The sequence below is a fragment of the Indicator indicator genome, chromosome 32 (genome assembly GCF_027791375.1).
Source record: "Indicator indicator isolate 239-I01 chromosome 32, UM_Iind_1.1, whole genome shotgun sequence".
Classification (NCBI taxonomy): Eukaryota; Metazoa; Chordata; class Aves; order Piciformes; family Indicatoridae; genus Indicator; species Indicator indicator.
In genome coordinates, this window is record NC_072041.1 from 4,920,844 (window position 1) to 5,064,432 (window position 143,589).

Below are 143,589 nucleotides of genomic sequence, written 5' to 3' on the forward strand. Positions count from 1 at the left end.
CTTGAACAAATATATGTGTGTGTGTGTGTGTACAGTATATATAGAGAGACACACACACAGATATATATTTCTAAACCTCATTCCCTGTTGTTCCCACCCCCCCTCCAAGAAGTGGAGATTATTATTAATATCGTACAACTGAAAACATGGAAAAATAAAACCCAGAAAGAAAAATGGGGGGGATAGAGCCCCACCCATAACAAAGGGTCCCCAGATGGGCACAGGCCCCACGCACCATGCAGAGAGAAGCAGCTGGTACCCTCAAGGTTCATGTCCAACTAAAAGGGTATTTTTTTGCTGCATCCTGCCCCTGTGTTCTGTGATCTGTAGAATGAAGTGATGCAGCACCAGTCCTGCTGCCAGCCTGTCTCTTACGGCACCTGTGGAGGAGCGTGGATTTCCTTCCTTCCTCTCACTCATCTGTGGCATGGAGTTTGTTTTTCACTTGCCATCCCAATCTTTGTTCTTGCTTCATATGGGGTCCGCTTAGAAATTCTGTGTAAGAGCAAAACCAAACCACTGCCACTGTTGTCTCTATGATTAAGGAGAAGCTGCTGGAGCAACTGTAGAGGCTGAAGCAGTAGCTGGAGCAAGAGTTGGGGCTGGAGTAAGGGTTGGCTCACTCTGTGGCCCGGAAGCATCGCCATGATCTGTGGAAGAAGCAGCCTCCTCTGGTTCTCCATCTTCTTTAGTGGCCAGGCCCTCAGGGTCAGGCAGCGATTCTTCAGAATCTGTGTTCAAGTCCTCCTCTTCATCCTCCTCCTCCTCCTCCTCCTCATCATCATCATCATCTTCATCTTCCTCCTCTTCTTCATTCATCTCCTCCTCATCATCCTCTTCATCTTCTTGGGAAGAGTCATCCTCGTCCTCCACATCACCAGAGCCAGATGCCATGGCTGCTCTCTCCTGAGGTGCAGTCCCGGCTCTGCTTGGTGAGGGACCTTCAGTAACTTCTGACTGCTTCTTGCTGAGGTCCAGGGAATCACTGAGGCCTACACCAGCTGCATTCTGCAGGAAGAAGAGGGAGCTGTTGTTGTCAGTGCTAAGGTTGAGGGAACTGTCCAGGTTGATGGAAGAGTTCTGGATGTCATACTCGAGAGTGGAGTGGGTGAGGCCCTCAGGGCCAGGAGAGATGGCAGGAAGCTCCCCTCGCTCCTGCTTCTCGTGTTTGCGCTTGTGTGAGTCCATCTGTGACATGCCCACCACCGTGTGTTTGCAGCCAGGGTAGGTGCAGTGGAAGTGGGAGCACTTGAGTTTGTACTTGCAGTCAGGCACCTCGCAGTCCACGCTGGAGCTGAACTGGCAGAAGCCAGCAGCGCTGATGACGTCCTGCTTTCCGTGGTGCTTGCGGTGGGCTGTCACCTTGGTGCTGTCAGTGCAGCGGAAGCCACAGCGCAGACAGTGGAAGTGTGTGCTGTTGCCAGAGAATTGACAGTCAGGGAAGTTGCAGCTCAGCGAAGACTTGAAGCGTTTGAAATCATCCAGTACCAGGTTGTCGACACGGTCATGGTGTTGGGCATGCTTGTACATGTGGGTGCGGCCGCAGAACTTGTAGCCGCAGTTCTCCCGTGTGCAGTGGTAGTGGGTGACCTTCAGAGAGAACTGGCAGCTGGAGTCCTTGCAGTCCTCGTAGAGGTCATAGCGCCGAAAACCCTCCAGCATCATCCCTTCGTCTAGCATCTTGCGCGAGGACGCGGTCTTGCGGCGCTTACCGAACGGGGACATGTCCTCGATGATCCAGAAACGCTTTTTGGCCCCCGAGGCGGTTGGCATAGTGATGGTGTTCCCTGAGGAGACAAAGCAAAGAGTGGTGTTGCTGACAGCCTGGGCTCCCCTCACCTCCTAACCATCCCAGCAAGCTTTGCATTTGCCGCAACACAAGGCTGCAGCTGTTCCCACCCAGCAGCTCTCAGCCCGACCTCTGACTACAGTTTGCCAGGACCAGGCAGGAAGTGAAGGAAGATGCCATGTGTGATTAAAACTGCAAGGGGGGAATTTATAGAAATAGGATGGACTTTGGCCAGGAGACTGCAACATCTCTCACTGTAATAAGCCTACATATTACGATGAGTGCACTTAGAAAGACAGATGGACAGATGTTCAATGAGGCTAATTCTCATCATCACTAGCCAGTGGACTCAGAGAAAATACCAGTTCTGCAGCTTTCCCTTGGGTCTCAAAAATCACATGGTGCCCCTAGTAAATAAAGAGTCCTCATCTATCTTCCACTTCTATTCACAGGGCCAGCATAACTGGCTAGTGCTCACGTCCCCTAGGATCAAGCTGACATCAAGGACTCGACCTCATTATATCTATTAACTTTTTTTTCTTCTCTGCTTGCTGTTTCCAGGATCAAGCCACAATCTCCACTATCAACATGCAGCAAAGAGAAGTTTGGAGGCAAGAATGTCTCACCAGGTGCAGAACTGTGAGTGTAATTGGAAATTATAGCTTGCAACTAAAACATATTCTCTTTTATTTTTTTTTTTTTTGCCCTCGCCTCTCTTCATGCTGAAACTGCCATCCTCTGAAAAAGAGGCATGATTTGTGACATGCAGTGCCTGGGGCCTGGGAAGCCAGAACAGCTTGCATCCTTGTCTAGGAGGCTGAAGAAACAGTCATCTGTTTGACTGTAGAATTGTGTTTTTCCTGGCTGACAGGCAGGTGTCAGAGGTGAGGGATGCTCCTTTTGCCATAGCTGGCCCTACCAGTGCCAATCCTCGAAGAGAAGGTGGCAATCTTTGAAGGAAGCCTCCATAAGTTCAACTGACACTGTACTGAAAGGAACAGGTCACTGGAAACGATGGCAGAAACCCAATCTCTGCATCATTGCTATGGCCGGGCTCTACAGACTGCAAGATGAGCAATGAACAGAAGGTTTTTCCACACCCAGTTATCTGCCACTTTTGCTCAGACTGCAAACACAGAGGCCAGCTGGGGGAATCTTAGTGACATGTACCTGGTAGAAACTGCACATCGAGGCTGATTTAACCAGCTAACAGTGAAAGAGTATCTTTCTGTCACTGTAAATTCTAAATTAGCAAGCTCTTAGCTATAAAATCTGTGACCAATTAACTCTCTGCTTCCCCCTAAACATCTGGTATGGTAAAATCTAGTTCTGTGCTTCCAGGCACTCGTCTAAGTGCATCGGTGCCTGGGCAAAGCACTGCTGTCCACAACAACTCCTCCTTCTACACAAATTACAGCCAAACCAGCAAGACTCTTATCAGTAGCATGAATGCTCATCTTGTCTGCCTTCAGACTGGAACATGGGATGAGCCATTCCAGGGGAAAGACTGGATGGGAAATCTGGGAACAAATGTTACCTGTTTTAAACTCACTGTATCTGCCCAGCTTTTACCACAGTTCATATTTATGTGCTTAAAAGCTTAGTTGAACCAATTCTGGTTTGTCCTACAGGTCACAGTTTCAGAGCCAGGGCATGACCAAGAGAGATGATAACCTGGTGCACTCTCCTGGACCCACTAAGATAGGGTTCAGTCTACTGAACTGAAGCACCCAACTACAGATTACAATCCTCAAGAGTTTACAGCCCAAGCAAATCTCAGTGGTAGGTGCATGCCATAACTTGTCTTTTCAGCTACTAATAATGTCAACATTCATCAAACTATACAATAAAAAAAAAAAAGGTATTTTAAAATCCATGATTAGACGAAAGCACAGCATAATGTTAAGATGTTTCAGGTTACATGCAAATCAGTTAAAAGAATTAAAAACATAATCTATTTGTCAATTTTGTTCTTTGGAACTAGCTCCTCTGGACAGGGAAGGATCCTTCTGCCGAGTCCTGTGAGAAAAACCTCCTGTGAACTTCCAAGTGGAGCTGGTTCTCCAGCTATACCCCCAACCAATCACCGTGGCATTACTAAAACTGGCAGGAAGGATGACTGGGACATTTGTAGGCTGCCAGAATCCTCGTAAGTGTGAACTTTTAAGTACAAATATGCCCTTGATTAACGAGGAAAGAGCTTTGAGTTGGGAAAAGAAGCCAAAACTGAGACACACCCTGAAAAACATTCCCAGCTGGAGTGAGAATCCCCAGCCTGAGCCACCTCTGATCTTAAGTCACACATGGGAAACATAGCTTAAAACCTTGGTGGAATCTCTGCAGCTGTTAAGAGCAGATAGGAACAACAGTGAGTGTAAGAAACAGCCTGAGCTGTCTGATGATGTCATCACAGTGACATTGACTGTCCTGCACTCTGTTGCTTGTGCTGGGGAAAGCAGCCCTCAGTTTTGTGGCTTCATTTATACGAATAGCTTACATTTATATGAATAGCTGTGAAGCTTACAAGATTGATAAAACTAGGTGAAGTGGGCACCCTGTCAGACATCTGCCTGCTGAGCTGCACAGGCACACTGTAGTAGGCACTGCGCTGGGAGGCCAGGAAGATCTAAACAAGAATCCCAAAGTCCCATTAATGCTACTTGAGCAAACCTTTGCTTTGTGGCCACCCTGCTGTTGCCAAGAGGCTGAAGGTGCACTTTAATTATGGATTTTGTTAGATTTTTCTGATAGTTTGAAACTGGTGGCAATTGCTCTTAGGTATCCATATGTCTCTCTGATCTGCTGTGGTTGTGGTGACCCTTTCTTAGCTGTGGTTACTGTCAGCAGACAAAGGAATAGGCAAGGATAGGCTCTTGGATAAGTAAGACACAGAGTGATGTTACTGACCCAAAGGTGCAGACAAAAAAATGTGGGCAGAGTGAGTGGGGAAGGAGATGGGAACAGGACACTAAGAAAGAAAGCAAAGAAGTGTTACCTGCTGCATCCTGAACTAAGGGAACGTCACTTTTTACTGGAGTTGGAGTGGCAATGATGGGAGAAAACCCAGTAGTGCTGGCGGCAGGCATGACAATGCCTCTGCTGGATCCAAGAGTGGCACTGAGCAGAGAGTATGAGAGACAAGATGGAGAGAAGAGATAGGGGAGGGTGGGAAGGGGAGACCTAAGCAGGGCTTGTGAGAAAGATGGAGGCAGAGATGGTGGTTGAGGTTGTGGTGCATTGTGGGTGGCATCATCGGCAGCAGCAGTAGAAGGAACCAGGCAGCCTGGAGAATGTGGAGAGAAAAAAAAAAGTAGGAAAAAAAAAAAGAAAAAGAAAAAAGAGAACAAACAAAACATCAAAAAACAAACAAACAAAAAAGCAAAAGAACTTAAATGAGAACCCAAGAGCAGAAGCAATATGATGAAAATGGAAAATACATTTACAAATGTATGAAACAGAACTGTTAATAGAGAAGAAACAGAAGGTGAGGGGCTGACAGCATCAGAAGAGGGTTGTCTCTGCAGAAGGTAAGGTGGCTTTTGTGGCATTCCAGGCTCTCACACTGGAATTCCTGCTTGTTTGGGTCTTCTTCATTGATACGGTGCCAGCTTCTGCCAGCTAATAGCTGTGAGGATGGTTTACAGTCTGAGTGAGTGGAGCTGCTCACTACCTGACAGCAGTGGGGGGGCCATTTCCTAGGAAGCTGGCTTGGGGTGGAGAGCAAACTGACAAAGGAGAGTGTCAGGAACCATTGTCCCCCCACAACTCTTAAAGCCACAGGGCAACCACTGTCATGACCCAGCAGTGTTCATACAACGTATGGTAGATGTGCTATATGATAACCTCCATCTAACTGCTGTGGGAAAGAAAAGTAGGAAAATGTGCACAAATCTAAAGCCAACTCAGTGAGGCAGCCCTGGAATGTAACACTCAACCCTGGGAAGGTGAGCTATGAAATCCCTGGATCACCATGGAATTCATACAAGATAAGTGAGTACTACAAAGATAACCCTGTCCTACAGGGCAGTGGGAGATGGCTACACCTTGTCCTGGAAAACAGGAAACAATGGTAGAAACTTACTTTCAAAAAGAGGGGCTGATGGAGGTCTCCTGCACAAACAAAGAGTTTTTGGAACAAGAGTTTTTGCATGAGGAAAGGAGCTCAGTGAGCTGCTTTTCTGTGTTGCTTTCTGAGGATGTGGTAGGTACATTTATACCCTGGGTAGCTATTTGCTATTGTGCCTCAACAGTCCTGGAGAGTGCCTGACTTCAGCTGCTGCACAAGGAAATACAAAACGTATTGGGGGAAATGCCAAGTACAGAAGAGGTTCACAACATTTTTCTTTATAAAAATCAGTTACTAAAATAGCTCTGACTCCAAGACATGGGATAAAAACCTCTCTTCAGGGGAGGCAAACAGTATGCTGTTAGTTCATGGATGCTTGAGGTGTACTTTTTGCTGATCTCACAGCTGGTGGGAGCTAGGTTAGTAAGAGCCGCTACTGTGAAGCTGTAACAGTTTATATTTTAAGGTGCAGCTGTCCTTCATGCGTTTATCTCCCAACAGACCAGGCAACTGATGAGCCATTTCAGCCCACCCCTTCTCTCTTACCTGCTGATGTACTTTCATTGCCCACTGGAGTGCTGGAGCAGCTGCGGTCCATATTGGAAGATTCAGAGGAGATACCCCCAGGGCTACAGCCAGTGTAATCCATGTACTCATCTGTTTCTGTGTCCATCATGCTTGGGGGGCCCTGAAAGGAAGCTGGGGTTCCTGATGAGGCTGGGCTGGGTGCCATGCTGCCCACCTGGGGGAGGTTTTCGTTTCTTGGAGTGTGGCCAATAACCTGCAGCAAGAAAATAGGATGGGGACTTTCACACCAAAAGCAAGATGCCAAGACCAAAACCATCTGTCTGCATGCTTCTGTCTGTCACAGTTCATGAGGGATAGCTGGAACATGCTCGTGATTGGGACCCAATGGCACCATGGCGAGGAGCCTGGATCTTCCTGCACTGGGAGCTGAGAGCATTGAACTTGGCACACGTATCCTGGTATGCGAATTGTGATGCACGCAGAGGCTGGGTGTGTTAATCTTGGCACTGGTATCCTGGTGTGTGGATCCTGATGCATTCAAAACCAGGAGGTGTTAATCTTGGCATTATTACCTTGCAGTGTAAGTCCTGCTGCATTCAGAGGTTGGCAATACAACTACTGACATGGATGTCCCAGGGGCTGCATGCTGGGACACTGCAACTGAAACAGTGACACAGGAGATGCTGCTCTGGCCTGCACAGTGCTAGGGGTAGGTACCCAGAAGCAATCTACACCCAAACACAGCGTTAAGTGCCTGCTGGGCATTAAGGCATGGGAAAAGCTGGAGGCAGTGGCAGTGGAGCAATCTGGTTGGCTTTGCCTAAGTTTGAGTCTTGTACCTAAGCTTTTTGTGTTAGACTAGCACAAGTTCCTTGGCATCTGTGAACTCATTAAGCCAAATTAACATATTGGCAGTACTTGGTAACAGAGACCTCTCATTTCCATGTTGTAAAATGAAGGAATTCCCATCTTGCTTCTACAGATGGACCCTTTTGTTTTTCATATACCAGATGTCCTTAGGGTCAGGTCAGTCACAGGCATTTAAACAAAGCTAGCCTGGGTCAGTCAGTAGAAGCTAAAGCAACTAAGGAGTAAGAAACTTTTCGATTTACTCATGAGACAAACCTCATCAGCCAGTTGCTCCCAGCTGTGTGTGAGAAAAGAAGCAACTGCATTGCTCTGCTACGTCCCAAGAGAGGACAAGGGGAGCCCCAGACTAATTCCCAATCAATAAGGGAAGAGAAATTTCAAGACTGGTGTTTCTCCCCTCCTCTGTGAAAGCAGTAAATAATTCTTTATGTTCAACAGGAAACATTTGCTGTAACCAGCACGTTCAATTCTTCCACATCCTAAGCACTTTAATTTTAATAAGCCAATTGGTGTATAGTGAGAGCAGAGAGGGACTGCAGGCTGTAAATATGAGTATTTTTGGGCTACCATTCTCAATTCTTCTCTATAATTCACAAAGAAAAGCTGTATACACCAAGTAATGCTTTGACATCTGTGCTTGAGAATTTTTCCTCATAATGTAGGAGTCCAACCAGGTAAAGCTACCTTGAGTGAACTCAGATATCCCTGCTGCAGTCCTGTATCCTTAAGAGTTTGGGTACAAGTGTCTTGGCACTGCTGCAGCAAGCAACCAAAGGGACCAAGCTACATGCAGATCTAGAGCTGAAATAATCAGTGAGTCACCTGAGTAGGAACACGATCAAAGTTTTTCCCCAGCATCCTTCTCATGTGCTTTCTGGCATGGGATGTCATTTGGTGCTTGAGCAGGAAGGAGAACTGGCAGCCCTCACGAATGCAGTGGAAATGGCTGTTCACCTGGTTGTATTTGCAACCTACAGACACAAAACCATCACATGAAGTACATGAAAAGTACCAAGAGGGAACGGAACTGTAGGGAAGATGATCTGGAGACACGACAAGCCTGCTGCCACATGGATTTATGGTGGATTGAAGGTTGTCAAGGGTCACAAGTTCTTCAGTCCTAAATGAAAATCCCCATGATCTTTTGCCTGCTGAGTAACTGCAAGAGAGGATGACAGTGTACACAGAGCTATGAAGTGTGCTAGAGCTACAGACCAGTCCCATCCTTCTTTGTTATAAGGAACATTGCCATCACATCTAGTAGTACCTAATGCTCTCCAGTCTTAGCTAGCACCTTTTCCTTTACAAAAAGAACAAACCCCAGACATTTAACTCTATCACAAAAGTTACAATATGCATGCACATAATTAGGTTAGAAATGAAAACTTCTTTTTCTCTTTTTACCTTTGTGCTCTCAAAAGCAGTCTCTTAAAAGCTCTAGCTCTGGACAGTGTACACTCTCTGGTCAGATAGAAACGAGCCAGGAAGTGTTTAGTGCCACTCCACATTTGTTGTGTAAGAGGGCCAGCTGCTAAACAGGCAGCAATTTATATGGGTTCTGGCATACAGCACTTGACACATTTTGCTTCTCATGGATAGTACCCTGCATGCTGGGAGCTTGTGTACCTCATCAACAGACAATCCTCAGCAGCTGTCTTCTATACCTGATAAAAATTGTCTTTTAAGTTACAAAACAGCTACATCAATAATTAGGTTCTGTATGTTCTCCACCACCCCTTGGCTATAACTTTATATACACAGACTTACAAACAGGCTTCAGTTTTACTCATCTACCTACAGCCATCCACCTTTACTTACATATCTATGCACATCTCATCTCTCTCCTCCCCACCCGTATGTGTGTCTATATTTATACACACAAATAGACAGATAAAACCCCTGTGATGTGTGTTCAGCAGCACTCAGAACCCTTAAAGCAGGCCAGTGCTTTCTGCACCTGCCACACACACGTATATGCTATAGGCATAGGTATATCCTGCTGCATGCATAGACCCCAGCACTCCCACAAACACTGCTGACACAGGCACAGCCTGCAGAGGCCTCGCTGCCAAAGAGCTCCTGAATCACCCAGCCCATCTTCAGCTGACAGATAGCGTTTTATGTGCCTGCCAAGTTTATGTTTGTTTAGGTATTGCACTCCCCCACAGCCCCACCTCATCTGCCCTCCTCATCATGTGCTGTTCTTTGGGATGGAGAACAAACAGTGCTGGCAGGACTGAAACAGTATCAGCAAAGGGCAGGTGAAGGCTCGCCTGTTGCTAGGGCATCTGTGTAGGCTGGGTGTCATATATCATTGTCCTGCTTTGTCTAGCCCTTGCTATCACCTGGAACACCTAAAGTTGAGTAAATAACAGCAACTGCTGAATCTACTGCCATGGCTAAATGAGACCCAGGGAAGTACTGTCTGTGGTGTGTTGACACTCATTGCCCTGGTTACCACAAACAAGCTACATGGGATACAAATTCTCCATGTATTCAAACTGAAAATAAAAAAAGTTTGACTCTGGTTATTGTGGCTGTTACCCTGCAATGTTAGAGGACAGCATCCTGGAGTGTTATTCTGAACCCTGGTTTCTTTCAGCCTTTGTTCCAACCAGGAGTGACAGGGAAGACTGGGTCTGTGGCACTGTTAAGCCGAAACAGGACTAGAAGGGGTAACGGAATCCCAGGCAGTTCAGGATAGAGCTCTGCTGGAGCTATCTTTAGATATTCCACCCAGTTCAGACCCCTGGATTTCAGCTCTAGCTACCTCCCTGGGAATGCATTGCACTTTCTGTTGTGCATTTATTTTACCAGCTTTACACTAGAGGCACTGAAATTTAATAACTGCTGCAGTGCTGCTAATGGCTTTGGCAAGTGGGCAAGAGGTAGCCTGAGGCTTTGCCACCTTCCAGATGTCTTCCTTGGAGTGCTCTGGTGGGAGGCTGGCACAAAGAGACAGCCCTGCAGTCCCTGCTGCTCACCAGAGGCTGTGCAGAACGACTATGGAGCACTTCACTGAATGCTCTTCTCCTTACCTCTATCTCTGGGTATTTGCCCTGTTGTGCTGCACTGGCTGTCTACCTACCTACCTACCTACCTGCCTGGATCGATCCATCCATCCATCCATCCATCCATCCATCCATCCATCCATCCATCCATCCATCCATCCAAAAAATCCTTTATATTACAGTTTCTATCAATTTCACTTGGGTCCATTTGGGAAAATAGGCTTCAGCTCTGATCAAGAAGTGCCTTCTGCTTTGTTCTGTTTCTTGTTCAGGCATTTAATGACCAAATACATCTTAAGCGTAACTCAGCCATTCTTAGCCTGGACACAGGACAGGCCACATGAGAAAGGTGATGGGGGAAAGAGAAGAAAACTCACCTAGTCTGCCACACTCTTCTCGCTTGGTAAAGTACTTGAAGCCATTGGCTGCCCTTCTCTCTGCCTTCTCATGCTTCTTCACGTGCCAGGGCAGCTTGGTGGTGATGTTAGTCACAAAGTAGCAGCCAGGACGAAGACAGTGGTAATGGCCTCGCATCCTGAATTCACAGTGCTAGAGAGGAGCAAACAGGCAGGGTGTTTTAACCATATCTCAAAACAAGTGCCTGCTACTAATCCTATCCCTCTGAGACATGAAAGGCCTGAACTGATACTCCAGATCTCACCCGTTTTATCTGCCACAAACTGTCATGTATTCTGTAGTGCTGTCCTGTTCTGGACTGCACTGTTCAGTGTTGAAATATCCCAAATGTAACCCATGGCTTTCTCAGGTATCCATCACAGATTTTTTACTTTATTTTGTTCGTCTCATCTCTCATATCATTCTAGTCACCTTGTCCATTTCACCTTAGCTAAAGAAACATCAAAGTGCTGTGATTTTCATTTGATGGCAACCAAACACCAGGTATTTAAGACCCTTCCATGTTTCTGTAGTTAAGACCAAGAATGAAACCCTCAGGCTCACTTCCTGTTGAGTAGTCTGCTTGCTCTGGCTCATTCTTCTCCCCCACACACTCCAGCCTGAGCACTGCTTTTGACTTGCCCTTACCTGGTTTGGACAGAGACACTGCAGCGAATAGTAAGCAAACTGGTCTCGCACATTCACCAGGTTATTGTTGGGGTTGATGTGGTCCAGGCAGTGGGATTCTGCTTTGCCAGAGGTTTTGCACACATACTTGCAGTTCCCAAAGAGACAGTGGAAGTGGAATTTGTTGGCGTACTTGCAGTCTGTTGCCAGGCAGGGATCACTGGAATACATCCAAAACCCAATCATCGCCTTCACTCATTTCACACATTTGTTTCTTTGCCAAAATTTAATTCAAGGGGAGCCCTGCTGAAGCCTCCGTTCCAAACATGGCCTACAGATTTCCCACAGCATCTTCCTCTTCAGTAAAGTTGATGCTGGCAACACTGCTGTAATTCCACCAAGCTAGTGCACTTCCTTGATTCAGAGTATTAAAACAGTAGTGCATGGTGGGGTCTGTAGTCTTGGAGGGCCACACTTCCAACTTAAAGCTCTCTCAAGGTATGGATAGATGCTGTTTCTCTCTTTCACCTGTACTGACCTCAATGGATTCAAATAGTTTCTCCCACTTCAACTTTGCATAACTGAAAGGAAACTCTTGGGCATCCACACTGGAGAGTGCCAGGGCTTGCCCTGTTCAGTCAGAATCAGCAGTGGCCTATTGAACCAGCTAAATGGTTTTGGTACCTTACTCCCCCCACCCATTCCATGGATTTCTGGCTGTACAGTCAGATGGGAGGTATTGACCATTGACCTCTTTGATGCCAAGCACTGTACTGAAATGATACCTCCTTAGATATGTGAAGCAGAATTAATACATATCTTTGAGAGCAGACAAATGACTGTCAACATACAACCCCGAAATGGATGCTCCACCAGCATGAGTAACTAAGCTGCAAAGCCTAACCTGGAGAGGACATAAGGAAGGAAGCAGCATCTCCAACTTACTTCTCCTGGAACTGGAGAAATCCGGGTTTGACCTGAGGCTTGGCGTTCTCCAAGGAAGTCGTTGCCAGGGGTGAAGTTGCCAGGTTAGGCACTGATGCTGGGATCTGAGGCATCTGGGGTATAGTTGAAGCCAGCTGCTTCCAAGCTAGCAGTGTGGGGGCAGAGGGCACAGTAGCTGGACTTGGAGTGGGCACATCAAGGGCAGGAGCACTTGCCATGGTGACAGAAGTAGCAGATGGTGACAAAGGGGCCAGTGAAGCCTTATTTTCAGTAGTAGTTGAGAAGGGAGACTCAGAGTTACTCTTCACAGTTCCACCCTCAGTTCGGAAGTGAAAACTGCCAAAGACAGAGTAATTCAGACATGAATTCTTGACCAGTTCACATAACTTGATTAAGCATCAACAAGAAGGTAGCAGGAGTCTGCAAACAAATTAGCTGAGGTTAAATCCTAAAAGGGGCTCTGCAAACTCTGTAGAAAGATTTAGGGGCCTCCCAGACTGCCTGTGAAGAGAAGGGAATTCATTAAAAGGGGTGAAGACAAAGGTGCAAAACCATGTTGAAACCAGAGAAGCAAAAATTACTGCAGTCAGTAAGATCAATATTTTTGTGAAGACAGCGTCCCTTGGCTGTCGTGAGAAGCCAGTGGTTTGTTGTAATGAACCATGTGAACTATCCAATGGCAGAGACCAACTCTGCTAACAGAGCCTTAAGCCTTAAAATTTGCACCATCTCCTTCCTTTTAAACCCCTTCAGAATCAGTTGTGGCCAGCTGCTGAAGGTCTAATTCATTGTTTCCTCAGGCAAATCTTCCATTGCCTTTAAAAGGAACTTGGTATGGGTTTGAACTGCAGATTATGCTCTGTAGAAATTGTCAAGAGGCAAGATTTCCAATATCCCACCCTTTCTTTGCTAGTCCCCTCACTGAAGCAGTGGGAGAGTATCTTCAATTCATTCTTCATCCAAGAGTCCACTGGAGTTCTGAGCATACACAGGCCAGATTACCTGATCTGCAGTTCTGGCCCCCAAACCCTGGGCTGTCTGCAGCTTTCCAAAACCACGTGAATGACAAAGGGTTTACAATATAAGAACGTGGCAAAGAGGTTGCTGGTGGGCTGGACAGTTTGTTTCATTTCAAGATCCTTATCCACATGAGTGAGCTGTTAAACAAAACCTTATAAACAAACGGCTAGGGAAAACTTGTTAGCAGAGATTTGTCATGAAAAGACAACAATAAAATGCTTTCTGCACTGCACTGATGAGGAGCTGCCTGCACCACAAAGAGCCTGTATCCAGGGACAGTGCTTGGGTTTACAGGATCCTCTCCCTCTCATATTTTCTTAGTTCTTTGTATAATGTGTTTGCGTGCTGTGAAAAATATAGGTCTCCTTGAACACAACGCTGTCAAGTAGGCTATGGAAAAACACAAATGTCCAGCTCTCAGCCTTGCCAACACTTCTTCACAAGTTGAGTGCATTTTTTTGTGAACCAAAGTTAGAGAGGACACAGTGTTCTGCAAAGACTCAGCTGAGCACATTTACCCAGGAAGCATGTGGATGCCCAAAACTGCTGCCCTTGGGACTGCCCACATTCCTGCTCTTTAACAGTGTGCCTGTTGTAGAGTTTCTCAAGGTTTCCTAAGGCTCAGGCTCTCCCACTTACTTGGCATGCTTGATGGCTCCATCCAGGGTGCTGAAGAGGGCTCCGCATTCCTCCACTACACAGTGGAAATGCACCTTGTGGAGGAAGTCACACTGCGCATCACAGAAATCCTTGGTGCCAAACCTGGCCAAAGCAGACAAGAAGGCATCTTATAGAGGGCCCCAGAAGACAAATGGTGTTGAACAGACATCATTTTCTTTGGTTTTCAACCCAACTCCCATTCTGTTTTCTAAAATCTCTGTCCCTGCTGCACAAACAGCACTGCTGGCTTTGTTGCTTGATTATCGCCTGTTACATAGAGCTGAACAAGAACCTCATTGCTCTCCAAGATCAAGAGACCAGGAAAGTTTTGTGGGAGACCAAGAAATTCCCAATCACTTTTAGTGGAAGCAAAATACAGAATCCCTCTAAAAAAAAAGCTGAAAATCCTTAGTGTTCTTGTACAAAAAACAAGGATCTGAGGAGTGATGAAAGTTAGTAAAAGGCAATCCAGAGCAATTCAGACACTGCTAAAACATTACAGGTATTTTTTATTTTTCATTTTACTGGGAGCAGCAAAAGGGAAGAAACCCAGAGGTTCAAGGGAATCTGGAGCCAGAATCCACCCACTGATGCCTTGAAACAAGAGGGTATCACATTGATGGGAGAGATGAAGCATTGCCTAGATGCAATCACAGCCTGGTGTGCTTAAATAGTGAAAAGCACAGTCCCTGCAGCACAGAAGAAACAATGCTGCAATGCAAAACCCTGAACAAAAGCCATCCTCTAAGATATGCCTCTAAGGAAACAGCCAGGAGGGCAAAAACAACTATACATAGTTCCAGTGCTCATCCACTGCTGAGATTCTCTGCACTTAATCAGAGCAGCATAAACATATGTGATTCCAGGATGCTCCAGAATCACAGGGAATCTAGAAATCAAGTGAAAAACACTGGCAGGAAGGATCTGAAACTGAACAGGGGAATCTTGCACAATTAAGATACAACAAACTACAATTGCTCTGATGAGCAGGAAAGCAAGAAACAAACAGCAGCCTGTGTGGTCCCAGGAGGGACCTCATAACAATCTGAGGGTAAAGGAAAAAAAAAAAAATCCTTGTACAGGAGAAGGAAGGTCAGTGGCTGTAGAATACATGCAGTCAGTTAAGGGGGGAAGATGAGGGAAAGTAAAGGTGTGGTGAGAGATAAGGAACCAAGTTACTGCAGCTAGAGGGGTGGTTTTATCTAGAGGGGTGGTTTGACCAGGGACAAGAGGTGCTACAAAAATTGGGAGGTGATGAGTCAAAAATGGCTGCCTTATAAAATCTGCTTTGGACAGGAAAACTAAAGACAAAGCAGACAATTAGGGACAAAATGAAGATCTTCTAGAAGAGCAGATAAAGGGACTGGTCAGAAAATGTAAATATGCACCAATCAGCCAGTCTGGATGATGCATGTACTGAAGTGCAATAGGAATTAGCTCACCAATTGATGGCATGACTGTTTGCTATTTTTTAAGCCACAAAGAGGGAGGTCCTAGGAAATGGGTTGGGGAAAAAAATTAAAATCTAGGTACTGATTCTTTCAGTGAATTAAAACAAAAAAGAGGGGAAGAAGAGATCTTTGGCAATTATGCCTCTAGCCTTAACTTCTCCTTCCAGTAAAGTAATGCAACAAATATTAAGAGGGAGGAGAAAAACATTAAACATCTAGAGGATAAAGGAACCACAAGCAATGAACAGCATCAGGATTACAAAGAATAAATCTTGCCAGACAAATTTAATTGCCTTTTTGGATAGAATTACAAAATTAGTGGATGAAGGGATGCAATATATTTGGATTTTAGGAAAGCATTTTGATACAGTCTCGTATATGCTTAGAATTAATTCCAGTTGGCCTGGGTGTGAATGCTACCTCATGGGCTGAAAACTAGCTGAAGGACTGTAAACAAAGGCTAATGACAACCAGCAACATACTGCGCTGGGAGGAGGTATCTTGTGAGCACTGCAAGGATGACTTTGGCTAGGTCTGAGCTTATTTAACATCTTCATTAGTAATCTAGGAGAAGGAGTAAACAGCATGTTAATGAAATTCACAGAAGATACTAAACTGGGAGGAGTTGGCAACACCAGTGCAAGAGGAGAAAAATCACACAGGCTATGCAAGACAAGGAGAAGATTCTGAATATGAGATTTACAGTGATACAGCTAATATAGGGTGGCAGGGTGGGGGTGTATTTTTACACAGGGCACCGCTAAAAGTACTCCTGTGTAATGCTGGATGGCAATGATCCACATACACTGTGCAGTATGGATGCAAAGAAGGCACCATAATTGTGAGCTGCATATATGGGGGCAGAAAGGTTGTTACTGCTGGTGTGCCCATTTCTGCACCCACCCTGGGAGCAGCAAGAGCCGCAGCAACATGATCAGCAGGCTGAAGGGACTAATTTACAAAGTCAGATTAAAGGAAGTAACTAAGCTCAGTTAAATGGTATGCTAAAAGTCTGTGACTATCTAAAGGGGGTGAACTCCAATTGCACAGAGGAATTACCTGATGTGGTTCAAGGGGACATAACCAGGAGAGCTGCAACAAAATTATGAAAAGGAAATGCAGCCAGCACACCATGAAAAAAACCCAAAAAACCACAAAACCAACATGACAGTGAAATGTATTAGGTGGTAGAAAATGCTGCCAGAGACAAGAAAACAGCCACACTGCTTGGCATAATTACAACTAGGCTGGACAAAATGCAAATGGGCTGGAGCGTAGGATCCTCACACTGGCCAGGGGCAGATGGACCAGGAGACTTTCTAGTCTTTTCCATTGAAGTCTGTGATTTACAAAGTGTCCACAGGCATCTGTAGGCAGCTATCTGTGTCAGAGCACAAACCCCTATGTGTCTGCTTGGGTGTATCTGTGTATGCTCAAAGCATGTGTCTGCCTGGGCATGTATGTGCCTGTGTCTGTGTGGGTGAGTTTTGTATCTGTTCCATTTTCCTTCTGAGCCTTCTTGTCTGCAAAAAACCAGCAGAAACCATCCCAGTTCCCATACCCTTTATACTCCTTATTTTGTTGCAGTGGCCTACTCCTATGATCAGAGGACAGGCCACAACAAGCACTTTAGGCTTGCAGTAGATCTGTGCAGTAATCCCTGCATGTAGTCCAACTGAAGTTCAGTGGTAAGAGCAATGGGGTCCCCTCTGGACTTGCAGACTGGGGTCACAAAGAGGAGCCCAAGATGAAATCTAGGGTAACAGTACTATGTGAAGAGCTGTGCTCATCATTGGTCCTCAAAATCCCTTTGCAAATTACTTCTGTGTGGACAGATATTCCTGAGAGGACATCAACAGCTGCTGATAGCTAGCCAGGACTGAGGACTAATTGCACTCCAGAAGGTGACCAACATATCATAGAATTAGGCCTTTATAAGTGTGAATGAGCGAGAGACTGCAAAGGAAACAATTTTCCCTTTCCTCTACTCCCAGCTGCATGCTCTCCTTACCGGCGCAGGTACATCTTCCATGGCTCAGAAAGCTTCTCCTGGACAAGTGCCTTCACTGCCTTGCCCAAGTACTGTGTTGGCTCTCCAGCCCCAGCCTGGCTGCCATCTCCTTCTGTCTTAATGTTCAGCAGGTTGCCAAGGCTGGGATTGGTCTTGGACATCTGGAACAAGAACACAGACAGTACATCAAGCCCAGCACACAGCTGTGGTCATTGCCAGGCTGGATACCTTCAGGACTGTCCCATGTAACGTCATGTCTTCAAAGGTTAAGAGAGAAGACAAGAAGTTTGCACAGACTGCCTCAACTGCATCAGTAAAATTCAGTAACAGCTCACTCTTCTGCATCCTCTACCCAGCTATCAGAGAGTACTTGGGTGTCCATCTCATACTCATGGCCCTTGTGTAAAGTAATGAAGCACTATGTCTGTTTTATCCATGGGAAACAGGTGAAGAGAGACTGACCCTACCTGAGGTTGGAAAAGGTATGCAGGATTACCCATTGATAGCCCCCACATAGCTCCTACAAAATGATGGTCTCTTAGTGCAGACCTAGGGTGGTGCAGTTGTGCTCCAGTTCATCCACAAAGATGTGTCCTTCTTCAAAGGGACAGTTAGGTATGCTGGGGGTGGGAGCAGGGATATTTCATTCAGCTGGGGGAAAATTCTGGCTCCACTTAAGTTCCTGGAAAATTCTTACTAACTTCCATAGAGAAATGGTGTCTCTTTCTGTGCTAAATGGCCATATCCTCCACAAAGCTGGACTTGCACTCAAAAATGCATCATTTGAAAAGCTTCAAAGATGCTACACAGAGAAGGTTTAGAGGTCCAGGTGTGTGATGTGCAGGACAGAAAAAAGAAGTTACTCAGGAGTGCTTAAAGAAGTTTTTTCTCTCAGAGCAAATGCACAATCAGACCCTTTCTTGCACTGTTGTGCTCTCAATTACCTCCAGTAACAGCAAATTTCTTAGCACAAATAAACTACAGGATTGGGCCCAATGCTTGCATTATAAACTCCACCCACGTGAGGATCTCAAAGCCCTTTATAAACATCAGTTAATTAAGCTTGACAGCCCCCTAAATAACCTGCAGTACGCTACAGGAACCCTGACTATTTGAGGCTTTCTTAATACCCCCTGAAGGTAAAGCCCCTGCTGCTTTGTGGAGACTGCACCTCTTTATGGCTGGAGTCAGAAATTCAGGGCTTTTTCCACTGGTGTTTGCTGGGCATTCCACTTCTGTAACAGTTCTTTTTCCTAGGCAAATAATGAATGGTTCCTCCATGAACAGAAATTGTGTGCAGCTAAAGAAAGAAGGAAGCATGATGTGTTCCTGAGCATGCTGAGCTTGATTCTGCAGTCCTCAGTCTTGAACAGGCTCCTTCAAAGCAGCCTTTGCTGGTTTATGGTATCAGTTAATCCCATTCTTGAAATGAACAAACCTGAGGAACTCTTATTTTGTGCTACACTGATTTTGCACAACATAAAGAATCTTATATGGGGCTGGACACAAACAAATGTTTATTTCTAAGCATATGTTTAAATCTCTCCTGAATATTTTCAAGAGAAGTATCTATTGAATTTTGCTGAGCTGGGGTTTTCAGCATGACTCAGGACCCCAGACAGCAGAGTTACTATATAGAAAGAATTTCTGAGTATTTGGAATCACTAAAAGGACAATATGCAGGAACAAATAAGTAATTCCTTCTTGAATTTGAAAAGGAAACATCAACAATTCAGTGAGATTAGGATAAATGCAGAAATTAAACACCACAGAGAAAAAAGAGTGATGAAACAAGACAGAAAACAGGCAAGAGATTGCTAGGCAAAGTCGCTTTGCCTTCTCTTGAGGGTTTTATGGCCCTGATGCATGTAACACCCAGAGCCAGGGGGATGGCAACAGTTAGGCCTGTAAACCCTGTCACACAGCAGGATACTGAAGCATGGTTCAAAGGCTGCCCTGATCTCTGCTGCAGTTGTACACAACAGCAGAATTAATCTTGGTACAGTACAATTTATCATGTGAAAGGGAAATATATATATTTGTGATGATGTATAATTTAAGCAAAAAAGTGAGGAAAAAGAAACCCTGCATTATCTAAAATAAATATTCCAAAACATGGTAAAGGAGGCTCTGTTGGAAACCATTACTCACACCAGAGAGACAGAAATTGATGATTTGGCTCAAAACTTCTAATTTTTTTCCTTCTCTTCCATAAAAACAAATTATTCTCCCTCCCTTCCCCCAACTAAAGAAAATGTTTTTAAGTAAATAAACAAAATGAGCAACTATAAAAAGAGAGTGAGAGAGAAGTTGCCAGGTTCTAGAAATAAAAATGGAAGGGGGAAAAAAAAAATAAAATCTTTCGGAGTCCTCTGTCTAGAAAGGATGAAAAAAAAAAAAAAGGTGTCAGAGGCTGCAATATATTTCTTCAGCCAGTTCATTAAATTAATTCGTAAGCAGTGGCTCTGAAATTATACCCGATGAAAAATGGTCTCAAAATTTAAATGGTACAAACTCATCTTATTAGAGGCAAAACATTAAAAAACAAACGCATCTCTGCGCCCCCCCCCCCCCGCCATCGCAGCTTTAATTTCTCTTGGTGGGGGGAATGAAAGGCGTTTGATGGATGGCTCTTACCTTATTCATAAGCGAGGATAAAAGAGATGAATTTGCTGAGACTGTGTGGCCATTTGATTCATTACTGGAACACACAAACCAACAGGGTTTAGTTAAGATGTGCACAGGGACTGTGAGCACGGAGATTAATCCTTCTCCCTTCAAGCTGCCTCACTCCTCACCTGCTGTATCCGGAGGAGGAGAATGATGCCCACCCTCCCCTGTGGCAGGCCAAACTCATTTACTTGTGATAGCTGAGACGGAGAGCAAGAGGGGCCCAAGTCTGCAGGTTTTAGTTCTCTCAGCTATTGAACAGCTCTGACCTCTTCCTCCAATGCCCACACCACCACACTTGTTTTATTAGCTGACGCGCAACCCACCCCATGCTCTACTCCTTCATCCCCTTAGAACTTTCGGAAATAAGCCATGAGCCCATGGGATGCTGACAGAAGGCTCACTGCCAGGGACAGAGGCCACCTGGGCCACAGAGAAGGCAAGGCAGCAATCCTCTTGGCCACAGCTAAGCCTGGTGAAAGGAACCTTTGCATTTCACATGCATCAGTAACAGCTGTAGCTGACTACAAGAGTTGGGGTCGCAAACTGAGGCTTGTTTGAATAAAGTACGGAAAAGTCAAAACGGAGCAGGCTCACTTATCCCCAGCATCAGTTCCTCTCCAGTTTTTCCACACAGGACAATCCCCAAGCACTCCTGATCTCAGTAGAGATGCTGGAGAAGTGGGACATGCTTTGAGCTAGGTGCAAAGATTCATCGCCATAACTGTAGATGAGAACAGGCCAAACCGAGATGTGCGTGAGCCTGACATTCAGGTCTTTGGTGTGTCCAGTTCCTCTGGAAGGTGCCTGTCTTAGACATGATTCTTTGACACCAGTGCAAATGCTCCTGCTGTCAGTGTCTCAAGTGTGGCACTGGAGCAGCCTTCGATCAGCTCTTGATGCCAAGAGCAGAGCTATCCAAGTGAAAGAACAAGCTTTGCCAGTGGCTCATTTTTCAGCAGGGGAGCAGAAGAGGTGAAGCTCTTGCCAAAGAGTCAGTAGGTGCTTATGAGCCCAAAAAATACCTGGACAACATACACTTGAGGGGGAGTAGAGAAAGCCTCCCTGCCTGCAGTTTGGGGGCATCCTCAACTCAGCCTCAATCAAACTGCCTTTCATCAACGTGCTGTGTCCTGTGATATCACACAGGAACAGAAACTTCTCAGATCCTGATGCTGGAAAGAGCTAAGTGTGGCTGCCTGTGCACTTCTCTCACCCGTGATCCTTGACACTCAGGTCCAAGCTGTGCTCCTGCAAGGGGTCCTGACTGGTGGTAGATGATGTTCCCATGGCCTCCACAGGCTCCTGCTTCACCTGAACTGGATTAAACCGTCCAGGAGCTGCTGGTTGTCCATTCCCTGTGTGAGAAAGACACCAAAATTAAATGCAAAAACGAAATGAAAAATATAGGTCTAAACCAAGGTTACAATGGCAAGTAACTAAATGAAATCACCAGCAGCAGGGCAGGAATGGAAAAAGCAAAGAAAAAGTGTGGGGGGAGGGCAGTGCTGGGATTGCTGGTCAGCGTTTATTGCCAAGCTGACATGATGGGTTCTGACGTCCACTCCAGCGTGGAAATTCTTCAAGTGATAATTATTGCAAAATTATGTCAAAGTTGTCCAGGCTATGGGCCCTTTAAAGGAGAAGGGCGGAAGGAACGTGGGGGAGACCTGATTCTCTGCACAAACTGTCATAACTAATTTGTGGGGCTGCCTCTTAAGCGTTTATTAAAGACTCTGTTAATGCTGAGGCAATGTGGCAGCTTTCGACTGCTAGTCGAGCCCCCTTGCTCGTCCCCCATCCCAGCGTTGCCGTAGCGACAGCCATGGCCCCGGCACTGCGCCTGCCCAGCAGGAGCATCTGCCCCGCCGGGGCTATTGAAGGTGACAGCCAATGGGATCAGTTCAAACCGTGACCTCTTGCCATCACCTTGTCCCCACAGAAAGGGGGAATTCTTGTGGTTTTGGGGGAGGAGGTTTAGTGCTGAGCCCACAAAAGAAAAATTGAAATTAATGGAAGAGAACAAAAAAAAAAAAAAAAAAAAAAAAAGGAAAAAGGGGGAAAAGAGAAGAAGAAATTAAAGAGAAAAAAAAATATCAGGAGGAAGAGCAAAGAAAAAGGGAGTGAAAAAAAGTTGCTGACAGGAACATGTCTGCAGAGCTTTTTTCCACAATCCCCAAGTGACTAAAATATTAATTTGCCCTCCAGCAGTACAGCTGACGGCGAGCTGCTTCTCAGACACCAAGTGGCATTTTATTAAAAAATAAAGGAAAACAGTTCCCTCAATGACCTTTCTCTGCTTTAGGAAACAATTCTTCAAATGATGATTTTTGAAGTATGTGAAAGTTCCCCTCCCTCTTTAATCAGATCACTCCGTCCTACTCCATCAGTTGCTCTTGGGCAGAAGGGAACAGCAGCCTGCTCTGGTCCCTCCATGCCCCAGGGAGGGAGGCTGTGAGGCAGCCCACTACCATAGGGTGCTGCCAGACAGAGCCTCCCCACTCTGCAACCCCACATTGCCCACCATGAACTGATTATGTTCAGGAGATTGTGGAGGTGCCCTGTGCTCTTAAAGGACCTCAACGTCCCTGCTGGCAGGGCTAAGGACAGGCAATGACCTGCCCCAGATCTGGATGGCAGCAGGGAGAGCTCCAGGCTGTCCCAGGAAGATTTCTCATTTTCATCTTTTACCCCTCTCATGGTGCCACTGCCCCTCAACAGCTCAGGGAGCTGCAGGGACAGAGAAGCACAGTTTGCAAGAACTGACCAGGAGAAGGGTACAGTTTGTGGACTGTACCAGCATTAGCTCCAAACTCACAGCTGGGACAACTGAGCTGAAGAACAGATCAGAAAAACAGCTGGCAGTGAGGTACAAGATTGACACCACTAGGCCCAGCTAGAACTCGATACAGTCTGCGGGAGGGGGCTGCTCTGTGGCCTGCAAGTGCTGGCCAAGCTTTGGCTTCGTTTCCGTTTTTAATGCAGTACCTCTCTCTCTTCAGGCAACAGCACACTGGGCAGTACACATGGCAACACTCTTCCTTCAGATCGGTAAGAGCCTGCTCCACCTGTGGGCAAAGCTGCATCTCCTGCCTTTCTTCTGGCCAGCCCTGTGACTATAGCCAGGCTCCACAGGAACTGTGCCAGGACTGTACTCTTCAAGGGTTAACTGAACACAACCAAATCTATTCTCCCATTTATATTCCTTTACTACCTCCTCCCCTACTCCCAGTGGACAACTGGGTGGCTTCTCATTCACTCCTCTCCAAGTCATCAGACATTGCTCTTCCTCCCAATACCAGCACTACTGAAGAGGGTAACTCACCTGCTTCAAGTGCCACAGAGGGCTTGAGTGCAGCTGCTGCCAGCCTGGCCATCATAGGAGAGATTAATCCCTTGCTAGCAGAGATCCTTTCCATGATAGATGCTGCTGGAGCTGGAGAAGAAGTAGCTGCTGGCTCACCAGATCCTGAAATGGCATGGGATGCAGAATCTGTAGGAGCAGATGATGTTGGATTGGTGCCAGAAGAACCAGCAGTCATCAGATTAGCTGAGCTGGCAGGAAGTGGTGTAGAGACTCTACTGGGGATGATGGGGAAGAAGGATCCAGCTGTTCCAGGAAGCGTTGAGTTGGAGAGTGCCAGGGCCAAGGGAATATTGCTGGGAAGAGCCTGGGAGAGCAGGCCAGAGATCTTGGTGGCTGGTGTCATGCTGTTGGCAGACTTGCTGGCCTGTGAGGAAGCAAGCTCAGCAGCAGAGGAGGGTGCAGCTGGGACTATGAGAGAAACGGACGACTGCTGACTGGTGGGGGAGGCACTCAGGCTGGAGTTCTTCGAGCTCATAGCGGAGAAGTCAATGAGGTCATCATTGCTGGACTCCTCTTGCTCATTATCCTTGGACCCGAGGAGAGAGGCAGGCAGGCCCAGCACTGCTGAGCTCCGGATGTGCCGGCGCTCATGCTTGCGTTTATGGGAGGTCATCTGGCTAGTGGAGGTGAAGGTGAAGCCACAGCCTGCCCTTATGCAGTGGAAATGGTTGGTGGCCTTGCTGTAGACACAGCCCTCATACTTGCATTCCTCGTACTTGTAGAATTTCTTGAAGCCATCCTTGGCATAGGCATCATCTTTGATGTGGTAGCTCTTGTGCTTCTCAATGTCACACTTGTTCTTGAAGGTGAATGCACACCCAGGTCGCCTGCAAGGGCATTGAGGAGGAGAGGGTGGTTGGCTGTGTGGGCTAGGAACACAACCCAACTGCTGTCACCTGCCTCCCTCTGGGAGAAGGACTGGGACCACTATGAGACAGTGTCTCTGCAAAAGGGTTGAGGAGCTTTGTGCAGGTTAACCTGTGACACCAATGCAAGCAAACATGCTGCCATGGGAGAGAACTGGGAAGCTCACTCCACTCTCAGGAACAGCCAGGGCACAGGGCACCCACCACTAGAAGTTCCAACCAAAACAGCAGCTGAAGGGGACTAAGGTAGAAGCTGTGCTTCCCTGCTCTTACTGAGAACTTCAGAAATCACTAGAAGAGCATCTGGGTACAGAAGGCAGAGTCTGCTCCAAAAGGGATGGGCTTGTTGACTGCTGGTCTGGAGAGAACTTTAGCTTGGAGGCACCATTATAGTGTATTAGTGGCCTACTTCAGTTGAACTCTGAGGAGCAGCACTGTGATCCCTTTCCCAAATGACTCTAGGATGTATTTTCTAGTGGGTACCCTTTCCTCAGACCACCACAGATCACACTCCTGCCTTCAGAGTGGGCTGTGGCAAGGTCCTGGAAACCACATCTGCCCTGGAGCATGAGCTCCTTCAAGGGCAGCACTCAGAACGTCACAGCAAGGAAAAACAAGTCCCTGTGTATGCTCCAGAATTCATGATTTGGTAGAAGGAGGCAAACAGAATACACAGCTCTGAGGCAGGATTCCTCCCCTCCCCTGCTGTCTCACCTGCAGTGAAAGTGGGTGGTTTTCTGCCCATAGAACTGACATTCCACAGTGCCACAGTCCTCTGTGGCACGGAACCGCTGAAACCCATCGTTGATGAGCTGTGTGTTCTTCTTGTGAAAGTTCTCATGGGTCATCACATCAGAGGTGCTGGTATAGACCTTGTTACAACCCACCTAGCTCAGGCCAAAACAGGGAGTTACCAGCACAGCAATTTAACAGCCTACCATTACTTCCAGCAATAATAAACACGTGAGCAGCTCACAGATATTTCATAGTTCCATATGTGCACTTCTCCTAGGAGTCTTAAGTCATCACTTCAATTCCCAATCCCAAAACTGATAGAGCAGTGGTGGAAAAACTCTCTGGGCATGAAACAGTAAGAAAAAAAGGGGAGAAGGGGAGGATGCAAAGACTAAAAGACCAGCTACAGATAATCACGTCTGCTCAGGGAGGCAGTAAGCAGGGTGCCTGCTCTTGAGAAAAGATCACTGACAGATGCCACTGCTTTCTGTTATCTTGGAGCAACACAGAATGAAGCAGAACTTTCATCTGTCTGGGGACACAAAACTGAGTGGGAATGAGTTTTCCATCTCTCTAGTCCTTCTAGGAGGTAAGGCAGGGTGGTGCAACATGAGGCAAATCTTTTGAGCTTGTAATATACAGGTTTCTTTCTAGCAAAGCATAAACCCTGTGCTCAGCTGATCTTAGCAAACTGGTGGGTTTTTTTTTTGTTCAGGATGACCACTGCAATAGTTTTAAACTCCTGCAGCAAATGGGAATGGTGTGAGGAGGAGGGAATGCTGAAAACCTGCCTTCCTCTGGGTAAAGCGGGCAACTTTGCCATATTGAGTAAAAAACCACTGGAATCTGAAAACGTCCTCAGCCCTGCTGAGGGAGGATTTTTTTTTCCCTTTTCTTCTCTAGCACAGCGTGTGCCAATGCCTGCACCATCTCAGAAGTGAAGAGAACGAAAACAGCACCTCTTAGTTCAGCCCAGGTTGATTCAAACAGGCAATAACAAAACCCATGACAAATACCCAGGAAAAAAAATAAAAAGTATCTCCAGCTATTTCCAATATAAAAGAGCCTCTCTCCCTCTGCACTGACACCTTGAAAAAAGACAGACCCTGCATGGCATTAAAAAACAGAAACAAAAACCTCCTTAGGAATAATTTGCAATGTGGCTCTTGGTGCTAAAGCCTAAAAAAATGTCAGTTTATATAAACAACTAACTGAATTTTATCCACACCAATTATGGACATAAAGGGGGGAAAAAAAAAAAAAAAAGGAAAAGGCCCTGAGATGGATGGCACAAATTGTGCCATTTAAGCAGTATTTTCTTTAATTGGGAGTTTATATTCAGGCACCTTTTCTTTAAGACACTGCTTACATGGGCATTGTTTTACTGCAAGGCAGTGGGCACAGGATGGAATTAGCCATATATAGATGTGTAAAGGAGGGTCTCTGCTCAAAGTCCAGTGACTTAAAGCTGTGAAACACCCCTTCATACTCTAAAAATAAACAAATCCCATCCTGGTCAATTAAAGAAACTAAACTATCAATATTGTGGAAGCCTAACAGAAAATGTCCTCAAGAGAGAGTCACATGAAGTTCCCCATTTATCAAAGGCTGTAAGCACATGCTTAAACCAGCCCCTATTCAGGACAGTACTTGAGTGCATGCCTAACGTTTAAGTATGTGCTTAAGCCTCATTGACTTCAGAAAGCTTACCTGACTTCAAGCTAAACGTATGCTGCAGTCTATCCCAGCAAAGCATTTAAGCATGTGATTAAGGCCTTGTGACTTCAACTGAGGTCTTAAACCGTTGGGATAAAGCAGGGAGCTGAGACCCCAGTTTGCAGAGCATTCACCAAAGGTTGCCTGATTTTTCAATGTGTAACTGCAACATGTTCTCGTGGTAATGGTTTAGGCCACAGCTCTAATGAAACAAGTATAGATCAAACCCTCCCATCTGAAGAACTAGCAGAGTAAGACCCAAACATTCTGGTGTGTCCAAGCCTAAACCCAGGAAAGGTGTCACAGGTACAACTATGCAGCAGCTTCGGCTCGGTTATGTTGTTGTTGAAGCCTGTCTCTTGAAACAAAGCTTTCAGCTCACACCACAGACCAGCACTGGTGAAGAAGATGAAGAACCAGGAGTGTGAAGTCTCAATATGTGACCTTAAAGTTTAATTACTTAAGAATTTGATAACGGAGGAAACCAATGCAGTGTTAAAGGGCAGATGTGTCACAGAAAAGTCTGCTTCTAAAGGAGTGACAGATCAGATTTGAGTAGAGGCAGCACAGTGGCCCTGCAAGAAAGGTCCTGGAAACTCAGAGAAAAGGACTTGTTTGAACAAGTGAGTCCAAGACCGGACAAAGCCTTGACATCTGCTTTGCTTGACTGCATGCACAAGGCTTCTAAGAACAGAGAAAGGTTCTTCCCTTTTCCCTTGCCTACACTTGACAGGGCAAGTGCTGTGAGGACAGTGCACAGACTCTTCAAAGAGGTGCCTGAATCAGAAGTGAGCAAGAGAGGCCATGAATGTCAGCCCTCTGCCTCAGGACAGCCCCTCTCTAACAGGGAGCGCTGGCTTGCCTGGACTCAAGAATCCCTTTGGTCGACCCCAAAAGGACAGGGCTCAAACAACAGCCCTTTATTTGCCTCGAGTGTGGCAGTGTGCAGTACCTGCATGCAGTGATAGTGTGTGCTCTTCCCATTCAGGTGGCAGCCGTGGTAGTAGACACTGCAGTCATCCAGGGGGCTGAAGCGCATGAAGCCGTGCTGCAGGGAATTGTCCCGCTTCTTGTGCATGTTGTAGTGCCGGATCACATCCTGTTTGCTAGTGAACCTCTGCAGGGACAGACAGGCAGACCGTCAGACAAACCTGATGGCAGAGAGCAAGTAAACCTAGTGGCCGGGTTGGTTTTGTTGTTGTTGTTAACAAACTCGTGGTATCAGGAGTTTAAAGCTCAGCAGTGATCACCCCAAAAGAGCCAGACTGAAGAGGAATTGTCTGCCTGTGTCTTCTTGGTAAAGGGAAAGTACATGGACATGAAAACCATTGGACTGGGGGAATGTCCAGAATATGCTCCCTGCAGCTTTAAGACTGCAATTCTAACATAATTTTAGCTGCTACTATCTCAAGAACTGCTATAGTTAGAAAGCAAACCAGTGAACTGAACAGCCTACAAGTGAGTAATTCAAGCTTCCAAATCACTCAGTGTGGTGGTTAGCAAGGCACTGGCTATCACATTCATGCCAGACTAGAAACCAGGAAAAAACCCTCTGCCTTTTTTATAGTGTCTTCTCATTGTAAGTCTTCTGCCACCCCTACAAGGTGGGATGGCTTTATTAGGAAAAAGGGGACACGGAACTTTCTTCCAGTCACAGAACAAAACTGTAGTAGAGCTCAGAGCTCAACTGGTATGATCAGAATATCCTTTTCATCCTCTACTTGAAGTAATGAAGGGGTACCCCACTGTCAGAGCAGGCTAAGTGCCTTTAAAATGAAGCTTTTCATTTCTCTTTCCCACAGACATCAATATTTAACAGTGAAGGTGGGAAAGTAAATCTGATCTTTTTTTAAAAGAAATCAATATCCATTTATTTTGAGGAGTAATTGCAAAGGCCTGTATTCTAATGTTTAACAACTTTTCTAGTCTCCCTCATAGGAAACAAATGATTATCACTTCTACTCTTCCCTCCTATAATATCAATCCTGATCAATCTCATTGGTATTGGCACCAGAATGTGTGGATATGGATTTCACCAGGAATCCCTTGGAGGCTGGAAGTATGATTTCCCAGGGCGTGCATGCAGGATTGCTATTGCCAATCATTGTTAATTTGTGCCCACTTATTAGAGCCTTACTTACTCTAAAATATATCTCAGCCATAAAATAATTTGCATTTTAAAAAGCAGCCTAAATCCTTATTCCCTGCGAGACCAGACAGCTCCTTTGCAAGCAGCTTCCAGACTCCTTAGGAAATAATCATGAGGCCAATCATAATAATAGGTTTTTCTGTCTTTCCATCCTTTGTTTTTCACTCTTTCTGGTGCAGAGATATCCGTGTCACAGCTGGGACAGCCTCATCTTGACTACCAAATGCTGGCCTAGAAGGACCACTACACATATCCCAGAGACAAACTCTCCTTTCATCACTAGAAACCCACAGTCAAGCTCAGCAGATCCAAATCAACTTCCTGTGCTGTGATCAGGCTCATTCCTTTGAGACCCAAAGGTCTCCTGGGATAGGGCTGGAGTTGTGTCTGCCACACAGTGGAGGCAACCTCTGGGATTCCCCCTCAGAGACACGCAGCCTGACCACAGACATGGCAGAGTCAAACTCCCAGACCTGGGACGAGGGTAAACAAACACAGCACGTGGCCTGCCGGCTTGACGTCGCTCCCCTGGCACTTCTCCCAGCAATGACAGCATCCCACTGCTCCTGCCCCCACGCTTCCCCCACAAAGCCGGGGCTGCTGCTAGTCTTATTGGGCGTCTCCTTGCAGATACTGCTGCTACAGTGTCACTGGGGCAGCAGGAGGGAAAGACACAGGCTAACGGATCAGCATTCCCTACTTTCAGGCACAATTTTTAACAGCAGAATTTATTCTCTTGATTTCATTGATGTAAATCTGGAGTAGTTCCCACTGACTTGAGCTGATCTATATTCTGCTCTTCATTACGGTGGTCTGGGTTTGGTTAAATGGTGCTAGACTGACTTAAAAGGGAACAAAATAGGGTTCCAGATAGCTCAAAATATACCTTGCCCTGTTGCAGAGCACAACAGTGAAGAGGCAAGTGAGTGCATGGGGGAGGGAAGCACAAGAGGAGACTTTCTGCCCAGGGTTGTCCCCCTTCACATTCAGGCAGGTATGCTAACAGCTTTTACCATTCTTTACCTGGTAGTTGCACTCTGGGTCAAGGCAGTGGTAATGTTCTCTGTACTGGTATGCACAGTGTATGTGTCCACAGTGCTGACTGCCAGAGAACCTGCAAACAGGGACAGAGGAGAGAAGAAAAAAAGAGACGATGAAACAGCGTCCTGGCAGTAGTGTCCATAAACAAGATGCAAATGAAGTAAGTCCTGCTTTTATCTCACCCATTTATGGACTTAAATCCTACCTCCTTTAGGCACTCCAGGGATGGTCACCCTCCTGCTTTCCTTTTCTCATTTGTCACTATTTAAAAGTGCTTTCTTGAGCAGGATCATTCAGATCCTGTCCACTCATAGCCAGTTATCTCTATTATCTAAGTTGCTTACTTGGGGAAGAGTAAGAAAGGAGGGTTTCTCCAAGTAAATATCATGCAATTCTAAAACTCTCATGTGTGAGTTTAAATAACCACAGCAGTCAGTTTCAGATATTTCCCATGCCGGAAGGAGACTAACATTGCTCAAAGATGGATTGTGAATTTCAGGTATATACCCATCTAGTAGGACCTCGGAAAAGCTCAACTGTTTGTACAAGTTCTTTCATAAGCCTGTTTGATCACACTCCGGTGTCACACTGGAGTGAAAATAGCAAACCAGTGGATTAGATGGTAAACCAAACAGATAGAAGGTGGTCATGGCAAGATGACATAGGAACTTTTAATAAGATGGACAGATCAATGGAAGATGGGTGAAATGGATCAACAGGAGCAGAATAAGGCATTCCAGGCAGACCATCTCGACCTTCTGTGCACTTCTCCCATCCACAACAGCTAATCAATATTTTCCTTGTGGATAGTATTTGCTCACAACCAAAACCAGTGCAAGGCAAAAGAACAGGGTTTTCAACATGCCCTTGAGGCAATTAAAAATAGGACACAAGAAGCAGCAGCCAACAACATACACCAAATCCACTTCTGCGGGCCATCACTGAGCACTCCACACAGCAAATGTGGAAACTCCCAAAATACAGGGCAGAAAAAAGGGAAGAAATGCCATTTAATATCTCCAGACAGACAGAACATAGAATGTATTGACAGACAGCCACATCAGTAATTAGCAAAAGGGGATGATCCAGTAATAGGCTAATCAGCGCAATGAACTCTCTGATGTATATTCTAGAGGACCCTGGAAGAGCTGAAGAGCTTGAAAGAGAAAAGCAGTGGAAAGAGAAAAGAAGAGGACTCAGAGGGGAAACATTCAAAAATAAAGTACCATCTGCTCAAAGGTTCCTCAAAGGTTCCTCACGTCACTTAGTGCTAAACACAGCAGGAGTGCACATGATAAAGGGCATGAGAAAGAAAGAAGGAAGGGCAATGGGTAAAATGGAAAAAGGAGAGGAGTGAGAGTGGCCTGGAGCAATGAAGGAATGGAGCATGAGTAGGGAAAACTATGGATCATCATAACGCAAAGTAATGCTAAGCTACAGCACAGGAAAAGTCAGGATGAAAAGCTGTGCTAAATAAGGCATTTCTGAAGCACAGTAAGGAAGAGGAGGTCAACTGTGGAGACAGCAGGGCCTCTAGGAGATGGAAAGGGGACTTAATTGACAGAAAAGATAGACATTGCTAAAAAATTAAATGACTTCTTTGCCTCAGCATTCACAAAAGGAGACAGGGACAGATGCCAGGAGCAGACATGCCTTTCCCTGGGGAAGGAGAAGAAATACTGCAGGAAATCAAGATCACGTCAGAACAGGTGATTGAGAAACTGGAACAAACCTCAGCAGTGAAAAAGAAACAAACCACAAGGCAAACAGCAAAGGTGGCTGCACAAACAAAGGTGTGGAACTGAAAGCAGAGAAAGCAATTCCTGCTCAATGCCTGGGTAACTGCGAGGCAGGTACAGGGCACAGGCAGCAGCCTGAGTCACCATGGCATTAACCAGGTACATGCAGCTCAGCAAGCAGATCAAACCAACTGGTCCTGCTAGTTCAGGGCTTTATGTCAGCAGCAGCAGCTTTAAAGGAAAGAATCTGCTCTGTGGAAAGTTTCCTCCCTGTTCTACTGATGAGATGGGGATGAGAGAGCAAAGGGCTGTGCAGAGCTGGAGAACTGTAGAGTACAGGCCAGGCAGAGAGAAGACGAAGATAAAGACCTTGCTGGGAAATACACACCTTTGAAGCAAAGCAGTCCAAAATATTATCCAAAGTGATTATGCAAAGTGACCAGAGAAGTCAAATGCAGTAAAAGACAGGCCAGACACCAGAGAGATCTGAGTATATGGGATAAGTTACTTGAAGCATTTTAGCAGGAGTAACTCAAAGGCTCAGCTTGAAAAGCAACAGCTAAATAAGCACTCAACACTTCAAACTCTTCCTACCCTCCCTTCCATGTCCTGCAGAAAGGTGTGTGGCGTCCACAGCTCAGGAAGGAAGAGGCAAGTGATCTGCCAAACCATGTGCTCAAGGAAGGAGGGAAGTGGCAAACCCAGCACAAAGAGGAAATTCTGCTCTTTCAGTCTGTAAGGTTAGGCTCCTAAAGGGTTATATTTATCCTGTGTTTCTTCTGACACTTGAAACAGTTCGAAGCTATTAATTTTTAAAGCACAGCATCTGTTTAGCTTTTTCATAACAGGAAAGCTTACACACCACACACTCACTTACACGCACACACACGCGCACATTTACATGCACGGCCTCCAAGGTACATCAACAACCCCTCCTCATTTACATGAGCGCACTCACAATTTCCATGCACACACCCAGACACACACACCTGAAACCAGCAAACTCACAGCCCCTTCTATCACACTGAGATGCAAATCCAAACTCTGGTATTGTCCATACAGACACAGATTCATTTTCACACGAGCAACCCTCTACCCCCCTTCATGGGGTTTGGGGTTGTTTTTTTAGGCCAGAAAGAACTAGTCGTGATCTGGCAAGAGTTAGAAAGAAACCCCAAGATAAATAAATAATAATAAAAATAATAAATAAAGAAGTCAGATGCTTAGAGAGTGTTTACAGACTCATTACCCTGTAACGATGATGTGAAAGAAAGGAAAAAAAAAAAAAACACAACCCACCCCAATTACAAGGGGGAGGAAACCCACACAGAAATAAATATTTAAGCAAGTGCTGCCAGAAGCACCATCTGCTGAGGCACTAATAATAATAATAATTTTTTCTGTGGTCTTTTCCCCCTCCCCCCTTTTTTTTTAATTATAAATATACAGGGGGAGTAGAGGAGGGGGGAACAACCCAACCCAAACTAGCTAAGTAAGAGGTTTTGTTTTGTTGCGTGAAAGAATGGATTATCCCTGGGCAGCTTTTGGCAGTGGCTTTGGTAAACTCATTAAGCTAATTATGCAGTACAGACAAAGTGTCGTGTCTCTCTCCCCCCACCCCTTGATTTTAAGGCTTTAAACTGTTTTTAAAACTGTGTGTAAATTGAAGGGAAGTGGCTGTGCTGCCAACGGGCGGCTTGGGGAGCTTTTGAAGCAGGATGTGGTGTCCCTTTGCTATCTCACAGCCTCCCTCAGTTACCTGCCTGACCCAGGGGAAGGAGCTTGCAGAGCGCTACCAAGAGTGGATGTGGGTGAGGTGTTTACATGTTCTCTGCTTGAAAGAGGAGCTGGGGACAGAAGGGGTGGCATCTCCTCTCACTGCAACCTTTGTGATTCCTGCAATCTCAGCAGTAAGAGGGTGCCACTTCTTCTGCCCCATGCAAAGATGGGCTTAAACCCCTGCTTCCATTCCTACACTCTTCCAGTAGGCAGCAAGTTGTCACATGCTGCTTGAGGAGCTGCACGTGGTAGTGCAACTGTCCTTTCTTCCCATGCAGTCTTTTGCCCCCTTCTCCTGCACTAGGAATTTGGGCAAAAGGAAGGAAAGGAAATTGTCCCTCACTCCACTCTCCAGCCAGGGAGAGCACTGTTCCCACCCTCTGGCCCTGCTGATGTGCCAAGATCTTCACTTGCACCTTCCTAGCAGCTGACTACTTCCCACAGGGAGGCTCTCTGTAGATTCTGGCAAGGTGGGAAAGCACAGCACACATCTCCCTCCCCTCTTGTTAGTAAGTGCCCAAGTGCCGGTGGGAACAAACCCTTCAGTTTTTTCTCAGGAGAGAAGTGTTTGCTTGCTTCCCCAACTCTGTCTTTCTGTACACCAGGGGCTTTCATCGTGAGCTTTCTCACAGCACAGATGGGGAATTCGACAGGCCAGAGGCAAAGGGTGATGGATCCTTTACACCACGAGCTATAAAACAGGCAGGTGGTGTGCAACAGCCTCCTCCATCTCTCTGGCTCTCATGGCATTACTGTCTCACCACAACAGCCTTGGGCTTCCTCTCAGCATTGCTCATTCCTGACCTAAGCTTGCCCACATCAGTGATAAGGTGCCCCAGCCTGCACTGTACTCAGTGAGGGCTTCTCCTATGCATGAGCTGCGATATTTTCTAGGATAAACATCCCACATTGATACCAAAACCTGCCTAAACTCGAGTCACTTGTGAATTCTTCCAGCTAGATGCTCAGAGGTGAGATGTTCTCTGCTTGTCTCCTGAAGGCATTCAGCATGGAAGGGAAAAAGGCTGGAGCCAGCACAGCAATGGACAAGGAGAGGGCCAGTGCAGAGACAGCCCTCCCAATTTAAATCCTGGGCTTCTGCAGTGAAACATTTTCCACTATTTGTCACAAAGTCTAACAGCTCTGGAGAGCCCAGCATGCTCTTGGCATGCCTGTACACCTCTCACAGCTACTGCTCTCCCAAGCAGGGGAACAGAGCAAGCACAGATGCCAGAGGGAAATGGAAGTGCCAGTGACTGCTTTAAACACTCAATCCAGATGGACAAGAACTCCTCCCTCCCACCACCACTCCACCGTCTGGCTCCCAGCCCTCTCCCGAAGAAAGTCAAGAGTTTTGCCTACCTGGCAATATATTTCTGGTAAATATTTACATCTTCACTGACGGCTGGTTTGTCAGTAGGTAATCCATTCCTGGGGAGAGACACACAGGTCAGAGGTGGTTAGCAGGCAAGAACAGGGCACAGTTTAAGCTCCTCATTTCTCTCACACACCACTGATGCATCAGGAGGGAAGGCTCATGGAAGAGCACCCAGCAAAGACATCCACAGCTTTAACCTCCCTCCCACTTCCCCTTCAAATCCTTCTTTCCCTAGGGAACCACACATCCCCTCTACCACCCTCCTGCCTGTTCCCTCTTTGCAGGACTGAGTTTTTGAAGACCAACCATGAAAACCTGCTTCCATAGAAAAAGACTAATAGCCTTTACAAACAAGTGATGGCCACATGGAAGCAAACACCTCCCTGAAGCACCTTGCAACACTTGGGTGCATGGAAGGGCCATCAAGCTTTATCTGCCCCAGGTTCAGCTCTGGGAGAAGCTTTGGTTCTCTAGCCAAGCTGTGAGATACTGCACACTTCCTATGGCCAGGGCACTGACCCTAAGCACTGCAACATGGCTACAGCCCCATTGATGGAGCTTTCATTGCTGATTTCACACAGGTACCCCAACTCCAACAGCCAGAGGGGGAAAAGGTATTTACATATTTTAATCAGTAAGAAAACCAGCCCAACAGCATCCAATTGTCACACAAGCCTGGGATACTTAACTTTTTTAGGAAGCAGACAAAAATAACATCCTCAGTGAGTTCAGCAAGAGGAAAAAGACATACAGGGCCAGACTCCAGCCTACCCAAGAGACCAAGCCAACCCCAAACAGGCTGTGTGATGTCCTTCCTTCTCCATTTTGCCTGCACCTAACCTCTACTCCTACCTGTGACAGCTCTGCAGCCTGGTTTAAACAAGGACATTCTGGCACAGAGTTCACTTGAAGTAGGTAGATTAGTTCAGGGCAGGTTAATAGCATTAGATGTTAGAGTTTAGATACAAGGATGTACCTGTGAGCGTAAGGGGCAATTCCTGCCAGGTTATTTGTTCACAGTGGGGACTGTGATTAGAAAGCCAGATCCCAGACACCACAGTTAGCAGCCTCTCCACCAGCACAATCAATGGGCTGCTTTCTTTTACCATGAGAGCCTGGATCTAGTAATCACCCTGAAGAAGGGACTAAAGCCCCTTCCGTACTCCAGTGTATCATCAGGACACTGGTCACTGTCAGGTTGAAGGCCCTAGTCACCTCCATTCCTGCTGCAGCCCCATCATGATGCCCCAGTTGAGGAAGTCCTGTGGCTAGAGGGGGGATCGCCAGGGTGCTGCAAACCCACATATGCAAGTGGCAGGAAATGAGCAAGAGAAAGGAAATCAAACCAGGATCCCACTGCAGCACAAAAGCTCACAGCACCTCAAGCACAGCTCGAGGATGCCCACTGAACTCCAGGAAGCTCAGCATTCTGCAGTCTTCGGGCACGGAGTCCCTGGCCAAGTCACCCAGCCCATCAAGGCACTGTGCCTACAGGAATATTTACAACACAGTGTTTTTCAGTAATAGGAGTCCCTGCCTGCCATCTGGAGCATATTCAGGGTTCACCCTGAGCAGGGGCCAGATGCAAATCCTCTGCCCTTTCCCATACGCCTTAACCATAGAGCTCCCAAATCTGGCTGCAGGTACCTTGGAAATGACTGCTGCATGTGGAAAATAGGTAGCACTAGCTCTGTCTTCCAGCTGGGAAAACATGGCAAGTGGGGGACAGAGACCTGCCCAAGACAGCAAAGAGCTGGATTCAAAGAGTGAGGATTTGTATGGATTCAGCCCAAGGCCTCCTAGGTCCACATATTAAACATAAACCAGCCTTTCTCCTCAGTAGAGGGCAAAGTAGTAGGGTGAGTGGAATGGGACTTTTAACAAAGGCATGTTGTGATAGCACAAGGGTAGTGGCTTCAAAGTGGAAGAAGCTGGATTTAGATTAGACATTAGGCAGAAATTCTTCCCCATGAGGATGGTGAGGCACTGGAAGAGGTTGCTCAGAGAAGGTGTGGTGGCTCCAACCCTGGAAGTGTTCAAAGTCAGGCTGGACAGGGCTCTGAGCACCGTGGTCTAGTAGAAGCTGTCTTTGCCCATGGCAGAAGGGTTGGAACCAGATGATCTTTAAGGTCCCTTCCAATGCAAACCATTCTATGATCTGCCAGAGAAGTGGAGGCAAGAGGACCTAGACTTGCTACAAATGACCCCATGAATTCACAGCTCAGAGTGAGAAACAAGTAAATCCAAATGACAAGAAAGCAGAGAAGCCCTCTCCTCCCTCTCTCTGCAGCCTCACATACACACGTAGCTTTTCTACAGCTACCACCTCTGGAAGTCACATTAAGAAGTAATCCAAGGTTTGGCAAGGCCTTCACATATCTCCATTCAGTCAATGGCATCACTGCAGAGATTGCCAGCAACGTATGAGTAGGAGGTTATTAGTGATAATTGGGCTAATGAGTTTGCCCAGTCTCAGGGGTAATTGAATCACCTCTATTTGTGTAAGGAGCAAGCAAATTGAGAAGACACAGGCCTGGCCCCACAAAAATATGACTGCCTAACTCCTATGAAAATTGATGGGAATTGGGCACCAAAATGTCTTCTGAGTTCTGGGACAAACAAAAAGCCCCATCTTGCCAACAGTGAGGTCAGCACAGTTTTGTCATTGAGTTAAAGGGAAGCAAGAATGAGGTTCTCCTACAGATGCCTGGGGGACTGGAAAAAGGAGATAGGGAAGTAGGTATAAACTTGACCTTAGAGTGCTGACAACACCACATTCCCTTATCTTTTACTTGAATGTATGAATTCAGGAGCTACTGAGCACTAGATTTATGGCTGTGAATGCTGATGGCAGGCCACACCCTTTGTACCAATGAGATAGAGATGTAAAGTGCAACAGAAGAGCAGACACTCCATCAGAGAGCAAAAGGAAATACCACTTGAACAGTGCAGTATCACATAAATTGGAACTGCCCACTGAGCCACACAGACTCTAGATATGACCCTCACTAGCACAAAGACAAGGAAAGCAGGAGGACACTTACTTCACTGTAGAGACTGTTCCAGTTGTGATGGAGTCTGTCTTGGAGAAAGTTGATTTCAGGTATTCAGGAGTGTTGAATGGCAATGAGACTGACTGCTCTGGCCCAGCCATGGGAGTGCTGCTGGGGGTACTGGCGAGGGAAGCAGGGGCCAGGCTGGGTGTTGGAGCTTTCACTGGAGTAAGCTTCTGAATGTTCCTCACATCATACTTGGAAGGCCGGCCTACCTTGCCTGTCTTGAACGCAATGGCTCCTCCCATATCTGGGCTTCCTTCTCCAGGCTTGAAAAGGTGCAGGTACTTGACATTTTCTAGGTCATACTTGGAGGCCTTCTTGTACGTGTTGCCATTTTGTGGTCTGATGCTCTCACCTGTCTTCAGCTTCTGAATGTAGAAGTCGTATTTGGAGGTCCGCGACATCAGGCCCTGCATCTGGGAACTGCTGGGAGAGGGCAGTGGCAGGATGGTGGCTTTGGTCTCCGTCAGCAGGGAGGCATCTGGACCTGGCACCCGAATGGGCTGTGCCAGCACTGAGGAAGTTTCTTTGCCCAGCTTGGAGCCCAGCTCCTCAGGTTTGGCCAAGTGCATGGGCCAAGGGAGCTGCTCTCCAGCTTTCAGCTTGCGGATGTACTCCTCGTACTTGGAGAAGCGGGCGCGCTTGCTCATGGCGTCTTCGGTGGGGAGCGAGGCAGCGGCAACAACCTCTGAGGTAGCAGCGTTCAGCTTGTCGAAGCTGATCTTGCGGGCCAGCTCGTCCCGCATGTTCTGGTCGTCATAGCCGAACATGCCCAGGAACTCGTTCATGGTGGTGGCAGCGTAATCCCGCAGCGAAGAAGCTTCCCCTGCAGAGAGCCAAAGCCAGAGAGTTAGGCGAGGCGCCGGTTCTTTCTTCTCCTCCCATAGCAGCACTAGCAGTAGGGAGGGGGAGCAAGGGGAGAGGGGAACATGATCTACTGACGTTTGGCTCACTTGTTAGGTTTTACGACTCTTAAATTAATTTGTTTAAAAAAAAAAAGTAATTAATACTGGGGTAAAATAAAAAGAGTTCATCAATGCCAGGAAAATCAATTTCCTAAATGTTCTAGCCGATGGCTTTTCAGTACATTAAACAAAGTTTCATAAATGTCTCTGCACTCTTGCCTTGGCCTAATATGAAGAAAAAGTAATTTTACTGGAAGTGAGACCAACGCCAATATGCCGAGGTTTGTACAGCTCTGGCACTGTGTGTGTTTGCGTGTGGCAGGAGGTGCACAGGGGACAGACAGCGGTGTGTCTGCATGTGCCAGGCAGGTGGGAACACGTGAGAGTGCTCTGTGTGTTGGTGAACAGCAGGGCTAACAGCAGGCAGGACAGCGTGGTGTGAAACGGGTGAGGGAGACAGGGCAAGACAATGTATGGGGTGGAGCAGGAGGAGGGCAGAATGGCAAAGGGCAGAGCAGAGATAGAAAGCAGCAGGGGTAGAGATGAATCAAAGCAGAAGAAGAGTAGCAAAAGCTATATGCATGAGAAGCCTGGCAGTGAGGAATTGGAAGGGAAGGAGTGCAGAAAAGAAGGCAAGACAAAGGCAGGATAGTTCCCCATAGTTGTTGCAGTCCTTCCCTTCCCTGTCCATTTTGCAGAGTTCTTTTCACCCAGCTTGCTCCTTTCCTTCTCAGTCCCACTGACTCTCCTCAAAAAAAGGGGTCACAGTTCAGTGAGGGCTGTGAAAACCTACAGGCAGACTCCTGAGCAGACAGGACAACTTCCAGCAAGACCAGGAAAGGGAGATATCCACAGAGGTACAAAATAGGTAAGGAACAATCTTCTCTCCACCTGGATTTGCACTGAGGACATAAAAGAGCTGTTTTCCTGATGTGGGCACCCGAGAGGGACAAAAAGCCTCTTCTCTGGAGGGTGGGTTGGGGAAGAGGCAGGAAGGGGTTAGTCTACTTGAGCCTGATCATGAAGAGGAAGAATGAGCAAAAGCTGTCCTTCCCTGGGTCTCTTCCTCCCTTCCTCCCTCTCCTACTCCCTCAGCCAGTTTCACAGGCCACCAGGAGGGGAAGAACACACATCTGGAGGTCACCCAATATCAGTGTAAAGGAGGAAATAAAGATTGCTCTGACGTGCCAGCTTGGACTCATTTAGGCTTCAGTCTGACACAGTGCTCCTCCTCCTCTCCCTCTTGCTTTCTCCTGCAGAGTAAAGATTTACTGTGTGCAAGAGTCCTTCAAACCTCCCTCATCATCTTTTCCAATCACTCACAGGCAAGCATGCTCCTTCACAAGGAGCCAGCACAGGCAGGTACACTAACAGCAGAATGGACGTTCTGGGCATTGGGTCCTGCTCACCCAAATCAACACTGCCTTGAAACACAGTACAAAAGAAAAGGGAGGCACCAAGACATAGCCATAGCACAGGTCAGCAGATCCAAAGCATGAAAATGGACACCTGGGATTTGGGGAATCTGACAGCCAGTGATACCATACACCCAGGCACGCACATACATGAGAGGATCTCCATGCACGCAAGACACAGTCAAGGAGAAAAGTCAAAGCTCAACAGCCATCAGCTTCCACAGGGCCATACAGAGGATAACAATTGCCTGTAATCAGCACCAAAATGCACAAGACCATGAGGGTCATACTCCTGCTTCAATATTGCCTGGAATGCTGTGTTCATGCAGCAGAAGTGCTGCTGCACTAGTGGTACCTGAGAAGGACAATGCAAAGAATGTGCCTGAAGCCTGAAAGCAGGACAAAGACATATCTGCTAAGTGCTGGGATTTGGTTTGACCAGAACTTTCCAGTTCTGGGCACTTAGACACAACATCCTGCACGGGATTATGGGATGCCTGACTTCAGAATACACACCCTGTTAGTTACAGAATGGGTGGCAGTGCCCCTGCAGTGTTGGGCTCAGGTTGTAGCTTTCTGTCCTCACACAACCTCATGGGTCACTGTTAATCTTACAGGATTTTAAATGCAGAATCATGCCCCACAGTGTCCAATCACAAGACTTGTCAGAAGGAAACCACAAGGAAAAGCTGTATTACTCCATCCTCAGAGATATTATCATATTTCATTTGTGCTTCCCCACTTTGCCCTCTCCTGTGCCCTCTCCAACACCCTATCAAAGACATCAACTTTATCTTTTACACACAGACCTGTTAAAGAATTTCATCTTGCTTTAAAGCAGGTCTTCTTTTTACCTCTTTTTCTCTCTTCTCCACCTCCATTTCAGTGTAACCCTTTGACCAAATGTCCTGGTAGGGCCACAACACCAAACAAAAGTGATTAAACCCATGAAATCCCTGCTGGGTCTAACACTTCCCTCCTCCTGTTAAATCTGCCTTCCCAGTTCTGCTTTTCCTCTCTTTTTGGACCTGTAAAATAATTCCCTAGTCTCCTTCACAGTGCCCTGACTTCCATGCACTGCACAGAAAAACTTCAGCCAGCCGATGCCAAACTGCAAGGAGAGAAAAAATACCACAGAGAGGATGTGATAGGAAATTAAACTATTAAGTGTGATTTTTACTACTGCAACAGCTGTCCTGAAAGCCAGCCAACCCCCTTTCTTTACTATCCTAACTTGCAGCACACCAAAAAAAAAAAAGGACAGGAGACCCCTTTTTCAATCCCACATCTCAAATCAGTTTTACAAACCCAGCTTGGTTCAGCTCCTCCAGACACAAATCCAGAGGGGTGATTAAAGGAAAAATAGTCTTTTTGTAACAACAGAAAAATGGAAATGTTGTAGGAAGTCAGCTCCATTTCAAACTTCTCTCATCTGCACACCTGGTCTTAGAAAGCATCTTTGGTGCCCATGTGCCAACACCTCAACTGGTGCAAACATTCAGATGTAAAACCCAAAACCATAGGAAAGGGGAAGGTGTCAGACCTTGTTTTGAGCTTTGTGAAGTCTGAGCTTGAGTTCAGCTTTCACTATCCTAGATTCAATCCCCTCAAACATCTCACACTCTGTTTTTCCTTCGCTCAAACTGGGCTCCAGAGAATCACTATACCCTCCTTGACTAATAGCTTTGCCATGTTGTCTTTCCTCATCAACACTTGAGATGAAACCCTGGTCAGTTCCCACTACTCACTGCCTACAAGCACACTTCACTTGCCCCAGCATGAGCCCACCAACACATCTCTTATAGCCAAGACAACCTTCACCAGAAGGCTACAAGCTCTTCAGTGGAGGCACCTCATGGAAGGGAGCTATCTCACCACAAAGGTGATAGGAGATCCAGCCAACTCTCTTCACACACACTTTCAAACAGCAGTGAAGAAGTAATAATTATTACTACCTAATTGACACTAAACCCTTCCCATATCCACATACAGACAAAGTGAAGCAGCACAGCAGCTGGGAAACAAATCCCTGTGCGAAGTGCACAGCCCTGGAAGTCACAGGAAGTGTTGTCCCTGGGCTGCCTTCTCCCTCCCCTGCACTGCATTTTTTCTCTCCTTTTCTATGTGATAATAAAAGGGCTCCCTCTCCCCTGGCTGCTGCTCTCCATTTGTGGGCATTGCCAAAGAGCAGAGATCTGTGTGTCTCAGAGCAGCTATCGTATCACAAAGGATCCAAAGCTAGCAAAAAAAAGGGGCTAAAAATAGCCTGCAGCAGCACACTATATATGGAAGGAAAAGCAAAACAGCCCAAATGGAGTGCAAGGTCTGGGTACTGGGGGATGGGACATCCCAGCCAGGGCTCTGTCCTTTTTTCTGCTTGGGAGAGAAAATGTGTAGACTTGGGGGCTGTAAGATAATGAGCAAGAAACTGGCACTCATTGTGCATGTTCTCCCAAGTGGAGTCTCCTCAGGAAATTGTGAAGGGAAACCCTCCTTGTTGAAAGCAGGGCCAATATTCACTTTCTAAGGGACTTGGCCAACAGGCTAAGAAAAGAAAGGAGAACTTTGAAAGCTTGTACAGGGGAAGGCTCCTGGTAACTGCTTTAGCCCGCTGCAAGGAATGGGCAGGGTGAAGAACATGGGACTGTACAGGAAAATCTCTCTTGGTAGGTGCACAACACAGAGAGATTGTGGAAAGGGATTTGTCAGAGACTGCAAGGGGAAATCTAAATGCTATATATAAACCTGAGCAGAGAAGAACGGGGCCATCAGAGGGCAGGGAGGGTGTGTGCGTTAGGCTGCAGGAGGTGCAGGTGGAGGACATGTAAAGCAGTCTCTGTGTTTACACACCAGGACTCCAGGAAGTAGGAACCCTTCTCAGCCCCATGTAATTAGGATCACTTTCCTCACTGATCAAGAAAGCCCAGCTAGATGTAGGATCTGGTCGTCTTTGTAGCTCCTGTTTTTTACCCAAGTTTCTAGCTGATAAAAGAAGTGTGAGTTCAATTTTAAATGCTGCTGAGCAGTGCCAGCTTTATATCCTCTACGTCCTCAGAGAGAGCTACAGGAACCTTCAAAACCAGGTTCCTATGATGACCGCCCTGGAGCCACATTAACTGGGAGGGCAGAGCTATATTCCTCTCCTTGCATCCATCCTTTGATGCCTTCTGCTACACCCCAGCTCCTAGGAAAACCCATCCTTTTTGGTATAGGCAGTTCCGTATCTCACTGGAATAAACTTAGCTTGCACTCAGTAACACCAGGTCTGAGAGGACTTAGTGATAAATAGCTTAAAATCCATTTTTCCGGCACATTGACAGAAAAGACAGAAGAGGAAAAGAACTTTGTCCTTTCCGAAGCAAGTGATGTTTCACTTTGTGCTTTCCAGGGAAACACTGCAAACCACATTTACACCAGAGCTCTTGAAACAGATGCTCAAACCCTGGCAGCATGTCTGTTTGCAAGTCAAATCCCATGTGGCTGTATATATGTATACTGGACCCCGTATGTGCCATTACCTGCCTTAAACATAAATGAGTCTTCAGTCCCCCATGAATGCTTCTCCATTTTTGCATAATCCTCTGACAATACATCCCTTACAAAGGCATTTCACTAAGAACTCCTACCCCTGCAACAACCCTTAGTTCCTTTTCATTTCCTCCAGTTTGGTAACATATTTTTTACATTTAAGTTCCCCTCCTTTCAGTTTTCATAGCAAATAAAAGATGCCAATGGGGGTGGGGGGAGAATTAAAAAGAAACTAAAAACGGAGTCCAGGCACAATCACCTTGTGTCTGGAAACGACAAGGGCTTTCCTATCAAAAGAAACTGAAGGTCACACTTTTCCTCATTGATCTTGCAATGTTTGTTAATTACTCTGTCACTGATGTGGCGAAGGATAATTAAACAGCTCTGTTTATATCTTATATGCATAATTATGTGTGCTGCCACTGAACTTGTGAAGACTAGAGAATGTGCCTCTCCAGAAGGGGAACGGACAGACGGAGATGAGTTTCGGCTGCATTATTAACAGGAGGAGGAAAACAGGCACGCACACACAAAAGGAGGAAAGTTTGATGGATTCACCAAGTGCTGAGATCAGGGGAGGGGTGCGTGCAGGTGGAGCAGATTAGGGGGAGATCTTTCAATTACAGATCGAGCCCAGCTGAGTGACAAATCGGGGGAGGGAGCTTGTCTGCCCTAATGGAGAGAATTTAATTTACCCGAAGCTTTTACCAAGGCTTAGCACTCATACAGCCCCCAAAATCAATCCATGGGGAAGCTGGGTTTCAAAAAGTGAGGAAGAAATGAATGTGGGGCTTTTCCCAACATCTCTTGTTGAATTCAGGTTCTAAGTGAACCACAAAAACAATATAGAAACTATCTGAAAATTATAAAAGCATACACAGCCTGGAGGAAAACAAACACCTTACAACAGCACACGAGTGGGCATCCTGAGCTGAAGGGGGAGGGATATACAGGTTTGGAACTGGCAGTTTTCCCCAGCTTGAGCCTGAATTCAGGGTGTGCTGCCCCACTGGCAGCACTGGAGGGCAGGTCCTCACAGCTGCCTCACGAATTTAATGCAATGCCACGGTGAGCAGCACCCATTCAGCCCCTCTGGCTGGGATGAGGGGGCACACAGCAGCACGTTGGAGGGCTCTCTCACGAGCTCTTACTACTCACCCTGGAAGGAGCATGGCAGGCCAGCCGCACAGCGGACCAAGATAGGCTGTGCTAGGGCAGCAGCTCTCCCCAAACTTCCGAGGGCACCTCAGCTCGACCCCCGGGAAACGGCGAGTAGTGGCCGGGCTCGACAAGTCCCGCACAGGACATGCAGCCACTCCGGCCCTCCCCGAGCTCGGCTCAGCCTCCACGCGTCGCGATTCTTCCTGCCAGCTCCTTCACAACCCCGGCGGCTGTGGGCCGGTCGGAACCGGATTCTGGCGGCACTGGCCCGGCCCGGCCCTGCGGCAGCCCGCAGGAAAAGCCCCTCCCTGCCGCCCCCTCCCGTAGCACTGCGGGACCAGGGGAAGGGCAGCCCTGCACCTCTGCTGGCAGCCGGGCTGAACAGGACAGTGACTTAGGGGTCTTCCCCTCCGCCGCGGGGCTCCCGGGGTCAGGTCTGCTCTCGGTGTTAACTACCCACAAGGACACTTTTCTTTCTTTTCCCCCTCTCATATGGAAATCCATGAACAGGAAACCTGCACACACCACAGCTGTCTCCATCCGAATGGTGTGAAGGAGTACATGGGGGTAAATCTAGTCTATCATGGGGTCTTGGGGGTGGAAAGAGCCATCCAGCCACATCCACCGTCACAAACACCCCTCTTGGGAAGAGGAGGCTGAAGCAGAGGTAAACTCATCACGGTCCCCAGAACAAAATGCCAGAACTCTGCAAGAGGACTGGGGCTTCCAACCCTCTCCTTGCCTGCCAGATGCAGACAGTACCTGGCATGGACACACAGCAACACTTTGTCTGCCCCATAGAAAATGCTGAAGCTGAGGTGGCACGGGCAAAGGGCTTACCTGAGGTGGTTCCTGCCCCCAGCTTGGAGCCTGTTTCACCACTGGAGGACCGGTAGGCATCGTCCTTAGAGGCTGTCCCATCTGAATCCCTGTCATCCAAGAAGTTGCCATCCTGTGAGCCCCTCTGAGCATCTGCTTCATCCCCGTTATCTTCCTCATCACTGCAGCCCTTGGGCTGCACCATGTACACCCCTTCGGGGGGCACCTCTGCGCTCTCAGCACCTTTACATTCCTTGCCTTCCGCTCGCCCCAGCAAGGGCTCCTCGTTGTATTCCCCGTTCACCCACTTCTCAATCACCTCCCTCCTTTTGTCCTCCTCGATCTTCTGCACACGGCTGAGTCCATCTGAGAACTCTGTCCCCAGCTCCTTGGTCCCAGGCTGAGGCAGGTCCTTGTTGCTGCTGTCCCGCTGTGGGCCCTTGTCCACTCGTGCTTGTTCGGCTCCCCCGTGGTCGAAGACGACCTGGCGGCTCAGCTTGGCACAGATTGCATTGAGCTTCAGGCCACCTTTGCGCTTGGCAGCCATTGTGGGTTTTCCTGAGGCTGCGTCAGTGCATATAGTTTTTTCAGCTGCAAAGAGAGAGGTGAAAAAAATAGAGGAAAGGCATTACTGAGATCAGACAATTTGAACCCAAACAGTAAATGGCTGAACTTAACCCAGCAGACCCTTAGGAGTGGCCAGTGTCATCCTCTGAAAGGTGGAACTGCCGTCTGTTTCCTAAGCTCTAAAGTGGAAGCCCATCCAGGAGAACCCAGTGAGAGGTACGCTTTGAACCTGCTGGTACCAAAGAATGCTGCTGACCTCAAGAAAGAGGCACATATGTATGCTAGGACTGAGCTGAACTCAAAAGGCCTCAAACATCCCAGACAGGTGAACGTGGTATGGAGCAGCCTTTGCTCCTGGCTCAGACAGGATATGAAGTCTGTTAAAAGCTCTCTCTTTCAGACTGCAGCACCACCTGCTTTTAGGTCCCCAGCTCCATCCCAGATGTGTTTGCTGCCAAAACCACAACAGTCAGCAAATGCACCCAAGCACCAGTTACAGGGAGAAGAGCCTCCTGAGCCTAACCCTAGGGACAGTAAGGAACTCAGTTTACACATAGTCTCAGAGAAGAGAATCAGTATGCACCAGAAAGAACCAATACAGAGAACAGGAGCCCTGGCAAGAGCATGCACCAGACTGGTGTGTGGCAGTCGCATGGGAGAAAATGGCCTTGGGTTGGTATCAGTTATCAGGCCCCTTTGCCTGCTTGCTTGCTCTGTGTCGCACACACAGGAAATTCTGCTCTCACACTTCCCAGCACAATCAGCTAATTACTGTGGGTTTGTTATTTTAATGTAGTTTATTCATATGTCACAGCCAGTAAAGGAGGGGTAAGAGAAAGAGGGGGGAGAAAGGAAGAAGGTAAGGTCTTAACTTCAAGGTCACAGCAAATCTTGAACTAAATGGTCCCTATCAGAGTCACTTGCATAATTATTGTGCCAACAATTACCAAGATTCAATTGCAAATAAAAGCAAAAACCTGATTCTAAAGCAGCTGCTTTGTCTTATTTCCATCTTTATTTGCAATGTCTCCGAGAGACACCCAAACTAAGCAGGGTTGAAAGTCCCAGGGCAAGAAGTGCACACAGCCTGACACTTCCTCCAGTGTGCCAAGCCCAAGGCAGACCCTACTCTGTGTCCCAGGGCTCAGGAAGAGCACCCACTAAAACACTTGCCAGACTCCCATGCCACTGGAGTTACTGTGGGAACACTCCTTGAGATCCCTCCAAAACCCACTCTTGGACTTTATGTCATGCTGAAAGAGGGGCCCATCAGATGGAGAGCAAACAGAAACCATCTGCAGACCTTGCATGGTGGGAATGGGTTCCTCCACTGCACAGGAGTCCCTTGTGGCAGCTCAGCCCACACCTCCCTGTCACCAGCACAGAGGTGCTGCTCCACAGAAGCACGGTGAGATTAATCAGACCCCCTACAATGCATCCAGAAGCCATCATGACAGCCCCTAATCCCATAACATGACAGCCCAATACAAACAGACTGAAACTTTAGACCTGCTGTCCAAGATCCAGAGAGTGGCTGCTTAGCGTAAACTCCTGACAGCTTCTGACACGCTTCCCTGTCAGGGACTGCAAGAAAAATAATCCCCCAACAAATAGATCAGCCCCCCACCCAAAGGGAGGCAAAATGTACTCATCCACTTTCCCAACGTACCCCCACCCCCTATCACCAACACCTACGTGCAGTCATGCTTTCAGGAAGGGAAAGCACACGTTGCCCCCAAACACATCTCTCCCCACCTAGAAATGAGAGCTGTTGAGGAGCTGTGTGCGCTGGCACGCTCTGTGAACGCAGCCATACACGTATGGGTTAAGAAGTCCCATCTCCCCAAAATACATTCCCGTGCAGCTCCCCATGCCTCTCCCTTTCACACATTCCCCCAGTCCTCACGCATGCAGATGGGCACAGGCAGACACCCATGAAGCTGCAGAAGTCTCTGTCTGCTGGCACCTTCCCTTCCCATCACATTCCCACTCTATTTAGGGTAGAAAGTGAAGGCCGATCCTATGCGCAACTGGTACCACAGAGGGAATCTCAGGAGGCTGCTGCGAGCTCCAACTGGAGCCTGGCCAGGACACCTCCAGCTCCCACCCGTATGCTCGGGCGAGGGGCCAGCAGAGCCTCGATGGCTGCAGGTGGTTTGGACGGCGCCTCCTGCACACTGCGGTGCCTGCCCGGGGCTGGGGCACTGGGTCAGCACTGAATCACCGTGCTGCTCTCCCAAAGGGACACTGCCTGGTGATTCCCTGGCTGTGTTCTCACCATACCCAGCCCTGCTTAACTGGTGAGATCAGCACTGCTCGCAGCTGGAGATAACTGGGAGGCAGACACGCGGCAGCCCAAACCCTCGCTGCCCTCCCCCTCTCTGCAGCCAGGGCAGGTCCCATTATTCTGGTCTGGAGGTGAGCAGCCAAGTGCGTGCACCAGCCAGCAAATGAATATATAAATATTTATTCAAAGGAAGAGAGGAACAGACGTTCCCGGGGCTGCGCTTGCCGTGCACACAGCAACTCCAGGGAGCCTGCAACTTGTCTTCCATTCCTCTTCCTGCCTCTTTCCATCTCACACACTCTGGCTTTGCCCCTCTGCCTCCCCAGCTTCTGCCCCACAGCTCCTGCCCTTGCCCTCTGCATCATCCTGTCCCTTCTCCTTGTGCCTGGGACTTTTTTTGTGAGCACAGCAATACTGTGCATCAAGATTTTGAGAATCTTTGCCTAAAGTTTAAGTTTAAAAAAGGGAAGTTCTGCAAATACACCTTCTCCAGTTTTGCAAAACTAACCCTCCCAGAGACCTTCCCAAGGTGGGACCTGCTCTATACTACCAGGGCTCTTACGTATCTCCATTCCACCGATGCACATTTGGTTGCAGAAGATCAGAACTCCCAGCTGCTTCTGCCAGCCTTGCAACCTGAACACATTGTTTTCTCTTTCCATTGCCTTATTTCTTTGTGTAGGGAACAGAAGGGACATCACCCATTTCAACAGTTCTGTTGCCCTCTTTTAGCCTCCCAATTTCAGAAGAAGAAGGAAACCCCTTCTTACAAAGAAACACTGAAGATGGCCATCTGGCCAAAAGGGACCAGAGCATCCATGTTTTGTTCACTCAGGCAGAGGAATGGAGCATTGAGATGTTGAATGAAGGACCCTCAATCTGCCCAAGGTCAGGATTGGCAGGCAGAGGCTCCCTCCCGCCAGGCTGAGCTCCCCACCCCAAATCACCCCACGTCTCCATTGCACTGTTTAAAGATTCCAGGCTAAGTAAACATCCCCCTTCATTTTCTCCATCTAAATAGAAATGTTTTGATTTCACATCAATCTGAGGAAGCCGTTTATAACCTGAGCCTGTCAAACGAACTTTTCATCTCTGCCCAGGACAAACTCTCCCACATGCTCTATTTACACTGAGCACTTCCTCTGAAAACAATGCCACTGGGAGTTTACTCCACCTGCCCCCTCCCCACACCCCGCCAGGAGACATCGGCTCCCTCCTCTCTGCACCCAGCCCTGTGGCATCTTGAGAGCAAACCTCCCTCTGCAGGAAAGCTATGGCTTGTTGCAACCAGGCCCGGCAAAGAGGACAAAAGCCATCTTGCTGTTTTGCTGCTGACAAGCCCAGATTGCTTCCCCCACCATCCCGCTTTCCCGCAGTCCCCATGTGCTGCCAGCACCCTGTGTACAGTCCCAGGCTCTCTCTCTACACAGTCCCCAAAGCAACACTTTCTCACCCATAAACTCTATGGTGGGTGCTACCAAGGTGGCCATGGCTTAGCTCTGCCTCCCCCAAGGGAGGACAAGACCTGTGGGGGTGCACCGTGTCTGGGAATGGAGGGCTTTGCAGCATGGGCAGAAATAGGGCATCCCAGCTGGAGGGGTAAATGGTGCTGCAAAGAGCAAGTCTGGCTTTGCAGGGCAAGGAAAAGTCTGGCTTTGGCTTGGGGTCAGTGACTGGGGTTTAATGGCCACAGAGGTGTCAGGTTGAAAGTTGGACTTGATGATCTTAGAGGTCTTTTCCAACCAAAACAATTCTATGATCCTATGAAGTGCACCCCAGTAAAGGGATAAAGGGGATGAAAAAGGGATGCATGTGAGCTGGAAGAACTAGCTGGCATGGGTAGAGGAGATGGGGTCCTAGGTGTGTGACAGGAGCTTAGTGGTGTGGGAAGAGCAGCGGGTGCAGGGAGGACCCTGTGGGATAAAGCAGGGGTTGGGGAGGGGCAGGACAGAAGGGGCAGGAGGGCCCATGCTGTGGGGAGAGGGGTGCTGGCTGGGGAGGGACAGCATGCTGTCACTTCAGAGGGCTGGGTACCTCGAACAGATGGAGCTTTCATATTCCTATTGAAGAGTTTTAAGCCCAGCTGAGCAGCTCCGTTCAAGAGGGAGGTCCCAGTGCCAGCTTTCCAGGAGCTGGAAGCTCTCATTCAATTAATTATTAACAGCATTATTTGGGGCGGGGAGGGAGAGGGAAGGAGGGCAGACATGCTGCACAGTCCCTTTGTTTTTTAACCACTTGACAGGAGAGACTCCAGTCTGCCCAGGAGCCCTAAACAGGGAGGGCAGCACAGCTTGCTGGGGTGGGGTGAGGATGCTGCATGTGGGAGCTTCTTCACACTTGAGCTGTAGTCCCTAAGATGGAGCCAAACCTTCACAGCAGAAGGCCACGGGAGCATTTGGAACATGCTTCCCCAGAGCAATGCCCTGGCAGCGCCCAGTCACTCACCAGGAGAAGGCAGGGAAGGCAGCCAAACACTCAGGCCCTTTCAGAAAACATCTCCCTTCCCCTGGTGCATTATCCCAGGCAGGGCCAGGGCAAGGGCAGTAAGAGCCCAGGCATGGCCCACACTGTGTGAGAGTGGATTTAGTGTGTGTATTTTCCCCTCTTCAGTTTATCAATAAAACATTTTATTGCTTTTAGCCCAGGAAATGACCTTGGATTAGTGGATGCTGTCTCTTCTGGCTGACCTTGGGGAGTTCACAGAGGCTCTTTAACAACCTCCTCTGCCCTGCAAAGCATGGATCCTGCCTGTGTGTGTCTGCGTGAAGCTGGGGAAAGCCCTCAGTGTGAAAGTCAGACCTGACAGGCTCCAGCTCAGCACTGGGCAGAGAGAAGGAGAATCAAAGACGTGGGAGGAGAAATGAAGTGAGCAGCCAGCTCAGGAAATGCTGCCAGCTACACTCCCTGCTTTCCCAGAGCTGTGAGGGCTCTCCCCACACAGCCCATCCATAAACCATGGAGGAAAAGATGGGGACTCTGCTCTGGTCCCTATGGCTACTGCCTGTGCGGTCTGCCTGCAGTCAGCAACGCGTGACCTTCTCCTGCCTGCCACGCTGCCAACTTCAGGCATGCAAGAGGCCACTTTTCTCCCTGTTTCCAGCCCCCTGAGCCTGGTTCAACCCTGGCCAAAAGGGGCAGAGACCAGCACCAGTTCCCTTCAGCAAGTCTGTCCTGCTTCCCTTTGCTCAGCCTTCTCAGCTGCAGCACTAAAGCTGTCATTCCCTAGATACAGCAAGGAACAGTGTACAGAAGCCAGCATTGGGCAGTGAAGGACAGAAGACATCCTGAGAGGAGGGGGAAGCAACAGGACTCTGGAGGTGCTGGTGCCCTGCACTGGGACTCTGTTGGGCAGCTCAACTACTATTTCCCACCTAGCTACTAGGCTGCTCTGGTGCTGAGCCAGGGTTTCTCCAGAAGAGCTCATGAACACAGGGAGACCCCCTTTTCCCAAACAAATTAGCCACATCACTTCAGAATGGTGTGGATTTTCAGTGCAGAAGTGCAGTTATGGGGGGAAGGCATGGGAAAAGAGAAACCAAAAGGTGTTTTCCTCCGTAAGGAGACCAAAACTAGAAGCAAAGAGGGTTAGTGCTGAGCTCTAAGCAGAGTGAGGTTCCTGCACTCTGCAGGGCTAAGCCTGCAAGGCTGCTACAGCAAAAAGACCATCCCATCAGGCAGTCCGTGCTGTTCTCTCTCACTAACACAAGCCTCCCTTTCCCTCATGTCTTGCAGTGTCCCCTAGTACCGGGCACAGAGGGTCCCCATCCTCTCCTGCAAACACCCCCAACTCTTCTTGTGTTGCATGCAGAGGGACCACAGCCACTCAGGCTCTGCCCTGGTACAAAAGTCCCCTCCCCAGAGAATGCTCCCAGCCCCCAGGTGCCTGTTTTCTCCCGTTGCGTCCTCCTGAAGAGCGAGCCCTAAAGTGTTAACAGCAATTGGTGAAATGGCACAGCAGATTGCTACAATAAATAATTTACTGATATTTATAAATATTCAAATCAGCAGGCTTCAGAAATTGAAAGGGGGGGGCTGAGCTGATGGGGAGGAGGGGTGCTTAGGGAGGGAAGGCGGGGGGGGCTGACATTAATTCCCAGGCTCTCCAAATTCATTTGAGAACAGTTTCTCATCTCAAACAAATATTAAATCTTTTGGTGTCAAGCTGCCAAAATAAAGTATCAAATAGAAAGTCACAACCCTCTTGCTGGCCAGGGCCTTGTCTCCTTGTCTGCCATGATGCTGGGTGCCTGTGGCTCTGTCCCCTCGGACAAGCAGCTGCTGGGGGAATGACAGTAGCTGGCACTGGCAGTCCCTGTGCAAGGGCAGATGCCCACCCAGCCACCTGTAACTCAGCCACCACACCACTAACCATCACCTGAGATAGGAATTCCCATTACTACCACCCACAAGACCCTGCCTTGGACTTCCAGTGGATTTTCTAAGTCCCATTGGGAAGAAAAGGCTGAACATGGGGGCCATGAAGGTGCAGTCAGGAATCCCAACTCCATCCTGGGAACATGGTCAGGGCTCTTGAGTTTCACTCCTTGCTCTGGAGGGGAATTTGGTTTTGGTGATTTAAGTTGGGGGTTAATGCAAGGGGTGCTGGCTTCTAGCCTGGTTTACAATCATGGCGTAACCATCAGCCTCCCCAGCATTCTGTGCCTTGGTTTTCCCATTCAGAGGAGGAAGGAGAATGATTACCCACTCAGCAGGCTGAATCCAGCCGTGTTTACTCAGTCCTTTGAGATCTCCATATCAGCACTCTGTCACTGTGCTGGATTGTTACTAACTGAGCTTTTCCACCTCTGAGCATCCTTCTGACCCCTTAGATGGCCAAGGGAGATGATCCTGTGTCCTCTCCTAGACCAACCCATTGGCAACATGAGGCTCTAGCATGGGGTGAATTTCCCCTAGATGAGTAATGGCTTTTCTAATGCACGGGCAGGCTGTCAGCTTCCCTACTCCCAGTGTTTTATGGGTTTAACTGAACGGCTCTGAACTCCCTAGTAAGAAATAAAGTTATCCCTCAGCGTCCCTTCTAAACATTTCACTCAGTGCAAACGGTGTTTAAGAAAAATGAGGACATATTTCTTCTTAAGGATGCAGTATCCCCCTTCAGAGGCCTAATTTATGCCATATATCACTGGCCAGGGAGAGAAAGGCAGTGCAGACCTCACACTGGGAGTGAGCTGGCCCTAGCACAGCCACTCCTGCTGCAATGGTGCAATGGGCTGCAACTCAAAGTCCTCTAGAGTCCGCAGAGTCCGCACTGGAGAGCAGAGCCTGGCTGGCAGGCAGCAGAGCAGGACGGGCACCTGCAAACGCTCAGCACTGCGCTCCTCAGCTGCCGCATCAGCCCTCTCCCACCGCACAGACCTCCTCACCTGCATCATGCAGCCACTGGAGCCTGCCCCCTCACCCACCCCTGTACAGTCCCACTTGAGGCCCTTCTCCCCTCACAGCTGAACTGTGACAGCCTCTGCACCAGCGCCACTGCCTTGCACCCGCCGGTCTCCTCTGCGACACTGCCTTCTCACCTGCCACTGACCTGTGCTGCTGCCGCTCCACCAGCTCTTCACAGGCATTTGGCACAGCTGGTGGGGAAAGTGGTTCAACTGCGAGCAAGGACAGGACTAATCCTTCTTCACAGCTCTTTAGTAACGCACGTCTGAACCTTTTCCTGAGCAGATCTCAAAAATGATCCTAGACGTGCTTTGATCTTGTCTACCCCCAGCCTCCTTACACTGAGGGCTGCGCAGCCCTGAGTGCTGAGGTAAAGTTTCTTGCCTCTATTCCTCCCTTTGACCTACTCTGCAGCCATCTACCCTGAACCTCCAGGACAGGAAATAAGGCCCTCTCTCTGCATACAAGTAACACAGGGACCTTCCAAAATTAACAAAAGGAGCAGAGGGGAAACACCAGGGGGAAATGCGAGTAAGGTCAGTTACGAGCTCTGGTTCTGCCTGCTCTGATACTGGGCAAGTAACATCATGCAGGGTCCCAGCTGCCCTTAACCTGCTTTTCAGATGGTCAGCCATCTGAGCAAAGGTTTCCTGCCTAGCTTAGTGGGCCCAGCATCTTGTTTGCAATTTTAGGTGCTACTGCAATTCAAGGAACAGCAGAGGAGAAGTTATTGATTCAGGACAGTTTGAAGCTCAGAAGCTTGTGTCCTGCAGCAAACGTTCTAATTCATCTGTCAATGCAGGATCTTTGATGAGTCTTTTCAACAGCTTCCTCTTTTTGGTCTCATGAAATCCTGCTCTCAGAGCTCCAGCCTAACACAATGAGCAGAGGGTCTCACTGCTCCCAGGCTCAGAGAGGCTCCTCATGAATCTTCTGTCTTCAGTCTTTCTTTCAGATAACATAAAGCCAAGAAGACTGGCTTTTCTGATCCAGTTTCTCCTACTTGCCTTATTTATATATTTATTACTAATTTCTTAGTCCAGTTAAAAGGTTTACTATCCAGATGAGCCTAAGTGGCCTCACTCAGCCTAAGTAACTCCATAAATCAAGCAGAACTGCTAACATCTACATCACAATCCTGCCATCAATCTCCCCACAGGTTGTGAAGAAAACCAAGGGGAAAGACGCAGAGGGGAGAGTGAAGAGTAATAGCTCAGCAGCAGCAGGTCCCTGCAGGCTGGCTGTGTGGCCCTTGGAAAGCTCCCTATGAAGCTAGACAGGTTGTCAGGGCAACTAAATGCAAACATGGTGCCTAGATTCACCTCTCTGTACACACAGCACGCTCTGGGTGCTGTGCCAGGAGGACACGGTGGACACAGAGTGAGGGAGGGAAGGGATGGTGGAAAGTAAAGAGGGCTGGGAAAGCCTCCGGATCAGGTCCAGGCAGCCCAGATGGGAGCCAGCTCCCAAGGAGTGAAGCAGAGGCCAAAACACAAGCCTCTTCGAAATGCTGCTGAGACACCTTTGTAAATGCTGAAATAGGGCAGGAGGTGCAGTGAAACATCGAGGTGTAGAAAAGAAAACCAGACTTAGCTACAAGTACCTGATGCTGGGGGAATAAAAAGGACCTGGGAGAGACAACAGGTCTCTTGAAGTACATAGATTCGGAAGGGAATTGCTTGAAGTTTCATCAGTCCCTCTTGGTGACTGTCTTTAATGAGTTACTTTACAGAGAATCCAAACCCACCATGACTCACGTGAGTGGGGAGGCTGGGCTCAGGCCATTCCTAACCCAGGGCAGGGGTTAAGTAAGCCATCTCCTAAAAAAGGGTCCCTCCAAACCCTGTGGATAGTCGGGAGCCAGTTTAAGAGCAATTTGCAATTCCTTTCAGCACTATTAAGCTCAGACCCAACAAAGAATGCAGACTCCTAATTAATTGCAGTGGGAAGTCAGGAGCTAAATGGGAGTTGGAAGCCTGAATGCTTGTTGCATCACTAAGAAACACAGGGGCAGAAAATGTGGTCTTTCCAGGTCCTGCAAAGTAAATCAGTGTGTTAGCCCACATGAGGTGAGACCTCAGCTGCAAACTAGGGAATTTGAGCCTTCCTGCTTGTCTTACATCCTCCCCACAGCCTCGACCGCTGACTGAGCTATATATCTGGGTTTGGTCTCTAAAGGAGGCACTCAGAGCCCTATGAGGTTTTAATAATCCCCAGGTAGGGATGGGAGTCTTGTGAACTCACAGAGCAGGCACCCATCACACACAGCACTGTTTCTTCAGGGGCTCCTGAATCCCCAGAGATGCTTAGCTCCTGCAAATGCTGTGCAACATGGGTAGGAGGAACACTTGTCCATCCTGTTCACATGGAAAAGGCTCGTGGCTTGGCCAGAGGATACCCAAGCTCTGTTCTGAAAGCAGAGGGTCATCCCTGAGCTTGTTAGCTCAGCAGTCATGTCAGAGTGGCATGGGAGAGAAACCCCACCAGCTGGGCTGGGTGAGCACTCACTCCACGCCTCACTAATGCTCTGGCTTGCCTTTTGCTGCTCTTTCTTCTGGTCATTAGGGCTCATGTTCTTATCTCCTGTCCTCGTGAGCCCATCCATGCACCAGTGCTATCCCTGCTTGCAAACACCCATCAGTGGGACACACACGTGTAGACAAACGTGGCCACGATCACATGCAGAGGCAAACAGAGCCAGCACACAACCACACACAGCCTCATGCCTGTGTGCCCATGAACACAGACCACATGCTAAGGCACACTGGCAGTCAGGTACCTGTGACCACACCAGTGGCACATCCACACAGCCCCGTGCACAGCTCAGCGCACAGCCCAGCGTACAGCCCAATGCACAGCCCAGCACACAGCCTGTGACACCGCGGCTGCACCTCCCTGGGGTGCAGACCCCACACACTGAGCTCTGCTCAGCCCCAGTGCTCATGGGGAGCACCCACAGCTGGGAAGCACCCACAGCTGGGAAGCACCCCCGGCCAGGCAGCCCAGCAGCAGCCACACATGCAACCGCGGGAAGGCAGCCACCTGTGCAGGCAGAGCACCCTGCATGCATTCACTCACTCTCACACTCACACTTTCAGCACAAGCCACATGCCAGAAGCAGTTTATTCTGCAGCTTGGAGTGAAAAGACTGGACTCACAGCTGGACCCTGCAGAGACTTGGCAGCAGGGACAGACACGCTCCCCATCCCACCACACAGCCCCTCTTTACCCCCAGCCCATCTGCACCTCACACCTTAAGGCAAAAAGAGCACCGGTGAGTGTCTCACTGGAGCTGGCGTCCCAGCGGAGTGTGTTTGCCGGGCAGGGGATCTCTCCCTCTCCCTCTCTCTCTCTTCCACTCGCATCTTTTCATGAACTCTATTTCTCTTTCCTTTCTGAAAACAACTGAGCTGTAAATACTGTTTAACCTTCTTCCCCCCTTCCCCCCTCCCCTCCGCACTATAAAAACACAAATATGCCATAACTCAGCTGGCTCAGCCGCCGCGCCTCCAACATGCCCTGCTCCAGGCCTCTCAGGAAGGTCATAACAAACGACTTTCCGATTCAGTGCTCCTGAAATAATTTTGTGTATTAAAACCTGAATCTGCACTTTCTGGACCGAAAGCCTCTCTTAATTATGGCAAGCGTCCTTGGGATGGACAGTGATCCTTCACTACAGCACCGCTAACCAACCGGAGAGGCAGCCGGCTCTGGCTCCCCACCACCACCTCCTCCTGCTGCCCCCTCCCACCACCACCCAACCCACGGCCCCCCCTTGCTCCCTCACCCCCCCGCCTTCCCTTTGCCCAATCTGTTTTCAAAGTGTGTCTGTCCTTTATTAAATTGTTTTCTTTTCCACATTATCAGTTGCCATGGAGACCTCATCTCTCGGATTATTTGAATTTCATTATATCTATTGATTTGGGAGCATTTCATCTTTTTTATTGTTTTTCTGTCAATTTTCAAAACGAATAACCATCTAATTTGCGTCAGTGCTGATTATGTTTGTCCCTCAATAGAGGTCGGCAGCTGCGTCGGGGAAACAAATCAATGGGAAACCATCATAAACCTCCCCAGTACAATCTCCAGGATATGTGGGTGACATTCCACGCCTGCGAGAAACACTCATCATATCCAAACTTCTTTCTTGCTTTGCTTTTTTCTTCTCCCCTCTTTTTTTTTTTTTTTTTCTTTTTTCCCTCCTTTTTCTTTTTTTTAATTTATTTCCCCCTGGTAGCTGGCTCTGCTGGGCAGCAGTGGGGCACATTTAAAATTGTATTTATTTTGCACACAGAGATGTACAGTTTTGGACACATCACATTTTCAGACAGGGAGGGGACAAGGGTGAGAAGAGGGGAAGGATTTTTTTTTTTTTTTGTAAGAAAGAAGGGAAGAAAAGAATGACAAGGGAAATAAAAAAAAAAGGGAAAAGTGGATCGGGATTGCAAATTGCTTACTATGTTTTTTTTTTTTAATAATTTATGCAATTTTAAGCATTTATGTATAAATTTTTTAATAAGCCACCCTGGAGCAAAATAGCCATTAACATCCCAACGTCCTTCTGTCCAATGGGCTCGTGTGCAGGATCAATTTCCTAGAGTACTTTCCTTTTTTTTTATGACATGATAAAATGCTTTAAAAGCAACTTACACAAATATGGAAATTTCTTTCCCCTCCTCTTTTTTTTTTTTTTTTTTTTTTTTTTTATAAAACAGCTTCCACTTATATTCACCAGGGAGAACGAGCAAGAGTGAGTGTGTGTGTGTGTGTGTGCGCGCGCACGCACTGGGGAGGGCAGTTGGCAGAAGGATAGACCCAGCCCTAACTGGAATGGACCTGCCTGTCCTTCTAACAAGGGCATAAACTTTCATTAGCGATGCACACAGTCAAAGGCAATTTAGGGAAACGCGCTGTACAGAAAAGGAAAACCTCAGCGTTTTTTATACAGCGGCTCCTTGGCTCTGTCCAGGGGGCTCTATCCTTGAGCTCAGCTTGTGCTCTCCAACCAAAGTGACCCCACCAGCCATGGGAGAGGCAGGAGCAGGGGCTGAGGGGAAGAACTGGGGCTGCTCTCGGGGATGCTGGTGCCCAGCACTGCCAGGCTCAGCCCCCTGCCTTGGCCGCACCAGCAGCCTGCATGCCCCACAGCTGGCCCAGAGAAGCCAGTCAATACTAATGTCTTGGTGGAACCCATCGGTCCTACAAGAGGCCCAGAGGTATCTGTTGCTCTGCCCACTGCAGAGCTCCATCCTTCCAATGGGCTAGTCCTCCCCAAAGGTCTCTATTTTGGGTTTCCACTCACTGACAAGTGGCTTGCAGCCACTTGATGTCCTTTTGGGGCATTACTTAGAAGCTGGCTCTGCCCAGACCAGACAGATGTGTCGCTGCTGTTCCTGTTTTTACACAGGGTATATAGGCTGGTTATTTTTGCAGCTGGGATATGTCTCACACAGGAACCTGGAAAATGCCATTCCTAAAGGGCCAGCTTCTGCCACTGGCCCCATGAGCAGGCACAGCTGGAGTGGGGACACAGCTGGAGTGAGAGCAGGCCAACACAAGGGGCTCACCAGGGTCTGAAAGTCATGACCACAAGTTGGAAATGGAACAAAACTATTTCTCCACCTAACAGCTCCCCTGGCCCTCGGTCTTCCAGGGTTGAAGCTTATGCACCCCAAGCCAGACAGACATCACACACGCCCAAGCATGGGAAATCCATGGGCATGTTCCTATCGCTTGCTTCAACATCAAGCCTTGACACTGTTTTTTCTGCAAGGACATATTTCTTTGCCTGTTTATATGATACACTTCCAGAGGTAACACAGCCCTATGAATTTCACCCCAGTGAAAGGAGGCTTGCATGCTAAGGTGCCTTACACAGCCCCTGCACTCTCCCAACTGTGCCCAACCCCGGTGCAGGCTCCCTGCAGCCGCACAATGCTGGCACAGGGCTGAGCACAAACCTGCCCTGTGTGCAATGTTTGTGAGTATTTGAACTATAGCAGAGGTTAATAAATAAATAGATAAATAAATAAATAAAAATACAAGGGGCAGCCAATGCTCAGCTGGAAAAACACAAAGTGCCGAGAACAGCAAACCCAATCAATAACAATCACAGCCCCAGTAGCAGGCGAGGAAAGCGTGAACTGTTTTGGCCTGCTCCCTGCACGCTCACCCACTTGGGAGAACACAGAGATCCCAAAGGACCATGATTTCATCCCCTCTGCTCCACCCTCACCAGAAAGCTTTACAAGGTTTCAGCCCCCCAGGCTTCTGTTTTGGTCAGGAGCTCAGCAAAGAGGAGAGAGAGTCTCTGCACAGAGGAACAGGACTCCTGGCAACAAGCTGGTGCCTGAGGAAGGCTCTTGATGCTATGAAAGGCTTTCCTGACCCCTTCTCCCCTCCAAAGTTCTGCCCTTTGTGTCACCCTTCCCCTCTCAATCCCCTCAGCCTTAGTGTGCTCTTCCTCTCCTCTCTTCGTTCCTCAAGTTCCCAACACCATCCCAGCTTCCCTCTCACCAGCATCTCCTGCCAAACCTCCTCTGACCCAGTTTGTACTCTCCATACCCTCTTCACAGCTCTCCTCCCTTGGCCCCTGCGGGCTACCACCCACAGCCAGCAAGAGAAAGCTCTGATGCTCAGATGAGCAGAACTGCCACAGACCAGTGACCAACATGAAACCTGACAGGGAAAAGGCAGGAGTTCTCCCTCCTCTTGGTCTTGCGTCACTCCTCACTCAGATTTTGGGGATTTCACTGTAGCAGCAGAGAGATCAGCAGGAGGTGAAGGTTTTCAGATCATATATATCATTCTATGTAGTCTTGTCTATAGTGAGTGCTAAATATAGCTAAGCCAAACCTGGAGGTGACTTCAGTGCTGATGCAGGGACATCAGCCACTGCACAGGCACCCACCATTACCTCAAAGCAATACAGGTATCAACATCTAAAGTTGAGGATGGCTGTGAACCCTCTGTCCTCCCACTGCTGAGAGGATGAGCCAGATTCTCCCTCTCTCCCTTTCCCTCCCTCAGGTGTCCATAATGGTTCCTCCTTCTGAGTGGCAACCAGTCAGAATAAGGCAGCATTTTCTAGCTTCAAGGTCCATTTTTCCATGGGATGCTGGGTCGTCTTATCTATGGTGTGCCAGCATCTTTTCAGCATAGCTACTTAAAAACTTAGAGAGTGGAAGAAGCACTGAATAGAAGGGGAAAGTCTCCTGTGTGGGTCAGAATAATTAGACTGAGCTCAAATTGGCTTTAGGCATCTGCTGCTGCCTCTGAGCAAAATCAAGCCATGCTGCTTCCATCAGCATCTCTCTGCTGTTAGCCTCACTCCGCAGAAGAGTGGGGACCACACTCTGCCTTGTGTAGGGCATCTCTGGGAACAAGACTTGCTTCAACAGAAGCCATAAAGCCTCCTCATCCAGCTATCATTAAAGCCAAGAGAAAAGAGGCCAGACAGAGAGATTGAGATGAGCTGTTTCCCCAACAAACTTGCTTCCCTTTTTCATTTGCTCTGTTCTTCCCCCCCCCCCCCCCCCTTTAACTGTCATTAAAATAACAAGTTTCTGTTACAGTCTAAACATTCCCACATTGTATAAAGGGTTATGTTACACCAGAGTCACTGCCGGGCCCAGTGTTTGCACAGAAACCTCACTGCAGGTCCCCCCTCCTGACGAAGTGACTTATTAAAGTTTAAACAGTAATTAACAGAACAATAAAAATAAAGGGATGTTTAGGGAGTCGTAGTGCACACAGGGTTTTTGGCAGTGCCAGCACTTTTCAGTGCCCTGCGCTGGCAGAAACAGCAGCTGCAAAACCACTAGGAGAGATGGTGTGCTGGAAGCCAGGCTGGGGCCGAGGTGTGACCCCCAGCTCCACAGTGTGGGAGCAGCAGGCAGCAGGACATGAGGGGAAGGGGACTGGGGAAAGGATGCCAAAGGGTCACTTGGCAGGAGGCTGAGTCTGATTTGGTGCTCACTACCAGCCCTGGTGCTCAGTATGTGCCAGACAGCACCAAGAGCCTCAGCTGCTGGTTCTCTGATTCTGCTGAGATGGCTTGGAGGAGCCCACAAAATACGAGTTTGGGGAGTTTGGTCTCTGAAACCAGACCAGGGCTTTGGGAAAGTAGCTCCTTGACTGAAAAAGAACAGCAACCACAGCGCACACCCCTGAGAAACTTGCAAGAGGGACAGCTTCTACAAGAGACCCCTAGACTCCTTGCTTGGGAGCTTTAAAACCAGACAGAAGACATCTTGCAGCAACTGATACTGCCCTGGCCCTGTGCAGGTGTGAGGAGCTCTGAGCTGCACATCCAACAGTGTGAAAGTAGTTTTGGGATCATTCCCTCCTGAAATGCAGCCAGAGCCAGTGCCACAGTGCCTAACTCTAGAGCCTAACTCACTACATAGACCACAACCTCCTCACTCCCACCAGAGCAGAACTCTTCCACCCTACATGGAGCTGGCTAATCAGGGCTGCCTTTACAGGAGCAAACCTGCTTTTCTTCTGCTCTGTTCCCATCCCAGATGCCTGCCTTGCCCAGAATGAGCTCTAGAGCATGTGGGTAGAGTCTAAGCTTAGGTTGTCAGCCCTCCCTGTTACCCAACATGCAGCAATGCAGAAAGATCTCTTCTGAAGATATTTTTGGTGCCTATTGTAACTATTCTCAAATGTTTGCCTCAGTAGCTCACAGTGCTAGTTGGCTCTAGCCCTGATGTGTGACTCAGTACACACAGCATTGTGCAGTCCCATGTTTGCTAAATCTCTTCTAGTACAACTGCTCAGTTTGCAAATAAAAAGACAGCTCCGTTAGGGTGTATCTCCTGTGCAGAGTGAACTCAGGGAGTGCTACCTTCAGCCCTCTCCCACGAAACTCTCCCCTAAGTCTGGTACTTTGCACCCTGGGCTGGGCAGCCCTGCCAGGGAGCAGTATGGCTCTCACACAGACTGGGGAGCTGCCTGGCTGCTGTGAGACCATCCAGCACCAGCTGCTCCCAGTCTGCCCACAGCCTCCCTTCTCTCCTCTGCTGGGGTGCAGGATAAGGAAAATTCTCCCACACTCTGTTGCTGCTGGAGTCTGCAGCAGCTCTGTGAACAACCAAGGGAGATGCCCAGTATCTCACTGCTCAAGTGAAGACACTTGGACCCAGCGTGCCTGCTCAGACCTCCAGCAGACTAACCTGCCAGCTCACAATCATCCACAGTCCTGCAAATTCATTCTACCATGACAACCTACTCCAAATGCCACAGACTTGGCTTGAGAACAGGCCAGGAAGTTGATTCCTCCTATTCAGTTCCCTCATTAGTAAGGAGGGCTCTGTCTTCTGCTTTCTCAGTGATGAACTAACCAGCATGTTTCTGCAGCTGCTATATTGGTACTGCAGGGCAAGCCCCTCAAAGTCAACAGGTCCCATTGTACCTCCAACCCCCTGATCAGCTGAGGGGGGGTTTTCTGCCCCAAGCCAACTAGCTTCACAGAAGAGAAGCCAGATTCCTGTGCTGGAGCAAGATGTTGTGTGAGGGTCAGCAGCTCCCCAGCCTGAACTGCCTCCCCAGGAAAGGGAGATGCAGGTGTCTCTGCCATGTCTCACTCCTGGAGATCCCTGTGCACAATCCCAAGGTGTCTCTGAACTGACATGACCTGAGCTGTCTGTCTACTGAAGGGCTCTCCTGCTCCAGAGACCGAGGATGAGCAGCTCATCTCCAGTCCTGAGCATAAAATTAACACATCAAATATCCCAGACACACTCAGCCCAGTGCCTCAGCTCTCCTCTTCCAGACCCACCAGGTTCCACCTACTCTTAATGGTAACGTCACTCTGCTAAGCTCAGAGTGATTTTCCCAGCTGACACCATGTCAGTGGCAGAAGAACTGAGCCTATGGCTTTCCACTGCCACTTACATCAAACTGAGAGAAAAAGACATGCCACCCAAACCTAAACTTTTCATCCCATTCACCCAGCTACAAGGATATTTCACAGCTCCTGGCTGTGATGGAGTGAAGGTCTCCAGACTAATCTCCAGTGACACTGGCAGTGCTTGAGATGGGAGATGTGTTGAACAGGTACAAGTAGGTGCAAACAGAACAAGAGAAGGTGTCCCCAGGTCAGCACTCACATGCATTTTCCTCGGCCATGTCTGAGAAGACTTGGAGTCAGAACAGAGCACAGATTTGCATGGGGGTCTCAAACACTTTCACAATGCAGAAAGACTGTCCTGGGCACTTCCTTTTCCAACACGTCGTTCAGGATGCCTCTACAGCAATGCCAGTAACTGCCTGTAGGGAATGTTATGTTAGAAAATTATCTAGTGCACTCTTAATCATCTGGTCTTGCAATTTACAGAAGGAAACAGGAGCAGCCAGCACACTATGACCCTTCTTCCAGACACCACTGACTTTAGATACTATTATCAGTGGTAGCCTGGTCCACATCCCAGAACCAAGGCTCTTTTGGTTAACAGGCCATGGAATTATTTAGACTGTTCTTGATGTTACATTCTGTTAGATTTGTAATTAACACAGAAGCTCAGCAGTGCCACATACTGCAGTGCCTGTATTTTGCTGAATACAGAGGAGACTGGGTGCTTAGAAGCACTTGGTCTTCATCTAACTCAGCTTCTGCTAGTTTTATGGGAAGCAAGCATCTCACAGCAGAGCTGTCCCCCAAGGAAAGAAAGGGTTGGATGTCAGAGATTTTAATTAGTGTGTATGTGAAACATGGTATGGGAACCAGCACTCTAAAATCAGGTCTCACTTCCTTTTTTTGGAAAAGACTTTTAAACAAAAGAAAAGAATCTGCCAGCTCACCAAGCATTCAGTGCTATCTTCCATCAGGGAAGCCCAATTATACCCATTACACTGATGAGGAAGCACTGGCACAAAGCTGTGCCTTTGCATGGCTACAGATACAAAGTGAATCAGTGGCAAAGCTGGAACTAAACTCAGGAATCATGGCGATGAGCTCATCATCCACCCCAGCATAGCCACAAATGGCTGGACATGGACTTGACCATGTTCTACCCACCCTCCATATATCTACGTAACAGTGTAAAAGTTTCAATCCCAGTGCTGAGATGGCTTGAGGTGCTTTGGGACACTCGGGGAACTGGTCACATAAGCTGGCCCGTTAGGACCAGTCACTCAGTTCACTGTACTGGAAACAGACACTCAAGAGCCAGAGCATCAGATCTGCACCACCAAGGTACCCCACAACCACACAGACCATGGCAGGGATGAATCATCTGCTGCTCCTTGTGAAGCAGCTTAATCAACTTCCCAGCATGTGGATCCTCACAGCAAGGTCCAGCCTGATCCATCTCTGTATCCCTGATCCCCTAGCATGTAAAGCCCTGAGATTTTCCTTGGCACCAGGGGCCAGCACTTGCTCTGCACTCCCCCTCCCAGGTGCTGTGTGCTGGGGTCTAAGAAAGGCTGCAGAATCCCTTGGGATTGAGAGTTGTTACATAAACAATACAATAGGATCACGGGCTGGAATTGTGAATGCACCCAAGGTCCTGGCACTGAGCTCTGCCTCTGCCGAGGCCTCCAAATGGAGACCCAAACAAAACAAACAAAAGCCCCAACTCTGTCAGCACTTAATGAACAATAATAAATAATAACCCTAAGAGCCAACCTAGCCAGACAGATGTGAGGCACCAAGGCAGCTCTGAGGAAACAGTGATCCTACACCACAGAATCACAGAATAGCAGGGGTTGGAAGAACCTCTGGAGATCATCTAGTCCAACCAATTGCTAATGCAGGTATGCCTAGAGCAGGTTGCACAAGGAGGTTTTGAAAGCCTCCAGAGAAGGAGACTCCACTGCCTCTCTGGGCAGCCTGCTGCAAGACTCCAGCACCCTCTCAGTAAGGAAGTTTCTCCATCAGTTCAAGTGAAACCTCCTGTGTTCTAGATTGTACCTGCTGCCCCTTGTCCTATCTCTGGCCACCACTGAAAAGAGCCCAGCCCCATCATCATGACCTCCACCCTTTAGATATTTATATGTATTGAGAAGATCCCCTCTCAGTCTGCTCTTTCCCAGACCCTCCTCACTGTACTCCTTCACCAGGTTTTCAGTATATTGGGCTCAGGGTTTGGTCCAGAGGACAGAACCTGGATCTCTGTCCAGAGTGTGAACCCCCAGTAAGATGTATGAGAGCTGCAGCCCTGCTGTGTCCTGGACCAGGCCCATCACCTAAGTCAGCACACACCTACACCAACCCATGCCTAGCTCCTTCTTAATGCAGCATCTCTCCAAGTGCTAAAGGCAAGAAGCAGCAGATGGAGCTGAGCAGGGGAATTCAGATAGATGTGAGTCTAGAGAAGCCTCTCCCCAGCATCACTATAGCCTTTGACTCAGCCCGCAACTTGTTCCATGCAAGCTGAGTTCCCAACAGGACACCAGGAGAGCTGCTTGGCAGAGCCAGGGGCTGAAACAAAGGGCCTAATTTAAGTATTTTTCTAACTCGGTACTTGTGACAGTGGGTTTAGCAGTTGCCAGCCATCTGGAATAAAGAATTACAGCCACCTCCCCTAATCCTATATTGCCTAAACCCTAAAGCTGGTTATGGTGCAAGGATGAGGCAGCAGGTTGGGAGGAGGCAGTGATGGGAAGGTGGGAGCAGGGGGGTGTGGAGAAGGGACTGCAGGAAAATTCTCAAACTTACTTCTTTTTCCCGTGAGGTTCTGGGTGGTCCCAGATGTGTCAGAAGTATTTTTGCTTGGAATCATGAGAAGCCAGAATGAAGAAAAGGGGGGAGAGAAGGGAGACAAGGAGCCCTCCATGACCACACAGTCGCACACACCACACACACACACATGCTCTCCACACACACACAGAGGCTTACTGGTCTGCGCAGGGCTGTCAGGTAAATTAGATCTGAAAGCTGACAATTTCTGACCATATTTCCTTGATTATTTCAAACAAATGCACACCAGCCGCTGTAAGGAGATTAAAGTGACATAAACGTCCCGAGTGGGAGGAGGGAGGGCAGAGAATTCAGGTCACCCCCATCCGTCCCCCATTTGACAGCCGCTATATCGCTATCCAATCCAATAAAAAAATCCCCCCCTTTTGCTTTAATTAATTTTACAGCTAGCTTGCTTAATTACTTTCAATCAAAATCCTCCTGCCATCGCAAAATTAGAGATGGTTGAGCTCCATTAGCCTAAATTCTTCATTTCCATACAGAAAGAGGCTCCCTCAGCAAAGCCAACAGGGCTCCCTCCTACTCAAGCCGCCATCGGACAAATGCCTGTCCCTCTGTCTGTCTCCAGGTCCTTAGGAGATGAGGGAGAACAAGGATACAGCCTTGTTCCCACCATCCCCGTTCATAAAGCATCTCCTTGAGAGCCCTGGACATGGGAGACCTCTCTGCTCCCAGCACAGCACACGGTAGATGAAGAGGACAGCCTGCCCTGATGGCCTTCCAGTGGCCATGCTGGAACCAGCACTGCCACAGCAGCGGGGGGGAGCTGGGACAGCGGACTGCAGACAGCCTCCTTCTTGCTGGGCTTCTGCTGCGGCTGCCAGCACTGGGGACAGAGGCAGGTCCCTGGAAGGAACATCCCTCCTGCCAGTGCTGGACCAAGTCATCCCATACACGTGAGCATCACTAACTCAAGCTGGGCATTGCTGGACATGCGGAAAGGACATCAAGGGGACACAGGGGCAGATCATTTTACGTCTGCCTGCTGTGGGGTTTGGTACCTTCCTTTGGAGCATCTGGCACTAGCCACTGTCAGAAACATGACACTGTGGACCATGGAGCTGTGACATTCCTGTAGCTCCTGTAGACATCATTAGCACCTCTCTCCTGCAAACACAAGTCATGAACTGTCCCATTTTGGGCTGATAAGAGATCAGAGGTACAGGGAGTGACAGCAATAAAGCCATACAGAGCTGGAGAAAAGAACTCCAAGCAGGTGGAGAGGATGTGTGCAAGAGGAAACCTAGGAAGGAGCTGGGCAGACTGGGAGCAGAAAGACTGAGAGTACCAGAAAGAATTACCCAGGCTGCTCCAGTGGATCACACCGCAGAATGCTTTCCTGCCATGTTCTGCAGCTTCCTGTGGTCTCCTCCTTTCCTATCTCTACAGACTACTTGCAGAGCAATGTTCTTAACAGGATCTTATGTATGCTCAACACTCCATGTAGGTACCAACTCAATTGTTTAACCTGTCCAGTGGAGCTTGGCTCCAGCTCCCTCCTCCCACCAACAGGCCACACACCCCCACGCACACCCCCACCCCCACTAACCTGGAGTCACACCAGTACCCTGGTCTCCACCTTTCTACCCTTCAGAAAGCTCAAGAGGGTTTATAGGCACAAGAAACCCAAGTACCCCCCGACTCCAGGGAGGACAGGGCAAACCCTGGCTTCTTTAGAACAAAATAAAGAGGCAACAAACACAGACCTATTTTGTTTATGAGCTTAAAACTGAATCCTATGGCGCATCTACCTGGGGATTTTAGATTAAATGGTTTAAGAAACTCAAATAGGCTTTTTAATCCGGTCAAATAAAAAGAGCCCCAAAGAAGCAAAGAATTCACCCTGCCGAGCCTCCTGCCTGTGAAGACAGCCAGGCAAGAACAGCTTCCTTACTCCCTGCCACTCCTACCCAGCTTGGCATGGGACATCATGTATTTGCCAAAATCTGGAAGCTGAGGATACACCCTGTTCAGAACTGGTGCAGACTTCACTTTCCCATGGGCAACCCACTTCTCTCTTGCTGTATAACACTTTCTTTATCCTTTCCATCTTCTATGCTGTTCATCAGGGCCCTTCCCCCTAATACCTGGCAGGCCATGTGAGCATGGTTTCAGCCCTGGTTACATCACCACTGTGAGCCAAAAGCAATCCCAGAGAAGGCAACAAAACCCCTAATCCCCACTCCGTGCTCACATTTATGCACTGGCTCTCATACAAGCTACCTCTCTGAATGCTTCACAGGAGATGGGTGAGAAGATGAGCAGCTGAGCAACCACAGAGAAGGGAGACCAAAAGGGTGAGCTGCTGAGAGCAGCAGCCAGCCAAGGTCTGATGTATGGACACCAACACTACATGGACTCGGGGAGGACGATGAACATCTGGACCAGAATAATGAAAGAGCAGGAAGTAAAGGAGCTGCTGTATGACCAGGACTTCCAGCCTCCTACCTCCTCCCAGTATCACAACTCACCAACTTTCCAGCAGAAACTCTCCCCTGTTCCCTACTGCTCCTGCTCAACTCCGGAAACACTCAGAACCAGCCTTCCCCCGCACATGCCCTGCAATAAAATTCCCGACTTGTGTCTCGCCTGCTCCAATGCTCAGAGCAGCTGGGACAATAGAACAGAGAGGCCCTAAATCCACCAGACTCACCCTAAATAGCAATGGCCCATAATTTCGCCTGACATTCAGGAGCTTGTTATTCTTTCCCCTCATCGCCTGGCTGGAGCTGTTCAGATCCATCAGTGTTACTCTATGCATTAAACGGGAAAAAAAAAAACCAACTCAACAACTCAGAGAGTTTCTGAGCCTGCCCAGTGAGGGCTGAAGGGGCAGCACCTTTCACCATGCTGGCAGTGGGGGAATAGGATGGATCAAGTGCCTCAATCCCAGGCCCATCCCCTCTGGAAGGGAACAGCAACGAGTGGGTCCTGCTGAGAGCCCCAGCAGAAACACACTTACCCCTTCCTCTGCTTCCATCCCTAGCAAGGGAGCTGCAATCTCTCCCAGCCCTCCCACCTGAGCCCGGGAAGTGGGGAGCTTTAACCACAACAGTTTGGGGCTTGGGTTTTTGGTTTTTTTCCAGGCTGGCTCCAGCTGATTAAGGACCTGCAACAGGATGTAGGGATTACAGCAAAACCTGGCTCCGGATCAGCTGGGGCACAGAGCCAAACGAGAGAGGATTGCCCCCAGCCTGGCTGCCAAAGCGGCACTCGTCCTGTTGGGAGGCTGGGCAGGCTGGAGCTCTCCACTGGAACAAGTCCCCTGCCCTCCCTGGCTCTGCTGGGGAATGGCCTGAAGCCCACACTGACAAACATGCCCATGAAGGGCGGGGTTGTGAGAAGGAGGGATCTGTGGCTTACAGGGCTTGCTGGTGAGAGGAAAATCTCTTACAGCCTCGCTCCTCTGCGCAGAGGTGTGAGGGGCAGGGGCATTCCCACCTCCTGTCTGAAGCAGCAGGAGATGCCCTGTGATTCCCCCATTCCTCTGCCAGGATCTGCACCGTGGAGCTTCTAGCAGGTCCCCCAGAATAACACATGGCAAAATACTCTGTGCTGAGTTTTTAATCCAGGAAGAAGTGATCAGGGAAGGCAATAATCTCAGCTGGCACACAGAGCACAGCAGGGTCTTGCTTCTGGGGAAGCATCAAGAGCAGAATTAGCTTCAAGAAGACTCTGGGGCTTTTTTTTTCTTCCGCTAACACTGATCCCTGCCTGGACCAGCAGCAGCCCCCAGCATCTTTCTAAAGTGCTTGTCACTGCAATATCCAACTGTTCTTGTCCCCTAGGGACATCTGCCCATGTTTGGGTTTTCCAAGTCCCTTTTGGACCAGAGCAAGAGGGACAGTGGCAGTGAGAGCAGCTCTCCTGCTCTGGCCTGAAGCTGTTAGCCTCAAGTACTGTTTTAATCAGGTCTGGCAGAGCTGCTGCCTTATTTCCCAGTCTGCCACCTCAGAGGGATAATTTGCCAGTGACTTCTCAGAGAGCTCTGTGGAAGCACTTGCAGAGCCTGAGTATGACTCTCCTTCGTGGCCAAATCCTGTGAGCCTTATACTGGCATGTCTCCCTTTCCTAGTGATCCCCAGGCTCTGTCTGAGTAAAGGAAATCATGAAGATGCCAGGATTTGGTCCTCTTTTCCAAGCACTCACTGGCAAGGCTTAGCAGTAAAAGGGGGAAGCTGCTTGGAGCAGCAGGAGGGGGTTGCAATCTGTCTGGCAGCAGCAGTACAGAGACTCCTTAGCGCTGCCCACCAGACCCATCGTAGCAGAGAAACTCTGAAGTCAGCTCCTGCAGGCCTGGGGCTGCAGGGGGAAGCAGGAGTTGATACTGCAGGCAGAGGCCATTGGGATACCATTGGAAGCTGCTAAATATGACCAGGTTAGCACTTTAGTCTTTAATGGCAGGTCACCATTAATAAACCCAGGGCCCCAGGGTGCAGTACAGAGCCTCCCTCTCCCCTCCCCGAAATACTCGTTCCATTAACTTCGCTGTGTGCGGCGCTCGGCACCTGTCAGAGCTCTGGCAGCCAGAAGAGCTGGCAAGGGTTAAGGACATCTTATGACAGAGCTGCCCACTCTCTCCTGACACCATGGAGAGCAAGGGAAGCTTCCTGCACAGCACCTCTTTCCTCCTCACTGCTCCCTCTGCCTCTGGTACTCCCAGTTCGTGCTGGAGACTAGCCCACAGCTTTTGGACCCTGGAAAGCCTCCTGAGTGGGGAAGAAGCACTGTCCCAGGCCCACAGGCAAGGGGCTGAGCACTGGCAAAGTACAGCCAGAAATGTGGCTCCTGGCGCCAGCTCCAGTACCACCTCCTTCCCTGGCTTTCAGGAAGTCACTTCCCATCCCTGTGCCTTGCTCTCCCCATCTGTGGAACAATGATGGACCGCTGATGCAGCACTGATGGCTGCGGCAAGGAAGAAGGGCAGAGGGGAGCTACTTTGGATCCAGGCAGGGAAGAAGTCCTTGTGAAATAAAAAAGACTGTGAAAGCAAAAAAGGCCAAATCCTGCTCTTGGGGATGCTGGAATGACCGACAGGATTGCCCCAGCATCCAAAATGGTGAACTTGGCCCTTGCAAAGCATGAGCAGCAGAGGGGCTGGTGGAGCCAGTGTAGAGGAGACCGTTCTGGCCTGGCACACGCTGCCGCACTGGCCTGCGGTCCTGGCAGCTGCAGGATGGAGGACAGGGAAGGACAAGGGAAGAGGAAAGCCTAAGGACAGGGGTTTGCTCCACCTGCTTTCACTGTGATGCTGGCTGCTTCCTGGACGGATGGTGGGAGGGGAGGAGGGACAAATGGATGCCCCAGCTGCCAAAAATCCCATAGCAAGCCTCTATCGATCTGCCCTACTTGGCAACTCAAGCTGCAGCCACCGTCTGTGGTGCTGGATCAATAAGACCTGGGTGGAGAGGGAGGGAAAGGCACTTCCATGGGAAGGCGGGGTTTGCAGGGGGAAAGTATTTTGATTTTTAGAGCAACTGCAGAGTCAAGGAAGAGAAAATACTGGGACTAAAGCTGCAGTTTAGTTTGGTCTTATTTCAAATACCTGCTGAGCCCTTTACACTGAGGCCCTAATGACCTCCTGCACGTGGGAACTGCCCTAACCTCTGTCCTCACTGTCCACCCACGAGAGCCTCTTGCCTGCCCTGGATTCTCTCGGCACAGATGTGCTGGCAACAGTGATGGGCCAGTGAGCCACCACCCACAGCACAGTGTGTGCAGGGCAATTCTCCAGAAGCTCCTCACAGATCCTCCCCAGGGACATGGAGAGAGACAGGGACTCCCACAGCTAGAGGAGAAGGAATTGCCACGCAGCACAAAGAGCCTCTGGAAACGCCTCAAGTGCCCAGGCAGCACTTTCCAATGGCTTTTCCAGCATGGCTGCCACTGGGGCCAGCCAGATGGGGAAGGTTCAGATCCTGATGCCAGTAGCCAGGCTGATTTGGCAGAGACGACAGCCTCTGATGGGCCAGCCCACACAATTTCCTTCCTGATGAATGGAAAGCATCACACATTGCCCCCTGGTCTGTCCATGAAGGAGATCACAGCCTGGCAAGACACAGTGAGCAAGCAGGTCATGCACTGGGGACTGGCCAAACAGTTCAGATTGCATAGCTGGGCCATCAGTCCTGAGCGCTGGAAAGCAGGTGACCTGGTGCTAGGGAGGAGAGCTCTGTGTGTGAATGCTATGGTCGCTCCAGCATTTTGTGCCCAAAACCCCATCAGCAGAAGACATCGGGGCAAACAAGGCAAATTTTTTTCCTAATACAGAAGGCTGCTGGGTAGGGCCAGCTCCAGTGGCCGGAGTGCCCCATTCCTAGAGCCAAGAGCCAGCAGAAATGAGAGCTGGCTGTAAGGGGGATGGTGCATGAGGTGTCACCTCCAAATGCCCTTTGGATAGATATGGAGAGAGAGGAGGAGGGAGAATTTGCAGTTGTCCCAACGTTTCTTGCTCAGCAGAACAACTGTTGCAGTCCTTTTAGTACAAACCCAGCAACTGTTCCCAAAAGCACAGCCTCCTCAGCTCCTGTCCTTAAAAAAAAACCAACAACCCATCTCCAAAACGGAGGCTTCTGAGTCAGGGCAAAAATGTTATTAACAAAAACATCACTCAGGGGTGGGACACCTGCTCCCTGACAAGCAACTGGCCTGGCTGCCCATGGTTAGCGTATTACATCAGGCCCCAAAAAGAGAAAGGAAAGGGAGGGAGAAGGGGAGAGAGTGGAAAAGAACAGACAGAGGGAGAATGACAGCAGAACGGAGTAACAAAGAAAAAGAAGAGAGGGGAGGCATGGAAAGAAAAGAGCAAGTGCGAGCGCATGTGAGAGACGGAGCAGGAGAGAGCGCGTGGGGGAGAGCAGGAAAGTGTGTGGCAAGTGGCAGTGTGTGTGCAATAGAGTGTGGGAGTGAGGATGGGTGAGAAAGACTGCAAACGTCTGTGCATATGGCAGGGTCCCGAGCTAAGAGCAGGAAGAGAAGAGAAGAGTTAGGAAGGGGGAATGACGCCACGTAAAGCAAAAGGAAAAAAAAAAAAACCTTGGAAAAGTGTAACAAGAAAATAGGGAGGGAGAGAGGAACAAAAGAAAAAGTGAACGTCATCAAATAAATGAGCCTGGCAAAGCCAAGGAGCAAAGATAAAGGCAGGGAGGGAGGTATGGGAAGAGGAGGTGGGGGCACTTGGGATGGGGCAGAGCCAGGGTGAGGGTCAGGAATAGAGAGGAGAGGGAAAGAAAGAAGAGGACAGAAGGGAAAAGAGGGGTAAAAGAAATAAACAGGGGGGAGGGAGAGAAAGATGTCTATTAAAAACCTCAGTGCATAACACAAAATGTCAGGGTTTATAGCTTCATTCTTGGCATTGCTGGTACTGAGAACCCCACACAGAAATGTCACTGCTTGTCATGTTTAATCACCTGATATTTGTTAACACCTTCGCTGCGAGGAGTCTGCCCCTCACCCCTTGCAGGCTCTCCTTTCGGAGAATAAGCCATGAAAACATGCCTCTGCTTTTTGGGTCTCTTTGGGCAGTTGAACCCAGAGCCAGGGTAGGGCTGGCACATGGGGCACAGCAGTTTGCTTTCCAGGTGGGGCTTCCAGGCCAGGGTAGGGCTCCAGCAGGCTGCTAGGTCCCCGGTTGAGCAGGTTAGTGACAGGCACCATGCAGGGGAGGCAAAGGATATGCACACACAAGACTGAGATGGGGTATGCTCCTGGGAGGAGGAATGCTTGCTAGGAGCACTGGGGAACAGGTGAGTTTGGGGGGAGAATGGCTTTAGGGCAGAGAAAAGAGATGGAAGTGAGAGGGAAAGGCTCAGCTCAGCCAGTGAACACCTGGGCAAATGAAGGTGCATGGGGCAGAGGAGCAGGGTACCAAGCCCTTCCTCCTGCTGCAGACAGCCCCTGTGCTCTCATCCTGCTCATCTCCTATGCTGAACACATATGAGTAAAACCCCTGAAATCCAGGCAAGTCTGGAATTCTCCAATCTGCTTACTTGAACAGCAACTGTCACAGAAAAGCAAACATCCAAAGCTATTAAATGTACAGTTACAGTTCCTCGCCCTGGCCTCTGCGCTGGTGACTTTGCTCTAGTTCCTCCCAAAGCCTTGGACCAGTGGTTTTTATTTATGCTGGTTTTCCCCTGTGGCAGGCACTTGTGCCCCCACTGTCTGCACTTCCCACCCAGCTGCATACTGGCTGTCTGACATCACGCTGCTCTGCTATAGAAATTATTTTGAGGTCATCACTAGACAAGACTTTTCTCCACTATTTCACATACTCCAACTGGAAAGAAATAAAAAAATTCTCTCCTCCATAGTAAGGCTCTCCCGTACAAGCTAGGAAAATCTAATCCTACCATTTTCGGGCTTAAGGAAAGACATAAACCATCCCCCCACCTAACTGAAGGAAGATTTAGAGTTGTGTGTGTGAAGATCATTAGGGCAGCTATTTTGTTTTAACCAAAGGAGGCTAATCAGCACTGTTCCAATACAAATGAAGGCTCAGTTTCGGCATGGTCCTTGCCCCATGCTCTTGAAATGCTTATGTCTGTGCAGAGCCTTTTGGAAGTGCTGATGCCAGTGAAGTTAGACTTCCCCTCTTGAAGATGAAGAGAATTTGGGGAGCTGAAGAAATGACAGTATGATGAGCTGTAAAGAGATCCTAAGTGCATCCAAACTTTTTTTTTTTTTTTTTTGTGCACTGAAACAACAAAAACTAGCAGAAGCCATTGGCTGCCCAGAGACAAGTATGAAGTTTTCAGCATGCCTGGATCCCTGGATCTCTGGCAACAGACAGCTGATGGCTGCAGGACCAAGGGGCTTCCCAGAGCTGGTGTCATCAAAATACTAAGGATGTGCTGGAGGAACATACAGAAAAAAATACAAACCTGCAGAAACTCCATGCTTATCTCTCTCCAGTCCCTAAAATATCATTTTAAAATCAAGTTTAAATCACCCAGCACTGCTGCTCCTTACCACCCCTGCTCTGAGGACAGGGGCTTTTGCTCCATCTGGCACCTTTCCCAGACACCCAGAGTCCCACAAAACTCCACAAAGAAATTCAGGTCCAGTTCTGAAGCCGAGAACAACAGAGCTGTGACACGTGAGTCCAGCCTGGTGATAGCTGTCCCATGTTCCGAGAGGGCAGGCAGGGGCTCAGCCCAGAACCTGGGCACAGTGTTTTCTGCCCCTGCCTCAGAGACTGGCACGAGGTCCAGGAGCCACCCCAAATCCTATTCTGGGAACGGGAACAGTACACAGAAAGGCCTCCCGCTGGCCTTTTGCCAAGGATAAAATTCACCCTTTTGAACACAGGCCAAGATGATCTAAAGTGACTACTGACTTTTGTTGCCCAACTTGAGTCACCTTAAATGGGCCTATTTTTCAAAGTGTCAGAGCTCAGCACCACCAAGAATTGGACCACTTGAAGATGGCTAATACCACATGTCCAATCACCACGTATCTCTCCTGTGTGACTTCTTCCAGTCTGGCCAGACCATTTATCTTTTTTTTTCCCCCTCTCCCCTCCCTTCTCCTTGTTCTTTTCCTTTTCAGCTTTTTATGAATTTCTCTCAGCTTCCCTCCCTCTCCCCCTCTCAAGGTCATGTGGCTGATTTCCACATTGAATATTTACTCAGCAAGCCAGGTCCTTTCACAGGCATTCACCACAAATATGTTTTCTGATAAAGTCCAGAGAAAAGAAACTATAAAACTCGAAACAATGTCAAAAATAAATAATAAAAGAAAATCCCAACAGGGCAAACTGGGGCTGCACTGGGGCAGAGCACTCCAACAGAGAAAGCTGGCAGGTAAAACACCTTTGGAGATAGTTTATTCCATTTCCCTCCAATTCCATAATTATCTGATTATCTCCATGCTCTTTTTCTTGTTTGCATTTGTGAGTATTTTTGCTCTGCAGTTAGCTGTACCACCTCTATGAGGAAGGCTGTTATATTTAACCTCTTCATCCACAGTGAAACTCACCCTCGTTCAAAGGCCAGAACCATTCCAGCCCCTCCAGGCACCTGCTCCTTTCCAACAGCAATACGGCAGCTTGAAGCCAGCAGGAGCAGAGGGGGTTTCAGCTACGCGTTTGCTCATTTCTCCTAAGCCCATTACTGATAAGCAGCTTGCAGAAAGCATCAGGGTTTGTACCCAGCCAGGGTGACACACAGCACAACACAGCATAGCCAGAGAGCACACGAAGGAAGGTCAGGGCCTGCTCTCCACTCCCCAGAATGAACAGAGCCCTTCACAGCAGCATGGTAAAAGAAGAGTAAGTCCTGGAGAACCATTTTTATACTTCATTACCAAGTTAGTACACAGACCAACCTACAAACTGTCTGAAGTGAAGAGGAGCTTCACAAAGTCCATATTCTCCAGGCCAGGGCTTGTCTCCAGAGAGCCTAGCTTTCTGCACTGCTATGAGATGTGGCAATTTGGATACAACTTCATCTCCAAAGAAACAAAATGTGGCCAACACAGCACCACTTTGAAAACCCAAGCCTCAGGCTTGCAGAGTCCAAGGAAGTTTTGGAATTGTTTCTTAAGGACATCATTTCAGTCTCCATTTGACCATCAGAGACAGCTACTGGCCCTCACATGAAGACAGGTATTAAAAATGTCCATTCATTCACTAACATCTCATCTGAGATCCAATGCCACTTGGCCTCCATGGCCACTGAGGGAGAATAAGGAAAAGCAACTCTAGTGGCTTTTGCAGTCAGGACACAGATTTATGCCAAGAGTACATCTAGCCCCTGGTTGCCCAAGACAGGCCACAACTTCCTTGCTGACAAAGCCACGTTTGGGATAACAAGTATATAGCAGCAAAAGGCTCCCACCAACCAGGACCCCTGAGAAGCACTGCCCAGAGGAAAGGGAACTGAAAGCAATACCCTTCTTCTTCTCAAAACAGCAGGGCTCTCTGCCTTCTCCTCATTCCACATGAGGTGCTTTAGGTTGCCTCACATTGTTACAGTCCTTCTATGAGCCCAAAATGGAACAAAAGAAACCTGGGGATTCCTCCTGGTAGGAGAGGTGATTCATAGCTATACTGCCTGCCCTCCATAGCTTTCCCTTGATTTCCAGCCACAGCTCTAAGGCATCCCCACTGCTCCCAGATGAACTGCTCCCACCTACTCCCCACCCCACAGTCGCCTGCTCCCAGCCCACATCCTGCCACAGAGCAGACCTGGCTATCCTGTTTCCATGGAGCTTGACCTTCTCCTGGAGGTTGCCGCTTCCAGAAACAGATACTTAAGCTACCTAGGAAAGCCTCAGCCCACTGTCATGATACTCCAGGCTGTGCTGGTTTGGGCAGCTAGCTGTAAAGACATCAGTATAGCTTTTTGAGCACTTAACACTACTTTAGGATCTGTGCAGAAGCACAACTCACACTCCTGAGGGTTTTGGTGCCACTGACATCAGTCACAGCAGACCTTTTGACAAGTGTGAGGTGGTTGAACCCCCATCCCTAGAGGTGTTTAAAAGCCACAGAGATGTGGTGCTGTGGGACATGGTTTAGCACCAGACTTGGTAGAGTTAGATAACGACTGGACTCAAATGATTTTATGATCCTAAGTACCACAGCAGAGCTGTAACAATGACAAGGGTTTGGGTCCACCAGCATCACAGTAACCAAACAGAAACAGCAAGTTACAAGTTTTGACGGGCAGTCATAGCCCTGCTATAAAATAGAGTTGCAAAACCACTCTGATTTCAAGTTCTCTTGGCCACTGGCAGCTCTGCATTTGCAGCAGGGCGATGGGGAGAGCAGATGCTGGTGCAGTGACGCTGTCCTGAGCCACAGGACACCCTGGGGAGAGGGGAAAGGTGCTGTAGGATGCTGTGCTGGCACTCAGGCCCCTGCAGAGGTTGGGAGCAGAGCTGGGTGTTCCCACACTAGGCGCGGGCTCCCTGCGACCCTTCTGTCTCCCCGGCACGGCCCGTCTCGTCTCGCTGAGTGCTGCTGCCCTCCCTCCCTCCCAGTGCGCACATGGCTTTAATGTTTTTATTACCTGTTTGACTCGCTGCCTTATTGCTTCTCCTCTTAATGGGGCTGTAACCGTGGAAACGAGGAATAAACGGCCACCAGAAAATGAGATGATTAAACAGGTCACCCTGGCAAAACAAACTCCGTGTTCATGCAGCCCAGGCTGTGCATGCAGTTTCTGTCCAGGGAAATGCAGGGCTGGGTGGGAGAGGGCTGGGCCAAGCTCCCGAAGAAGCACACCACTGAAAGGTGCCTCCTTGGAGAAGAGTGGTCTCAGCCCAAGAGGGATGATGCCGTGTGCCTGCCAGGACAGACATGCAGGAAATGGGAAGGTTTGCTCGTAAAGATGGAAGATAGTGAGAACAAGACACATCCATGTAACTGGGGAGAAAATAGCAACTATGATGAATATAAATAGGCTGGACTGAAAACAAAACACGAGACTGAGACAAGTTGGTGTCCTCTGTTGTCCTCATCTCTGGCATTGCCCATGCCTGCCTCGTGGCAGCTCCCAAGAGAGTGCAGAGATTCTTCTGCCCATGCTCCTCCAGACCCATGGGGCATAGCTCCACCACTCTCTTCTTCCTTGCCAATGGGCTAATGGCCAAGCTACGGCGGTGCTGGCAAAGGCAGGGCACCATCCAGTCAAGCACAGCCAGGACCACAATCAAGGCAGGATGTCCTGGAACACGTACCTGGCTCTCTGAGGTCTCAGGAGAAAAGGTGTCTGCTGTTCACAGCTCCTCCCAAAAAGCCACGTGGTTGGGAGGAAGGGACAGCAGATTAGACCCCTGCCCCTGCAGCGGGGACCTGCCTGGCTCAGGGACTCACCTCCAGCATGCTATCTATTCTGCCTTTCTGGGGTGCTGCACACATAACCCTCACCTCACTGGTAGCAGCTCAGCACTGAGTCAGGGTGTACTAAAATCAGCCCTGCCAGATCCGTTTGGAAGGAGAGCTCAGCTCAGTCTTGGCACATGCAGGGACTCACTGTGAAAGCCAAGAGGGTATGACTGTAGCCCTGGGCTGGTGGCCAGGCCTGAGCAGGACACATCCACCACAGCCCTCCTCATGACCTGGAGAGAAGGTTGGTCCACAGCAGCAAGACAAGGAGGAGGCAGGGCTGACGGTACGTCTCCATGCCTCACTGGGTGCTAACATCTGAACAAGAGATCTCTCTCAGTCAAGCTGAGAGGTAATGAGTTTCAGACCAAAATGTTGTGGAAAACAAAAATAAAACCCCAAAATAAGCACACCGCAATCAAAAAATACAATCACAAACCATCATTCAAAGCAGCAAGGATCCTGCCAGAATCACCATCCTGTCCCAACCTGTCCAAACCCAGATTCACTCGGTGCTGGCAGTCTGGGAAGAGCAGACTTACTCCACCAAGGGCAACAAATACAGAAGAAACTGGAATGTCAAAGCTTGGCAAGGTGGAGATGAGAGACAACTGCTCAGAGCACACAGGCGAGTGGTTGTGCTTTCTTTCAAACAAACCAGCAGGTGGTTTATGAAAAGGGCCCTATTCTTTAGATTAATTTGAGCCATATTTCAATGTTTGATAGAAAAATCCTAATATTCATGACCTCCTTCAACTGGAAGAAGTTTGCTCATCTGAGTATCAACCCACAGACAAATGGGGAAATGAAAAATAGAGAGAGTAAGATAATATAGGGGAGGTGGAGAGGGGCAAAAACAAAGAAAGGAAAATCAAGACAGAATCAAAGGCAGAATGAGAAGTCCTGGAGGGTGACAAATGTCTGTAGGAATAAGGAAAGGATGGAGGACATAAAGAAAAGCTATTTAACAAGAAAAGTTCAACATCACAACATAGAAAAAAGCTGAGAAAAGTAACTGAATGACTGAAAACACAGCAAGAGTGAGCAAAGGAGCTTTCTCTGCAAGTTTCCACGTGTGTGAATCAACTTTGCAGAACTGTGGTTCTTGTCCTAGTGAGCTTCTGTGAAAAATATTCATACACAATCAAGAAGAAAAATCAGACCCTCTCTCCCCAGCCTGTTCCCTCACCCTCTTCCAATCCGGTCCTCTTCTGCTAACATCTGCTGCCTGCCTCCGGGACATGCAGATGGCAATTACTCCAGGAGCAGCTTCCTCTTCTCTCCCTGCTTGCAGAGGGCCACTTGGAAGAGAGCTTCAATCCATGGAAAGATACCACACACACGAACACCTCCACACCACGTGGCAGGGAGAGGGGAATGTGGGAGCCAGGGAACTTGATAGCACAGGGGATGGAAGGTGGGTGAAAAGATGAAGATACTTGTCTACAAAACATGTCAATGAAACATCCCCCTGGCCTGAAGAAGGGAGAGAGACCTGGGGAGAAGTTGGCTTGACGTAACTGTTCATGCTCCTCCAGATAGGGGAAGGGGTGCTGGAGAGGTGCGCTGGGGAGTGCAGGCAGTGAGGAGGAGGAGGCTGCCCTGGGCAAGCCGGCTCAGGGAGTGGATTCATACAGGCATGGTGCTGGCAAACACTGTGTGGAGAGGTGGAGCTGCTTTAATGAGAAGATGCTTCTATGACTCAGGCCTCAAAGGGATTGGGACTTTATTATTTTATTTTTCCATAATAAATTATGCCCTGGGATGCCAGGTCCCGCCGGGTTTTTCTGGAAATACCAGACAAAAGCTGGTGTTGCTACCTGGCTTTTGACAGTTTCCCATGTATGGAAGCCGAAAGTTCCTGGTTCTTCCTCTGCTCTGCCCTGGCCCAGCCAGTCTCGGGAGAGGGGCTGACACCATGGCCCCACTACAACAGAAAAGCCCAGCTGGAGCTCTGCACCTTATTGCCCAGATACTGGACAGCCTAGCTTGCAGGTCCACCCCAATCTGCCCTGGATGTACATGGTGCTGCAGCAGCTGCCAGGACATGGAGGGTGCCACGGGTCAGGCGGGCACAGGAGCTCCAGGACTGGGAGCGGGCTCAGCTCTCCCACACCCCAGCACCACACCCCGGCTGGAGGGAGGAGCGCCCTGCCCGACCCCCGCACCCCGCCATGGACAGCAGCCAGCCCTCATTCACTTATCTCCATCACTGAAGCGCCCAGCCCTGGCTCTGGGCTGCACAGGGGAGTATGATTATGCCCACTTTATAGATTAGGAGTTGTTCATCCCACACCAAATCCTCAGACTCTGCCACGTCTCACAGACCTGTTCTGGAGCTCTCTTTGTTAGATTTAGGCTGAACTTGGCCCTCGTTCAGCTCAGAAACTTGCGTTACAGAAATCCCCTGTACAACTGCCTGGCTGCCCGCGGCTGTGGACCCAGCCTGCTGCCAAGGCTATCGTTTCCCCTCTGGCAGCAGGAATGGTGGGGGATGAAATGGGGCAGCACTGGGAACACAGGAACACCTAACACAGGGGGCACAGAGCAGACTACTCTCTTGCTGCTAAGAAAGATCCACTCATTGACATGATGATGCAAGCACAGAAGGTGATATTTTGAGAGAGCAACTCAGAGAACACGAAGTTCAGCACAACACCAACACAGGGCACGTGAGTGTCCAGGAGTGTGGAGGTGGGCGAGTGTCTGGGGCAGATGTGCATGTGCAGGACAGGGTGACGCGGATGTAGGTGTTGGGTGTGGGGAACACCTCCAGAAGTGCCCTAGCAGAGCTTGGTGTTTTCACTGGTTTCACAAGAGGTTGCACTAAAATGTCATCTCCAAAGCAAAACATGTGCATGAAGGTGAATCATCATTTCACACCCCAAAACCAGAAATGGGTGGCAAAATTCTCTAGTGAGGCACCAAATCCTCAGGGGATTGCCATAAAGTGCACCCAGTGACTCCTGTCTTCTCATCCTTTTTTCCTTGCATCTCCTCTTCTCCACCCCTTGCTGTCTCCTGCCAACCTACACAGGTTGTTCAGCTTTTATTCAGAGCATGAAACTGCCTTAGGACTGGAAGCTTTAAGCAGTTTCCCAGCCTCCAGAAATTTTCTGGTTGTGTTTCTCCATGGCAGAGCAAACAATTGCTTCGGTACCTGGCTACCACACCTAACTCCCAAATGCGATGAGAACTCAGAATTCTTTGGGAAATTTAAACAAGAACATATTTTACACAAGTGAAGCGCATGTTTTTGCTGCACTGTAACTGTTCTGGGAAAAGCATGACAAATTGTTTTATTTTCTGGAATCCCCACATGAAGGAAGATAGGAAGGCTCTTGAGAAACAGGGGAGGATTACCAGGTTAATGCACCAGGAAGAGAAGTTAACAGCTGGACTCAGCCACTGAAGGCCCTACAGATGGGCAACAAGGGGTTCTACAGTTTGGGGAAGGGAAGAGCAGTGGCATCCCTCTTCAAAACACGCCCTGCTCCATAAATGAAGCCTGTGCTTACATGGAGCAGCTGCCTAGTCCTGCACCAGCCATCAGTGTATTAGTGTCTACCCAGCCAGGGATTAAGAGTTCCCCTAGTAAAAGTGCACAAAAGCAGGGGGAAGCCCAGGGGTACCAATCCCTGCAGTTCTCATCTGCACTAGAGCTCCGTGTAGCCCCTTCAGAATTCATGGCCAGAGACTGGCCTATCTTGTCATCCTGCCAGGTCCATCCTCCTGGGACATCTGGCCTGTTTCTTGACCCCACTGTGTCCCTCCAGCAGCTGAGGCCTGTGCAACCCTCTGTGTCCTTAGCCAGGCCAGGTTGCAGTCACTTGGAGCAGCTCCCCAGCCCCAATGGGTATGCCAGCCTGTGATATCACTGGTCAAACAGGAACAGAGATTAGGAGCTAGCAACTTTTCCTACTGATGTCTCTGCTTCTGTCTCCCCTGCGAACCCTGGGAAAAGAAAGAGGGAGCAACAAGGTCCTGGTCCAAGGGGCTCTCAATCCTCAAAATGGATTTTACCTGTCTCTGAAAGCTGCCTCCATCTCTCACCCCCCATTGCTTTCTCCCTAGGGAAATCAGTCTAAAAGGGGCTAATGGAACAATGTCCCTCTCTCTCTCCCCCCTCTCATTTTCTCTCTTTTTTTTTTATTAGCATTTGTGGAATTTATTCCCAAACTCTCCTAATCTTTCGTACACAACCATTTGATTTGCATAACCCAACCCCCTCTCATAAAAACTGGCTGCTAGTTTAATTAAAAAATGTAAATTTGCTGTCATCTCGGGGCCTAGTGAATTAGGACGACATCGGCATTTTTTATTGCTGAAGACGTCCAAATTGATCCAGTCCATGCTGAACCGGAGGGGAGGAGATGGTGCCGCGTGGGACTTTTGGCTGTAGGTTCTGCCCCTCCCCTGCTCCCAGCCAAGCCTCCTCTGCCCCCTCTTTGCTTTGCAAAGTGCAGCTGAGGACGAGGACGTTGGTTCTCCCAAACCCCAGCTGGATCGGCCAGCATGGCCTCTGCAATGTCAGCACTTCTGGAAGCTGAGCCCTGGGTGGCACCTGAGCTCTCAAACCCTGGGAACAGCCATGTCTTCAAACCCTGGGAGGGAGGGAAGAAGCCTGGCTGGAGGTGGGAGATGTGGCACAGGCAACAGTTGTCTTCACCTCCCACAGAGCTTTTCATTACTTTCCAGATACTTTCAACCAACTTTTCAGAGGGTAACCTAAATTGTGGCCTATAGAGCAGCCTAGGGATGTGATTTGATGTGATGGGGGAGAGTCAAAGTAGCCACAAAGGCTTTCACTGTGAGAACAGCCAAGCACTCTAGCAGCCTGAGGACAGACAAGGCTTCAGAGGCAAAAGCCCTGAAAAAGATTCCACACTCAGTTCTTTCCAAGAGCAGCAAGGAGGACTCAGAAGGGAAGAACAAATAGGAAAACAGAAAGAGAAACTGCTGATATGGGAGCTACATATTAAATGTTCGATCCCTTCCAGCCGAGCTATCTGGAGCACTCACAGTTGTTTCAACACATGCTGCCTCTCCCCATCTTGGACACTGTTCACAGAAGGATGCAGTGCCTGCACCCATTAGCAGACCCCACTCTGTCAGTACCAGATCTAGAAGGAACAGGACCCAGCAGACTGGGTGGAGGTGAAGAAACAGAAGTTTATCATCTCAGGGATCCATTTCCTGGTCTTTCTGTGAGTTACTGTTTTATAGCACCAAACTAGTAGAAACACTCCAATGGACTTCAACAGGTTTTGAAGCATGCTCTTCAAGTAATAGCTGGGCCCTGCTTAACACCATGATGAGAAGGTTAATCCCTGCCTGGGTAAATCCTTCCCGAAAGGAAGAGCCTTCACTGTGTAGACTTGAATGCTTTCTACTCAACAGGCATCTCATAGAACTGTGGGAAGTGACCTGAACAGCGAAACAAAGTGCCTGTGAACCTTCTGCAGACCATGAGCTTAGCAGAGGAATGGCACCGACCCTGACTGAGTAAATCTCTCAAAAAATCTGTACACCGTTGGCATCAGCCCAGAGGTGCTCTTGTCCACTGGGTGTTTCAAACAGGGATTTGACAAAACAAAGTCACAAAATGACTCCTTGAGTGGAAAAGTAGGTGTTTCTCCACCCATTTACCATAGGCTACTTGGTCCTCGTTCTGAGATCAGTTCCTGTAATCTCATACCAAGGATAATTACACTGGGGAAGAGCTTCCCAAAGGAAGTGACAGGTGCTCAGTCACTCAAGATATTTACAACCAGACTTGCAGAAAGTCACATGTAGGGAACATCTTGCCACGATCCTGGGCGGATGGACTCAGATCATGAAATCCTTTCTAGCCCTTACACCCTCTGAATGCTTCTGGCCCTAGAAGGTCCATGCAAGGATTGGCTGAGCTGAGAAAGCTCTCGGCAAGAGCAGACTGTCAGACCCCACATACCAAGTTCCTGCTGGGAAAGAAACCCCTCCAGACCTGCCTCTGCCAGCTGGCGGCTCGTGTGAGCAGCCCTCGGGCACTGCCTCTGGGGAGCCAGCACTGCAGGGCTTGGAGAGAATTCAAGAGGCAGCGACTGAGGGAGATAAGCTGGCCCAAGTAGATAAGGGTTAGAGGTGGTGATTATGGGGCAGGTCTCTGCCCCGAGATCATGACAAGACGGGTTCACCCACACACAGACTGTAATGCTGACTTAAACAGATCTCTCAGATCCTCATTTCCATGGCTTACTGCATCCTGAAGTTCCCATACTGGAGCACCAAACCCCAAATATTACCCAGGTATACCAGCTGGAAGGCCGAGCACCTACAAAACATCCAGGAAGAAGGAGGGCCTCTTTCGGGGGAGACAATGTTGCCTTTCTGGACCCTTTTTGGGCTGGTGGACTAGGCAGGGGCAGGGGCCCAGTGGCCATAGGGCAGAGCTCCTGTCAGCAGAGGGCACTGCCGGCCCAGGAGGGGCAAGGGCAGGGGCACAGCCCCAACTGCCTTGGGCCAAGCCCAGCCGGCAACACCCAGGCAGCAGATCCCAACTCTGGGCTACCACAGGTCCTGGAGATGGAGATCAGGGGTAAATCACTGTTTATTATTCATTAAAGCATTTGCCCTCTTGCAGTTTCACCACATCCTTAACCCTTGGGCTGCCCACGCAGCCTCCCAGCCCCTTGATCTAGAAGGGAGGCAGCAGCCACACGCCTACGGCTGGACCCAACCAGAGCCAGTCCGGCGCAATCACCAGGGGAAGCAGCTCCTGAGCTGCTCGGATCCTGCTATCAATAAATAAATAAATAAAGGAAATAAACGACGACAAAATTATCCTCTCAATCAAAATATCAGAGTACATAGTTCAGGCCCAGTCAATCATCAACCAGTTTATTACCGTCTTACTCCTTATTAAAAAAAAAAAAGACACACACACACACGTACACATCGGCTCCACAGGAATTACGTGGACCATGGCAGATTGCCAGTGCAGGCCTGTTTGGCCCATTGCTGCCATTTAGTTCTGAAACGGGAGAGAATGGTTCACACCATTTTGAAGAAGCAGGTATGGTTGTGTTAGCAGGTACCAGGCCAAAATGATGGGATCAGGTCCCAAAGAGGGAGGTGCCATGGCCCAAGGGATTCCTACTGAGCTCCAAATCTGCCTGCTTGGTGAAATCTAAACAAGACTCTGCCCCAGCCTGGCCAAGGGCTGGAAACCCACCAGAGCTGTATCTCGGCTGCAACCATGCCCCAGCCTGATGGAGCCCTGTCCACCACCACACCCAGGCCAGCTCACCACCAGGCCAGACCTTGCTCCCCATCCTGATACCTGATCAAAACCCAGTGGACGCACCACAAAAACCTACAATGAAAAACACACCCAGCCCCAGTTTGGGGCCTGTAATCTAAAACCAAAACATTGCCCCAGCCTGGCCACCCTTCCTCCTCCCTGCCAGATATGAAGGGGTGGGGGAGGTCTCATACACCTCACATGGAAGGAAAAAACAAACCCATCCCAGATATGCCCAGGTTGGGGAAAAAAAAAAAAAAAGAAATACTCATTAACAGTAATAAGCAGCCTCTTCGTCCAACACTGCCTTGTCCCAAATAAATTAAATTCCTTTTCATTTAGCCAGCGCAGAACCTGACAGGCAACCTTCACCAGCGAGCCGTCGGAGCTCCGAAAGGGAAAGAAATGAAAGAGAAAACAACCCACACAACTCACAACAAATACAAAGGCGAAAGAACCATTTCAGACCCCCCTAAACTTCCCATCCGCATCCTCTCCCGGCCAGCCCGCGCCTCTCTCCGCCCGGAGCCCCGGGCCGGGCCGGCCCTGCCCTGCCCGCCGCGCTGCCTGCACGGACCCGGAGAAGCAGAGCCCCCCCGGCTCACCCCACCGGGACCGGGGAGAGAGGGGCCGGAGCGGTGGCAGGAGAGGAAGCCAACTTCCGTGAAACAAGTGAAAGAAAAGTGAAAGAGTCTGCGAGCCCCCGGCAGCACCTGGTGCCGCGCCCCGCTCGGCCCGGCCCAGGAGCCCCTTGCACCTCCCCGCACCCGCCTCGGCAATGGGAAAAGTTTCGGGGCGGCGGCAGCGGCAGCGGCAGCAACCGGGTCCCGGGGAACCTGCCGACAGCGACCGGCCCCGCGGCGGCGGAGGGTCGAGACGAGCCGTGGAGCGGCCGGGGCAGAGAGAGCTCTGCACCGCTCCGCCCCGGGGACACCGGCACCGGCAGCGGCCGGGGGCTCTGCCGAGCGGCGGGAGGGGGACAGGGGGTAGGAAAAGGACAATTGTGCTGTACTTACCATAGTCGGAGAGACGAAAGCCGAATTCACTTAAATAATCAACTTTCATAATACTTAATTAATACCTAATTGCAGCTGATTGCTCCCGAATAACAAGTTGTTTAAAGCACTGATGTCATTGCCGTGCCGGTCCTCCCCGAGTCACTTTGGCAGCGGGGCCGGGGCGGGCACCGGCCGCGGCGGGGGGCGGTGACTGGCGGTCGGGACACGCCTCCGCGCCGGGCCCGCCGCCAGGGGCAGGTGCGGAGCCGGGGCCGCAGCGGGCTGGGTCGGGCCTGGGCGGCCTCGGAGGTTGGTCCGGCCCCGCAGCGCTGCCCCCGCTGCTCCCGGCGGCGGGCCCGGCCCAGCCGGGGAAGGGGCGCCAGGGAGTCCCGCAGTCGGGGTGCGCAGGGCCGCAGGCTGACGGCCCACAGAGACCGGCGCCCCGAGACGGCCGCAGTGCCCTCGCGCCCATCGCCCTCCGCGACCACCTGCCCGCGGCCGCTCCGCCGGCGGGGACGGCGAGACGCCTACGGGGCTGCGGGAGCCTCGGAGCAGGCGGAGAAGGGAAACCGGCAAACTGCGGGTGGCTGCGGGGAGCACCGGCGAGTCGTGCCGGTGCCCTGGGGACTGGCCTGGGCAGAACCCGCAGCCCTGGGGCAGGGGCAGGGACTGGGAAGGTGGGGCGGGGGGCTGGAGCTCGTGGGGTGCCCGTAGCCATGGGCGGAGGGGCGGCAGCGCTGGGTGCTCGTGGCCGGGCCGATGTCACAACCCTGGAGGTTACAGCATCTTGCCCAATGCCCGCAGGAAGCCAGCGCCGCTTGGCCCACGCCGGGGGTGAGTTTTTTTCTTCTGCAGCGAATTTCCTCATTTTTTTGTTGCTTTATTTTTCTAAGTAGCAAAGAATGCGAGGGAGGTTCTAAGAGGCGTGTTGGGTAAACATAGATATAAGCCTCTTTCTTTAAAACAAACGAGCAGATTATTTACCTGATTAAATAAGTATTTTGAGCAGGTTGTAGGCTGTTTTTGTGAACACACCACATTTGGCTCTGTGGATTTTGGCAGAGCAGGGCTCCTCACCAGGGCTCAGGAGCAGTCCATGAACTCACCAGCTTTTAAATCCTTTTTATAAGCAGAACTTAATGTGCTTTTCAAAGGAGGCCAGCATCATTACCCCACTGCTGAGATGGGGAAACTGAGGCACTAGCCAGGGAAGTGACTCGCCAAAAGTGGCCAGACAGGTTAGGCAAAGGGCTGGAAGGAGCCCAGGTCGCTTTGGCTCCATGCAATAGGACATGCTGCACCCAAGGAGTATCCTGAGCCCAGAGAGCCAACACTGCAACTAGTCATCTCGACCAGTACTGCATTTGCATATGTAGAATCATGGAGGCAGCGCCAGGCCAGAGGGCAGGGAGAAGGAAGAGGACAGAGGGGTAGTCATTTGTGAAAACCACAAGTATTCTGGTTTCTCCCAGAAAAAAATCTAAACAAAATCTAGTGAAATGGAGCCACCTGGGGACCCTTCAGTCTAGGGGCAGAATGGGGACAGTCATGCCAGGCAGAAGGCATGCATGCCCTGCCCAGGGGTTGCCCAGTCACCAGGCAGCAGGACCCCAGCCAGGCAGTGCTCCTGAACTGAGCCCTGCACAGGGCTCTCCTTCCCACCTGGTGAAACCGCAAAACATTTTCCCCTGCTGATTCCTAACCACACCGTTGGCTCCAACCAGCACTGTCACGCAGTACTGCCTTCAAAACCCTTCCTGTCTGTGTTTCACTCGGCCCCAACACACACCCCAGCCCCAAACACCATCGCCTACAATCCTCACCAGAGCCTACCCTGGTCCTTATGCCTGAGTCAGACACTAAAGCACCTGCCAGAGAATGTCCTACCCCAAGAAGTGATGGACAGCACCAGAAATGCTTGTGCTGCTTTGTAACGCCTCAGTTTGGACCCAGGGCTGCTTTCCAGGTGTGAGGTTGCTGACAGGTCCTGTAGGTTCACTGCACCTCACGTCACCTCGATTTCTCCATTTTCACTTCTCTTTTGAACTTAGTATTTAAGCAGTGGGAGCTCTGCTCACTGCTGCTGTTCCCCAAGAGAGCACCCACAGCTGTACCTTAGAGGGGGAACACACAGTGTCACAGGGATGTGTTACTGCACATGCACAGACCCTCTAAACGTACCTGTTCTTCTACATGCACCAAGCTGAGCACGTTCACACATCAGTATACAAATATTCCCCACCCCTCCCAACCCAGCACACACATACAACATGCATATGCACTCCAACCAAGAAAATGATACTCTGTGCTCGCTCACATTCAAATACATCTCCATACACCATGACACACATGAACCCGCACACACAACCTAAACACACCAGCAGGATCCCCTCTGCAGACCTCCCACTGTCCCTCCCACTCCTCCTTGCAGGAACAACTCGCCAAGGTGTTTTTTCAGGTGAAGTCCACGCCCTGCAGCTGATGCAACGGCAAGGACTGATTTCCTATCTCAGCCATCTCCAGTCACAGGATCAGGTTTTATTTCCCCATACTCCCTCCTTTGCCTCTTACCCAAGAAAAGTTTGTTCTTTCCTCTCTCAGAGGCTGTGGAGTTTTCTGCTCCTCCAGAGACCCCTGTGCTCCCCTTACAGAAGCATCTCCCCTTCTTCCCCCATCCCTCCAGGGTATGGATGCTCTCCTAGCAAAGGCTGCCTCTGACCGTGCAGTGGCACAAAGTGGCTCTGCGATCCCCTGTTCCCCAGAAGCACTCAAGGGAATGCGGCATCCCTCAGTCTGCTCTGAACTGTGCTGCCACACTGGCTGCTCCCAGCTGCCCTTTCATGGCAGGTGAAGAGATCTCTCTCCTTGTCCCTTCCCACCCTCTCAGGGGCAACAGGACCGCTTGGTAATTAATGTTTGCCAGGTGCTCAGAGATCCTCAGATGAAAAGTGCAATGGGAGGGGGAAGGATGATTAATTTATTATTATTATTATTACAGTTTAATGCTTTCCCCGCAGACACTGCCAGGGCTAAGCAGGGGGTGAGTCATGCTGATATGTGGGACATCCCCTTTTTTGTGTCTCTTCTACCTTTGTTTTTTATGCTTAGCCCATTTTCTTGGCAGTTTCTACCTCCTTAGCTGGAGCTGACCCTGGGGCCTGGGGCTGTGCTCTGAATTCATGTGGGCTCAGGGCGCTGGCTCTCAGATTGCAGGTTGGAGATCTGGCAGCACTGTGCTCCTCCTCCTGCTTGGGGAGTCTATTAGGCAAATGCTCTTGCTCTATTTCTGTAATTTTGTTTGATTTCTGTTTTGTCAAGGGAGGCGCCCAGAGGCCACAGGGCCTGGGCGGCAGGAGCAGACAATCCATGCTTTCTTTCCCTTTTCTTCTCTTTCTCTTCTTCCTCCTCAGTTCAGTTTCAATCCCATTATTGGCACATGGTGCCCAGAGAGCATTGCCAAAGCAGCTGTGCCGAGTCCCAGGGTGCTGGGTGGGGCTCTGCCAGGATCACTTCTGCCATTTACTGGTTCTTGGCATTAGTCAAACAGTTTGACACCAGCTCCCCACCATGTGGCTGCTGCTCTTCCAGACACTCCACAGGTTTCAGCATCTGCTGGAAGCCAAATGCTGCTCATCTCTTGACCACTGCCCAGAGGGAATGACTGTCCCAGGAGCGGGCCATAGGGCAGTGAACATAAACTGATTGTCCTCATGCTCCACAGGGGCCCAGAAAGACTTTGGGAGAAGGAGTGGCAGGGGTTTGAACGCACTAACAATTAGTTACAATTTACTACAGTGATTAAAAGCACAGCCTGGGGATTTCAGGGTGAGGAGGCAAGGGGATATTCCTACTCAGGCATTGCATCCAACAAGAAACGTACCTGGCACCAAAGAGCTTGCAAAACCAGCAAAACCATGAGCCAGCTTGCAAAAACCAGCAAAACCATGAGCCAGCCCAGCACTTCCCCCACAAAGCCCCCAAGTGCCGGTTCAGCACACCAGGCACTGAGATGGCTTCTGGAGTCATTAGGAAACTGCTGCCCAAGGGCAGGTGCCAGGCTAGGCAAGACCCATTCCTGTATGTCAAAAATAAAGTGATTGCTGTCTAGAGGAGCTGCCAGCCAGCTTGTGTTCTTGCACAGACATGCTTGGACACAAACAAAAACACAAGCACATGTCATGCGCACACACACATAACACTCATGTTCACACACAAGGGTACCAACATGGGAAGTGCTGTGTATGGCTGCTGCAGCACACTGGTGTGATGTGGGCAGGGCTGGATTGTCATAGGTGTCTTAGCAGAGATTGTCTTGATCTGGACAGATGTGGAAGGCCTGATGCCATAGAGATGGCAAGTGGCTCTGGGTAGAGAGGAACTGTTACTCTACTTACTCCCCAGGGTCATGAATTTCTACCCCTACAACTGTGTCCTGAAACGGGCTGGGTCGCATCAGCAGGCAGACAAAGCTTTTCAACCTGCAAGCCCAGCAAGCAACAGAGGTGAATAGGCAGCAAGAACCAAGAGAAGACCCTGGACTTCATCCAGTGGGGCCTGACTGCAATCCCTCCTCTGGGATGTGACAGCAGCATGCCTAGCACAGCAAGGGAGGGAAGGCAAAGCATTCCCTTGTGCATGAGGCACTATGATGAGCACATGCAAAGAGAAGCCCATGATGCAGCACACCTGTGGCCGCGTGGGCTGGCCCTGCTTGTGCAACGAGGCTGCCTGAGCATCGCTGCTGCTGACACAGAGGATATGATGCCACGCAGCCAGTGCCTGAGCAAGCCCAGCACACACACCAGCATGGCGCTGGTAGGGCCATGCATGTGCACTGACCACGGACACACGGACACTGATGTGAAGAGGCAGCCAAGACCCCTTGGAAGCGCAGCAGCAGCCCCTCGGGAGCCCTGGCAGTGGGCCGGAGGGGTGCGGGGAGGAGCGGCAGGCGGTAAGTGTGAGGCAGACGCAGCGATTGCATTACTGAAGGAGCCCAGGCTGGCAGTGCCGAGCTATCGTCCCTGTAATCCTGTTAGCCAGCAATCTCCATTCCGAAAGAGCTTCATTTCTTTGTGAATATTTGTAAACTAGATATCTAATGGAAAATTATAGGAAAATTATAGTGAAATTCATGACGAAGAAATCCGATTAGCCCTAATTCAATTATGCCATCTTAGCCCACACAGCACATTTCCCATTTTTTTCCCATAAATACCAATGCCAGGGGTCTGGGTAATCAAATAAAATTGAAAATCATCTTCCCATTAAATTCAATTAGCTGCAATTTCTAAAGCCTATCAGAGATTTTAATTACTAAATTATAAAATTCTCCAATGCTAAATTGAAACTAAAAAAATTGCACATCCTTGTGTTTCAGAAGAAAAAAACCTAGCAGAAACCTTGAAAAATACCCTTCTCCTCCTATCAGCACCCACGTGAGCATGGGTCTGGCCAGGCTTCACCAGAGAAATGATTGTGGAGGCACAAGAACCAGGCCTAGGGAAGAAGGTGGCTGCCACTGAGGGAAAGAGCTTGGACATCTACTGAGACTAAAACCCAAACCCTAGCCCTAGGTACAACTCAGCTGGGCTGAAAAAGTAAAAGGGAGAAGTTAGACATCTCAACATCTTTGTTTCCTTTACCCAGATGAGGTCCTCGGTTGTAACTGGTTCTCTGCACCTCTGTGTTGCTCTGACAGGGACTAGTGACAAGCCACCACCATATTCCTCCAGCCACTGTAACAGCCAAGACTCTCTAGGAGCTGAAACAAGTTCTGCCTGCAAATGGGCTCTGTGAGGCAGTCCCTCAAGTGTCTGTGTGCCAAACCCAGGGCAGGAGAGCTGGTGATGCCCAGAGGGAAGCAGGAGGGCAGATGCTAGCTTTGTGCTTCTGATAAAGCTTCTTGAATAATAGCCATGCAAGCCCAGTCCTGACACTGAATTAAGGCAAGTTGGAGCCCTCAGCGAACTGATTTAGCTTGAAGCACTACTCCAGCGAACACGTGGGATGTTCCAGAGGAGGGGGACATGATCACCCTTCCCTGATATCACCGGGAACTCTGTGAGTTCACAGAGGCACCAGGCAGGCAAGCCCATCCCTGAACTGTTCTTTATTCAACAACCAAACCAAGCAGCCAAATGGGGAACCAAAAAAGCCTGTGCCTACAGATGCTCTCTTCTAGCCCTGCTTCTCCAGGGACCAACATGGCACAGCAACGTGTCAAGGGGCAATTAACTGTGTGAACAAGCAGTGGGAGGAGAAGTGAAGCTCAGCACTCCACTTACAATACCTGACCCTCCAAAAAGCAGCGAGTGAGGATTTTCCAACACCACTTTTAAGCTAGAGAGCACTTTTTAGATGGCATCCTGAAGGGTTTGTTCTCTAACATAAATGAAGACAGTTTGTAATGCATTTCACAGCTCTGACTGGTGCTCAGGCTGCCTTGAACCAGGCCGATACTCGGTTTAATTTCCTGGGCGCCTGAAAGTTGCCAACAGGGAGTTGCCCACAAACAGAACAACAACAAAAAAGTTAATGATCTGGGCTTTTTCTTTAATAAATAGGCAAACTGGCTGAGCCGGATTGTTGGCTGGCATTCGTCTCCCCTTTATCACCCTGGAGCTTCTGTGACACATTCTCCAAATCATCAGCATTTTGCAATTTGAGGTTGTTACCAAATACTATTTTTTTGCCAAGGAAGGGAGAAAAATAAATTAATAATTAAGAAGCCCAAGCAAGGGAGAGGCTGCGGGTTGGATGGTGCTGCCACCTCCGTGGGGATTGCTCAGGCACCTGGCAGCCCGCCCAGCGTGCACCTTGGTCACCAGCTCACCCTGGAATGTGGTGCTGGCACCCAAGTGCTTCTTGATTTTACTACGAAATAATCAAAGTCTCCTCTGCAAACATCTAACACTAAATCACCACTGGCTGAGCCTCAAATGCAATTTCCCCGTTCCAGGGATTCAGTGCAAGGCGATTACCAGCACCAGGTGAAAGCTGAAGGGGTTTTCCTCTCTGTGCATCTCCTGGTACTCCCAGGCATCAGCCTCTCCCAGCTGGAAGGAGAAGAGATTTCCTGCAACTCTTCTCCTGCTCACAGCAGGTAACCACACAGACATTCAATATATGCTGGGACAGATCTGCCTGTGCTGCCTGACTGGAGTGTACTGACACCGGGGAGGGATTTGACTTGACTGTGAGCTGATGTGGATTGCAGAAGACCGTGTGTGTAAGCGTGCCTGTGCCTGTGCCCCTGTATGATGCACATGGATGTGCTCAGCCCCATGGCACCATGTGGGCACCCAAGTGTGCAGTCAGACCTTGTGTGGCTGTCCACAGCCAGGGGTACACAGACCTTCTCTGTGGGCTTTCCTGCCCTCTCAGTGTCTGCATACTTCGTTTCTCCTCTCCAAACCTGCAGTACCGAGCACCCCCTGGTCCTGGCTGGCCCCTCAGAAGGTGGTGTGCCCTGGCTGCTGCTCAGGGTGGCAACGGCACACATCTCTGCACAGCTCTGGAGACACAGCACTGCCCTGAGCCACAGGCGAGCTGTATTCCCCTCTCCACACTTAGCCTGTCTCAGCTCTCTCGTATTTTCAGTGCTCACCAGACCGTGAATTCACCTTCATACCAGTTACAGGGTTATTTAGCTTCTCCTGACACCAATAACCACCAAACTTTCACTGGCAGCTCAGCCTTCTCCCTGGAGATGTGAAGTGCTCCTCTCTCACCTGCCCACAGTGTCCCCACCCACACACACCTACCAGGAGCATGGCGACAGATCCCCAAGCAGGACACAGTGCCTAGGGACATGGCTCACCCGCCAGCGACATCCTCACCCACATCCTCACTGTCAGAACAAGCAACAGAGCAGAAGAGTTAAAAAACGGATGGAGAGAGAGAAATAGAGGAAAGGGAGAGAGAGAAGGAAGGGGGAAATGGTGAGAAAGCACAACCAGGATAAACGGAAGAGGAAAAAAAACCAAACAAGACAACAGAGAAAGGAGCAGGAAAGCAGGAAGAGTGCATGAACACACTGTGGTGTTCTGCCCCTGCACACCCCACTCTCCAGCACTTGACACCAACCTATTCTACAGCCCTCCCTGAGATCTGCAGGCTCCACCAGATAGCCCCTGTGCAGCAGCTGGTCTGGCTGTGCTTGGGCTGGGACACTGCTGAGGAGAGATGAGGATGAGCTGCCTGGATGGGGAACGCAGGGCTCCCCAACAGAGTGCCTAATGGCTGTGGGACTGCAGAAAACCCCAAACAAGAGGGTAAGCTCTCCAAGGAAGGCTGTGCACAAGGCCGGTCAGGAGCACATCCCTCTTAACTGATCCTCTTTCACCAGGAAGTCCTCTGCCTCCTTCACTGGCCCAGAGCCACTTATGCCACTCTCCCTCCCACTAGCTCAGGGCCATCTTTGCCTGTTCCCACTGCTGCAGATCTGTAAGGCATCTTTTTACCCCTTTTCCCCTCCACTGCCACAGCACCCATCTCCTGGCATCAGTCTCTGGCCCAAGGCCTTGCTGCTCACCCTTGGCCACATGGACTTGCTCCTGGGTCTCCTGGGCTTTCCCATTCTGCCTGAACGTTCTCTAGTTGAAGCAAGCACTGCAGCGACATTTCACTCTGAAACTAAGCATGTGCTGACGGCGAGTGGCATCCCCAGGAGCTCCTTGCTGGCCCCTGGGGCTATGCACGGCCAGATGCAGCTGAGGAGGTGCACAAGGCACTGCACAACTTGTGGTGCCTCTTCCCACCCACACTGCCCCAAGCTGGGCCTGCAGCAATCCACCCTTCGCACCATCCCACCGTGGCTGCCCCCACCTCCTGTCCCCCTGGTGCAGCTTGCCCTCCTACCCTAGGTGACAAAATCCCCTGTCCTTTGGCTCAGGGATTTCTTCCTTCTGCTGCTGGAACAGAGAGCTCAAAGTGGGCACTCTCAGCTGTGGTACTGGGGTACAACTCAAACCCTTCTTAACTGGCTGCGCAACGATATGGTCCTATGAGCACAGGACTGCACACACTAAACAGATCTGAGAAAGGAGCTGGAGGGGACAGAGCTGCTCTTGTCCCCCAGGCAGTTGTATCTGTCCTCACCTAACACCAGAAACTGCCACACAGAAGGAGCCACAAGAGCCCAAAGACAAGAACAGCAAGGACCAAAGCAGTAGCTCTGGCACAAGCTCATCACAGCCAGACTCTCTCCCCTGTCCTCCAGCTTCATTGGGACAGTTCCTGCCATTGCAGTGGATGGATTTGTGGTGCCACCCTGCAAAGGCAGACTGAGGGGGGCCACACTAGAGCCCCCCACTGCCTCAAGTGCCCCAGGAGCACACTCCAGCCTCCTACTTTCCCCGTATCACCATCCAAAAAAAACTCTGTGCAAACAATAGATCAATAGAGCCCTTGGCTCTTCGGAAGGAAAACAAACACCCGGATCACCGCAAATTAGAGAATGTTTCGCTTCACTTCATCCAAACAGGCTGACAATTTTTTTGGGTTGTTGCCACGGCGACAGAATAACACAGCGTTCAGCCTGTTGCAGAACAATCAATTAAGTTAATGCCTCGCAGTGCCTGTTTACTCTTCCATTTAGGAGGTGCTGCTCTCGCTCACTCGCTTTCTCTCTTGCTTGTTTTAAATGTATCATCCTTTGCTTCCTGCTCCTACTTCCTCTCTACTTAACCTAAAATGATGGCCCTCCCTTCAACTACCTCCTGCTTTATAAGGAGTCTCCCACTTTTTGGAATGATTACATGAAATAAAGTTTTCCCCCCTCTCTGACTCCTGTCATTTCTCCTTTCTTCCTGGGAAAAAAGACAAGACTGGGGATTTACCTTTACCTTTTGCCATACAGCCCTGTCCCCTCCTCCTGGTGTGCTCAGGAACTTACAATTTCTAAATGTCCCCAGGGCCTTCTAAAGGGCAGGAAGCACTCTGCTCTTAACAAGATGTATCTCTTGAGCTAAAGACCTATGAAGTGATGAGAAACCCTTCCCCTACTGCTATTCATAGAATCAGAATCATTTTGGTCTTCAAGTCATCAAGTCTTTTGGTCTCTTCTCCCTAGTAACAATTGATAGGACAAGAGAAAATGGCCTCAAGTTGCACCAGGAGAGGTAAATTTAGGTTGGATGTTAAAAGAAACTTCTTTCCTGAAAGGGTTCTCAAACACTGGAGGTGTTTAAAAGAGGCACAGATGTGGTACTGAGCTATGTGGTTTAGCATCAGAGGTAGAGTTTTTCACACTGTGAGCCATAACCATAAATGAAGACCCACCATGCACCAATAACTTTTTAAAGAGAACTATAAAGGGGCTTCACAAGGGTCTAGGTCTCATCCTAGACCATAGGCTATGTCAAACAAAGCATCTAAGTATGTGCTTAAATTACTTTGTCTTAAGCAAAACTCAACTCAGTGCTCCAAGTACTGTGCTGCACTGAAGCCCACACTAGGATACTTAAAGATGGGCACCATCATCAGAAGATCATGACAGAACCATCACTGCTGCTCTTGAAAAGAAATGAATGCCAAAGCATCTCTGGGCTCTGGCCCTGACCTCCAACAGGATGCCAGACACCTGCTCTTGCCCCTGATCTCATGGGTTTATTTCCTGCCACACTCGGTGTGAGCAATGACACTTGGCTATGTGGCTTCACTGCCCGTCCACAGTCACTTTCCATCCTTGCACAGTGAGCAAAGGTAATACTGCTGGGTCTCCCCACAGCCCTCCTGCAGATTCTGCAGTGCTTTACAGGGTGCTGAAATCACAGCTCCACCATCCTGGGAAGAATGAGGTACCAGGATTAATCCAAAACAAGTCTGAGATATTCAGGGCTTCTGCATCCTGATCTCTCAGCACCCCAGTTCCCTCTTCCCCATTAGCACAATATTCCTACACTCTTATCTTTGAAATCCCAGAAAGTGTTCATTCCCCTTACGTTCTCATACACCCAAACGAAAGGCAAAGGCAAAGGCAAGCATGGTGTGAAAACATGCAGATCCAAGGATATTGTCTTCTCATCCTACCACCAGCAACAAGTGCCTAAATGTAAAGCTTACATTGATTTAGTATTGAGCTGCTGGAAATAAAGGGTAGACAGAGCAGGCAGAGGAGTGGGGGGCTCAGACACCAGGAAAAATGTCAGGAATAGGGTCAAATAGGACATTTACCCCCTGCTTCCTGAGCTGGATCCTTTTCAAGGACCCTGTTCTTGTCTCTCACAAGCCAAGACCACCACCCTGACTCTACACAGGCTGCAGGATGGCTGCGCTGACCAGGTCCCCCAGCGTGTTCCCTCTCCCCCTCCCTGAGAAGAAGTTGTCAGCAGAACCTGTTGGAGCAGGGGCTCGTTGACTGCTCCCTGTCCATTACAGCCCAGATTATAAGCATATTGCACAGTGCTCTCTGCACAGTGCTGGGGAAATCCAATACGCTGAAAGGTTAATGCAATCAATTAGGGTGACAAGGAAGTGGAGTAAAGCCTTCTGAGTAGATGAAAGGGAAAGAGAGATGGAGACAGAGGAAAGCAAAGAGAAGCAGGGGGGGAAGGAGCAAAGAAAGATGAGTGGGAGGAGAAGGAAGATGGTATACGGGGCTTGTGTTGTAGACTGCAGGGTGCTGGTGTGGCCAAAGGCACTGTGCTGCTCCAGCACGGACAGGATTGGTGTGATCCACAGAGGCAAGGCAGGCCATGGATCCCCAAGGCAGCAGGTGGGCCAGGACTCCCCCTTCTTGGCTTCTGCCCTCTCTCATAGTACACGGAGCCCTGCCCAGGATGTCCTGCTGCCAGCCTGTTCCCTAACACTGTTTGTTCACTTGGGGACTGGCAAAACGCTCACTGTGCCTTTGCTGCACAGCTGCCCAGAAGCAGTGGAAGCAACTGCTCGGGCTTAGAGGTGCCATGCAAAGCAAATTGTCTCAGTAAGCCACGGGGAAGCATAAGAGAGGAGAAAGAGAGAACAGGAAGGATAGAGAGAACTTCCCCTGGCTGTTCATAGGCTCTGTGCACAGGGAAAGGTGAGGAAGAACACATGGCATCTCTCTGTAACCCTCCTAGCTAGGCACTGGTCATCACCACAGGGCACTTGCCTGCATGTGCCCTAGCATCACGAGGGAGTTTTCTTTAGGTCTGGCTGTGTGGGAGCTCAGCCCTGCCTATCTTGGGAGCTCCTGTAAAAGAGGTGAGATCTCTTCTCTCTCGCTCTTTCAGTCTCCATCCGCATGTGCCAACCTGGACTGTCCTGCAAGGCCAGAGGACAAACCCGTACCAAACCCCAGTCACAGCAGATCTACCTCTGCCTGCAGACAGTTTGATGAGGATGTGGTGGCACTCAGCCCGCCAGCACAGCACTAAGATCCCAGTGCCATGATGTGCATCCTGCTACTCCACCCTGCAGGGCACAGGCCTTTCCCTGCGGCATTCAACTCAGGGGAGAGCCCTGTCCTTCCCCTCCACCCCCCTGCTTGCTGCAGGCTGGCTGAGCTGCTGCTCTCTGACCCACCAAGCAGCGCAGTACTTCATTAACCTGGGCTGACAGGTCAGCCAGTGCAGCCCCTTCCTACCACGGCTCCGGCTCGCGCGCAGCTCGGCCCAGGAGAACGTGACACCAGCTCATTAGGACAAATTATTACTCTATAACCCCTGCTGCACTGTCCCTTAATATGCCTATTTAGCAGGAGACAAGTCCTGGTGGGCTCCTCAGCATTAAAACAACCTCACAAATCACCAGAGGCATGAGCACCATGAGCACCGCTTCCGGGAGCAGAGGACAGGGCAGCTGTGCCCAGCTGGGTGCTGGAGGGTGCAGAGTCCCAGGGGCTGCTCTGCTGCACACAAACCAGAACTGCTGGTGTGGCTGTGGGGACACTCTGCAGGTGAGGAGCTGCCATCTGACTGGCTCCCCATGCAGCCAAACGTGTGCCCAAGTTTCAGTACAACAAGGCAATGCTCCCCAGCTGAAATCCACTGCAGAAGTCCTCGGGGATGCCCAGTCAAACTGCTGGACCTGCTGCCCTCTGCCTTATCCCCTCCTCACTCCACCCTCCAGCACCACCATCAGTGTCATCTTCCACAGGAGACCAACGAGATTCCAAAGTTTCCTCCATTCCCCTGGGATACACAGCAAGTCAATGCTTGCCTTCATGGCCAATGCTGACCCTATGGCCAGCTCCCTGCAGGCAGTCAGCAAAGCCAGAGAGCCCCTTTGGAAGCTGATGCTCTTGGTAGGCACCTCCCTGTGCCAGGCTGTGCTAAATTCTGGGGGAGTGAGACCATTGCACATGAAAGCAACCAGCTGGCACCTTGCAGGAGACCAGGACCACAGGCTGTCTGGGGCTAATCCTGAGATTACAGAACCTCTGCAATTCAGGGCACAGAGAGTGAGATATCACAGGGGCGGACAGGAACATGGACCACTGTCAATGGAAGGCTGTTACTGAACAGGGATTGGGAGCATGAGGACATCAACCTCCATCCTGACCTGCAGGAGAAGGGAAAGGGAGAAAGAAAACAGTGATTCACAGAACAGAGTGACAAAGAGGGGAGAGAGAGAGAGAGGGAAGGGGCAGCAGTGCCGTGCCAGGCAGGAAAGAGAGAGGAAGAAGAGTAATGGAAAGAAAGAGAAGAAACTGTGATAAGTGTGTGATGATGGGCACAGAGGAGAGCAGAACAAGAGCAAGTGGACAGAGACATGAGGGACCTGAGAGAAAGAGGGAGAGGGGAGGCAGGAAGAAAAGGAGGAGAAAAGAGCAAGAATAGCCACGCAGCGAGGAGTGCACGGGCGAGGCCAAGCGCTGTAACCAGGGTTGTGAAGCATGAAAAGGGAAGAATCTGCCTGTTCCTTTCAGCACTCGGAGCATGGCGCTCGGTGGTGACCTACACTGTGCCTGGCTGTGATCACGTTTTCAGGGCCACTGCCTGCCGATCCCAAACAATGATGGGGAGCCTTTGAAGTCAGAGAAAGAAGCCGCAATGTGAACTGGGCGCTTTTTTTTTTCCCTATTTTTTTTTTTTTTTTCTCTCCTCCCCTCTCCCCTTCCCCTCCCTCCCCCCCATTTTTTTAAGGGCTGGGGGAAGGAGAGAGGAAAAGGAAGGGCTGACGTGTGGGGGGAAGGCTGGGGGAGAGGTTGCAAGGACAAAACAGAAAGTTCCTCTCGGCAGGGTGCCCCGAAACGAGAGACACAAAAAGAAAACAAACAGTTTATGAGTAGGGCACATGCTGCCTGTGTCTGCATGCCCCGCACTGCCGGCCCCCCATGCTCCCAGGGAGGCTTCTGTTCCCCAGCAATGATGGATGGAGGCACAGGGCCATTCAGGTCTACCATGTTACAGCAGCGGTATTTACATAACACAGGCCTTCCACCGGTCACCTCTGACACTGCCCAGCCCGGCCTGGGGCCCACTCCCACCCCAGCTATCCCGGGCCCCTCCGAGACCGCTCAGACCCAGCCTAAGAGCTCTCCGAAGCTGGGGCTCAGGGGTCCCTACTGCTGCAGGGATGCTCTGAGCACAGACACAGCATGGTGAGTGCTCCAGGCACCTCTGAGGAGCAATGGGAGAGGAGAGACTTACTGGCATGAGGGAGAGTACAACACAGAGGCATGAGGAAGAGAGTGGGCACCCCTCAAGTGACTCACATGGCACCCCGTGGTACACCCAGAGCCATTAGGAAGAGTCAAGGACAGTGGGGACTACCTTGGTGTGGCAGGGACTTCTAAGCGACCAGCACCTCTGGTGGCATAGGGACTCTTACCCAACACATGAAGACAAGGATTCTAAGAGAGCTGGGCTCTCGACCTCTGACTCTTACCAGGCACAGACTAAATGGCCATGCAGCAATAGCAGACTGTGAAGTTATTGTTTGTTGTTTGGGATTTTTGCAGTACTCTGAGAGTCTGGGTGAAGGGAAAACCCAGAAAAGCCAGGATTCTGCTGGAGACACAGAGCTGCTTCCATCCTACCAGCACGGTGCTGCAGTCTGAATAGATGAAAATGTGCCAGAGGAGGACAGCATGCACATCACCACCTTAAATTATGTCAACTGAGCTCAGCAAAATCTCACAGTAGATGGAGACTGCATCCTGTTCAGTGAAAGGACCTTATCCATCTCCCACCAGCCCACATGAGCAAAGATAAAGCAGTACCCTGCTCACCAAAGCCCTTACACGTTTTTTTATCTGTAAAGATACAGGCAGTAGAGAAAATATTGAGGAAAACCCATAGTGACAAAACCAGGTGCCCAGAACAACTGGTGTACAAAGACAAGGATGAGATTAGGACACACACAGGCCATGTCTGCATTAGACCTGCTGCTGTTCTCATCTCTCTTTGCAACTAACAATAGTCCAATCCCAGAAGTTCTAGTGCAGACACAGCCCTATCCAGCAGGCCATCAAGTGTGAGAGACACGCAGAGGAAAAGAGAACCCAGGAGGGCGTAGTGACATACCCATTGCAGTCTGAAGTCTCTCCTACCTTTCGGAGACTTCAAGGCCTGGTTTCTTGCCTCGTTTTTAGCTCTAAAATCACTTCATCCTGGGGAGGGAAGAGAAAGAATCCAGTCAATGCACAGGGGACACCTGACCACGAGTCAAGGCCCAGACACTCACAAAAGCTGGGTGAGAACCCAGATGCAAGCAGGGCCAGCATGGGGCATTCAGCATGGGGCATTCAGCATGGGAACAAAGTGCTCTCCCGCTCCTGGCTGCACCACACAGTGCCACATACACCACGAGACCCACTTCACTGTGCAGGAGGCTCCTAACAAGGGCTGGGAATAATTTAGCATATAGAGTGCAGCAATCACAGGCCTGAATCCTGCTTCCCAGGTGCCACAGACACAGCTCATGCTGGTCTGCACCATGCTTTGCCCACACATCCAAGGGTGCCTTCTGCTCCATGTAAAATTTTTCTCTTTTCAATCTTCCCATTCCCTCTGCTGACCCCTCTTGCTCAGAGCTTCACCAGCATGCTAATGCTGAGAGCACAAGGTGATGGGGTGCTAAACGAGGTCCCAAGGGACTGAACCCCCTCCTCCACTCATCTGTGCATCTCCCTTCCTGGAGAATGCAGGGAGCAAAGAGAAAAGAGGAAAGGGACAAGGGAAAAAAAGTCACAGCAAAACACATGAAAAGTAAATTGAATTATTTAAAACCATATGTTCCAAAAATGTGACAGAGCATAAAAGCCGTGCCGTGAGACTTCCGGAGGGGGTTACCCTGCACAGGCTGGGTGGGAGGAGAGCTGGTGGGAGGGGGAGGACTGCTCCACACTCAGCCAGCCACAGACTTCCCTCTCCCAGAGCCGGAAGGTGGCAGGGAGCATGGGTGGCTTCATGCACAGTGGCAAGGGTGCTTGGCCCATGCTGCAGTCTCTGTTTCGCAGCCCTGCCAAAGCAGCTCTCACAGCTGCCTGAGATGTGGCAGCGAGATGACAAACCAGCTCGAGGTCATGCACAGCCAGTCAATGGCTGAACCCAAGAGCCCCAACACCAAGCATGGGCTCACAGCCTGCCTTCCTCTCTGGGGTACGGCAGTGTATGCCATGACCCAGCCCTTGCAGAGACCCTGCCCCTTGGAGAGCAAAAGTGAGAGGGACTTGGCTCTGGGGACTCTGCTGCCACTGTGGCTCATCCCTGTGCTTCAGGGCCCTGGTGCGTGTGGATGGCCTCCTGCCACCACTCACACCCCTTACTGCCTGCATGCTGTGCCAAAGATAGATGCCTGGTGTTGGCTGGGACCCAGATCAGGAAGGAGCTGGTGAGATATCCCAGATGGATGGATGGACATGTAGTGCAGTGAGCCCCTTGGGTGAGGAAGGTGCATAAGCAGCCTGGCTCCTTCCTTTCCCACTCAAATCCTGGTGCTGACATGGCAGAGGGGAAAGCTGGAGTAACAATTCCCCCACTCGAGGTCCTTCTTTCACCTTGGCACCCTCTGTCTTTCTGGCTCTCTGCTCCTGTCTTCCACCTTTTCCTTCCCTTTGTTCTCCCTTTCTTCCTTGATCTTTCCATCGCTTTCTCTGCCATTCTGTCACGCTCTTTCTTCTCTCCCTCCCTTTTGTTCTCCCCCCGCTTTCCCAAGCTCTCTGCCTGTAACTCTCTGCTTTCCTGGCTTCCCTCCCTCACCCCTCTGCACGGTCAGTTCTTGGGTTTGAGTTTTTTAATTTTTTTTTTTTTTTACTCCCCTTCTTTCGGCCACAGCTTATCAATGATGCAAGAGGAATAATGCCAATTTACTTAGAATGTGTAATCCCCAAATCAGATTGGGGGATTGTATGAGGCAATATGACCTTGCATATGTCTCCATTAAAGCCAGCCAGGCCTCCTCTTGTATTCTGTGTTCCCAGTACATATTTAGACAGATAACGCTAATTGTACTTGACATGTCCTCTTAAGGATGGACTCTTCCCTCCCCCAGCTCTGCCTGCTTCCCTGCCTGACAATGCGCCAGAGTAGAGCCCGCTCGCTCGCAATGTGGCACAGCACCTGGAGGGCTGGCGAGCCCGATGGGCATTGGGCACAGCCTGCGTGCCTAGCTCTGCTCTGCCAGCCTGCACCCTGCCCAGCACCGCACGCCTCCGCGTGGGGAGCAGGGCTGGCCAGCACAGCCTTGGCAAGGAGCAGGGGCAGGGGGGGCGTTGCTGGGACATGGTTAATCTGAGATTACACACTGTCACTGCAACAGCTGTGGATCTTCCTGAAAAATGAGCAGTGTGGCCACCTCTGAAGCCATGTCTGCAACTTCACCCTGCCCCTCTTCCTGCTTACCATTGCCACCCTCCCTCCTCCGCCTCCTTGCCTCATCCCTGCCTCCCTGACCTCCTCTGTGGGGCTTCCCCTTTCGCTTGCTCCAGCCCCCTCCTCTGCTTCAAGAAACCAAGATCAGCTCCTTGCTCAGCATTCAGACAGCATTCAGACAAAGAGAGGAAACTTGCTCACCATGACCATCTTTGAAGCCCTCTTCCTTTCCAAGGAAGGGCTTCTATCCTGCACATCTCAGCTCCCACATCTGGGCATAAAGCTCTTTGGACAAATATTTGTTATCTGGCTACTGGCCTGTGGATCCCTGGTCCAGCTTCTAGGGAACGTTGTGAAGAAATCATAGAATCATAGATTGGTTTGGGTTGGAAGAGACTACTAAAGGTCATCTAGTCCAACTCCCCTGCAGTAAGAGGGACCATCTTCAACTAGAGCAGGTTGCTCAGAGCCCTCAGTCTGACCTGGAATGGTTCCAGGGATGAGGCATCTCCCACATCTCTGGGCAACATGGGCCAGAGTCTCAACACCCTCACTGTACAGAATTCCTTCCTTCCACTTAGTCTGAATCTTCCCTTTTTCAGTTTAACCATCACCCCTTGTCCTGCTGCAACAGGCCCTGCTAAAAAGTTTGTCCCTATCTTTCTCATAAGCCCCTTTCAAGAATGGAATGGCTGCCTCTCCCCCTTTCATCTGTGGAGCAGACAAGCAGGACGCAGGAGGAGGAAGGGAGTTTATTCCAAGGAAACCAATGGATCCAAACTCTTTGCCAAAGTGGACTCAGATTTTTTTTTTTCCCCCTTGACACAACATCCTAATTCGACTTTTTCAGTATCTTTCCTTCAACAACCTTTTTTCCTTCCTCCCCTTCCTACCCGGCAACTGCGCATTTATTAATTCATGAGGCACTAATTAGTTCTTTGTTTAATTTTGTGTTAAACAGACTGACCGGAATGATAACGACTTGCAGCGTTGCATTACGGTCCCCAACCGCCCCTGTTTTCTGACAACAAGGGAGCGCAGTGAGACTGGCGTGATGAACCCCAATTCCCACTCCAGTTGCACTTCATTAAGTCAAAATGTGACAAGAAGCTTAGAGAGCAACTTTCAGATCGGATCGCACATAACAATTGGGCAGGAAACTTTCCGAGGGGGAAGCGGGAGAGGCACTGGCAGCGGAGGCTGGCACCACGCACAATTCCCCGGCGTGCCTGCCTTAAAGGAGCCAGCTCGGGCTGCTGAGACAGGGCTGAAGGCACATGCTGCCAGCCAAGGCTGTCAGGGGAGGAAGAGGAGAGGAAGGGCAGCAAGCCAATCCAAAGGCACGACAGGCCAGGGCAGGAGGTGTCACTGTCTTCTGCTCCCCCTGGCTTCATTTGATGGCTGTGTTGGCAGCCTGTGGGATGTGCTACCCCAGGTGGGATAACCCATCAGTGAGTCACTCCAGGAATTCTGAGGGCATCTTCAGGCACCTTCAGCTCCACGCCTCAGTTTCCCTCCAGTAGCTCTACGGTGAGACAACTGGTGATCCATGCAACTATCGAGAACTACACAATTATGGTTGGACTTGATCTTGAAGGTCTTTTCCAACCTCAATGATTCTAGGAGTCTATGAATTATAATGGTGTCCCTTAAACTGCCAAGGGAGAGGTCAAATGTCGGCACCCACACTGCTAAAATGAGCAGTGAAGGGACAGATCTGATGGCAGGGACAGGGACAGGCACAGCTACTCTCACGGGGAAGGAGCTGTGCCTTTAGCTTTGTACAGTGCTGGGTGTTCCAACGGCAATACCAGTTTCTGAACTGTCCTGGTCACTCTGTTATCCACAATAAACCTGGAAAGCCAAAAATCAAACGCCCCACACACAGCATTGCCAGCCCTGGAGCTCTCTGCTGAGAGCTGCAGGAGCCTCACTCATAGGAGCTACAGCACAGGGTCTGGGTACATGGTCACACATCTGGCCTGGCCCACACCTCACCTGGCAAAAAAGTCTGTGCATGACTAATTCCTGGCCAATATGGGACTAACAAACAGATGAGACAGCCTGGGTCATAACCAGGCTCAGCTGGATCTGTCCCAGTCTTGTTGGCACATGAGGGTGTCCAGCCTGTGGCCAGTGCCTTGAGCCCCTTCTGGCTCGCTGAGGTGCAGGGAATTGTAAACAGCCCATAAGAAAGTGCAAAAGATCTTAAAACACCTTCTAAGAAGGTGGGTGGATGCGAAATGGGAAAGAGGACTTCCCAAGTGCACAGAACATGGAAGTTTTGCAGTGGTTCAAAACACATCTTCTGCTATTGCATGGATGTCAGCTATGGGAATAAGCAAACACCACACAGAAATGAAATGAAGCTGGGAGGTCTCAAAGCCTTTTCTAGAAGGTATTCCACACATCTCCATCATCCCTCTCCCTCTCTCCCCAGGAAAGGAGGACTCTGCCTTGCTCTGAAGAGCCCAAAAGCTCAGTCAAGGTCCAAAACACTGGTATAGGTACTTGGGGCTCAATCTTGAGTGTCACATCAGGACTAGGGAGCGACACTTGAGCTGTGTGGGTGTGCACTGCAGTACGTCCTGAACAGGGCAGGAGCAGAGCAGTGAGCAATGTGACTGAAGCTTCTGCACCTCGGGGAATGCCTGCACAGCACCAGTCTCTATGTGCACTATCAGTATTTTCACCTGAGTGAGCTCTGAAGGTAGGAGTCTTTGGGGAAGAGACAGGCTGCAGCAAGGTATCACAGCATGGTGTTTGCCAGCACACTCACAGTGAACGGCACATGAATCTGCTAGCAGATGTGCTTGTGCTGGCTTCCACCTTTCATCAACCTGGAACGCACCAGGGACCTCTGTGACTGACAAAAAGGTTGTTCCTCCATGACAGAAATCCCAGGAAGGCACCAGATCCCTCTGATTTCAGTTCTACATGTGCTCTGGATCCCATCAAAAGGCTCTGGATCCCATCAAATGTAGTTATTAACACTTAGCTGGAGGGTTGGTGTCCAGAAAGGGGAAACCCACCCATCAACAGATGAAGCAAGGACAATTGAGACGGTCCAGGATTGCTGAAGACAAGGAGCATCCCCCTACTGTCACCAGCCCAACAAGTCTTGGTTTTGAAGATGGGCTGGAATATCCTAGGTGCTCAACAGACACGGTTGGGCTTGTCATCTGCTGAGTAGATGTTCCAGAACAAAAGGCAGATACAAATCCCACCTCATTCCTTCATGAGCCCAGATCAGTCTCTGGGCCATGGACCCTGTCCAGGAACTGATGCTTAGAGAAACACAGCTCACACCCTCTCTCAGGAGGCAAGGGGATAGGGCAGAGATGTCCCCAGACTGCCCCAAGCAGGGGCAGAAGCAGGTGAGCCAAGGCAAGGGAACTAGCACAACTGACAGAGGCAGCCAAAGGACTCCTTGAGTTTCCCAGGACAGAGTCCTGCATGCTATCACCACACAGGCACACCTAGATATATCTTCTCCTGCTGGGCTGCTCAGGGCAAGATGCATGGGCTGAAGGAGAGGAAATCTCCTTTTATCTCCTCTTTCCCCCTTTCTGGCTGCCATTACAAGGCAATACCAGTGGAGCAACACAAACGGCCTACAGCCATGGATTGTTCAGGCTACACAGCCCTCTGCAAAGTTTTGTGCTGAACAGGAGGGTTACAAGCATCCCCAACAGGTCATATTCTGCCCCTTCTTCCTAAAACAACATGCTGAAATGTCCTAGACTCCCATCTCGAATCATCTTTAACCAGGAAAACTCTCCTCCCTGGATTACAGGTCCACTGCCCCCCTTCTTTTCCCCCTCCATCTGGCTGGGAGCAGCCTGGGACCAAGTGCTCTTCCCAGCCCTGGGAGAACCCTGCAGTTTCTCTCTCATAAAAAAGAAAAATGGGAGCTATAAAAAAGGCAAAGAAAAGAAAAGCAAAGCAAAGGGAAATCACTGCGAAAGAAGAAAAGAGCAAAGCCCTCCCTCCCTTCCACCCCTTCCCCTTTACCTGCCTTTCAGCAGTGGGTAGAAGCTGCCTGCTTCATTGCTCCCAAGGTCTCCCCCTCAGCACAGCACTCCCTGGGGAAGTCCTGCCCTGCCTCTCACCCTTTCCCCCCTCTGCTCAAACCTGTTGAGCAGAGCCCAGTCCAGCTTAATAAAGGTGATGCAACAAGAAGGAAAACCAGTGCTGGGCAGTAGACGAGCGACAGGGCCCATCCTGGAGGTAACATGCAGCTCAGTGCCCACCAGCCACTTCTGGAGTGCTGGAGCCAAGCATAGGACAGAGCAACAAAGAGATGGCAGCCACTGCAGATTCCAGTTCATTGCTGGTCCCAGCTTTCCAGCACTGATGGTACCTAGGAGCAGGAAAGAACATGGACCCCCAGCACAGCTATAGCATTGCCCAGCACAGCAGGAGCGAGGTGCCAAGGGGATGTCCCAAGGAGTTCACCTCCCACCCCTACATCTGTAAAGCACAGCAGTCCCCAAGCTTGGCATTCAGCAGCCCTGGGATGGCTCTTGCTAGTTTGCTGTCAGGCTGCCTAAGCAAACTAATTAAAACTAATCATTAATTATAAAAAAGAGAGAGAGAAAAAGACCCTGCTCAAATGGAGAACTGCAAAGGGCATGGGGAAAAGAAGGACAGGAGGGAGCAAAGTAAAGGGAGAGAGCTTGACAAAAGGGTGGAGGGGAAGGCCTTTAAACTCCCCAGCACAGCTTTGGATGAAGGTAGCAGAAGGGCAAGTGGTCTCCCAGGGCAGGGTGGGGAGAGGTGGTGGTGAGGGAAGCAGAGGAGACCTGAATGAAAAGCAAGTGTGCCAAGGATGGTGAGGCACATGTCCTCACCACAAGGTCCTGCCTTGGTGGAAGCTGGTACCATTGACATAGCCATGAGGCCAGCTCCACTTTGCCTCTGCCACCCCAGCCTTGGCAGAACCCTGCCACAACCAGAGGAGCACAAGCAGTCTGGTGGCAGCGTGGGCAGTGGCCAGCCTTGGGGACAGGGCAGAGGAGAAGCAGAGCAGGCAGAGCCAGGGGCGTGCAGCAGGACTCCGGGACTGCTGTCCCTCCATGTCGGGGCTCTCTCAGAGCAAACACCCGAGATGGAGATGAAAAATGGGGCATTTCTGAAAAGCCCCTGATTATGCAGCCCTGGCTGGGGCCCTGGCTAAGCGTCCCAGGCTCCTGCGGGCTCCCCAGGAGCTCCAGTGGCAGCGATCTCCAGCAGCTGTCAGCACAGCCAGCACGCCCCCGTTTTGTTCCCGGCTCTGCACACACGCACGCTTCCCAACGCCCCTTTTGAAGAGCCTCAGGCCCACGTCGGGCTGGCGGATGGCGGAGAGGTGGGGGCAGTGCCATGGAAACAGGCCCTTTCCTGGGGAAACGCGCTGCTGCCCCCCCCCCCATCTCGGGTGCCCCTTTTCAGGAGCTGTCAGGACCCTGAGTGAGTGTCACACGACCCAAGGACCAGGCGTGACCAAGCCTATTTTCTGCCTCAAATTTGATTGATTAAAAAACTTTTCAGCAAAACCATGTTAAAAGACAAAAAAAAAAAAAAAAAAAAAAAAAGGGAAAAAAAAGGAGGAAAGAAAAAAATTAAACAGAAAGGGACAAGGGGATGGGGGAAAAGGGAAAGGCCTCTGTGCTGGGTTTCCCTGGCAATAGCACCAGGGGACAAGTGTCAGAGGCAGATAAACAGCATAACCAGGCCAAAAATAAAGGTCAAAGGAAGCATGAAACTTAACACAACAGTGATTAAGATAATGATGAAGCAGAGGACCCCAGAAAGAAAAGTAAGTGTGACACACACAAACCCACACATACACACTCTGAATGATGGACCAGGAGTCCTGGTACGTGGGAAGAGGTGATGGGGCTTGCTAGGCTCTGGAGGTATGTGGACAAGAGTGGAAACAGAGAGAAAAGTGAACTGGAGGATCCAGGGAGAGGTGGCATGTGATTTCCCCCAGGCTAGTTGCTGTAGGTCAAGCGTGCCCAATGTCATCAAGCTCCCAGATCCCAGGGGGTCTTCTCTCCCCTAGCACAGACACTCTGTCCCAGTCAAGCAGTCCTTGAATTTGCAACCAAATTCCTCAAAAGAGTTTCCCTGATGCCAGGAGGAGAGCCCGAGTGGGTGTGAATCAGGGAGGCCCTGCTGACACTGACTAAGCTGTGCTGTTTATGCTGGCTTGGGATCTGGCTCTTTGCCTTTAAGCAAATGGTATAAAAAACCTCAGAGATGCCAAGAGGGAATGACGTTGGTCAGACCTTTCTGCCCATCTCCTCTCCCTTGCCAAGGATAATTCTGCAGAGAAAAGCCCAGAAAGGCTGAAGGGTTCAAAAAGCAAGCCCAAGAATGTTGTACCCTTCAGCATTTACCTGCTCCATCTCCAAACCTCTAGGATGAGCTCACGTTTTTGGAGCTTAAGACTTTCAGTTTCCTGGGCCTGGCTATGTTACTATCGCCAAGAGGCAGCAAAGAAACTGCAAGTTGTTCACCAGCTTCTTCCTCTGTGAGTCCAGGACTTTAAAGCTTGTGCAACAGAAAAGCATGAAAACACAAAAGGCTTCCCACCTTTTCTGCACCACCTTCCCACTGGGAGAACTGATCCCCTGGAAAGCCTCCCTGCGCTGCCTTCTCTGGCACCCTGGAGTCCTGACACGGTGTCAGCTTTAGGGGTTCTGGCGGGACAGGGCAGATGCCTGCAGCCAGCACTGGATTTCTTTGTTCCTTGCCCTTTTCCTCCAATGCAGGGACCACTATGTCACCCACCTCCATAAGTCCACACAGCTAGCTCAGACTGGGCCAGAATGGTGGTCTGAAGGAAAGTATTGTTCTTTCTGCCAAGCATCGTGGGGAAAGTGATTTTAAGTCGAAAATCTTCTTCCACGTAGTGTTTATCATGAGGAAGAGCAAAGAAATGTCTTCATAAAAAGGGATGAAAAAAAGCTACATGGATGTTTCCGCACAGACTCCAAATTGCACTTCGTCAGAAATCTGTTTCCCATCACATATATTTCTAGTGTCATATTCATGTGTCTCTCCCCCCTCCCCCATCATTTATATTCATGGTCTTTTGTAAAGAATGATTCAATTAAACCACCGATGGTCCTCGCTAGGAGAGGAGTCTGAACACTGAGAGGAACTCCCCAAAAGTAGAGCTGGGCCAGGCAAGGCTTTGCTGGACTGGGAGAGGAGTCTGAATCTCCACTGGGGCTGGGACACCACTATCTCACACCTCTGGAAAAACAGCAGATCAGAGTGTCACCTCCTGCTGATTAAGAAAAAAATCACTGCTCTGATCCCCAACACTGCAGGTTGAAAAATGTGATTTGAAAAATAAGAGTAAAAAACAAGGGCTTTTTTAATTTCATTTTTGAGCCATTACAGTGCATGTTTTCATTCTTTGTTTTTCCTCCTTGGCAATCAGAAGAATAAGAAATGTGATTAGAAAATAAAAAAACAACCCACAAACAAATATTGAAAGATGAGATTCTCTTCCAGCTTCCTGTGTCCAGAAGCATGGACTTTCAGGGAAAACACTAAATATCCTTAGGCAAAGGGTAAAAGGTGGGGCTGGTAATGTTATGTTTTGGTTGATGCTGAATGAAATGTAGAGAAAGTTGAAGACACCAAAGATACTTGCAAACACATTCTTAGGTGTTCCTCCCTGCTCATCTGATAGCAGAGATTTAATCCAGGCTCAGAGGCCTGCACACACCCCTGAAATGGGATAGGCAAACTGGTGGTGGAGACCTGTGTGAGAAACTGGTTTAAAGTTGAAATCCCCTCAATGATGGAGCTGGTTCTATTTTACTTCTTGCAAGAAAACCAACCTCATCTTTCCAAACAGGCAGTGGGAGATTGGGATTTTTATGCCCAGATGCAAGATTATTCCTCACTTTTATCAAAATCTTTTTTTTTGCATTTTCCAGTGAAAACAACATTCTGCAATTCAAAAAGCTCTGTGAGCAAAAAGCAGGCTCACTTTCTCCCACACTTACATTGATTTCTGCTTAGAAAGAAAACCTAGCAACTTTGGCAACAAAACATGAAAAAGAGGAACATGCCAGAGAGGAAAAAGACCTGGCGTAAAAGCACAGATCCTTTCCCAGCAGCACCTACCCTCACCTCTCCTGGAAGCCTCAGCTGAGCAAAGGAGCAACTTTGTGTAGCGCCTGCTCTGATGGCAGCACCATTCAGTCCTCACTGGCAGGCAAAAGACAGCAGCCACAGGCACAGAGAGTGCCTCAGCTGCCCAGCTGTGTGCCAGCAGGTCAGGATGGGCACATGCCCTGAGCTTCCAGGCCCACAGGGAACATACCCTGACACGTGTGTCCCAGAGCGAGATAATCACACACACCTCACAAACGTGTGCAGAGCACACAAAGCTCCCTCGCCATGGCCGAGGAACTGTCAGGAGAACACAAGCAAAAGCTGCTTCTTGACAGCGAGTCATTTATATTTTAGCTTCGTTCCATTATCCTAACGAATCCTTCATCAGCAGATGCAATATTAACAGCAGAAAATCAGCTCATTACATCCGGGGGGATTTCATCAAGTTGACAATCATATATGCAGCTACCCGAGCCTGGAGAGGACACTGCTCTTGTTTTTTAGTTATCTTGGCTTCATCTTAGAGGCTTCTGCTTGCTTTCTTTTTTGGGGGTGGGGGCTGATGTTTAGAGGGTGTCTCCCAAACAACTGCCAGACCCCAGAGCTCTTAGAATGCTGGTCCATAGACAGAGGCACTCCAGTGGGAAATGCTCCAGCCTATCCACAGTAGCTGCAGCTGTTAAAGGGGAAAAAAATCCCCCTCACAGAGTCTGCAACCTCTGGAGTTTTGAGGGCATTTCTCTGTGGAGTTCAGGCTCCAGGAAGGGATTTGCATCCTATACAGCTCCTGCCTTGTATCCAGGAACATTTGGAGTGACTGTTCTGGTTCTCCTGCTCCAGGACTCTCCACTTAATGCTCTGAAGAGTCTCTCTCTGCAGGCGTCCTTATCCAACTGCAGTGTCCCCAGAGGGGTAAGATGCATTTAAAGAGTCTGGGATTTTGTGATGAACTTCCCAGGCAAGCCACAGAAGAGGTAGGCCAGATGAGTTTAAGGGGAGGAGAAGGGAGTAACAGGGAGAGTTAAAAGATAAGTTCAGTAGATTGTGGAGATTCTCTCTCCTGCACTGTGTAGGGAACATTAACACAGCAGAAGAAGCCAGAGCAGACTGGTAGGACATCTTCACCTGATGCACTAAGGCATGGCTGAAATAATCCACAGATCATCTTGTGCAACATCTAGGTGAAAACTTTGACTCTTTGTTCTTCTTCCACATAACCTTGCTTTACAACTATGGGAATGGGCATGCACATTTCAGGGTTCCTTCCATTTTTCATTCCAGGGGCTACAAGCTGAGAAGTCCTACAGCAGAATGGCAGCTTGGCTTCCCTCTGCTAATAGCAGAGTGGCCAGACAAGGGCTGACAGGAGTGCCCCATGCCCAAGCACTGCACCAAACACACCAGCAGCTCCCCAGGCAACTCAAGGTCGGGCATGGAGCATTTTCAGAGCTGCCAAAACACCAGCAGCACTGTGAAGCATGTTCCTTAATGCCTGCACAGCACACTGCAGGGTCTGGCTAATACTGCCTGCAAAAGCTCTTCCTGCTCTGCCTACCCTACAAAGGCTCTTCCTCAGCAAGAGCAGCCAAAGAAGTCCTTTGCACCTCCAGGCTGAGCAACAATCCAGCTTCCAGAACTTCCTCTCCATCAGGGGATGAAGGTGGAGCAACCAGTTTGGAACTGGACATGGACCACTCATGGCAGATACCTGCTTCTAGACAAGCCTCTCTGCTGCTCAGCCTCAACCACCCAACATAGCTGAAGGAAGAAGTTGTTCTCACATCTCCTCCAGCTCAGAGGGGGCTGGGATGGGCATTTTACATTTTCCCAGCAGGGCTGGATTTCTGCACAGCAAGGAATATGTTCCCAGGACGTCAACTCCAATCTCTACTGTGCTCTGACAGATTTAAGCTCCAGTTTGTCCAACAACATCCCAAAGTGTAAGAAACTGGGGGCAGACTCTCTAATCAGGCTGTAGGACAAAGGCCTGGTCCGACCCTGTCACTTCCACTTACTCTTGCTGTCTGTCTTGCTCCCCCCACCCTCTCGGCAGCCTCCCTGCCCACCCTTGGCTGCCCTCCCTCCCCTACCACAGCTGGGCTAATCCTGCTCCTCCTGCGTCCAGTGCAAATCCTCCCCAGAGTAAACCAATCCTGGGAATTTTTATTAGATTATCAGCCTGCCAGCTCAGTGCCTGCTGGACTAATCCTAATCAGGACTGATTTCTATTAGCCAGCTTCAGGGAGGAGCTATGCCATCCCAGCACCCCCGGCCCACACTGGGGGAACCTGAGGCCTTTTAGCCCATTCTGTTCAAATTTTCCTTTCAGAAGGCAACAAATTTAGTCCAGGATCACCAACTGCAGCAAACACGAAGTTAGCCTGTGGGCTATGTGCACAGAGCAGCACTGGGCAGCCACAGGACAAACTGCCCGCATCTTGTCAGTGAGCTGCAAGAGAAGCCAGAGGGGCCCAGGCTCCACAGCCCCTCCGGCTCCTGGCTGGTACAGCCAGCAAGAGCCAGTTAGTGCCACATGGAAAGATGCTTTGTGGCAGGGGACACGAGCCTGCTGGGGAGCAGGCTGAGGTGATGGGCTCATTTCAGACAAGAGGACAAGTGGCCACAGCTGGAGTGACCAGGATGGAGTTCACAGCACAGGCTGAGTCAGCGAGGTCTCCATGGCCCATTACCCATGCCCAAAGCAATCTACTCTCACTTCCCTCCCCACTTTATTGAAACTTCTCAGGTATTTCTTCCCTATACCCATCCCTAGCCCCAGAACTGACCTGATGGAAAATGTTTGCTCTTCACTGGCTCAGGGACTGAGGCTGGTGAAAGTTTTGCCATGGACTTAACAGGATTTGAGTCAAGCCATGATGGCAGCTTGAGCAGGCAGTTCCCAAGCAGGGTGTTAAGGAGAGAGGGCTGCAGCCGAGCCTCTGTCCTCCTGTCCAACCCACCCACTCTGTGCTGGAAGCACAACTATTAAGAGCAGCCCCTCAGGGACTCCAACACACCGCTGAGTGCAGCCAGCTGCCATGCAGCCGCTCTGCTGCTGCAGAGACAGACAGCAGACAAGAGGCACTCAGGAAAGCCTCTCTTCCCAAAAGTGACCTGGGATCTTTGGAACCTCCCAGATAAAAGAGGTCGTTTAAATCTAACTGCTGTTAACTTGTCTGCTCACACTCTCACATGCACAATTACACCATCCTTACACTATTGTCCAAAGGAGGATGAATTGCCTGCAGGACTGAAGGCTGCACTTCCCAAGGACCAGGGTTCTTTCTGACTTGGTGGTGCTACAAGTGAACAAGTTGCTCTTCCACACAGTAGCTAAGGAACTGAAATGCACTAAACAGGGCTTCAAGCAAGCCAAAAGATGCCCCAGACTGTGATGAAGATCTAATGTGCTTCATATCCTTATGAGAAGCCCCCAGATGAGTGCTGAGAGCCACAGCCCTGCCTAGAGCTCAGGGTGCTGCCCCTTGGCTGCCAGCACCACACAACCCAAATGTGGGAAACAGATCTTCTCAAGGAGCAGCTCCACAGCCAGTGCCTCCAGTCACTCTGTGCTGCATCAACTCAGGACCTTGTTCTGTGCTCAGGGGCGTTAGTGTAAACCAGGAGTAACTGTCCAAAACATCAGGCTGTAACTTAGAGCAGCTCAAGCCCCTCTTTCTCCTTTCCGGACAGGCTTACAGCACCAGTCTCACTCTGGTAGGTGGCAAGGTTTCCTAAGACAAAGTTAACCAGATCCAGCTGGAATCAGAGGCTGCAGCAGGCCTCCTGATGACAGAGAGAGAAATGGGGGACTTGGCCCAAACCCTTTAGAAACCACATCAAAAAGAGATGTGGGCGAGAGCCAAGAACAGATGATCCAACTGTGAAAGGGCTCTGTATGTGTGTTTGTGTGTGTGCGTGCGTGCAAGCAGAGGAGAGAGAAAAAATCAAAAGAAAGAGAGAAAGGAAAGAGGAGGAGTAAGAATGAACAGAAGGATGGAGGCAAAAGGTGTGGAGGCATGAGATCAGGAAGGGACCAGAACTGTCACAATGTGTGTGGCCCGTTTGCAGGCACGCAATGAACAACACAGCATGGCAAGGATACATAATGGGTGCCATGTGTTAACAATAAACACAAACCAGGAGAAACACTGGGACTATCTCTAGCTTCTTCCAGCTTAGATCTCAAAGTGCTACAGAAACATGGGCCAGACTTGTTTCAGGAAGGTAGTGCAGCTCCTTTGACCTTGGTGGAGCCATGGCAATGGGCAAGTCTGGAAAACTTTGTACACTCCCTCTTGCTCTGCTGCAAACCCAGGTGCTGCTCTGCTCTTGTGCATGGAGTCATTTCAGAGAAGCAAGAAGGTGGCAGCAGACCCAGTGAAAGTACTGTGGCGGGAGACTGGGAGGCTGGACTCCCAGTTCTGCAATTTGGCCACCAAATCAAAGTTTAGCCCACTGAGAAGCAATGCAGCACAGGCATTATACAGTGCCAGCAGGATAGGGTCAGGCATGCCAGCCTCCTCACTCAGCAAACCCATCAACAGTGGCTGGAAGGGAAGATTTCTCTGATTCAATTTCAGCCTCACTGCAGGTGGTCCTGATGACCTGGTGGTGGTCTGCAAGTCTAAATCAGATTACATCTCTCTGCTCTGGGAGAGCAGAACCTCACTCAACATAGCTCCTCAACCACAGCTACTCCTCCAAGGTATGCCTACTGCCAGTGGGAGCACTGGAGTTAGCACTGGCAAACATCCTCTCACAGCTCAGAGAGACACTGGGAGGACACAGTGATGGATATGCCCTCCAATGTCAGCCTGTCCTGCAGTGGGTTTAGTAATCCAGGCTGGGACAGAGACCTGATCTGGGGGGTGTTTCCCACTCCAGCTGTGAGCTTCCTGCCAGCCCTGTGCTGGCCTCACCTCTCTGCAGCAGGGATGCTTTGCAATAGTCCCCTCCACACTTTGCCTCCAGGAGATACCTCTCCCTTCACACCTTGCTGCCTGTGCCCCTCACTTACATGACCTGGCAGGCAGGCTCCAGGTAAAGGAGATGAGACCCAGAGCCCATCCAAACCCCAGCCTCTACTTGAGATCCATAAAAGAACTCTAAGGCCTTTAGAGCTGAAGGTGTGTAACAATACACCAGATGCTGGCCAAAAATGCTTGAGTACCATGGGAAGAGGTGAGGGGGAAGATGAGACAGGCAGCAAACTGAGGGCAAGATAAGCAAAGGGAGTATGTGTGAGATATAAACCCAACTTGCTTCTGTCCTTTAAACAAGCTGTGGTCTTTAGCAGGGACACTACTACCTACCTGGCCTCAGAAAGGCTGCAGGTGGGCAGGGAATGTGCCCAGCTCTATGCCCTGTGGAAGCTGGGCCATGCCCAAATGTGATCAAGGAAAGTTTGGACCTTCCTCCTTCCACTGCCTCTTTTTTTTTTTTTTAAACTTTTTTTTTTTTCAATTTATCAGCAGATTGTGTGGAGCCGAGTGGCGCTCGCCTCACCCTGCTAAATAAAGCTTTGGTATTTCTGATAAAGCCATCAAATTCCTTATCATGCTGACACAAAGAGCATTTAAAGAGACACACACACTCTTCAGCACCCTCCACTTCCCAGTCCCAGACGCCTCGGGGTAACCTTTCCAAGCTAAAAGGCAAAGAGGGGAGCAGGGGGGAGGTAGCTTCTTAGAGTGCTGCTTTTCTCAAGCACCAAGCCCATGTTGTGAGGGGACGTGGCCTGTTTAACTTTTAAAGAGGGAGGCTGGCTTCTGTCAGGCTGTCCTGAGGACTGGGACAGATTGGATAGCTCTGTGCAGATAATGCAAGCTGAGATGTGGCATCGATAGAAATGCCCTGCAACAAGAAGAGTATCGATAGCCGGAAAATCCTATGAGGAGGATGGCAAACCCAAGTGGCTGTAGGTGCTTGGAAGCAAGGAGAAGGAGAAGAGAGCTAGAGATCTTGGGCTGTGGCGAAGACACAGCCGGGGCTGCCGTTGTGCCTCGGGTGTGCTTTGCCTCATGATGGCCTCTACAGGGTGTGAAAAGATACGGCCGTGCCGCAGCCTGGACTTTGGCACTGCCTTTGCCCTGCTCCACCAGCCTGAAAGCCGACCCATCCCCCAGGCTCTGCGACAGCGGCGCAGACAGCTCGGGAACCCCTGCTTCCCTCTCTGCCAACACCGCCCCGAGACATCCTCTCTCCTCTTTGCCACAGCACAGGCTGTTGTTTAGCCTTCAAATTTATTATTTTTAATTATTTTGATTTATAAAAGCGTGCGGCAGTTAAAACCACATTAAATAAACTCAGCGTTGCGGCGCTTAGCAAACACACATAACTTTGGACTTCTGAGGACTCCATAAAGTAATCATCCTCTGGAAGTCATAGCAGCCACTCACCTGCGCCTGCCCCGGCGCACTCTGGCCCGGCTGAGCTTCCCCCATCACCACACACCCACAGCCACCAGCTCCTGGCTGCTCCTGCCCTGGCTGCACAGCCCTGAGGGGCTCCACACTGGCACGGCTCCACCACCGCATGCAAGCCCACCTCGTACCCAGCTCAGCCTCCTGGCAGTCCCACTTGCACCCAGGCTTCTGATCCTCCTCTCCTCACTGCTCTTCCCCCTCCAGACTCTGAGCAGCTCTCCTTTCCAGTTTGGCTTTCTGCCCTTCTCCCCAAGGCTATTTCAGTCTCTGACCTCTCCTTCCCAAAAGGTGTTTCATCCTGTCTTACAAGCTGCTGAGATTTCAACAGAAGAGCTCCTAATGTTTTGATAGCATAAAAATCAAAAAGCTTTACGTCTCCACTGCCTTAGCTAGGACTTAGCTCAGCTTCAGACCCAGCTCTGAACCCCAGCACCTCTCCCTGCTAAACAATCAAACCTGGAGGAGATGAAGAAGAAACAAGGAAAGAGAGGAAGGAGAAAAACAATGAATAAAGTGAGAACACCTGTCTGGCAAGCTCCACTCAGGATTCTGTTGGGAAGGATGTGTCAGGACCCAATCGAGTGCCAATGAGATCTCTGCTTCCCCTGCCTGTGCACAAAATCTCTGCAAGCTGCTGAATGCTGGGGATGTGGGCTCTGCCTCACACCCCCTCAGCCCACCTGTGGATGGATCCCAGAGATGTGGAGAGCACACAGCAGCAGCATCCTCTTCCTCCTGTCCATCCTTTATTCCAGAAGCTGTTTTTCAGACCCTATCACCTGCTGTTTCTCAGCCTGGCAGGCTCATCCTGAGGAACTAGGTGAGTGGGCTTGTGACACACACCAAGTTGGGGGAAGAGACTCTCACTCCCCTGTTTCATTGGCATCTGCAGTAAAACACCAGTGATTTACACAGGAAGTAGGTGAAGAGCAATTATAATTGATTGGGAATCATTTCCTCATGGTGTCTGGCTGTGATGGATGGTGCTGGCCAACTAGTAAAGGACAGCAGGCACTGAGAAGAGACAGTTTGTAGCTCCCATCTGCTGAGCTGAATGCACCACAAACCGCCACAACCTCTTCTGCTACAAACTCCTGCTCAGAGAGATGTGGCTTTCCCCAAACCAACCTGGCCCTGAGACCTGAGCTTCCCCTTCTCCCGCATAGCCCTGGGCTGTCCTCTCACTTGCTAAGGGTGGTCCTGCCTTTCTCTGAGCTGATGGCCCCCACACCTCCCTGCTCCTTCTAATTTTAGAGTTTTTCAAGAAATGAAGCACCTGTGATAGTGCTGACATGTCCTGGCGATAGGGAAGACTACGTCAGAGGAAAGACTGAAGCTGTACATCTCAAGTGTGAGGTAGGGTGTTAGAGACCTCCACATCCTCCTCCCTGCAGGCAGTGAGCAGAAGCATACAGAGCCCCAGCACATGGCTGTGTCAGCAGCATCTGCAGGGCCATGGAGGTCACCTGTCTGTCTGAATGCTGGCCAAGGGCTGATCCTTTTCACCATCCCGCTCCTCAGGAGAGCTGCAAGGGAAGAACTTCTAGAACCCAACACATCCATAGTACAGCAAGACTCCCTATTTCTGCTTCAGCTCATGCCATCTCTCAGAAGATATTCCTCAATGCCTAACCCACCTCCTAAGGAAGAGCAGAGCAAAATTCATAAACAAACCTTATGTTACAAGCCACAAGTGAATATCCCAAATGCCTGCTTCAAGCAGAATTTTACACTCAAACAGAAGCTCCAGAAGCTCCATGAACCTCTCCAGGAAACTCACCAGCAGACATGAAAGGCATTTGGAGGCTGCAGTGATGGTAGAGATTTACAAATGGGGAAACTTAGTCAGTGAAGATTAACATGATTGAGTGAGATAGCACCGTCCTTGGCAGAGCCCAGGAGCAGCTCGTTCCTGAACACCTCCTCTCTAACCACCCAATCGTCCTGTCTTGTGCTGGAATAATGAGGACAGCAAAACTTTGCCACACTTTGAGCTCAGGGAAAGAGTTTTTAGGCTGACATGTTGAGGTTTTGTTGTTTGAGGGTTTCTCCGTTAAGTATCCACCTTTGTACTGAGCTGATGGAGAAGATGGAGAGGACTGGATGTGGGGCAGATGGTGAGGATGCTGTGCAGACCTCCTTGCCCATGGTTTGTATTTCATTCCCTTGGGAAGGCTCCTGAGCACACTGTGAGTGCTGGGAGCTGAGGCAAGGGACCCAGACATGCTAAATATAAAAGCTGCAGGACTGAAGAGGGTTTGTAGGTTGTTGTTCGTGGGGAGGGGTGGAGGTAACAGAGGGGGCTGGGTCACAAACTGCCTGCAGTCACAGTAGCCTGTCAATAAATTTTGCATTCACTTCACTTTCCGACAGGGATTCATTCCCTAATATGGGGCTGACAGCTTTCTGGGTTATTTCAAGTGTGTGTGATAAAGTTTCCTGGATACTGATGGCTTCCTAGGATCAGGATTCTGAAAAAAAACCCCAGCAACATGCCTTGATGTGTGGGGTGAAGAGAGGAACCACAGCTAATTGCAGGCTTTTCTGTGAAACCAGGCAGTACAGCGCTGACAAACACAGCCACTTCTGGAGCTGGGAGCTGAACCCTTGTGCTGAAGAGAGTGCCTTGAAGATTTTATCATGTGCCAAAGACTTTCCAAGTATGGAAGGAAAGCAAGCTTGCACCCTCCACTGTGGCCACTCCAAGAGATCTGACCCCTTGTGCACTGAGGATGTAACAGCCCCTGGCCCAAGGTCACTGGGCAGGAATATAGGAGTCAGGCAAAGGGAAATCAAGGCTGAGGGAGATGATTTCATCTCTCCAATGGGTTGTGGCAGAGACAAGAAAAGAAGCTGGGTCCCCAAACCACATGCTCTGGTTTGTACCATCTTCCCACCTCCTGACAGTGATTTCAGAGGCCCAGAGAGACCTGCTCCCTTGCACTCTGATAAGGCAAATTATCTCTCATCTATTCCCAGGTGATTTCCTTAACTCTACCCCAGCAGACCCCACGCTGCATACTCCATTACCAGCTCTGGAGTACTTGTCTAACCAGAGCCTCTGCTTCGCCCTTACTCTCAACTTCGAGACTGAGTCATGTCTGGCATGGGCAAAACTATTCCAAGCAAATGAAGCCTCAGAGAGGTCTGCTCATGTCAGGCTGTCCCACAGCGAGCCCAATGCTCTGCCCAAAACCCAGGTGGGCTTTCTGAACCAAATTTCCCATTTTTTTAAAGCCCAAGAATGTGGGAAGTCCTCAAAACTGACCCCAGCAGATATCCTTAAGGGTCTTTCTGGCTTGGATTAACCTTTAAAAGAAGAATCAAGTGAAGCATGCCACGGATGATGTGCTATGATTGCAAATGTCTGGCCCGTGCCACCTTCTTCCCAATCCAACCCCAGGCAGTTCTCCTGTACAGAGTTGAAAATCCTTGAAAAGTTAAAACTATGCCACCCAAGCCACTGCTCTTGAGCAGCAGAAAGCACTCCATGGGTTTTTCTCCAAGCATCCCTGGGGCCAGAGACCACTTTCTGCTGCACTTGGTGAGGCTCCCAGCTCCTGTCACCCACAGCACTGGCCAGGGAATCCCAAGCCTGCATTCCTCTGCAATGTTCAGCTGAGACTCCTGAGGGCAGCTCTGAAGGGAGAGGGAGAACCTGCAAAACCAAAGCTATTGCCACACTTGCTGGCTTTGAGGGGACACCTCAGGGAAATGAGCTTGGAGAGGGTCTTAGTCCACAGAGCAGCAGGCAAGCCCAGAGCTAGGCTCAAGGGAGGGAGGCCTCTGTGTGAGCAGGTGCTACTCAGGTCACTTATGTGGCATAGGCACTCACTGATGTTGTGGTGATCTGCCAAGGCAAACCAGGCCCCCCAACCATGTTTGTGGCAGTTTTGAATCCATTTTACCTGGAATTTTCAGCAGGCAGGGAGCCTGCCCACAGTCCCACACCGCAGCGCATCTAACAAGCGGGAACTTGCTAATCTGCCATAACGTGATCGTTTACACTCATGCCATTGTACCCTTGGATCCCATTGCAGCGTTAACCTCAGTGTCCTGGCCAAAATCCATCTCAAGCCACTGCATGCTGCCTACAGAAATTCCCCAGACAGTTGCAAAAGCAGAGGGTCAGGTTCTTTACATCCTGCCCTGGGCTGTTGGGCAGTGCTGCTGCCAACGTGAAGGAAAAAATTACTCAAAGTCTGGGGTAGAGGTAGAAGTTAGAGTGAACCCTCCTACTGACCAGCTACAGCACCACTCATATGGACTGGGGACACTGGGAAAGCTTTTTCCCCGCCTTGAATTAAGCCTTCAGTTCCCTAAGCCAGTCACAGGCCAAACAGAGGACAAGCTGTCCTGTGGCTTTAAACTACTCCTGGACAACACATCCCTATGGAGACACCAGGGAGAGGAGGAGAACTGTCTCTAGAAGAACAGAGAGAGGTGATGGAAACCCAGATCACAGGTGTGCAAGCCAAGAGGGGAGCCAGCATCCATCCCCAGCTCTCTGGTACCATTGGGGAGCAGGACCTGAACACAAGGACAAACTGCCCAAGCAGCCCCACTGCCTCAGCAGGCAAGGGGTTTCCTCAAGGCACACAAAGGTTCTCTGGTAGCTACTGATTGCTTCAGCCACTGAGCATACTCATAGCACACAGATCCTGCAGCTCTGCCACCCAAAAGGCTTGATGCTGGCATTGCCAGAGATGGAGCAGCCAACAGGATGGCCAAGGTGCTCTCATGAGAGAGAGGAGAAAAGGAGGGCCTTGTAACAATCCAACTCTGTGTCTGGACAGAGTTGACAGGGGAAGACATTTGGGGAGTGAATTTGTGGCTATCCACCATCACCATGGCTCCAAGAACAAAGCTATGGGGAAGATGCTGCAGTGCTCTACAAGCTGGTCCTGGCCCTGCCACTTATTTATCTACATTATTATTTTTGCTTTGGGCACCAGCTAGTTCTGGGCCACAAGGGGTTAACCACAAAAGCTTCTTTCTCTGCTTTCGCTCTACCTCAATTTCCACTGCTCCCATCACCTTCCTCCCCCACCCCCTGATCTTATGAAAAAAACCCATCAAAATAACTATTTTATGTCTCCAAATATGCAGATCATTTTCTTTAATGAAAGATGCTTGACGTCTCCGATCCAATTAATATGCAAATGCAGGCGAGGATTTATTTGTGACATTCTGTCTGGGTGAGAGAAAACAAAAAAGGCCTGTTAACCAAAACACTAATTGCTGTGACTGATTGTCACATATCATCATTTTCATAGGATCTCCTCCATCCCTGGCTTGCAGGGAGCTGTGAACCAGGACTCAGAGACTAGCAGACACCAAGGAGAAACAGGGCAACCAGTTACCTGCCTGGCATGCTCGGATGAGCCAGGGCCTCCTTCCCGCTGTATGCCAAGCCCCTCCAGCTCCCATCCCTTCACAGCCCAAACAGCAGCTACTCAGAAACAACTTTTCAAGACCTCTTCTGTGCTTTCTGGGTAGGATGTTCCATTATCCCCCCCAAAGCCTCAGGAGTTACCAGCGTTGGCCTCCTCTTGCTCTCGCTGCACTGTCACAAACTGGGCTTAGCAAGCAGCACACCACCTCACACTGTCAAAGAAAGGCCCACAGAAGATGTACTTAATGGGGATCTCACCACTGCTCCCCAGCTCAGCATTTCTGGATTATGCTCTCCACTCCAATAATTCATTCTGCAGCTCAACTGGAAAGTGTCTTTTTATCCAAAGACACTGAACCAAAATTTCAAATTGCACCAGGGGAGGTTTAGATTGGGTATTGGGAAAAAATTCTTTCCTGCAAGATTGGTCAGGCATTGGAAAAGGCTGCCCAGGGAGGTGGTGGAGTCACCATCCCTGGAGGTGTTCACGGCACTTTGGGACACGGTTTAATGGCCACGGTGGTGTTGGATCAAAGGTTGGACTCAATGATCTCAGAATTCTTTTCCAATTCTATGATTCTATGACCCAAACACCATCAGACTGAGAAAGAGCACACTCAAACTTTCCTGTGTGTCCTCAGATATCTAGCTGGACAAATGACTTACCCCAGTCTCAGTCATACCCTGCATACACAGTGTGAAAACACCAGAGAGCATAAAGCACAGAGGACAGCAAGAGAGAGAGGCTCTTTCTACACCACAGCTTTCAAGGCACCACAGCCTTAGCAGCCACAGCAGATCTGCAAAGGCTGCAAAACCTCCCAGAGAAGCTGAACTGAGCTGTGGACAATAATCCTGTACCAGATCCTGTGATGCCCACACTGTGGCCATCCTGCTCAAAAGCCACTGCTGAGCACACTGGCCTGAGACATGAGGACTGAGACTTGGGCAAAGCTCCCAGGAGAGGTGAGAGGCTGCCAAGCTGCACAGGCCGCGCTTCCCAAGGAGACCAAGAGTGCACATTCCTGTCCCCTGCACCATTTGGTGAGCAGAAGACTCAAGGGTCACCGTATTTAGAGTCCAAGATGCGTAAGGACGACAGGGATAACTTATCCCAAAGGCAGCAGGGTTTAAAAGCAGAACTTCCCAGTAGCTGGGTGTTTGATACTTGCCCCAGAAAGTCACCTGATGGAGAGCTGACTGCTCATATGCGGGCAGTTTCTCCTCCTTCCCTCAGCTACCTACCTGCTTGCAAAGCACTTGAGAAGACACAAAATGCCCAGCACCGGGGACAATTCCGCTGGCATTGAAGTGGCTAGTCAAAGTTCTGGGACTTCAAGGAGATCAGGTTTAGGCAAACACAAAGCACATACAAATCCTACTGTTGAGTATTTTCCTGCCATTACCTCCCACGTAAGCAATTGCTGGAATTGCCACAGGGAGATTCTGTGATTATGTATAGAAAGGGCATCAATCAGGCCAAGACTCTATTCAGCTGCCTCCCATCCATTGAAAGAAGTCTGGGAACGTTTGATCTAGAAGCAGAGGACTGAGAGGCGGGTGCTCAAGCACCACTCCCTGCTCTGCCAAAGGCTCAGGAACACCTGTAAATTATTCATTTAGCTTTTCCTGTGACTTGGTTTCCCCTTTGCTCAAAGAGGGCAATAATGTTCCCTCACCTTGCATAGTCTGAACTTTCACTGATCTTCACAAGAGGATCATGGGCACCAGACATGAATTAAATGGCACCACAACTGCTAAAGAGTGTGCTCGTGTTCCACCACACCACATTCCACCAGAAGATCCTTCTATTTTCTGCAAATCTCCATTAACTCAGCACATCACCTCCCCAAGGCAGAGGCATCACCACCCCACAGACTCATGCAGTACCAGAAGCACATCACAGCCCCATAGTCTGCACTCATTGCTAAAAGGCTGTGCTGGGAGGAGATCTGTCTTCACCACTCCACGTCCAGCATTCCCTGCCACAAAAGAAACACGGACTCACATCACCAGATGTGGGTAGATGTATTTCATTTAACTTTTAGGGTCTTAGGACAGGTCTGCACCAGGAAGGACAGCAAGTGAAAAACTGAAGTGAAATCCGGGTCCCAGGGAAGTCAGCAGGAGCTTTGCCATCCACTTCAACAGAGACATTTTTCATCTGGGTAAGGCAGGTTGTTTTAGCTTATTAGTGCTGATCTGAGGTGGTCTCCAGGGTTTAGCTTGACCAGCTAATACACACCAAAATTAATTTTTACCTGTTCTACACACCATTTTTCATAAGGGTTAGCAAACAACTGCTCTAAACAAATCCTTTTCTTTCTTCCTTGCAAAGAGAAGACCCAGGAGATGAACTCTGCAGAGACTAGAAAAACAATTTCAGTTTTAAACACGCATGCTTTGACATCTGGTTTAAAACCAACCCAGGCCAAAAGGGACTGAAAGTTACTACTCTGATGGCTGCCCAGTGGTCTGTATAAAATATAGGAGTTGTACTCCACATCTGCATCCACATCAACCCCTTAAAACAGGTCAGAGCAGCTGTGAGAGGCGTGTGAAGTAATCTTAGAGAAAATACAAATCTGTGATGGTACAGATAAAAATTTCCCAGCACAGGCAAGAATATGAGATGGACAGAGCCAGGTATTCAGGCCTGAAGCAGGAAAACCTACAGATGTAGATGAAGCATGAAATGCTTGAAGACTTCCTGTACCTCCAGATTCCTCGCTGGAGCAAAACTGGGGACATCGCCCTCAAAAGTACTTGTATCCCTTCGTGTGCTTCAGTGACACACTTCCTGATCAAGCCAACTTCCAGGGGATCTGGCTCACAGACAGCAAAGGCAACAGAGTCAGCTCTGGGCTGAGCACCCTTGCAATGCAGGGACGCACAAAAAACAACCAGTCAGCATGCTCAGCCTTTCAGCAGCTCTGGATTGCTCCCAAACGGGATGTCTGGTGCACCCTGCCACCCAGCTCTGGGATAAGGCGGCATTAAACTGGAAGTGGAAAGGGCCCCTGAAGAGATGCCTAAGGGATTTGGTGGGCTGGGAACCCGGAAACCGTCTGGGATGTGGGTGGAGAGATCAGTGCGAAATAGCAGAACTGTGACACACACACTTTCCATTCATCAAACTCTGGGGAGAGAAAGAAGCTCCTTTCTTTTGTGCACATGGGGAACTGAGGCACTGAGACCACCTGGGGACTCCACTCCAGGGGCAATCCAAGGCCCAGGCTCCCTGTACCACAGGCTCTAACACCCATCACATCTGTCCTCACAACTCTCCTCCAAGCCTGTTATCTCAGCTACACAGGGAGGGAACTGAGGCACAGATGGGGTAAGTGACTTGCTTTAGATCAACGCAAAACTTGGCACAGTGGAGAGTTGATACAAATCTCAGATCTCCTGAGCCCCAAGATAATGCCTTAACAGCCTCTGTTCGTCAGAAAAGACTCCCAGTTCTGTGATTCAACTGGTTCATTATCCCACCCCAAGAGTTTAAGGAAGATCTCAGTTCTTGCCTTTCTAATCATTAAAACGAATGATGAGACCAGTTTCAGACCAGTTCTGAAGGCTGTCAATGATGTGATCTGCTACAGGCAGGAGGTATGTTCAGTATACTGGTGGCAACGCTGAATAAACCCCACAGGGAAATATCCAACCACAGACCCACAGCAGGAACTGCATTCCCATGATCTGACTTGCAGATGGAAGAATAGGTGAAGGGGATCATGGCAGGCCCTTTTCAGCACGAGGAATACTCCTGTGAGGGTGGTCACACAAATGCCCCAAGCCAGTGCATGTAGAAGAGCAATAGGAAAGCCTTAAGAACAGTTGTCTCCAGATGCCCACCCCTGTTTTAGCTCCTTTGGGCTCACAACTTTCCTTTCCTGCATCCTTACAGCATGCACAGTCTCACAAGGCATGATACTCTCCCCAACACAGAGGCAGAGAAGTGGGGCACAGAGCAGCAAAATCATTGTGTCACATCTGCCACCTGAGCTAATGACAGACATGATCAGAAGGAGTGCAGAAACTGCCAGGCCAAGGGACTTCTTGTGCCACAGAGGTCAGTCAGTCTGAGAACCCCCAAAAGGCATCATCCTATGATTACTGACACTGCTCAACCAAAACCAGGAGGTCCTTGAATCCCATCTGTACAGCTCCATCACCCCTGCTACCAGCCAAAGTGGCATGAAGGGCAGCACCATAGGAGGGGGCAAGAGACACAGAGGCAGTGGCATGGGAGAAGAGACAAGTGAGGGCTGGTAAACAATCCCCTCCCATCCCCAATCCCAGTACTTTGAAGATCTGTGTGTTTTGAATTTAATTTTGATTTTCTCAACTTCAGCAGATTAAAGTTGAAATAACCTACAAATTACTTAATGTGTTGTAAATCTTCTGAAATTAAGGCCTAATGGGTAACACATGTCGGCAAGCAGGAGACACCGAGGGGAAGCTGCTTTCTCACCAGTGCAAGGAATGCTGTGGGGATGGGAGCCAAAGGAGAGGGGGCTGCAGCAGGGGCTGTGCACACACAGCCCTTCTCCACCAGCTTCCCAGTGCCCACCTTGCCCAAAGGTCAGAGCTAAGAAGCCACTCCTCAGGCATGTCATCCACATCTCCTGGCAAAGGGGACATTGGCTGCAGGGCTGTACTGTGAGGCAGCCGAAGGAAGTGGGTGGCAGGAGACTGGTGGACTAGCAAGGGGCAGAGATGCCAACAAAAATCCACTTTAAGACCTCACTTTCCACTTGCCCTCACTGCTCAGCCCTTCAATGTCCCCTGCACAGTGAAAGAGCCCTGTCCCCAAACCAGATGCTCCTCCAGACCAACATTCACATGGGAACACTTTCACCGCTTTCCACACGGGATGTTTTGTCCTGGGGCAGCTGTGGGGGTCTCAGCAGAGCGAAGAGCTCTCCCACTTCCTCAGGACCTGTCCTCTCCTGCAGGGCCACCTCCATGCACCTGCCTCATGGGTCCCCATGCCGGGCAGTCCATGCTCCTCTCCCACATGAGCTGCCAGCTCTCCTGCTGCTCCTGCCTGCATGGGCTCCCCCTCCCTCCCTCCTCTTCAGCAGATTTCTCTCAAGTGCGCTGCCATATGGTTCCAGTTAAGCCCCATATTTTTTCTTGTCGATTGAAAAGACACACTTTCCTCTGTGCCAGACAGTTTACAGATTGCTCCATTGGCTCAATTTCTTATTGGATTTCTCAAAAAACCTGACATTTTAAATTAATTTACAGCCACAACAAAAAGAGTTCAGAATTTTAATGGTGTTGTAAGTAATTTTTAGGTAATCCACTCCAGATTTTGATATTAACCTTTGAATGGGAGTTCAGGCAGCTACTATGTTACAGCACTTTAGTTGGCCTGGGTACTGGGGAGGGGGGCAGCAGTGGGGTGCAGGGGGGAGGTAATTTACTGCATGGCAGGATGTGAGCCTGAGCACATGGGAAAGCACATGGCAGCCTGCGCGGGGCAGGCAGCACTGGCGCATGTCGGCAGCAGCCTGTGTGCCGGCGAAGTGAGCACAGATGTGTACAGGCATGTGTTGTGCCCAAATGCGTGCCAAGGATGGCCAAGGTGTGCAGCAGCTGCCAGAGGACGAGGAGTGGGACCCGCAGCCCACAGGCTGGCCAGAGGCGCATGCCTTGGGACCGGCGTCAGCACACAGAGCAGATGCCTGGGGAGGCAAACCTGCAGCTAGAAGCACCGTGGTGCTGGAGCAGCAGCTTGGTGCGAAGGCAGGGCAAGGGAGGCGTGAGTGGAGGTGCGAGAGGTGCAGGTGCTGGTACTTTGGCATTGGCACAGCACGTGCAGGTGTGCCTGCAGCCAGTGCCCACGCCTGTATATAGCACACACTGCCTGTGCACTGGTCACAGAGCCAGCCTCGCCACCTCATCCTCCTTCCTCTGCCAAGTGCCATGTCCAGCACGGCACTATGGGTGAGCAGCAAAGCCAGCCAGCCAGCTAGGCTGGGAGCACAGCCAGCCACCACTGCTCCCTGGCCATGAACCTCTGCTCTTTCCCTTCTCAATGTCAGCCCTCATCAGGTGTCACTCACTGTGGCCACCCTCGAAGTTTAAAGCCAAAGCCCAGAGGTAAGGAACACTCTGCCAAGTGCTGCAGTAAATGGGCAGCAGCTGCAGGAGCTCTGCATGGAAGAGTGAGGTGTCTCTCTCTGAAGGAAAGCAACACAGCTGGGCTTAGAAACAACACAAGAAAAAAGCCACAGATACTGAAAATGCCCAAGGGATGGGAGAGGGAAGAAGAGCAAAAAGCAGAAGGATTGAAAGAACAACTAAGAGAGAGAAGAACGAAAGAAGGAAATTAAGCAGCAAACAACAGCAGTGAAAGAAAGAAAAAGCAAATGAGAGAGCAAATGACTGAGAGAACAAATTGAGGAAGAATGGAAGGAAATTAACAAATAATTAAGAACAAATGAATGAGAGAAGTGAGACAGTGACGAAGATGCAAAGCAACAAAGTGAAGGAGACAGCACCATTCCTCCCCTGGCCAGGCCAGCAGTTCCCCTGCATGGAACCACAGTGCCAGCAAACAGGATTTGCAGCGCCTGGGGCCTGGCAGCAGCCCTGCCATCCTCTGACAGCCCTCTACAGAGCCTTGCTTCATCAGCAGTCAGAGATCCTGCCTGCCTGGGGTGCAACACACCCCCACCACCTTTCCCCGAGGCTGTTGGGGGCACATCCATCCTCAGCGTCTCTCCAGCAAAGGTGCCAGGCTTAGCAACACACTTGGCATGACCCTGGATGGCTGCCATGGACCCTCACATCCCATTTCCCTTTATCATTTGCTCTGCCTGGAAATCCCTTTCCACTTTCCAGCTGCATATGGGCAGCAAAGCTTCTGTGCCACCCTGAGCTGTGCTACCACCGTGCAATTGCCAAACCAACCGAGACAACAGGGGAAGGGGGGCCTGAGTACGGAGCTGCTGCCCTCGCCAACATTTTACTAAGCTCTGGCACAGAGCAAACGGTGGCTGGAGCTGGTGCCAGATTACTACAAGAGAGGATTTTTAACATTCCTCCCCTCCAGGAGTCACTCAAGGCAGCCAGGGAACCTCAAACAGAGAGCTGTGAAGACAACTACAGCAACCCAAAGTCTGTTCTGATTAGAAACCCTGCCACAGGACGGAAGTGACAGCAAGCAACATCTGCTAGAGCGTAGGCAATGGTAGCTCTCTGCACAGGTGGAAGCAGTCCAGCCAAGAGAGCTGGCTGGGCTCAGGAGAAAGTCAGGTACCAGGCTGGTGTCTCACAAGACTGGGGAAGTGTTCAGGATATATAGGAAAAGGGAACAAAGTCATAAAAGCAAAGCTGTAAAAGCCCAGCAGTGCTAAAGTGCTCCAAAGACCAAGAAGATGACAGGAGAGGCACCAATACGTGATCAGTCCTGAAGACCCACCAGGGAGGAGGGGAAAGAGCAAACACAAGGTATGGAGGGAGGAGAGGAGCTGTTCCCTTTGCTCCCAGTGGCAAGTGAACCCTATGCCATGGTGGGGAAGCCCATCCTGCTCCCCTAACTTGGCACTTGCCCCATGCCACAAAGGTGTGACTTGCAGCTCGCTTGCTAGGCAGAGCTGTCTCTTCCCAGCCAGAAGACAGAATCGTAACAGAATCACAGAATCAACCAGGTTGGAAAAGACCTCAGCGATCATCAAGTCCAACCTCACTTTTTCTCATGCAAGAAGCTGTAGGATCCATGCATTCTCCACAAACCGAGGAGTTTCCAGGAGCACCAAGTCACTTCCTGGTCCTGCATCCTGCAAGACGTGACAGTGGCTGTTACTGCTGATCAAACCTGGCACAGAGCCACACGCAAGGACAATGTGCCATGTTCTGATCCACCGGGCACAGTGCCACGGGCAGACGGACTCAGATGCCCTTTGGCACCATGCCAGGAGGTGTGGGGGGATTCAGATGCCCCCCTTGGCACTGTGCCAAACTGGGAATCCAGGTGCTGAGGGATTCTCCCTATGGCACTCTGCCATCAGGAACAGGGACCCTGCAGCCCAGGTCCAACCTGAGGGAAGTTCTGGGATTGAGGACTGGACTTTTCCCTTCCGGCTCTGCCCTCTGAAGGCACCTGCCTTTCCTTAACACAGGAGGAGAAAAGCCTTGGCTTGGGCTGGGGAGTCGCTGTGATGGGGATCCCTGCGAGCGAGCTCCTTGGGGCTCTTTGTGGAGCTGGGCTGCCCTGCCACTTGGAGCACCCCTTGGCAGGCCGCTGGCCAGTGATTGACTGGGGAAAGTTACTATGGCTACCCTGGTTTGAAAAAATCCTCAGGAGTTGCCAACTATTTGTGTTGTTGTTTTACAACTGTGGCCAGTGTCACATGAGCAGGAGCCAGCTGGGGGCCTGGGGACACAAAAGCGAATGGCTTTTTAATGGAGTGTCCTGCCAGCGCTTGAAGACTCAATAAAGAGGAGCTGGCGAGACCCCTCCGTGCGGAAGGCCCCGCGCACGGGGCCAGGGTCTCTTTGTAGAGCCGCGGCCGGGGTGGGAAAGTTTGGAGAAGCCTCCCCCTGCAGCCCAGGCTCAAAGTGCTGTCTCCTGAGGGACAGGTCTGTCCCCAGCTGGCCCTGGCTGTTTCAATGGAGCTTGCTCTAGGCACTTTCCTACGTCTTGCCCAGCACTTCCTAGCAGAGCAGGATGGCAGAGCCTGGGGAAGATTCAGGAGGGGACACAAAGGGTTTTCCCAGAAGCTAGGTCTGCTGTGGAGCTGGAAGAAGACAGCTCAAGAGCTGGAAGGGACAAAACAGGAGGAGGAGGAGGTTCACCACCTTCTCTTTCCTTCCCTACACCTCCCAGGAGCTGTCCCTGCTGACAGCTGGACCCTGAGCAGGGCCTTTCCAAAGCCAGAAGATACAAGGGCCGCCAAAGCCAGTAGGTTCCACCTTGGGAGCAGATGGGGTCTCAAAGGGAAGAGCCCCAGGAGCAGTTCCAGGGTGCAAGCTGGCACCAAAGACCAAAGACCAGTCAAGTAGCAAAGAGCACCAGGGGACTTTGGGGCACAGAAACTCCTTCTGAGCTGGAAGGCACATGGAAGAGCAGGCCAGGGGCATGGGGAAGCATGTGGGGCTGAAAGGGAACTCTTCCCAACTCCATGCTGTTCTGACACCCTCCTCCGACTTCAGGGCCTTTCCTACAGAAGTTATAATTATATTACAGAGTTCCTGTGTAAGCTACTGAGCTTTATTAATTAATCCTGCTTGGTCTCACCCCTGCCAGGGCCCTGGTCTCGTGCAGAGATGTGGAATTTTCCAGGAAAACTTGAAAATCATTATCAAGGAGAAGAAAATATTTGCACTGAACCCTGAAAGCATGAGGTAGTGAAGCAGACGATTTTTCTGATTTGGCTGTGAGGTGGGGAGAGGTGGTGAACCCGGGACATCCCTGACCAGAGCTGTCTGGAATTAGCATGGAATTTTCTTGCAGAAGCTCCTGAATAGGGGAAATTTGGCTTGGGGATTCCTAACTGCAGACTTGGATATGGATAAAGAGAGCTTTAAATACACGACTGTAAATTTCGTCCAGCACTCTACCTGAGGAGCCAGTAGGACAGAGGCAAGAGGTACCCAATTATAGCATTTGGATGGTCTAAAACCAGCTTAGTTCTGAAATTATACAGGAGCAGACATGGCACAAGCCAGGAGTTACCAGGCAGAGATTGACATTGAGCCTCCATGAAGTGGTTTTGCTTATGGGTATGAGTCTGTCTGAACACCAAACTGGGAGGAAACCTGGAGAACTCCATAGACTGGAAATATAAAATGTAAGCAAATGTCATGACGCATAATGAGGAGCTAATGCCCCCAGACTGACTCATCTCTCCCAGCTTACAGAGAAGAGTGGGACAGTACTACCTGCAGCCTGTGTTTCCCCCCTCACTCCATTCCCAGGCACTTGTACTTGGAGAGGGGACCTGCCTGCCTAGAAGCTGGTCTTAGAGAGCAGGCACAGACACTCCCCACCCTGCTACAAGCTACAGCTGCAGAACAGGAGGCCTGAATCTTGTTACAAGTATCACACAGAAAAGTTTGGCTTCAAAAGGCAGTGGCAGATTTTTTTCTGTGGGGGTCAGGATGAACAAAAGGCTTAGCTGATGGAAGAATCAAACTTCAGAGCTCAGGGCATCACCTTCCTTCTTTCCCTACACTGAACAAGATTTACCACCTCACCACACTCCGCTCACTGAAGGTTTCTGAATGTCTATGCAACCACAATTCCATCCCTGTAGAAACACATTCCACGGTGCACCCCTGCACTTCTGCACACACAGCACTGGCAGTTGTGCACACACCTCTGCCCTCTTCCCTACCTGCTCACGACTCCTATTGCTCACACTGATGAAACTCTACCACTTAAGAAAGAGCAGCAACACAGCAAAACACAAACAAACTCGCCCCAAACGGAGACGTCCCTCCTCAGCACACTCTCCCCACCCACAGTGGCTGGGATCCTGAGCATGTCTAGTTCTGTCCTGGCTTAATCTCTTGCCTTAAATTAGGTAAACTCACTTCATCCAGGAGCCACTGGCTTCTAGCTTCCACCCTGAAAAAGTAAAGGTGAGTCAGTGATCAACAAAATAAATAAAAACAGAGAAAAAGGCACTAATTGGTGAGCACCTGCCTGCAAGGAATGGGAAAAATACCCCTCCTCTCCCCCTAAAAAAAACCTTTAGGAAAACAAAATGCACCAACATCTTTTTATTTTGTTTTTTTTCGGTAATTATACTAAAGATGAAAAACTCATAATAAACATCTCCCAGTCCCCACCTGCTAACAGTAATTATAATAGACTCAACAATAAATGGTAAAGCAGAGCAGTGCTGCATCTCGGGAATTCTCTAGGGTATGTGGATTAGCTCGGAAAGCCTGAATGATTAAAATACACTAATTAAAATTTTGTGTTCCTTGGTAACTCGTCTGCCTGGGCCCCTGGTGTTGGCAAAATGGGAATTAACGTGACAAAAGCAACACAGAGGGTTTTTGTTTTAAATAAAGAAGGGGGGAGAGATCTATATAAACAAGTTCTCTCTGAGCACACACACAAATTCAGAGGGACACAAACTCTTAGGGAAGGGCTGAGGTGTGTTGCTGGTGGTTAGGATGAAAGCAGCACTGAAAGCCTTTCCTCATTGCCTTAGTTTCACCCCAAACCATCAAGGGGGAAAGCTTGGGAGAGAGGAAGGGAGAAAAGAGAGTGTTGGCTTAAGACAAACAGGGTCATGCGTGACCAGGAGCCCGGCTCTTTTAAAACAATTAGAGAAATCAACGCAGGGAGAGGTGGAGAGGCTCACGCAGGGAAACCCCAGCGCAGGACACTCTTCCGCTCCGTCTCCCTCACGCACATTCCTCCATGGACTCGTCTGCCCTGCTCTTTACCAAAGAAAACAAGACTTTGGGATAACACACCAAAGCTTCTACCCCACTGCAGATACACAAAAGAAATTGAACACTTTTGGGTTGCCCTTAGCAACCTAATTGCATCAGTACATTGCACACAGGAGCCAAAGTAACTGAATTTTGATGAAAAGACGGCGGTAATTTACGGCATCACGAAATTAGTTGTCATAGCGACGGGTTAATTACATCTCAAATTAACAATGCAAGTGTGGTGAAATTAAATATAAATCATATTTTCTGCATAAATTATAGGGGTTGATTAGACCGGGGCTCGGGGAGAGGGAAAGGTTGAGCCGCCATGGGCCTACGCAGCTTTCTGAGCCGACAAGAGAGTCTCCTGGAAACACTGGGAGGAAGACGGAGTAGGGGGGGAATGGGAAAGTGTCAAAGATAAAACCACTCTGCCTTGCTGCTCATCTTCAGTGGGGTTTTCTTCGGCTGTTTAATTGTCATCTGAACTCTCCCTCAGTTTCCCCTCATGGCTTTTGCAGGAAGTGGGGAGATGAGCTAGGCCCAGGCTTTGCCCCAGCACTGCAGCTCCCAGCTGGGAAAGCCAAGCTCAGCACTGCATGGGCTGCCTGCCCTCAGCACCTCCCTGACCTCTTCATGGGCCAAAGTGAGGTGCCAGCTCACTCCAGAACTCCTTGTGATCTTGGTACCCAGGAAAGTACCAAAATACCTCAAGGCCATCCCAGCTCCTTTGGTGCAGGTCACCACATGCCATTTCACACCTCTGGAGTCACACTGCAGCTCTCCAGGCTCTAACACATCCCTAACCTCTAATTTCTTGCCTGGTTCACAGCAACAACATGCAAAGTGGTCTGCCAAACTGAGGGAATCCATCCTTGGCAGAGTCTCTGGCTGGAGGCGTGGCACAGACTGACCCAACACAGGACAAGGAGAGGAGGGTGATCTCTGTCGGGCTCTCACCTGCAGTTTCTGTCAGGAGCACACCCCAAAAACAGGTCAGACCAACTGCCGACCCCTGGGGCTGCAGGGAGCAAGAGAACACATGTGATGCTGCTAAGAAATACCCAGGTAGACAGAGGGCTTTAGTGCCCAGTTGTGGTTCAGACTCAAATCAGCACCTTGCCAAATGCCTGCAGAGCAAAGGCCCACTCATGCCCAGTGCCAGCCCCATGCCCTAACTGTGGCTCTAGCATGGGAAGGAGGTAGCAGCTCTGCTCTGCGGCAGCAGGACGGGTACAGGCAGAGACTGTGGCAAATCTGGTTGTGGGTCACCAGCTGCACCACCAAGGAGCTGTGTGGCTGCTCCATTAAACTCTTGGTGACCCTCAGTGAGCGCAGAGCATTGCCACTCACAATGGGACACAGCTAACAACAAACAACAACTACAAAAAGAGTGTCTAAAAATACTCAACCCCCTCCGGCCCTGCGTGGCTGGGCAGCCCTTGGGAGCTGGGAGCCTGCAGGAGCTCCAGCCGCTGCTCCTGAGTCTGCTCTCCTCTGGCTTCCCAGGGGCTCACAGGAGATGGGCACAACCTGAACAATTCAGTCCACTGCAGAGATGTAAAACCATTTTGCAGTCTGCCTGCCACCCAGCCCTGCCCCAAGCAAGGGATGATGTTAAAAAGCGAGGCACTGGTCTTCTCTCAGGCCCTGGCTGCTGTTTGCAGGCTGTGTGATGATGGGCACTGTACAGCTCCACACAGAGCCCCACTACTGTGCCCAGCCAGCCCCTGCCAGCAGCAGCACGGTGCTGGGTAGGAGAGGGGATGTGGTACGTGTCCACTGGAGGAAGGGGAAGATAAATCTGTTGAGAATGGACACACAGGAGTTAACCCTTCCAAGCACAGCCCCCTGCTTCCTGCCTCTCTGAGCAGAGTGAGGAGAACGTCCAGAGAAAGTCTGCCCAGGGCAGACAGGGCAAACCTTCAGCACAGAGAGACAAGGAGAAACACTGGAAGGAGCTGAGTGAGCTGCCATCCCAGCTCCCTGAACCAACAAGGTCTCCCACAGCCTTAAGGACACACTGCAGTCCTCAGCACAAAGGGAGATTCCCAGGTTTAACTCGGCAGACATCTCCTACCCCTGAAGAAAAGCATCCAAGAACCTTTCTCACTGTGCCGCTCCTGCAGAACTCGGTAACAAAGCTCCCAGAGGCTACTCTCAGCCCAAAATCTTACACTGAAGGTTTGTCTCCCCATCCCAGTCCCACTGTAACAACCCTCCTGCCACAGCCAGAAGAGCAGCAAACAGCAGGAGGCACAAGGCTCTTTGGGGACTTCCCTAAAATAACTGTTCCCTCCCACTTTAAACATGTTTTTTGCTTAGCTTGCATCTGCCCAGTCTCTTACCCTCACAGAGGCTGGCTGCTCATGGCAGAACATCCTTTTGCCACCTCTCAGGTGCCCTCTCTGTCACCAGCTGGTCCCCTCTGCTGCTACACTGCCCTGCCTCCTGCCCACACAGCTCACAGGCAGCACTGGCAGTGATCAAACCCAACACGGAGAGCCTCACAAAATCCTGCCACATTCCGTCTGGGCTTGGGCTGAGGAAATTTCTCAAGTGGGGGAATTTGGGGTTTGGTTGAGGTTTTTTTTTCAGAGGGGAAGGAGGGAGAACATATGAAAGAAAGGAAGGAAAAAGCCTAAAAGTAAAAAGCCCTCTGGTCCTGGCAGGCGGCATGATCGATGGCGGTGGATTTGCATGTACATTTCATTAATTTTTCAGCATGCATTTTATTTATCTATGCACCATACATCTGCTGAAGTTTATATACTTGATAATATATAAATATAGACACACAGCAATCAATACGACATCCGCTTCGCAGAAGCTTCCATTAGCCCCCCCACCTGCCCCCCTTCCCTTCCTCATTTCCACAACCTGCTGCCTGGGCACCTTGTGCTGTTCCATCGGTTTCCGATTTTCATTAGTGGTGCAGCAGAGGCTCCCCCCGGCCCCAGCCCTCCCCACACCCAGCTCATTCACCTCCACCCGGGCCAGGGAACCGCACCGGCGGCTTGCAGGCGCCCGCCCTGTCGAGGGGAGCCTCTTCCCACCCCCCCTCCCCTTGCTGTGTCAATAGGCTTCCCGAGCCATGCACAATCGGATGCTGGGGCTGCCCAGCACAAGCAAAGCTGCCTCAAGCTTAAGGGACACCTCAGAGTGCTCTCAGCTATCCCCTTCCTTCCAACAGCTGAGTGGGATCTCCTCAGTCCAAAGGTCCTGGCAAGAGCTGAAGGGAGCAGTGGTGGGAACAGAGCAAAGCCTCATCTGGCTCATGGCTACTCCTCTCTGCTCTCACACCACCTTCTCCCTTCCTTCCCCAAGGCATGAATAGCAGCACTGAGCAACATGATGGACCAGATACCCTTGGCCCTTTGGCCATTCTGTTTCTCCACCCGAGTTTAACTCCATCATCCCATCACAGAATCTAAGAATCATGGAATTGTTTTGGTTGGAAGAAACCTTCAAGATCATCAAGTCCAACGATGAACACAGCACTGCCAGGTCAACAGGCATCATCTTCTCTCTGCTGCAGTGATATGTGTGGGCACGTGGGCTGGAGACAAGGGGAGCACAGTTGGCCAGTTCCCTGGGGGGCTCCCACCACGGAGGAGAGCTCTGCCCCCAGAGTCCTCTGAGCCCTGGCACACTTCTGACCAGCTGAATTACCTCCTGCAACGTGGCCGAGAATCTTATTAAGGGGGCTTTGTAGCCAGGATCAAACTGCAGCTGCTAAGAACAGCTTGGGTCAGTTTAAACTGTGGCCTGAATTCCCATTTTCATCTCCGTGGAGTCTCTTCTCTCTTAATTTCTCCTGGAGGCTTGGGAATTCGACTTGAACATCCAATCTGTCCCCAGTGCCCCATTTCTGACCTGTTACACACCTTGGGCATGCCAGACTCCATGGAACATTTCTGGTCCCACTTTGCAGCCCAGATTTCAAGTCCACAGGAAGGAGTGTTTCTCGTTGATTTATCTGTCCTCACAACAGGCTTTATCTCAGTTAGCTGATTCAGCTATAGGGTAACTCACCGATGTCTGCAGCTTGGAACAAACACTTGGAAACCACTCAAACTGCTTTTTTCTAAGAGGCAGAACATCACACAAGACTAGAGCTGGAGTGTGGAAGCACACAGTGGTACAGCACCTTGCATCACAGGGAAACACAACTGGGAAATGCATTTTAAAAAGAGGAACTGTTCTTATTCTTGTTAGAACTGACTGCAAGCCAATCAGCGTGAAGCCTGGGAAAAATTATCAATGGTTTGCCCTCTGTTTTAGGACAGGAAAAGAGATCTTTTTGCAGGAGAGAAGACATGGGAAGGTATGTGAGAACAAAGTAAAGAATCCAAGCTCAAGTGACAGTTTCCAGTGGACAGGTCTGAATCACAAGTGCATCTATTTTGTCTAAGGAACCACACAACCTCTTTAAAAACCCACTGGGCCTGCATGGCCCAACCCTTCACTCTCCAAAATCCCAGGTGGGGTCTCTGCTGTCCTCAAGCAGGAGGCCTCTGGCAGATGTAGAGATAAAAGTGGAGGGTTTGGCAACACAGACCCATAGCTGCCCTATCCCTGCCACACAAGGACCACAGCTGCCTGTCCTCAGAGAGTGGAGCCAGCCACAGGCACCCAAAGCTGACCTTGTCCACCACAAACTGCAGTCACCCTGGTCCCATCCAGCCTTCCTCGGTTCCTGGCTGCATCCTGCTCCAGGCAGCCAACATCATTCAGCTAGTGGTCAAGTGAAGGTTTGCAAAGGAGAGACTGAAAATAAATACAGGGATGCCTGTGCCTTTAAAAGAATTTTCATTTATAGGCTCCTCTCCTCTTCCACCATTTCAGTGATCTATATGCAAATATGCTAATGAATGCAAATTAAGACACCACTTTTAGTCCCAATTTAATAGAAAGCATTAAAATACCTTTTTTTTTTTCCCCAAAAAAACTCCATATGCATGAAGGAAGGGCTTTTTAAAAATTATTTTATTTTTTAATATTTTTTTTAACTTTTTGTTAAAAGTCACATCCAGCAGCAAAGTGCTGGAGACAAGGAAGGGAAACCTGACTGACATTTCCAGGTGCCAATTACCAAGATCTTCTTCTTCTTCTGGGAGGACCGTGAATTAATTTCTTCTCTTTTTTTAAAAGGAGCTATTAAAACTGATGGCACAGCTACCCTGGTCTCACTCACAGTCTCCCCACACCTCAAACAGTGCAAACCTGGCATGGAACAAAGCCCATCACATCCATGGAGATGTTATTGTGTGGTGGTTTACACTCACTTCTGAGGGACAGGTGTGGGAAAGCACCAGGGAATGATGAGCATCATCCCAGCTCCACAGGAGGGACTCATCCTGAGCAGGGGCTGTAGGAGCTGTAATTAAAGCCTGCTGCATGGGGGGCGCTGTAATGGTGTTAAAAGGCTGATGCTATTGCCATGGGATCTCCAGGTCTCCCACTCCCTGAGAAGTCTCCGCTCCCAACGTTAGCCTTCCCAGCCCTTCCAAAACATGCTTAGCTTAGTTAAATGAACAAACCCCTCCAAGACCTGACAGACGCCATGTTAGATTACGTTAGCAATGCTGTCAAAGTCTCCAGGAAAATAAACTATGACTCATCTTTCTAAAAATCTTTTCAATACACATCTCTCCACTCAGGCAGAATCAGGGGGTTTTACCAAAACTTTGTGTGATGAAGAATGTAAATGAAGCAAGGTCAAACTCCTCACCAGCCCAAAGTCATTCTACGTGGCTGTTCATTTACAGAAAGAAACATCAGTTTCCTTCAAGTATTTCATTTGGCTGTTCCCTAAATGAAAAGTTTCTGCCCTTCCCAACTTCACATCTACAACTGCCATTTCATTTGATTTTAAAATCTAGGGTTCAAAACTGTGCAAAATCTAAACAGTTGCCTCCGTTTAACCCAAAGAAACTTTAAATATATTTATCCCTGCATTTTAATTGAGAAGCAGGAAATTGCTCCTCACCCAGCCCTACCTGCTGCGTGGCCCCTTCCCCCAGCTTTGCACAACCAGTGCCACAAGGCCTGTTTGGAGAACAAAAGCAGCCAGACTCCACTCTGCTGACTGGGTTTTATCTGTGGTAATTTTACCTCCTCCACAAGGCAGTGGGCCAGACTCTTTTTGCAGCAACACTAGAGTAAATCAAGATCAAAGCCTCCCCCCCAGGATAATGGTACTGTTACTTAGGGATTTACACAGCTTGAGTAAGGATGAGAATCCTGCCCCTGCACAGAGCAGGAGTCCCTACCCTTCAGCTCCTTGCTGAACGTCCTTCGAAGTGCCCGGAGCGCAGCGTTTGCAAGTGCAAACTGTGCTAACAATGATCGATAGACAGAGCAAGCAACTGGCTGCATGACACAGTTCTTCCTGGAGCAGAGCAGGGAAAATCCTCCTGCCTGCTCCAGCTCTTGCTGCGCCAGCCACCAGCTGCTTACCTGACAGGGACCCCACTGCCAAACACCACTCACCAGCCCCTTCCATGCCAAGGTGGCAGCTCACCTGGCAGCCCAAGGAAAACAGATTTATCTAACTGGGATGGCACCAAGGGACCCAGCGCCTCCAGGAGCTACAGCAAAGGAGTTGACAGCTTGCCTTGCACAAAGCTGGACACAGAGACATAGGACGCGTGCCAGGGGTGCCGGCTCATGGGCACATCTCAAGGTCTCTACCCATCTTCAGCATTTGACTG

The 143,589-nt window shown here is 49.8% G+C and overlaps 1 protein-coding gene across 1 annotated transcript; it reads right to left on the reverse strand.

Moving 5' to 3' along the window:
• Positions 1 to 540: 540 nt before the first annotated feature.
• CASZ1 (castor zinc finger 1) lies at positions 541 to 64,089 on the reverse strand. The gene is made up of 20 exons (XM_054394844.1): positions 64,071 to 64,089; positions 54,090 to 54,146; positions 45,720 to 46,289; positions 37,859 to 38,696; positions 34,799 to 34,867; positions 29,901 to 29,991; positions 27,681 to 27,845; positions 24,992 to 25,164; positions 23,370 to 24,238; positions 21,261 to 21,402; positions 20,012 to 20,075; positions 17,375 to 17,535; positions 13,892 to 14,014; positions 12,233 to 12,568; positions 11,309 to 11,507; positions 10,642 to 10,813; positions 8,076 to 8,224; positions 6,402 to 6,636; positions 4,785 to 5,072; positions 541 to 1,787 (listed from the first exon to the last, which is right to left on the reverse strand). The coding sequence occupies exons 1-20, from the start codon at positions 64,087 to 64,089 to the stop codon at positions 541 to 543; spliced, it is 5,967 nt and encodes a 1,988-aa protein (XP_054250819.1).
• Positions 64,090 to 143,589: the final 79,500 nt, after the last annotated feature.

Bases quoted from the DNA above. Each gene is read 5' to 3' on its own strand.
- CASZ1 (XM_054394844.1), bottom strand. The intron at 10,814-11,308 runs GTAAGGGCAAGT...GCTCCTCTCTAG, and splicing joins AGTGTCTCTGTCCAAACCAG to CACTGTGAATTCAGGATGCG. The intron at 5,073-6,401 runs GTAAGAGAGAAG...CACATTCTCCAG, and splicing joins CAATGAAAGTACATCAGCAG to GCTGCCTGGTTCCTTCTACT.